The sequence below is a fragment of the Anoplopoma fimbria genome, chromosome 15, assembly GCF_027596085.1.
Source record: "Anoplopoma fimbria isolate UVic2021 breed Golden Eagle Sablefish chromosome 15, Afim_UVic_2022, whole genome shotgun sequence".
NCBI classification, from domain to species: Eukaryota; Metazoa; Chordata; class Actinopteri; order Perciformes; family Anoplopomatidae; genus Anoplopoma; species Anoplopoma fimbria.
This window is the reverse complement of record NC_072463.1, coordinates 6,320,006-6,437,045: the sequence shown is the minus strand read 5'-3', so window position 1 is coordinate 6,437,045 and position 117,040 is coordinate 6,320,006. Positions and strand designations below refer to the sequence as shown.

Sequence of the window (117,040 nt, the reverse complement as noted above, 5' to 3'; positions counted from 1 at the left end):
AGCGTTTGGGATGTTGCTGTTGTTCACCGCTGCCAAGCCATTCTGCTCCCTCTGTGTCTGCTCTGAAAGGATGCTAATGCTGCTCTCTAATGCATAGTTGCTGAGGCTGAGGGGGAGGATTACTGTGCAAGGGAAGTGCATGTTTCCTCTGCATTTCTATAGCTTGTGCTCAATGGTTGTTCCCTTTGTCTGCAGCTCCAAATGAGTGTACCTGCAGCAGCAGCGGCACAGAAATCAGACGGCAACAACAGTGAAATGCAATCAGCTGCAGTGGCTCCCTCCTTCCTCCCCAGCCAGTCGGGGAAGATACCGGGCAGGAAGAGAGGGAGACCCCCGCTCCGCAATGTCGCCAAGATGGATTTTCCAAATCGTTACCCTGAGTCGCTCCCTCCGCTCAAAGTGCCAAAGAAGAGGGGGAGAAAGCCGGGCTTCAAGGTCAGCCAGATGAGGGGGGAAACTGGGGGATGTGTTGTGGTGTGTATGTGTGTGTGTGTGTGTGTGTGTGTGTGTGTGTGTGTGTGTGTGTGTGTGGATGCAGCGTGTTTAAAAATGCATGTGTACACAGAAAGACCCAGACACACCGGCTCCATGCCCTTCACATTTAGTGGGACCCCAGTGTAACAGAGAGATACTTTAACATCTGTGCAGCTTTGTTCTGCTGTAGTCAAAAGATATGGAAATATATTAATGTCAAAAGGGGAAGTTGATTTTTGTAAATATGTCTGTTTAATCCATAAAACATGCAAAAAACAAATCATCATTTGTATCATATAATCTACAGTTTTATGCCGATTTGATGGCCTGATTATTCCAACATCCTCCTCCTTGCACGATTTACTAAATAAATGATATGCCTGAAATAAACAATGCTATAACTTCTTCTCCTGCAGCTCAAACCCAGGATGGTGATGACACCGTTGGCTATCTCTCCACCCAGCAGCACCCCTGAGCCCGATATGAGCTCCATTCCTCAGGATGCCGCCACCATCCCCCACTCTGCCACGCCCCAGGTGCTTACAGGTAAAACACTCTAAACATCATGTAAGCAGCACCAATGGCTTTTACGATCCACGCCTGATTTGACAAAAAAAAGTCACATCATTAAGACAATGCTAAAGGTATCTCTTCTCCATCCCTTCTCCACCCCGGCATCAGTCTGTATCTACATCAACAAGCAGGCCAACACGGGCCCCAACCTGGACAGGAAGAAGATCCAGCAGCTCCCCGATCACTTCGGACCCGACAGGCCCTCTGTGGTGCTGCAGCAAGCCGTCCAAGGCTGCATCGACAGCGCCTTCCTGCAGAAAACAGTGTTCACCCTCCTCACACAAGGCTACGGGGGAGAAAAAATATCAGGTGTTGTACAAAGACCTCCCTCAGGTGTTGCTTTCTATTTGTTCAATATCTTTTTTGGTTTTAGTACCACTTTACCTGAGGTTGCAAAACATTACTGAAGTACTTTACTAACCTGCTTTGTGCGTCTAAACTGAGATGTTGTTTAAAGTGGTTCCCCCTGTTTTGCTTTCCCAGCCACATTCGATGGGAAGCAGCACCTCCTCAGCCTCCCCGTGGTGAACAGCATCGACTATGTCCTCCGTTTTCTGAAGAAGCTCTGCCGCAGCTTGCACTGTGAAAACCTCTTCAGTGATCAGCCCATTACCCAACACAGCGGTGGCTCCTACCAGTCAGATGGTACTTCTAAATCTGTCTAATAGAAAGCTGCTACGCTGATACAAACAAATTCCTTGAGTTCATTCTGACTCTTGTCTTGTCTGTAGCTGAAACATCTATGGCCGACGACTACCATTTAGACCAGTCCGACGGCAAACGCTACTCCGTGGACCCGGGCGATTCTGCGTTTTGCTCCATAAGCTCGTCCTACTCGCCAAAGTCGTCCTACGGGTTTCGTTCGTCGCAGCAGTTCTCCAACGGCTCGGCCTCCATGAGCATGTGCAGGCAGTCGTCCACCAGCCCGAGCACGTTCCCAGAGAGCAACAGGACAGGTGAGGAGTCTGGAAAAAGACAAAACTTAGATTCCTTCAATGTTTATGTCTCTGAGGTAAGAACGTACAGCTTGATTTCTTTCCTTTGTTCTTCCAGGAGGTTATAATGCAGCTACAGAGTCCCAAGACTCCAAAGCTCCACCCAATAAAGACCCAACCACCTGGTCTGTGGAAGATGTCGTCTGGTTCATCAGGGATGCAGACCCCCAGGCTTTGGGCCCCCATTCAGACGTCTTTAGGAAACATGTAAGTTTGTTTTTGATCGTGTTCTCGACATGCTGACTTGTTTCACCGCTGATTTAATGAACGTCCAGTGGAAATCACCTTCTTGTTTCTGCTTCCCCTTCAGGAGATCGATGGAAACGCTTTGTTGCTCCTAAAGAGCGACATGATCATGAAGTACCTCGGACTGAAGCTGGGGCCGGCCTTGAAGCTTTGCTACCACATCGACAAACTAAAGCAGACTAAGTTCTGAAAACCCTCTACTATATATTTTACCTTCCTTGAATCCAACAATACATTTGAGAACGGTCTCCAGGTCTGTGAGCCAATGGGAACAGAGTAGGGTCCCCAAGAGTGAGATGCAAGTATAAAAGCAAATGGGCAGCTACTTTTACAGAAAATGTAACTTGTTTTTGCTCAGAAAGAGAGGGCAACAGTGACTTATGCGTGAAAAATATGCTATAAGTGAAGTAAAAATCCAAAAGAAAACAACACAAAGACATACACAAACATAGCATTTTAATATTAGCAGGGTGTAAAAACAAGTAGGATCACAGTAGAGTATAAGTAGAGTAAATATAAGCTTCTCCAACCTGCAGTTTATGTAACATCAACAAGTAATTGAGTATTTCTTTCACAGATAACACACTATAAGAAAGATGTTTTAGCCTGTTTTTTTACCTTAAGTTAAAACTCCTCAAACCTGCAATAACTGAAGTTTTTTTATACTTGAGGGCAACAGAAACAATACACACCAACAGTAATACAGAAACTCCATTGGTTCACAGATCTGGACTCTCCAGACCTGAGGTCCACGGTTGGACCCTCTTGGTAAATCTTGCGGAAGATTTCCATGATGATGTCCCGTAGTGATAATCACAAATTCACCCCTCTCTTCTCCTACTTCCTTACTTACTCTACTTTTGGCACAGATTTTAAACTAAAAACAGATTCAGATGAGATTGTGTAACACATCCTTCATACACGTTAAAATACTGTAATCAGTAAAAGAAGGCCATATATATATATATATATATATATATATATATAATCTCACTTTAGGATCTCATGTTTACCAATCTATAACTGTGAGAAAACAAACAGCATTAAATATACTACATTGCTTTTTGATTGAGAGAAAAACATTTTGATACTATTTTTTCACATTACTGTGTAACAAAAAAAGTAATGTTCCCATTGGATTCTTTTTTATTATAATTTTAATATTTAAAAAAACACTTTAACCTAAACAAAGCATAGCCTACAAACAGTAGAACGACAGTAGCTTTCTTGGTAGTATATATAAAGAAAAAGAGAGCATTGTGAATGTGATATATTTATGTTTCAATATGCAAGATTGTTACATGCCAATTATCTCCATAGGCTCTTCGTGTATACTCATGAGAACGTTTCTTTTTTATGCATATATTTCTATGTTTTTATCAAGCATCAGTGTTGATAAAGAAGCTGTCAAAACACACTCAACACTTAAATGTTACACTGATTAAACCTAAACAGCCATGTAAATGGTTATAATATATAATATTGCTTTTTGTATGCCACTTTTGGTGTACAGTATGCATCCTTTTTCAATCAATTAACCTTTTTAAGTGAATGCTGCTGTAAAGACATTACATGTAAGCCATGCCTAGTGAGATCAAGCTGAGGTTTTTTTTATTTTGAAAGTCACTATGAATAAGAGTTTTAGAGAACGCTGAGCGGATCGGTTCTCTAAGCTGGTGCTAAAGTTATCTATGTATTTTAACTGTTTGCTTTTGTGTTTGTGAGATGTAAAGGAAATCATATGTGTATACTGTACTGTGAGCATTAAATTAAGAAATCATATAATCAGAGATTCTCGTGAGACTTTTTATTTCCCCCACTCACGATTCTGACCCGATGGGATGCAGCTGTGACGGAGGTCATCTCTTGATTTTATACCTAAATTTAAATGGATCCAGAATTGGATGTGGGTCCACACGTCTGAGAATTATTTTGGCTTCAACACACACGATTTAACAAAGGTGACCTATATCTGTGGCTCCCAAACTGGTGTCCTCCAGGGGACCTTTACAGCCTCTCAAGGGGTCCTCATGAATCAGGAACAGATTCACTTCTTAACTTACTGTATATTAGCATCATTAGCACCCACATTACATCATATACAATCTGGTCAAAGTCTCACCTAACAGCCAACATTTAGAGGCAAATGGACCAATGCAGATCTATTAAAGGCCCCTTTGCCTTAAAGTATTTGGGGCATCTGGCTTGGATTGATCAAATTAAAAGTGAAATATGGTGGGACTTTAGCCAAGTCTGGATCAATATATGCTGGAGCCACAGGGCAAAAAATAGCTGCTGTGATTGACCATCTCTGTATACTATCTGACCCCAGTTTTGCTGTGTAACGTAAAGAAAGTAGTTTAGGAGTATGCAACATGTAGCTAAGCACAACATCAACAGAAATAAGAAAGCTGTTATGGTAATAGTTCAACATTTTGGCGAAATAAGCTTATTTATGTTATTGTTGAGAGTTAGATTTACCGAACCACTCTTAAGTTGGTTCGGTAAATATGACGCTAAAACCTGCAGGTTAGTTTAGCTTAGCATACAGACTGGGAACAGGGGGAAACTGCTAGCCTGTTTCTGTCCAAAGGGAGCACCTCTAAAGCTCACTAATAAACATATTATATGTATTTTTTTGTTTAATCTGTATGTAAGCCAAAGTGTTAAAACGACAAGTTGTGGTTCTACAGTGGGTTATGTATACTGGACTATTTCTTGGCCTGGAGCAGTGACTTCCTGGAGTTTCCACTGGTTGCCTGACAACTGCTTCCATCCAGGAGAGACATCCAGTTTGTGTGAAATGTAATAAAAATGTATACGATTTAGGATCAATCTTTTTGAGATCTTTTTTAGACCTTTGCCGCTGGGAAATAAGCCTAAAAGTACAGATTATTGTAAACCTGCTGTTAACTGTATGAATAAAATGTTAAAAATTGGACTTTTGGTGTGTGGTCCAAATTGTCTGAAGGGTGAGCAGTAGGTGATTTATGATGAATGGCCATGCACAGAGTGAACATGGAGGGGGCCCCTGGTTGGTTATCCAGCTTTTGGTTCTAGTAATTAAACTCCATTATTATTCTTAAAAGCACACGTTTAAGGACAAAACGACTCAAATATTTCACCCTTATGTTTTAATGAATCTTTAATTTAATGAATCTTTAAATCCTGGTTAGTTACAGTGGATTATTTGATCAGGGGCCAAAAAATATCCCTCCCTCCAAAAAAAAAAAAAAAAAAAAAAAAAAAAATGTATTTCCTGCTGATGAAAATTTCCAGGCTGCTCATCCTCATCACGATGAAGGATCCGGTTATAACGTGACAGGATCCAGCTGAAGCCAAACGCGAGCAGCACAGAGCAACAGCGGACTTATGATCAGGCTGTGATGCACACGGGTGACGCCGCGCTCCTGTAGTCGCATAACCACAGACTGGCGTGGGATCGGTCCCTGCTGCCTCATCTGGAATAACGTCGGGAGAAATCCAGAAATTTCATTAGGAGGGTGTTTGTCATTTAAGGAGTGCGAACAGTGTTGATAATAATAATCCAAACGTTTCCATCGGAACAGGGGGGTTTCTGTACTTTGCAGAAGCCAGAGCAGACATATTCCGATAGAGATTCTCCAAAAAAATATAGGCTGTAATAAGGTAAGAAGAGGTGATTGCCTGCAGAGATTTATGTGCATGTGTTAGATTTTTCAGATTATGGATGCATGCAAACGGTGAATGGTTTGTGTTAATGTGTTAATGCATTGTGTTTCATATTTATCTTGTGTTTTTGAATGAATGGAGTCGAGCCCACAGAGGAGGCTGGCACACGGGCAACCTGCGCATCCCTTCAAATGTAATCCACTGCGTCTCTGCTGGGAAAGAAATAAGACAGGAATAAGACAGGGAGGGATCATTTGACTGATTTTTTTGGGGGGAAAATGACAATTAATTGGCTTTTATGCCGCCTTGAACGCGGCTCTGCGGTGGCACCGATGGAGACGTTTTGCGCGTTAAAACAAACCAAAAGAAAATAGGTCTGTTTGGTTATGACATTTTCACATGTTATTTTCGTGCAAAGATGTCATCAGGAGCAGGATGGTGGGATCTAATCTTTAACCAAAAAAAAAAAAAAACACTGTCACTGCGTCGTTTCCATCGGAATGCAGCAGCAGCAGCAGCGTCTCCCTCTCTGTGCGCTTTAACGGTGTAAACTCAGATTGTCATTCAACCAAAAGCGTGAAATGAAACAAATCATCTGTTGGCCTTTTTGGATCAGAACATGCTTGTCACACCCGTGGCCTGTGCGACATGCGGCGGATGTTTTTTTTTATCTGTAAAACGCCGCAGTTTACTCGACGGGTTTTTTTTCCTGCGCTCCGTGAAACAATTTCGTTTTGTCATCTTCCCACTAAAAAAAAAAAAAAAAAAAAAAATCACCGTCTTCAAGGTCATTCACCGCAGCACCATTATAGACGTCAAAAAAAAAAACAAGATCGGTTCCCATAAATACCAGTCGTGCTCGTCGGGGTTGGTTGTGTGACACGCAGCGTGTTGCACATTAAAGGATTGTGGTTTGCACTGATTTTGGGCTGCAGCTGCACATTTCTGCTGTTTGTTGTGGAAGGCCCGAGCCAATGCAGTGCTGTCTGGTGGAGGGGCCGTCCAGCCTGCTGCTGCTGCTGCTGCTGCAGGGATGTGTGGACCATATGTATGGTCTCAAGTGGTGGAGGCTCTCCCACCAAAAGGCCCACCCTCTGATATGTGCAAATGTAATTCTGCTGTTTCATTTCTTGAATTATGTATTAAGAATTGACGCAATCTCCAACATCATGGAGTCAATATTTAATGAATCTGGGGGCTTCTGACCCGGGGGGCTGCTCTGGTGTGGTTGCTCAAAGTTGTCATGATTGTTTCCGAGGCCCCTCAGTGTGGATAATCCCACTTGATTGGTCTGCAGATTGCCCACAACTGGCTTAAACACTATATTATATACAGACCACTGGATTATAAAAACACACACTCCCCATTGATCCAGATTAGAGCAGGCCTATAGTTCTCCTGCACGCTGTCTTCCCTCAGGTCTGGGGATTTTTGCTGCAGCAGTGCCCCTCTTACAACCGAGCTTTGTTGTCATTGTCGGGTTATAGAACAGTGTTTGCAGTGGAAACTTGATCGCGGCGATCGAACGTTTAATGAACTGGATCAGCTTTGACAGTGATGATCCAGGTCACTGCTACATGGGCTGCAGACCGGCACGAGCAGAATGAAGGAGGGGGGGGTGGACAGAAATAGAACGAGAGCACCAGGGAAATGTTTGCTGCCTTCTCAAACATCCCCAAAATACACACACACACACACACACACACACACACACACACACACACACACACACACACACACACACACACACACACACACACACACATTCAGTCTCGGTGCCCGTGTTTGAAGTGGAAGTAAAAAAAAGAATAAAAAGGTAGTTTTCTGTGCTGTGCGCTCGAGATGTTCCCACTGTCGTCGCTCAGGCATAAATAAATGCATTATTCACGTGTTCTTGCACCACAGGAACCATGGGAAAGCAGAACAGCAAGCTGACTCCCGAGGTGATGGAGGATCTGGTGAAGAACACAGAGTTTAACGAACACGAGCTGAAGCAGTGGTACAAAGGCTTCCTGAAAGACTGCCCCACTGGCAGGCTGAATCTGGACGAGTTCCAGCAGCTCTATGTCAAGGTTTGTGTGAAACCACTGCCTCTCTCCTTTTATCATCCGTCTGAACATGTAATCATGCCACGGCTGCTTCCCCGTCATCAAACTGCTGCTTGTAAGTCTTTTTAAAGCCCTGCTTGAATTATTCAACACACATTTCTCTCCCACGTTTTTCAGTTCTTCCCTTATGGCGATGCATCAAAGTTTGCACAGCACGCCTTCAGGACCTTTGATAAAAACGGGGACGGGACCATTGATTTCCGAGAGTTCATCTGCGCTCTGTCCATCACATCCCGCGGCAGCTTCGAGCAGAAACTCAACTGGGCCTTCAACATGTATGACCTGGACGGCGACGGCAAAATCACCAGAGTGGAGATGCTGGAGATAATCGAGGTAAGGGATTATGGAGTCATTAAGCCCTCGCTCATCAGGGGACTGGCCCTGTTTTTTGTGTTGTTGCACACCTGCAACGCTTTGAGTACAAAGGCAGTTTCATAACGACAGAAATGCAGTTGTATTGAATTACAGCGTTACAGCTATTTCTGGAAGCACAATCAGTATAGTAAATCTGATATGTCGCAGTGATTTCGGAGTAGATTGACAATTCCTGTTGTGATAAATGTGCTGTGTGCATCTACACCAGTGCTGTTCCGCCCTATTAGATAAACTCAATAGGATAGGATAGATAAACTTCACTGGCAACAATTGTTAAGTTCAAAATATGTTTTTTTATGAATGGGTTAGAGGTTATTCAACTATATTCATTATATTAAAGTGTTTAATGTTACAGTTAGATTTTTACACAATTGAATTGTCAATGTTAAAGGTGCAAAGTTTCTAGGTCTATTGTCTCCACGCGGCTCTCAACACGGAGATGGTAGAGCTGGCAGCTAGAAGCTAACAGTGCTAACAGTGCTAACTGTGCAAACAACGGCAACAGTGCTTCCAGAGCTAAACGTGTTTACTTGAGGGAGAACTGGAGTGTGGGCGGCACAGAGGGAGAGCGACTCTGTTCTTTGTTCTTCTTTGTTGCAGAGAGATGTTTTATTAATGCTCAGTTTTTTTTTTAATTTAGCACCTTTAAATGGTTTAGTCAAGTTATCATTCATACAGCCTCCACTTTGAGTGCCAAAAGCTGGACATTTCAACCATTTATCCTTTACATTCAGCTATTTCACAAATAAATTAATATTTATTTATGAATTATTTGTAATCCTATTTTCCATAACATAAATATGTGAAATATATTCAAATGTATTTTCTAAATAAACCACAAATTCTATGTTTTAGTTTAGTTTTAGTTTGTTTGGTTTAGTTGAGTCATTTCGTTGAGCTTGCAGTGAAAAAGTACGGTTCGTGGTACAAGTTACCCCTGGTTTGGAATCACTGACCAACAAATGAACACGTGTAAGCTTTCGCTGGATTACATAAGAACCCGGCACTCTGCTAATTTCTCTGCGCGCCTCCCTCACCCACAGGCTATCTACAAAATGGTGGGCACTGTGATCATGATGAAGATGAACGAGGACGGCCTGACACCACAGCAGAGGGTGGACAAGATCTTCGGCAAGATGGATAAGAACAACGACGACCAGATCTCGTTGGACGAGTTCAAGGAGGCGGCGAAGAGCGACCCGTCCATCGTGCTCCTGCTGCAGTGTGACATGCAGAAGTGAGCCTCTTACCCCGCTCGCTCCTCTCCCCCCCGTCAGTAATCCACACACTCTGGACAGCAGCACATGTTTTAATGTCTCATTAGGTTCTCTGCCATTTCCACAGGAAAAACAAAAAACAAAACAAACAACAATGCTTGGACGATTTTTCAATGGACTCGCTTCTTGTGGTTGTATGCATGAGAATGTCAAATGCTGAATAATTTTGAATATAGCTATACGATATCATACATTTATATTTCAAAAACATGCCAATGTGATTTGTGCACAGTAACCCTATACATTCCCATTCAACCTTAGCTTGTAAATCAGTGGAGCACTGCATTCAATTATGTTCCTGCAGTATTTAGGATCCCCAGTGTTCACTGCTGCTACTACTGTACGCTTTACATAATAGTAACAAAACAATAACTCCTATGATAATTGTAACTGTCTCTGCTATCCAGACTTGTTGAGCTCTTGGAGAATAGAGAGGCTCCTGTCTGTTCCAGATGTTTTCACACGATGGAACCAAGAAGAGTAGGTTCTTTGCATGCATATATTACGTGTCAGAAAAATATAATCTCTTACCTTTTGCATCTTTAGGTGGTTATAAAAGAGAAACCCTATGGAATTCATTTAGTATTGTTGCATGGGATGTACAGTGTGTGACTCATCAGACCATTCGTTCACCTTCAGTAATGTGGGAGCATGCTTCCCTCCAGTTTAAACACGTGTATGTGTGACACTTTATTTTGAAAGATATTTGGATTGCAGTTGTGGGCTTATCTCCAAGGAAGAGCTTTCACATTAACATTGTATTATGTTTTGCTTCAGTGACTTCTGGGATGAGCAGGAATCCATTTATGGAGCAGCTTTTTATTAATTATTGTACTGCTGCCGCTTAATCTAGAGGAAAGGCCAAAATTACAGCTGTCATTAGGCACAGTACTCATGCATTATTCCCCACAAAGATCCAAAATTGGCTTCTCTTTCAGGCTGCATATTTAATTTAGACGTAAATAACTTAACTCAGTACATATCAAAATGTTTACAGAAAGGAAGAGCACTGTTAAATGAGTACAGTCTCGGCTTTTGACCTTGTTGCTAGGAGCTCTCTCTCTGGGCCGTGGACCTTACGAGAGGGACTCCGCCTCCAATGCAGCAAAGAATAGAAAAAGGGAGGGGAAAAAAAGCCTCTTATATGTTTACTGGACACACTGCATTCCTACTTTTAAAACTTTTTTGTAAGGAGAAACTTTTTATCGAAAGGTCTCATCTTATATTCCGTTTGCAACAATCATTAAAGATGCAGGACCCTCATGAGAGGCGCTTGATAAAGCTTTTGAAAGAGCGTTTCAGTGTGAGACGGCAACCGGATGACGGTGTGGGTTCAAGTTAGTGCAGAAATTCTCTTTCAACAGTTTTACCTCAACATTTCTAGGCTATGCAAGCACGGACGGAGTGTCTGCTTGTAGTCCACTTACAGTAGTGGAGGTTGCAGAAGCTTTTCACTGTTCTGTCTCTAACATAACTGAAACCAACCCCTTCACATGATTAAAGTCTATATTATTTATACATTTCAGTCCGGTCACTATGTCCGATTCTTTGTCTCGTAAATGTTTATATCAAATATGGGAAAAAATCATAATACAAGTGACTGTATTCTTTTATACATGTGGCATGTGTTGCACCCAAAATTAATTCTGTAGTGATTAAAATGAAATAAACCATCACCAGGCTTTTTCAAAAGAAACAGTCTTAGCAGGTTTAATTCATGGTAAAATGAACACTGTGCCGATGCAGAGTTTAAGACTGCGTGAATGGATGCGTTGATGCGGTTGAAAGGTCTTAATGTTATGTATGAAAAGTAGGACCGAAAACAAAGGTGTTTAGATGATCCAAAATTTATTGTAACAATGGCTTTGATTCTTCACAGCAGTTACTGAAAACGACTGCTAGATGACCAGTTTTAAGAGAACTGGCGAGTGCACATGTTTATGTCACAGAGCCCAAATATGACCGACTCTAGGAGCAAACGTATTATAAATATTAACACTGACAGTTTCAGTAGAGTTCTGCGTTCTAACAGTAAAAGTCGTCATCTCTGAAAGCAGGCTCTTGAGGTAAAACTACATAAAAATAGCATTAAAACCTTTTCAGAGTAAAATATTTTAAAAGTAAACTACCACTCATAACGGAAATGAATGTGTTATTTAGATGGCCAAAATGTTAAAATGGATGATAAATATTTACAAGTTATATCCAGATTGAGTATCTTACTTGTGGCCCCTAGAGGCAGAACTGCACTTTACACACCAAAAGTCATGTGAACTAACCTACATCCTGAGAGGCAGCAGTGCCATCAGAGTGAGAAAACAATAAACAGCAAACCATATTAAAATAAGACCATTACTACATTTCATAAAAGAGTAATTCTTGTAATGCAGCACTTCTGTCCACATTAATAATTTCCTCTTATTTTCTGGAGAATGTGTCAAATATTTATAACAAATAGCTTGAGTTAAAGATTAAGGTATACTTCACCATGTAAATAGAGACTAAAAAAAATATATTTTTTTAACTAAGATGAACCTTTTTTTGATACATATGCTCGATTCTAATGCAAAGTAATCAACTTCTACAAGGGGTATAATCCATAAAAATATAAAATACTGAAAACGTTCTTGCATTAATAGGAATGATATGACACATTCACAAATTCATCATAGGAAACAAACCAATGACATTTACAACTACCAAACACACTCAACAATACTGAAATATACATCAACTGTGCAAATGAATAATCATCCTCATGTCTGTCACTTTTTATGTTTCGGTCACTGGAGCTCAGTTCAAACATCTTCATCCATTGTTTCACTACGAACTCTTTCAGGATCTTGAAGATGGTGGATTTTGATGAGGCTGGATTTGGGCAGATTGCTGAAAGAGAACAAAACATTATTGACACACAGTGAATAGTATTTGTTAAAGCATAGAGGAACAACAGGAAATGCCCAAGAATGCAGAAGAATACAGCAGCTTGGCACCATAATAATTAAAACATTATTATTTAAATTATTAAATATGTTTCTATTTCAATGTTGCAACTGAATATATCGCTAAAGAACTAATAACAAATTACTAAATTATATAAATCTTTATATAATTTTAATAATAATAATAATTTAAATTAAATATTTCCTACAATTTAGCATACAGTTAAAATACATAAAAATACACATTTTAAAGACATAAAATTGAAATAGAAACTGCCTTCGTTTATAATCTGTGAATACCTTTTATTTTTCCAATTTCTATTTTAATGCTGAATAAATAATCACAATTATTTATTTCAAATTATTCCAAGTAGCCACAATAAAAAAGAAAATCTATAATTGATCTGGCGGCACACTTTAGCCTCCATACAGGAAACAAAGTGAAAGTTGCCCAAATTGTAAATGTTCAAGAAAGCCTATGGAAAGGCCAGCATGTAAACAGAGGCAAGCATTAAGCAGAGCGCCACCTGGTGGTGAGGGGAGTGATGAAGATGAACTGTCGAAGGTGCTGCCGCTCTGACAGCTCCAGGAGGAGATCCAGAGAGATTCTGCGATTGTGCATATCCTACAAAAAAAGTTAATCAAAGTGAGTAAAGGCCAAACTTCTACCAATATTTTTATACACATTATGCGTGTTTCTGATATTTCTGTGCGCTCACCATGTAGACGTCGAACTCATCGAGGCATCTGAAGGGCGACTCGGTGATCTCCCACAGAGAGAGCATGAAGCAAACGGTGGAGAAGGAGCGTTCACCCCCAGACAGCGACCTCATGTCACTCACACCATCGTCCTCTCTGCCTGGAGGCTTCACCTTCACGTGTGCCAGAACAGGTTTGTTTTTTCAAGAGGTTTTTAGGGAATTTATGAGTAGAGACAGGAAATGATGCAAGAGAGACAAGGGATGATATGTGGATTTGAACCAGGGATGTCTCGATGCATGATCACCAGGATACCCCATCATATTTGAAAATGAAATGTCATTATCTTTAAGTGGTTTTTTTTGTGTTTTCTTTTGTGATAAACTGTCTTTTTTTGACGTGATTTGGTAAAACTCCACTGCGAATAAAGAGCTCATTAATTATATTTCCATTATTGTAAAAAAACACAGGAACAACCTTTCTGAGTAATTTATAATTTTTTTTAAAAACACATAAAAAGTTGACATACCGAGATTGAGAGCGTCTCATTGTTGTGATCAAAAACCATGGAGCCACAGCAGTTCATCTTTATCAGGAAGTTATTGAAGTATAACTTGCATCTGACAGAGAGTGACCTTTAGGAAGAAAAAGTAAATGAAATACATAAGCATTTATTTCCACTGCCAGTTAAACAGTATAATCGTGTATTTCTTCATTATTCTTCAAACTTAGGAGACCGTTATTTACCTACGCATTATTTTGTATCTGTTCTGCCTGTCCGACATGATGTTATCGAGCTGATCGATGAACTTCCGCAGATCTCTCACTTGGTTGGTTTTCTCTCTGTAGAGAGCGAGGGCCTCAGCGTACTCCCTAATGAGGGCAGAAAACGACATAGCCTACATATTTCTGATTTAAGACTTCAGTGTGCGTGTTCAGTGTGTAAAACGAGGCCAGTTAGGGATGGCCAACGGGCAGATTGGATTGAAGTACAAAGTAGAAAAAAAGTGTCAGTGGCAGAAGAAATCTCTGGGAAGCTAGAAGGCTCCTCTAACTCTTTATCTAACTAAAAATAACTAAAAAGTCTTGCTACAAACAGTAAAGGATCTAAGGATTTCTAGCTTGTAAGCTAGTTACTTTACAAATGAATATTTAACATATGATAAACTCAAATTGTAATGCATTGTTTAAATCAAAATACTGAACAGTAATAAAATAAACATTGACCAACAGTAAAATGCACATTTATGCACCATAATAAGTATTAGAGTACTTTTAGTTTTTAAACTTTAAGTACATTTTGCTAACAATACATGTGAACTTAAGTAACACTTTCATTGAATGGCTTTAACTTGTAATGCAGTATTTTCACAGTGTGCTGTTAAAAAGTACATATATCTCTTTGTCTCAAGCTACATTCTATTTTTGACACGACACCGGTGTTTATGAAAAGCCTGTGGTTTCTCACCTGACCACCTGCTCCTGCTCGCCGTGGCTGCTCTCGTACACTTGGATTTTCTTCTTCAGCCGAGTGATTTCGGTGTCGATGCTCCTGGTGCTGACGGTCACCTGCTGCCGCTCGGGGCTGATCTCGGTAGCTTTGGCCACATAGTCCTGTCATCACATGTGAGGTCTGATGACATTCTGACAACTCTGAATTTCTCTGGAGGCAGTAAATCCTCTCTTTGGTTCAGCTAACTAACTGTTAAACAAATGAATCGCAGCTCTTGTTACCTGTAACTCTTCCTCTCTTTTGGCGAGTTCAGTGTTCATAGCTTGGATGTTGAATTCATGAGCTTCCAGTTTGGTTTCTAAAATCTTAAGGGTTCGTTCATGTTTTGCCCACTCAACCTCCAGCTTCAGCTGCTCATCCTTTAGGTCAACAAAACAATAAAAGTCAATATCATTATCGCCTCTTCTTGAGGACAGTTTGACAAACTTAAATCCTCAGAAAGAAACATAGCGTTGTCAAATGAAAAGCCTCCACAATTCAAATGGTTTTAAAATCAGAAAAGACAGAAGTAACATCAAAACTACAGAAAATGAGTCTGCAACAGCAGCTTCTTTTGATTTCTGTAACTATTTTTAGCCTCTAAACAAAGCGATACAACAAAGTGAAACAACAAAGCTCTACTAGACCTTTAACGACTCTGTGTCATCAGAAAGCTGATCAATCCGTTCTCTAACAGCAGAGTACTTGGACTCGATGTCCTCTGCTGTTCTCTGATGTTCGTCGAGCTCCGTCTTCGCCTCACGAACAGTCTGCCTTTCCTCCTCAATCTTCTGTAGGTTCTCTTGGGCGACTTCTTCCTGTAAGACGTATGTTAAGACATTAGATTTACATGTGGTATGTTTTTTAAAAGGTGTAGGTACAAGTAAAAAAAAAAGTGATCACCAAGGAGCTGATGTCATCGATGTGATCCTCGCCAGCAGTCTCCAGCTCAGTTATTGACGCCTTGACTTGATTCACAGAGACCTGCATTGAAAATGTAAAATAAATCTAAAATGACTTCCAATTTAACTTTAATAAATGTAGATCGATCACACACAGCATCTATATAATCAATCGTTCTCTAACAAAGAGAACAAAAGGATGTAGAGAGAAAGCGACAACAGGAGAAGAATAAAAAAAATGTAAAGCAAACAGCATGACTGTTGAGTTAAATCAGGTACTTGTGCTCTTCACTGACCAGAGTCTTCTTTAGGGTCATGATGGTGTTGTTCAGATTGCTCTCCATGCTCACGATGTCCTCGGTCACAGAGGTCACTTGGAGCTGAAACCTGGACAGCTGAGCCTGGAGATTCTCCAGGTCTGACTCCAACATACTGTGACAGGAAGCATCGATTTTTATCTCAAATCACAAATCTGCACCACATATGAGAAAACAATGAAACACCTCTTTTGAAAACTCCTTTTCAAACTCTGCTGGGCAGCCAAGGAGATCATATTCCCATTTGACATAAGAGTAAAGATATTGTATAAAAAAAGGGAGTATTTTACTAAGTGAAAGCATCACAAGGATATGTAGTAAATTGTTCATAAAATAATGTTGGCAATATCACACACAGTGTTTGCTATTTTGCTAAATATACATGTTTGCTTTCTTGCAGAGAGTTAAACAAGAAGATCAGTACCACTCTCATGTCTGTATGTTAAAACACGAAGCTACATCAAGTATCTTAGCTTAGCATAAAGACTGGAAGTGGGTGCAAACAGCTAGCCTGGTTCAGATTAAAGAAACAAGATGTGATATGTTAATGAGTGATCTTTAAAAATGCTGGCGACAAAAGTGGTGTCAAACTTCTCATCGAACTCTCAGCAAGAATGCAAATAAGTGTATTTTCCAGAATGTCAAACTATTCCTTAAAGTACAAACTAATTGCTTTTATAATGCAGAAATGAAGTCAATTAAAAGAAACACAGGTAAAAAAAAAAAAAAAAAAAAAAAGAGTAATCAGTATTTCCTTGAATGTCTAACCGGTCTTTAAATTAAAATTATTTAAAAATGTAAGGGAAAGTTCAATAATTTAAAAAAATCAGCGTTGTCGTTTTTCCATTTAAAATCCCCCCTGTAGATCTTTTGTTGTTTAATATATTCAGCTTGTTATATTCACTTTTAGATGAAGATTTGTTTTTATCTATTTGATTTCCTGTCTTATCTGCTCCTTCTTCTTATACTATGGTGGAAGAAGTAGTCAGATCCTTTACTTAAGTAAAAGTATTAATATCCAAAAAGTACTGTATTAAAAACCTTATTTTACGTAAATATTATCATAAATTCTTATCTGCAAAATGTAATTAAAGTTTTAAAAGTACTGATGGGGCAGTAAAATGTACATTGTCAGTGTTTTACTTGTATATATGACGTTTTGGGATTATTAGTACTGCTGCATTAATGTGCATTTTGCCTTTTACTGCTGAAGATGTTAAAGAAAAAAAGAATTTGGATCTCAACTCCTTTATATACTTTTAGGCATTTTTATCTGCAGCAATGCATCACATTCTTTAAGATCATCATATGTTTGAATTGTAGCTGTCCTGTGAGAACCATCTATCTTAAAAAGTCACATTTCATCAGCTCAGAAAAACAACCGTTTGATGATTTCTTTCCACCTGATCCAAGATGGTTTATGAATAGTTTATTTAGTTTAAGAAGTAGGGAATTTTCCAAAAACATAAAAGGAGCACTTAACCCTTCAGTTTATCTGAAATATTTAAATGAAACGCATCTGGAGATAGACGGTTTCCTTTGGACAGGAAGGGGATGAAAGACTGTAATCTGAAAAGTAACTCGAGTTGACAAAGAGGAGTCAGAGGTCAAATAGGGTTAGATTTGGTGGAGTAGAAATAAAAAGTTGCATAAAAACTCAAGTAAAGTAGTAAAAAGGCAGTACTTGGGTAAATGTACTTAGTTACATTACATCGCTGTCGAATAGTTGAATAACATCTATTTACCAGAATCTGTTCTTCAGATTCAGTTCACTGCCAGCAGCTGGTTTCAAATTGTGTGTCAGGTTGGACTTTTCCTTCCCTCACACTTAAATATAACAATACTTTCACATCTTATTCCTTTTTGACACGGTTACCTTATTTCAGTCTCGAGATCCCCGCCCAGATACTTGGCCATGCTGAAGTCGGAGGTGTAATAACGGTTTGTATACACCTGATCTCCCTCAGCGGTGAAGGCTTCACGGCAGTTTTTAGGAGGCCGGTCTTGCTGCATGATCCTCCTCGCTTTGTCTTTTTCCTTTTTGATAAACCACAAAGCCCAGGTCAGATACTTTGCGCAACAATGAGCATCAACAGGCATGAGTGCACACACTGACTTTGATAATGAGAATTGATTCTATCCCCCTCATATCGATCAGGCAGTTGATGATGACCGGGCTTGTTGCTGTGATTATGTCCAGCACTGACGGATATTCTGGATGATGTGCTTTCCTACAAAAACAGCAGAGAAGGAAAACAAAATGTAAGAATCTGTCCAAAAAAAAAAAGTCAACAAATCTGAAATGCTTCTGCTGCTGCTGCTGCTGACCGTCCATGAATGTTGTAAACTTTTTCAGAGAAAGGGCTGACGATGATCTGCGGCCTGTTGCCCTTTGGATAGTAGCGACACATCAGCTCCTGGAGAACCGCCTCGTCTTTGTAGTTGTCGCAGCAGAAAGCCTTCATGAAGCTCCGCAGACAGCACTCCAGGGCTACAGCCAACATGGGATCCTTCAAGCTGATGCACGCCCCTGACAGCAAACACAGACTGTCAACTACAATTTGTACAGCTTAACTGAATTTACTGCTTCACTTAAAATGTAGGAACCGAGAATAAATCATCTGTATGGCAGGTTTTAAAAGACAGCAGGACAGAATGATACTCTAACAGATAAAATAGCAAATTAATAACCTTTTGGGAAAAACATTTTAGCCGACTTGACAAGAGTTAGATGGGGAGATTGACTGTCGAATCTAACTCTTGCCAGCTGTTACCCCCTGTTTCTACTCCTTATGCTAAGCTAACGGCCTGCTGGTTCCTGCATTATATTTAACGGACAGTTATGTGAGTGATATTGATATTTTCATCCAACTCAGCAATAAAAAGGAAATAATTGTATTTTTCAGAATGTCCAACTATTCCTTTGAGTACTAACTAGTCAATTTTAAAATGCAGAAGGGAAGTCAAGCCAACAGAGCACAGAAAAAGGAAAGTCACCTATTGGACCAACAGGTCTCTTGAGAAAGCGTCCTGTGGCGTACGCCTCGGCGATGGAACCCAGCAGGTCGGGTATCTGATCTCCAAACCGCTTCAGTTTGTTCGATCGGCTGGCGAGGATCTGATTCTTCCTCCTCAGTTTGGACTCGTACACAACCTGGATGTTTCTTTCCTCCAATCTAGTCAATTCGAACAGATCGGGGAAATATTTCACTGGTGTTAAGATAAACTGGGCTCTCACTTAAATTCTACCACAAAGCATACATCACGTCTTGTACCTCAGCTTGTCCCGCTCTTCCCTTCCTGTGAAAAGTGCCTGATGTTTGTTCTTGATCTCCTGATTCAGCTTTGAGCACTTTGTCTCAAGCTCAGCAAGCTGCTCCTTCAGAATGGATATTTTCTTCTGCTGTTTTGTATATTCGGTGTCTCCATCATTGTTCAGGCTTACACTAAAAGGAAGTGAGAAGGGAAAATATTTAAACTGAATGCATGTATTTGTATTAAAGTAAAAATGTCATTTTCACCGTTCTACTCCCCTACCTTGTTTTTGCCTTATTAATTCTCTCCTGAAGAAGGTTTTGCTCCTTCTCTGACTGCCTGAGTTTGTTCAGAGCTCGAAAATAAACAAGCTATGAGGAAAACAAGAATGTCAATTTAACCAATTTAAATCTTATACCCTTGATATATTATCATATTTCCCAATCAGTACCTCCTGGTCCTTGTGAGCTTTGCTGACGACCTTCACTTTCTCTTTCAACATCAGATTGTCTTCAGATAGAGACTCCTGCTCCTGTCTCATGCTGCCAAACCTGCTTTTGATGAACTGAAGCTTCTTCTCTACTTGTGTGACCTTAAACTGTGTGAAAGATAAGAAAAATAATCAATTATGTCCAAGCTGGAAGTTGTTTTTCTTTCCAGTGGAGGACATCTGTAAACACATTAGTGAGTAAGGACAGCTGGTTTATATGGTGGTGAAAGTTTGAAGAAAGTTTTTATAAATAGACTTGTATATATATATATTCAACATAATGGGAACACTTATGACTCACCTGACAGAGCTGAAGGTTGTCCTGATGTGTGTGATTATTCGCCTGCTTGTCAAAGTTCTCCCTTAACTGCTGCACAAGCTGCTCCTTATCTCTGACCTGAGAGTGATAAGAAAAAGAGACATAATTTATAATAAATATCATAAAAGAAAGAAAGATGTAACTTACATTTATTTGTTTTACACAGCGATGAACTCTTACCAAACACCAAGCCATTGCTTTCTTCAGATTCTCCAAAACCACTTTCATCTCGCTGAAGGACGGTAACTTTTCATACCTCTCTTTCTTCTGGAGAAACACTTGCTTCAGGTCCTTTAGAGACTGAACACAAAAATTGCGCAAGATCTTAAATGATTAGATTTTCTTTGGGCAGAAAGAATATACCGTACATGTTAAATTATTGGTAGACAAATTTATCAGCAGGCAAGCAAACTTTGTCTATATAATAAGTGTGAAAACAGAAGTTACAAAGTGCTTTATGGGAAGAAGAAAGAGAGAATTTATATTTACCCAAAATTAAAATTGTCAAAACCAAAGAAAGTCAAAGAAAACCAACTGGTTTCAAGATGTTAAGAGAAAATTTCAATTTTTAAGAACATATTGTTCTTACCACTAGGAAGAGTATATACATTTGTTTTCATCTTTGGATGAGGAAAGTAAACAAACATAAATCAATTTAAGAAATAATTGTTTAAAACATGTTTTTGAAAAGTACAAGTATTAGGAAGGGGCCTTGTCTCTCTTGGGATGTGATTGGGATTGCTGTTGATGGTATTTATTTTATTTTTATTTTATTTATATTAAGATGAATATTTATGTGTATATGTGATCAACTTTAAGTTCATTACTTAAGATAAAGCATTCTGCCAACTACTTTTTGGACCATCAAATATTTGTTTATTTAGTTTATCTAGAATTAGAATATGTATTTTTATGTATTTTCTTTATGTGCTACAGAGAGTAGCACATAAAGTTTGCCTGTGTTATACTGAAAATAAATACCATACATAGAGTAAAATATTACCATTTACAAATGTCATTAAAACAAATTGGTTCAAGAGTTGACAAATCTTAAAAATCATTGAACCTGATGTGATGAATCATAAAAACAGTACCTCCTCTTGTCTCTCAACCTGCTGCCGTGTAATTGTTTTGGTGTGCTTGATGTGGATGTAATCTCTCTTCATCTGTTCCAGCAGAGTCGCTTTCATGAAGAACTACAAAAGCAGAAAAAGGTGCAAAAAAACCCCAGACATCTTAACATGTGGAAATAAAAACATTAGACAACCATGTTAACTTCTATCATTATAGATGTGACCTTAAATTTAGAAGCTCATAATTAACAATGGCGGTCTTGTACCTTATACTTGTCGGATTCATTTTTTGAATGCAGGAACTGTTTACTCATTTCTTGGTTGAGAATGGACACGGGGTTATCCAACTGGAATACACAAAACAAAATGTGCTGCTGAAGCCTTCAAGGATAATTATTTTGCAGTTGCTACTATAAAAAAATTATATAATCTGAAATTATTTGTGTTCTTATTTGTGGGTTTTCACATCCAAGGGATTCTGTAGTATGGCCACAATAAACATATTGATTTGAATTTGAAAACAAGCTCTACAAAAGTCAAGAATCATAAATAAGAAATAAAAATTCACAATACAAAATAAGTAAAATATATCTGTTCGTACCTGGATGTTAAAGTGGTCCAAAATGGCCGTCAGCTCCTCCTTCTTGCTTGAGATAAGTTGTCCTGAAATACAAGATAGAAGACAATCAATGTGGTTCAAACCTCTGTTATCCTAAAGGAGACGAAAATTTGCAATTAAATTACAATCCTGATGTTGAGTTAATGTTGTGTTGATATCTATATATATATATATATATATAATGTTATTGGTTACCTTGTAATTTGTCACTTTGCCAAGATTGCTTTTTTAAACCCTTCATGCTATAAAGATAATGGAATTTAATTTAATTTAATTTAATTTATTGATTTGAGTTGAATTGAATGTGAGTCGCACGGCACTCAGTGGCACAACATTGCTACTGTAGAGCAGCAGCAATTAGTCCATTAACTGTCCAAAGATAACTGTTTCAGTCGATAAGTGGTTCCATCTTCTTAAATATGAGGATTTAATAAAACTATTAATAAAATATAAGTAATTTTATAAAACTAAACTAAATCTGGTCATTGACAATATAAGCTTTCTGAATAGATTACCTTCAGCTTAAACAGGCCTTTTTCCACTGTTTTCAGTACATACTTTGCAGATTAATCAAGAAGGTAAATTATAGTTAGTTTCAGCTTTCCACATTATAATCTTAAATGTAAAGCATGATCACACCTCATACAACCAGCATCTTCCCAACAGAGATCATGTGGTCTGTTAAACACACTTCTTAGGATGAAAACTTCTCCTAAACGGCTTGCTGGCAAAGGCAGTTCAAATTCCTTTTACTTACAAAATAACTCAGTGACATTTACAACTCCTGAGAAACATCAGTCCAAGTGTGAATGTAAATACGTCTTATCGTTAAATTCCCACTTGGACAGATGGTATAAAACAGTGAAACAGTGCCGTGCTTTTAAAACGCACGCATGTGAGTTTATAGAGGGAAATTCCTGACGAAGAGTAAAGAGTGTATACAGTTTGAAGGGATGGAGGTCTGAGTGAAGTGCTTTGTCGTCACTCCTATGTGCATCTGGATTATCTGACATATAGCGAAGGTTTAAAAAGACTTGGACATCATCTGTGACTCAGGAAAAGTCACCTGTTTTGTTCCTCAATCTGCAGGTCCTGCATCCGTCACTGGAGATCCGGTGCTCGATGGAGATGCAGTCGCCGTAGATGTCCCTTTTAAAAGCGTCTGGTCCTCGGTTTCTCAGCTTTACTGTTATATCTGCAGTGCTACAGAGCAGATTATACTGTGGTGGTATTCTAGGAGCGTGATAAGGATACACTGGAGTGACATTACGTGGTCTGACTTACTTCTCGCTGGTTTTCACAAAATCCTTCAGAGACATTCCTCTGTTTGTGACGGTGGCCTTTCCCCCGAGGCCCACGATCAAAGCAGTCAGGATGGCACTTTTTCCACCTGAGATTTAGATTGTAAACAAAAAAAGGGATTAAATCACTGCATAATACTATAAATAGAATCACCAGTCCACATAAATCATCAGGAAGGTCGTCTTTGAATGAACATTCATTCATTTTCCGTAACCTGCTTATCCAGTTAAGGGTCGTAGGGGTGCTGGAGCCAATCTCAGCTGTTAAATTAAATGATTTATTTCCCTTAATGTGAAGGGTAACTTTTCAACCTGGATTCTATTTTCCCATGAGATGCCATTTTTTTAAAAGATTGGTCCAGTATTTGCCACTGGCAGGCTCAGATTGTTATTATAAGTGTCTGACAACATTATGGAAAGGATCCTTCAGAGAAATAAAATGAATGTCTTTGTCTTTTACTTGATCTGGTCTGTTTTTCAAATGTGTTTTACCAAGTTTGGCTCTGAAATCCTGCGTCACATCCACATTGTTGAGATCAGCTAAACATTCAGCCATGACATTGAAATAATACTTTTCTGTACTTCAACACAACAAACTCTGACAACACTAGATCTCCTCTCTCCGACTCTCACTCAGGCTTCCACCGCTGTCTTCTCCAACAAGTGACATGACACAATAACAAACAGACTGGATGAAGCAAAAGTTAAGAACAAGTTTTATTTCTCTATAACGGCCCGTCCATAATGTCGTCAAACACTTATCAAGCAATTTAATCAGTGGCTAAAACAAGCACTTTTAGTGGACGTTAACATTGACGGATGAGGAGATGTCACAAGTGATTGTATTGCAGCTGTTTAGCGGCTGCTGTCTGCAGCGTTCTCCCTCAATACTGGACCAAAATCAGAAATAGATGGGAAAATAGGTTCCAGTACCTTTAAACTGCTTGAATAGATTTTTCAGTGTTACTTTTCCTCCACAGTTTAATTAATTTATGCAGAAGCATCTTAAATATATAATGTTTATTAAAAAATGTGGCATATCTGGGAATGTTAAAGTAACGCAGGAAATATGTCCCTAAAAACGTCCAATAAAAACAACAAATTGACAAAAGAAACACTCATTCAGACACTGATTATTCTAATCATCCTCTACGTGGGGACAACCCTGATTAGGTGGAATAGAGCGGAAACGTTTAGTCTCTTAATTCGTTGGTGGATTAAAAATATATATATATCAATAATGGTAATCTGCAACAATTTTTGCCAAGTTTATGAGAATTATTTTGGGAGCCTTTTTATGTCTTTATTAGGTAGCGATGGTAGAGAGATGACAGGAAATGAGAGAAAATATTTTTCTTTCTTATGTTTATCGATTAATTGAGACAATCATCTAAATATCTGTCTCAGCAGTAACTGCTTTACTGTGTTTTGTAGATGATCATTTGAATACACAACAGTAACAGTTCCGGTACACTCCTCTTTGTTAAATGAACTTCAGTCCTGTTTTCTTTAAGCAACATAAAAGGATTTCAAGTTGCCTCAGTTTAAAAGGAGTACATACTGTGGATCCGTCACAAGGCTGGGTTGGGATCTGTTAAAGTCAAAGACAACAAGCGGACGACATGACATTTACATTTTTAGAGAACTGGTTCTTACTTCCATTGTTGCCGATGATGAAATTCACATTGGGCCCAAACTGGAACGGACCAAGCCAATGGTGACACATGAAGTTCTTCAGAGTGATGCTCTCAATGAGGCCGATATCTCCCTGGAGATGCATGAAGAAAGCGATATTTAACCGGTTAAAGAGCTGGTGAGAAGTAAAGACAGAGGACTGGTGCTTGACTCGGGGTGATAAGACTCACTGTGGCGGAGGGAGAGCCTCTGCTGGATGAAGGTCTCTGATGCTTCGTATGAGCGATCAGTCTGCGGCTCTTGACGGCTGTAACGTCACCGATCGCTTTGCCTTTCCTCTTACTCATTTTGAAACAAGTCACTACAAATAGAGTTAACAGGAAGACAACGATGCCAGATGTTATTTCTTTACTATAAAGACAGGTTTCACTTGTAAAGTACAACTGTGGTGTTGTACTTTTACTTAAGTTCCATCTTGAGTTACTTGATTCTTTTTATTTTATGTTACTTTATATTTTACTCTGCTACATTTTAGATGGAAATATTGTACTTTTTACTGCCTGTATTTATTTGACAGCTATAGCGTTACAGAATATACAAAATATCAATAAACTATAAATTGTATTGTATGGTTAGATATTAAGCTACCCAAGCAGTAGGCTATAAAAAGTACCTGAAATTAGCTGAAACATTAGTAAAACTTACACATTAATTTATTGAAAATTGCAGCAGGCAGGATGCGATTTCGATAACATTTTAATTTATTGTGCAGCCCGAATGAGTCATTTCGCATTATGAGTACTACGACTTTTGGTATATATTCTGATGCCAATATTTATTACACTCTTAATTATGTAAGATTTTGAATGCAGGACTGCTACTTGTAATAGTTTTTTATACACTGTAGTGCTGCTACTTTAAAAAATATCTAATTTCTTCTTCCACCAATGGTTTAAAGTTTGTGATGTCTTATATGTTTTGTGTGACAACAATAATTCTGAGGTTTCTAAGTTTGGCAGTAGATATCCTGAGGATGTTGAGGATATTCTCTTATGACAGATTTGTTGCTGTTAGCCATTACTAAACAGCTACCTCTTGTACAGAACAACTATTCAAGCTCCTCCTTCTGTGAAACCAAGTGTTACTTTTTAAACTACCCTTAGTTATGTTAAACTGTGACGTCAGACCGACTGCAGAGAAATATTTGAAGATATACTGAATAGCTTATAAACTATGCGCTTACATAAGCTGGTTTCAAAGAGAGGAGCTTGTGACAAACAGAAAAGGAGATGTGAGCCTTTTTTGTCTTCAAGCCAGGAAGCAACAGCCTGAAACCAGCAGTCTCAACAGCAACAGGTGTTATTGAGCAACACAGATCTGCAGATTAACATTTACTGCAGCGTTTGTGCTTTCAAATGTTTTCTAACTGAATCATTACTGACATTAAGATGTGTTAAGTCTTGATTAACCTTATTCAAAAGGATTTGTATATGTATATAGATAAAACATAGCTGCAAATCACCATTCTCAGTACGGTAAATTAGATTAAGAGATATATCTAGTGATCAAAGTGATCTAGTGTGCTGTGTCTCCCACCACTCAGCAGCACTGGTTGTTTTATGGTTTACAATCATAGACTACATACCAAAGTAGAGCCACTGGACAGCAACAGGTATATATATATAGATATATGTATCTGTATATATCACAAACAAATATGACAAGCTTGTTATAAACTTCGCCTACCATTGTACGCGTGCAGCCTGCAAAAAACAACATGAGAAGACGGTGTTTCGTTTTATGAGGACTTCCTGGTCGGTGTGCAGCAGTCTGTTCTGCAGCAGTGACGGGTGAGGGAGTCGCTTTTCTGCAAAACACGGAACAGACAGCGCGCCTTGTGATTGGCTCTCCGGAGCTACCTGGGTTCACGTCGAGAATGCATGAATGAATAGGACGGAGACTGTACACTTATCAGAGTTTGTAGTTCAACCCATATAAACACACTGCAACTATTAAACACGGTTTGTTTGATGTTTTTGCATGTGTTTTTTTTTGTTGTTTTTTTGAGGTATTATATATCACCAATATGAATGTGAAGCCTTTAAAAACACAGGTGAGTTCACGCCCCCCCCTGTCCTTTTGATACAGAATCCCATTGATGATGGGTCACCTGCGACACACAGGGTGAGGAAATCGACTTTGTTTGATGTTGTAACAAGCTGGTATAAATAGCTGTGAGTTAATCCGAGCCGAATAATTGTGATGAAGATGAAAGTCTGCAACACACCTCTAAAAAAAACGACGTGGATCTTGTGTGTGGATTATGGGATATTGTGTTTCACAATACTCGCTGTTTTGCACAAAGAGCTGGATTTACTTTAACTGCACTGAACGATAAGAGCCAATACTGGAGCACAGACACGTGCTAACTTATTTTTTAAGATTATTTGAGTTAATTATTGTGTAAAAGAACTGATAGATTCTTATAGTTACAGTGGATTTTAAACACAAACAATGATGAGTTCCTGATTAATTAGTGTTTTAATTGGTTCTATTTTCACAACAGTGTGTGATTGTGCAAAACAATTCTTAAGTGTAAAGAGTCAAACTGGTTGAAATCAATGATCAATTTAAAAGCAAAAGATTGAATAGATAAGATAAAATAGATAAAAATAATCCTTTATTAGTCCCGCAGCAGGGACATGTGCAGGATTACAGCAGCATAGGGTAAAGTGCACACAAGAGACACAGTAAAAGAAAGACAAGATAATAATAAAATGAAATAAAAACAAGTATTATACATAAGCAATAAAAAAACAGTAAAAAATCCACAATAACTGAAATGAATAACAAACATCTAAATGATTTGCTCAGTGATCACAATTGAGCAAAACAGTTGAAAGAAGAATAAAAAAACAGAGTCTTATGAATTGAGGTTTGGAGGGAATCTGCAGGAGCGTGTGACCGATGCAATGTTTGCTGAGAGCGACAGTTGGTCGTCCAGGGTCACACCCAGATTCCTCGCAGTCCGAGTTGGCGTCACCACGATATCATCAATGGTGATGGACAGGTCTCGGTGCAGGCAACCCTTCCCTGGGAGGAACAGTTATTCAAAGCAGCTTCTAATATACTAACTACTGATGCCAAGATTCTTCTTTTTAAATCAAAGCAAATATTTAAATAAAAATACAGTATTTATTTTTCCTAATCGTTTGAATTTTCAGATTGCTACCAATCACTATAGATGACAATAACAAAGTAAAAGGATAACATTTAGAATTTTTGACGGTTGAAATAATTGTTGAGACTGTGTTTTTTTTAAAAAAATGTTGGTCTTGAGCCTTGCTGTCAATTATAGATCTTTGGAAGGAAAACAGAGTCTGCAAAAAATCAGAAACGGCGGGTCAGATTTTTATGAAATCAGAATCAGCCAAGAAAATTTAAATTGGTGCATCTTTAAGTTGTGCATCCATATGGACATGAAACAGTTAAATGACCATTCAAGCTGATTAAGTGTCAGATACTAACTGAACTGTCTTGGAAATTCTTAAAATTAGTGGCATTACCTTTTAAGTGCTTTATCACAATGGTTAATATGCCTATTTTTCTTCAACATTGAAACATTTCTGTTTTTCAGGTGTATTTGACCTCTGAACTTCACAATGTGTTCAATTCCTGGGCTTCCAACAGCCGGATCAGAAGTACCAGTTGTCATCACACGGGTAAACCTAAACCCAAAATGTGGTCTTGTTGAATTATGGGTTAACATGGATGAAGAAAGGAAGCATGTTTATGAGCAGATGAGAGAGGAAATTCAGATTCCTAAGAGAAAGTTTTATGGATCAGAAGGAGAACCAGGGGATCTCTGTCTGGTTTGCGTCAGTGACGTCTGGCACAGAGCTCGGATTGTATCGAATCAAGGTGAAACTTGCAGTGTTTTTCTAATTGACCAGGGAAAGCCTCACATCACCACAAGTGAAGCTTTAGCTTGGGGTCAGAGTGACTGTTTTCTCCTTCCTCCTGAAACTGAATCGTGCATACTTGCAAATGTCCTCTCCCTTGAGAATACCTGGCCTGAAATAGCCATAAAGTTTTTGGTGTCTCTGCCTGGCAAGAAGTTCAAGGGACTGGTTCAACACGTGCTGATGCCAAACAGGACCATCCTCCTCGACATACCAACTATTTCCAAGCACATCTGTAAGACTGGAGTTGCAAAGAAGGTGCCTGTAGATGAGTTTAAAAGCCTTGTGCAGAAATGTCTTGAGGGTGAAGGCCCAACACAGGAACAAAATGTTAGTTGCCAACTTGAGAAGCATGACCAATACTTTTACCCAGAACTGTTAACTGATACTTTTGAAATTGTCAACGTGACAGAGGTAACTAATCCATGTAACATTTTTTGCAAACTCCACATTTTTTCCAAAGCAGTGAAGATTTTATCAGAACAGATCCAGCAGCACTACGAAGAGTGCTCAGATTCAGGAGAGACACAACCTTTGACCTGCGGAGATCCGTGTGCTGCTAAAGGGATAAACGGCAGATGGCATCGCTCATTGCTAAAAGAAACCATGACTAGCGATGGGGCTATAGAAGCCTTGCATGTGGATGAAGGAAAAATTGAATTTGTCCGAGTTGGAGACATCAGACCTCTGCATGGAAAATTTCTGAGAATGCCAGTTGTGACTTATCCCTGTTCTCTCGAAGGCGTAAAAGATAACTGCACAGGTTGGACTATAGGCCAGAATGATGACTTGAAATCACTGCTCCTGAACCAGAAGTTTGTGGCAAAGTTTAACCACCACAATATACCTCAAGATGTGTATCATGTCAGTCTATATGCAGATGACGAAGCATGCATAAACAATTGGTTTACAGAGAAGGCAGGACCTTTTTCATCCTCCAAGACAGAACGAGATACAAATGTCCTAAATGGATCCATTCCCTCATCATTCATCAGTTCACTTGGAAACCAACGTTGCCTAGATTTACAGAACAAAGTCACTGTAAATGTTGATGGTTTACAAGAAGAAACTTTGCCATGCACAAAGAACCAAGCAGTCAATGGTAGGACCAATGGTTTACCCACTTCTGGAGCGGATGATACGCCTATCAAAGACACTTCAGAGCATCTGGACCCTTTGCTACAGATCAATGGGCATCTTTCATCAGGTTTCCCCTCTGAGGTGCAAAATGCTCGTCATGACGATATGTTTACCGTAGGAAGTAGTGTCGATGTAAAAGTGTCTTTCATTGAAAGTCCACAGAGGTTCTGGTGTCAACCAATGCAAAACTGTGACTCTCTTAGACTCCTGATGCAGGACCTGCAAAACCAATATGCATCCATCCATCCTCCGCCACTTGTTGAGTCAATCTGTGTCGCCCGTAATCCAGAAAATCACATGTGGTATAGAGCAAGGATCATGACAAGTCACTACTCTCCTGTGGTAGATGTGAGATTTATAGACTATGGTGAAACTCAAACGGTCCCTCTGCAGGGTGTGCGCCCCATTGATCCAGCTTTCTTACGGCTGAATGCGCAGGCTTTCCAGTGTTGCTTGTTCAATTGCAAGAATTCCACTAATCCCACTTCCATCACTCGGACTGATAACGCAGAGTTTCAGCAGTTTGTGGATTCAGGCGCTTCGTCAAACATTGGGTTGAAATGCACTGTGAAGGCTGCAACATCTGATGACGAAGGTCTGCTGCTTAATGTGGTCGATATTGAAACACCATCTGATAGTGCATGCAAGCTTCTGACTCAGGAATGTGAACAGGCTCAAGCGCTCTTTCAAATTCCTCCACATGACCCATTAGATGTATACAATTACTCCACGTACAATATTGAAGTGGATGGAAAAGAAGATGTGTGGATAACCTATTCAGAGAATGTCAATCAATTCTACTGCCAACTGGACAGGAATTTACACTTGTTTTACAAAGTGATGGAAAATGTTAAACAACTAATCAGACAGCCACAGTGCACGGATTACCCCCTTGGACTTGATAGCATTTGCTTTGCTAAGTACACTGATGATCAGTGGTACAGAGGTCAAGTGGTAGAAATGTCTCCAAAAATGAAAGTGTACTTTGTGGACTATGGTCATACCCTTGCAGTGAATGAATCTGATATTTGTTTCTTTCCCACTGAAGCAAGTGTGGCCAGGTCTGTTCCTGTGCAGGCTGTTCCACTTGGATTGTTTGAAGTCCCTACAGAAGTGCCAAAGGAAGTCAACGAGTGGTTTGCAGACAGTGCTATTGGTCAAATGTTCACCATTTCAGTGGTAGCAAAAGGGGAAAAAGGGAAGCTGATTGTTGAACTGTTTGCTGGAGCTTTGAATTTAAATGTGAAGGTCAGAGAGATGATATCAAAGATAACACAACAAGAGACACCTGGTCTCGTTCAGCAGACAGACCAGCAGCTCTCAAACAGTTCAGAACATGACAATGTGCCAAATGAGGACTGTTTAACGCAAGAGCTCAAGAATGTATCCATATTAACAATGATAAAAGATCTCAATAAAGTGCACAGCAACAACGGAACATGTGCAGGGGATGATCTGAGTTCATCGTCCATAACTAATGCCTCTGAACAAGAGTTTGCCCATGACCAGTCTCTGGATGAAGGAAGAAAACTATCTTCGGATCTTATGGACAAAGAAATGGAAGGTGGACACGTTGTAATTACACAACTTTCCCTAGCTTCCTGTCCTGAGGGAAATGAGAACATCTGCATGTACAAGTGGCCAAACATTGCTCAAAACAGGACTTATGAGGTATACGCATCCTGCATTGCTGGACCACGTTACTTCTGGTGTCAGTATGCCAACACTGAAGACCTAAACATAGTGACGAGGCTTGCTCAGGAAGCAGGACAGACACATCAGGACATGATGTTCCCTGAGACTCTTGGCCCTGGCAGTCCATGTATTGCTCTGTTTTCCAGTGAAAAACAGTGGTATCGAGCTCAAGTTATTCGCAGAGTTGACGATGCATTCTGTGTCCTGTTTATCGACTATGGAAACGAGTCTGACGTTGACATCAACAGTGTGAGATCACTGCCTCAGAGTCTGCTGGAGAAGGTTCCTCAGGCCTTTTTGTGCTCTTTGAAAGGATTCGACGAGTCCAAGGGCTCCTGGAATGACCAAGTTTATGATGACTTCTACAATCTTCTGGTTGATAAACCTCTCAAGCTGACAGTGTTCAACATGGACGACGATTCGGAGGCTGCAGTTCCTCAGTATGAAGTGGAAATTGAGTGTGAAGGAGTGATCGTTGATGCGGCAATGCATAAATACTGGAAACCAGTTTCAAAAGAACCTATGCCGATAGAACACCATGAAGGGAAAACTTTCCTCCAAGATACTCAAACTGAGTCCACCATGCTTCATCCTAATGTTCCCAAAGGAAATGTGAATTCTTGTATGTACAAGAAGTCAAACTTGTCCAAAAACAAAAAAGAGGAGGTATACGCTTCTTGCATTGTGCATCCCCATTACTTCTGGTGTCAGTATGCCAATCCAGAGGAGCTCAGCAAAGTGACAAAGCTTGCTCAGGAAGCAGGAAAGACACAACAGGACATGATGTTCCCTGAGACTCTTGGTCCTGGCAGTCCATGCCTTGCTCTGTTCTCCAATGATAAACAGTGGTATCGAGCTCAAGTAATTCGCAGAGTTGACGATGCATTCTGTGTCCTGTTTATCGACTATGGAAACGAGTCTGACGTTGACATCAACAGTGTGAGATCACTGCCTCAGAGTCTGCTGGAGAAGGTTCCTCAGGCCTTTTTGTGTTCTTTGAAAGGATTCGACGAGTCCAAGGGCTCCTGGAATGACCAAGTTTACGATGACTTCTACAATCTTCTGGTTGATAAACCTCTCAAGCTGACAGTGTTCAACATGGACGACGATTCAGAGGCTGCAGTTCCTCAGTATGCAGTGGAAATTGAGTGTGAGGGAGAAATTGTTAATGCAGCAATGCATAAATACTGGAAACCAGTTGCCAAAGGAGGTGTTTCGATAGAACATCCTGAAGGGGAAACTTTCCTCCAAGATATTCAGACTGAGTCCAACATGCTTCATCCTAATGTTCCCAAAGGAAATGTGAATATATGTATGTACAAAAAGCCAAACTTGTCCAAAAACAAAAAAGAGGAGGTATATGCTTCTTGTATTGTGCATCCCCATTACTTCTGGTGTCGGTACGCCAATCCAGAGGAGCTCAGCCAAGTGTCAAAGCTTGCTCAGGAAGCAGGAAAGACACAACAGGACATGATGTTCCCTGAGACTCTTGGTCCTGGCAGTCCATGCCTTGCTCTGTTCTCCAGTGACAAACAGTGGTATCGAGCACAAGTTATTCACAGAGTTGACGATGCATTCTGTGTCCTGTTTATCGACTATGGAAACGAGTCTGACGTTGACCTCAACAGTGTGAGATCACTGCCTCAGAGTCTGCTGGAGAAGGTTCCTCAGGCCTTTTTGTGTTCTTTGAAAGGATTCGATGAGTCCAATGGCTCCTGGAATGACAAAGTTTACGATGACTTCTACAATCTTCTGGTTGATAAACCACTCAAGCTGACAGTGTTCAACTTGGACGACCATTCAGAGGCTGCAGTTCCTCAGTATGAAGTGGAACTTGAGTGCGAGGGAGCGCTTGTAAATACACTGATGGAGAAATACTGGAAACGACTGAACACAGACCATTCCTTGGAAGAACATTTAGGATCAGGTTAGTAGACTATTCTTGGTGTAACTTTTCAACCTTAGAAAGATCTTGTTGCTAATTGAGATATCTTGTGTTTTTAATGACTAGTTTATTTAATGCCTTTCATCTTTAGTGACCCAGGATGATGAGTGTTTGAATTTAAAGTCGCTGAATGAATTGTAGGACTTGTATTTCTCGTCCAAATCATCCTCTGCAAAGAAAATTCAAGTCATGAAGGTGAATTATTGATATTTAAACATGGAAGCAAATGTAATGGTATTGATTAGTGATCTTATCTTTGTTTATGTTTCAGCTCTGGAACAAGATGAATTTCCATGGAGACGCCCAGTTGTGACAGAACATCGTTGACTTTTGGGAACTTAAAGTTCATTCATTATTGTATTAACAATATGGAATGAAGCTTGTCATGTGGTTATTTTGTGTTAATAAAAAATACAGTGCTTGCATTATATATAAATGAGTGATTTAAAAAAAATTGAATTCTAAACATTTGAACAGGCTGTTTAGCAGGTTGTGTTAGCGCTGCAAATCTTTTCAAAATTCCAGTGATTAACAGACTTCAGCTTTTCAGCATTAACTATTTTGAGTTAAATAGTCACACCATTTATATTTGTGTTGATGAAAGTGGTCAAATTTTGGTACCTGTTATGACACTGGAGCCAAAATCTGCAGTCCCCTCCCCAGCCCAAATAGAGACAAAAGACACTACAAAGGGACCTTCTTAAAGTTAGACAGCAAAACCTTTTTATAACATTTCCACCATCGATGTCGGCTGCCAAATCTTTAAAGACATCTTTAATTATATCCAATTCTAAGACTGTGGGCTCAGACTTCTGAGTCCACGGAAGAGCTTTTGGCAATCGAAACTACGGGGCCAGAGATGGAGCATTATCCTCGCCACGCCAAGCAACACACCTCCACCTAACTAAGAAAGGCAAGCAGTTATCAAAGTCATCCCACTGACACTGGTGACTTGTTTTGAAGTGGTTGCACAATAAAGGGCCTGTCACAGCTTTGTGTTGGGCAGAACACCTTTTAGCTTTGACATAATCAAAACATACCACGGCCTGTCGTGAGCTATTGCCTAAATAAAACGTTAGTCCACTACAACAGCATAAAATAATCTCTGATATTCACCCCTATGAAATATTTCTGGGGGAGCAGCTGAACATCAATCTATTCAGTGTGTCATGTACTTAATAAATATACATACCCTGGTTTCTTTCCCTATCTACAGCAGGTGGCAGCATTTACCGTTTACAGGCTTTAGCACCGGGCACCATCTTGTGTTTTCAACTGTTGCTAGGCAGCCATAGTAACAACATGACCGAGTTGCACCAAGCAGCATCAGTGGGGGATTTTGATCGAGTTGAGGAGATTCTAAGGGAAAATGATTGCAATCCAAATCAGAGGGACGTGGACTGGAGCTACAAGACTCCTCTCCACTGGGCAGCAGCTCAAGGTGGTTAGTGGATCAGTGGAAATGAACCGGGGCCTTAATTCCCCTCATGCACCTGCCGCTCAAATATCATAGTTTACTTGTTGCCATTCAAATACTGCTTTGTTTACTAAGTTTCCCCGCTGCGGGACTAATAAAGGATTATCTTATCTTAAGGTCACTGGAGTGTGTGAACAAGATGCTCTTAAAGCGGACAGTCTATTTCTCCATTTTGTTCTGTACACTTAGGTTGAGCTTCAACGCCATATTTAAAGTATTTATTTCTAAAGCAAGTTAGATATAAATATTTTTATTTTTTTTGCAGTGGACCATGTAATTCCCAAATGATCATAATTGAATAGGCCGTTTTTTACTCCTGTGTCTTGAGGTTTAAATGAACAAAACTGTTTGTTACAGTACAGCTTCAGAAAACACAAATAACTGATAAGACTGATATAGCTATTAGATATTAGTCTGTTAATTAAGATACCTGTCAATTAAATTTACTTAAATGTCATGTTAATGCTGTTGGATTTACCTGTTTGGATTTACTTAGTTTATTGTGTATTTTATTATTGTACGTTTGCTTATGATATGATATGATATGATGTACAACATTACATCATATTAAACCACAAGTCAATCAATGTGGGCGTGATTAGTGTTTTGGACTGATTCATGTTGGGGCTTTAACCATTAACAATTATTTTCTTCAGCATTTAAAAAAAAATAAACTCATATTTATTGTTAATTTGGTAATTCTTGTAAAATGTTCATCAAAAAACATGTCATCCTCAAATGTCTTTACATTTAATTAGCAATTATGTAAAACAAAGAAAAGCAGCAATTAGTCACATTGAAGAAACTTGAAATAGAGAATGTTTAGTATTTTTGCTTGATAAATGGCTTATCACATTAATCAATTATCACATTTATGGCCCAGAGATTTTCTCTCAATCAACCAATTGATTAATTGTTTCACATTTGTAGCCTTTTGTTTACTTTTGAAAAATGGAACGTGGCTTTAATTTGAAGTGCCCTTTTTGTCACTGAATTTACCTTTTTTTCTGTTGCTCCTATTTCTTCCTTCTTATTTATTGAATTTCCTTTAACACAGTAAAAAAGAATTTGTTTTGAAAAACATCATCAGTTCTTTAAAAGCACTGTGATGCCTTTTTCTACAGGACATACAGAAACGGTCAGGACCCTCATTGAGCATGGAGCCAGGCCGTGTCTGAGGAACGACCATGGATGGACTCCTGCCCACAGTGCTGCAGAGTCCGGCCGGCTGGCTGTGCTGCGGCTGCTGCACTCCCTCCATGCCCCGATAGACAAGGAGGACTGCTGTGGAGACAAACCAGCCCGGATAGCCGAAATATATGGACACCATGACTGCGTTCTATTCCTTAAAAAGTATGAGATGAAGCTCAGTTTTTTTATTTTTTTATTCAGTTCTTTGGATCATACCACCCTGATTTTCACACACATGTCATGCTTAACTTAACTACACCTGACTTTTTAAATACAAAGGTTTTTTAACAGTTAAATAATTCAATTACCCTGTTTTTGTATGTTGCAGAGCAGAAATTGAATGCCAGGCCTACCGCAAAATGGCAGCCCAGAAAGGGATTTCAGTGGATGACACGGATGAGGAGTGGGCAGAACAAGGAAAGGAAAATGAAGAAAAGGCGATCTCTGAGAGCAACATTCAGACACCTTTAGTAAACAAAGTGTGTACAAGAGTGACTTCCTTGTAGCCGCTCAGTTGACAGTGTTTCTGTGGCTTTTCAGGGCTTCCGTACTATTTCAAAACACGTTATATACAGTATGGCTAAAACATCATGTGTTATTAATAAGTAGTTTAATTTAAAGCAACAAACAAAGAGTACAGGTTGGAAATATCTCCTGTTAAAAACACAGATATCTACTAATCAAACCTTACAACATTGTACAGTGGACTTTAACTTGTTTCAGAGGTAATAAATCAAAGTAAACAACAATAAAGCATTCACATTGGTAGAGACAATATAGCTGCAAATCCATTATCTGTGGTTTTATGTGTAAAATGTAGTTTGTTTTGCTGTAAAACAATTCTCACTTCTTCTGAGTTGAGTCTAACTTTGTGGTGCTGTCCGTAATCGATGCTGGAGCCTGGAGAGCAGAGGAGAAGAATGCATAAAATGAATCAATAGTCATTGTGGTATTTTACAGAAAGAGTAAACTCAGTTGTAGCACACTTACATGTTTCTTTAGAAGTTTCAGCACAGCGTCACGCGTCTGTCAAAGTTGGAATAAATCATTATTATTGGTGCTACCTTGTCTGTGGTTCATAACATCTCTACTTTAACTTCTTAAAAAGTATAAAAATAAAATAAAAAAAGTGTTATTTCTGAAGTGTGGTGTAATTTGGATACACTCCCTAATTTTTGTGTAAAGCCCCTATGCTATAATTTATTCCCACATATTTGTCGCTGTTTAAAAAATGTACCACAATTCATAAGGAATTTACACCTTTTTAACCCTATCACAGAATCATGGAGTGTGTGTGTCTTCAACGGAATAGTTTGACATTTAGGGAAATATACTTGTGTGCTTGCTCAACGGGAGTTAGATGAGAAGAACGTTAAATATGAAGCTTAAAGCAAGGATTAGCCTTGTTTAGCATAAAGATCATCAGTGATGCTGTGGGTACCCAGAGGAAGGACTGAACAATAACATCTAATTTATTTTATAGTTCAATTTACTCTCACTGCTTTTTTGGATAAGTAAAAGGACTGATTAAGATTATCAAAAATATTTTCTGCTGGCCTACTACAAAAGCAAAACAGTACAGTACCAAACATCAAAGCTGACCCAGAAACACAAGAAACATTACGATTTAGGTTGGCGAAGTAAATCCACCTTACCATTTTGTCCGCCAGGCATGTGGTTAACAAAATGAACAAACCCTGCAAATGAAATGACAAGAGGTTACTGAGCAAGAATGACTTTTACTGGTCCACATGTTTACTTGAAGATCATACTGACCCTACCTGGAATGTGTTCAGCAGGTTAAAGGAATAGTGCACCATGGAGACGATGACTCCAGACGTGAGGTCAAGGAGCATTACAGCAAACCCTAAAAGCCAAGTCAGACCGAAGATTGGAGTCAGAAGAATAACTGACCTCAAGACAGTTACGGCAGCGGCTTTGTCTTTTTCATTATATCTTTCTGTAGTCTTCGGGTGATTCAAAAGCTTAGTGATGACCAACACCATGGAAAACAAGTTGAAGATGGTGATTATACCGACCGGTATCACAAATGTATGGATGGACCCTTTCATAAGTCCAACGTAAAGCAGCCAACCGGTTTTCTTGGAGTAGTACTCGCCTTCAGCCCCGTTATTATAGCAAACAAACGTGATAATAGTGATCAAAAAAGGACACACATAGCCCAGGACTAATGAGATCCTCAGGTATGTGCTCCTGCTCACATTGTGGAACAAAAAAATGGCTTGATGAAGAAGCATGCAGCTCAGACACAACATCCAAAAGAACATGGACAGGTAACAGAAATGCTTCAACAGCACGAAGATCTTAGACCAGGTTTCTGTAACATCCTTTGACTCAAAAGATGCCAAAAAACAGAGATCCGCAACGAGCAAACACAGACAAATGTTTATGTGGGCAGTATGGCGTAAATATAGAGTGTTTGTCTTAACTACAGCACTCCAGACGATCAGTTCTATCGCGATGGTGAGAATGAGAGAGATGATTGATATAGACAGTCCGACGTAGGTCAACTCAGTGAGCCCACCGATGTCCACTGGATGCCTTGACATTAGGATGGCAAATGAGGACAAATGAGTGCAAACGCAAAGTCCCTCATCGGAAACACCCTTCCATTTGCATCCTTCTTGTGACCAACTCCTGGTGTAGTTGTCCCACGAGACACACTTTATGTCGACGTTGGGAGGCCTCGGCGTGAGCAGTGAGAAGCGGATTTTAACCTCAATTGAATCCAATTGTTTGCTTTCAGTAGTTGTTGACACAATGATGCTGTTGGGCTTGTACGTCTCATCTTTGTTGGGCAAATAGTTCTCCAATTCTTTAAACCCGGCTGTCTTTACCTCGCCAGGGTCCAGACTATCAATTTCGACGGAGTTGTTGAACACCGTGTTGTGACATTTTGACCCCTGTGTGCATTTGGATACGGCTACCTCTAGATTTTTTTGATTTTTCATAGAGGCATTGGTTAAGTTGGTCATCTGAATCAAATGCTCCATGGAATCCAGATATCTCTCAGCCAATGAAACATTTTTGTCCTCCTCTGTTATCCACGATTTGTTAAGAGACTTCTCAAGCATATTGCTGGATGACTCCAGAAAGTCCTGAAAACAAAGGAGCTGGTTTTAAATGCGGTTGAAGTACAACATGTCTGCTCAAAGTTAGAAAAAGCATTTTCTCCTGGCTGTATTATTTATGAAAAAGAATGAGTAGGGTAAAATGGCAAATATGTATTTTTGACTGTATTCGTACTTAATATTGCCCCAAAATGATTGATTTGACGACACCTTTGGTTGGTGGTAAAAGCAAGTGAGGTTTAATAACTACAGCGAATACTTGTTCACTAGCTACTTTGTCGGAAAACACAACACAAGAGCAACAGGTGAAAACTGTTCTCACGTTGTTCTAACAAAGAAGAGTATTAATAATCTTTTCCCATCATGTCATTTGCAACCGAGAAGGAAGAGGATAGGGGTAAATGTCAAACCCCCAAAAAACATTCAATAAAGATAATCAGGATTGTGTTATACTTACATCCACTGCGTATTTATTATGTATTGTGTCTATCTTTTGTCTCATTGTGACGAGTACTTCAACAGATGCATTCATGTTGGCAAAAGTGTTGATAGTCGTTGAGTTACGAGTGACATTCTGAAGCAGGGAAAATACATTTGCAGCATTTTTATCTAGTGCGCCAAGTCCAATGTCAACAATCTGTAAAAACAGTGAGGATTTATGCATCATAAATATTTGTGTCAAAGTGTAATCAACTACCGGCAAAGTTTTCATCAACAAAAAGCTTATTTTATTTTGCTGCTTTATATTCTGCTCATATGTTTGGTATGAGTCACTTTTTTAATCAGATGATGGAGAGCTTGCTTTTTAATCTTTGTTATGAAAGCTTACATTTGCTTTTTGACGCACATCGTTCACTTCCTGTTTCACACACGTTGATACCTCTGGTTCCCATATCACCTGTGTAGAGCTGAAATTACGAATCAATTAGTCAATCAGCCTGAAATTAATTATCAACAAACATTCATTGTTTTCAGCTCCTCAAATTGAATATTAGCAAGTTTCCTTAGTGTTCTGTGATGGTAAACTGGATCTTTGGCTGTGGACTAGCAAGCAATTGTGATGGGCATTTTTCAAACATTATGTACATAAACAATTATTAATCAGAAAAAAATAATCAGCAGATTATTTGCTTGTAAAAATAATAATCCGTTGCAGCCTTACCTGATTCGTTTGCAGTTTCTTTCTCTGTATCCAGCCGTGTCCGTGCATTTTAACAGTGCACGGAATCCAGCTTTGGTGTCTTCCCATTCACCTTCAGCTGGACAGAAACGTTCACCTGCTGTTTTGAAGAAGAAAAGTAAAGGCTTGCTTTATCATTTATTACATTTGTTAACCAAAACAACAAATATTTGTACAAAGTTGACTTCATGAGAAAAAAGGTAATCTGATATTCTGTTGGAGCGCTGTTGAAAGCTTTGCAAAAAGCTGAAAAGTCAAACCTTGATTTGGAATATTTTATAACAGATTACCTTTTTTGGTTCAACTGTTCACAACTAACATGTAAGATACATAACAAACAGAAGGAATAAATAGTGCATATAATTCACAATGGCCAAATTTAAATACATATTGGAATATGGATGCAATGTTTTACAAAGCCATTTTTATTATATTTGACGAAAATATTAAAACATACCATATATGACATTGACAACAGCTGAACCGTTTCTCTCTTCATTGCACCTGTTCTTAAAAGTGCAGGTTAGTTGTGGTATTTTTGTGGGGTCACAACTAACCATGATATCAGCTGCATCATCAGTTACTTTGAAAGGACCTGCAAAGATCACAAATGCATGGCATGTGTTTTCACAAAAAAATGACAAAAGAAAAATTGACAAAAGAAAAATGTACTCACCAGCAGTGGTGTGTTGGCTAATCCATTTCACATCATATGTGTCATTGTTGCTCTCTATCCCACATTTAACTCTTACACGTAAATCAGAATTTCCTCTGCAGCGCGGAAATGCCGGTGTCATGGTGATGTCAATTTTTGGCAGGAGCGATATGTCCATTACACTGCTGGCTTTGTGAGTTATGGTGTATGAGTCTGACTTTTGATAATAGAGACATGTGTACTCTCCTAAGGGGAAAACACACTTGTCAGTAAATTCTTTTGCATATCCATCAGATGCTGAGCAACATTTGCATATTATTTCTGTCGACCTGGTGAATGTAAATGCCAAAATCCCCTTTTTGCTGTTTTGGTCTCCACCAACTCATGAGGGAAATACAAGGCTCATAAGTGGTCCGCTATGTTCACATGCTAGTCGTTGACTTTGTATGTCTGCTGTTTTTTTAGTTTTTTTTGCTGATAACAGAGCTGATGAAATGAAGAAGGAATAGAGTGAAAGTAGTAATACCACAATGTAAAAAAACTCCAAGTAGCATACACTTTCAGAAGTGTTATAATTTATATAGTATTATTATTGTTATTATTTTTGCAATAACGTGTAAGCAGTAGTTAATGCTGGTTCCGTTGGAGCTAATTTGAACTACTTTATTGTCAGTTTGGTTGTTTCATTTATGACAATGCATCATCATTTATTTGCTGACTATATGTTTGTGTGGAAAATCAAAGCATTGCACGTCTGTAACATTGTTGAACCAATAATGCAGCAGACCTAAAAGTGTCTTCTTTTTTATTTCACACATTCTTCTTCATTGTCAAAACTTAGGGCCTTTATTACCCACATGCAACTCACCCGCTGACTGTGCAGTCTATTGTTTGATCGTGTTAACATCACACAGGTGTGTTAACCTCACTTCTTTCTAACTCCACACCAAGATAATTTTTTTTCCTTTTCAAATTTTTTATCTTAAACCACAACCGATGCTGACTCAAGTAGTAAATAAAGCTGACAGATATATGCAGTGGAGTTAAAAGTTAATTTCCTTCCAAAATGTAGTGGTGTTGCTGTGTAACTAGTTACATGTTATGATTCATTCACTTGTTATAAGTGACTTAGAAAAATATAGAATTAAATAACAGTTGCTTATCAAAATGTTGGTGAAAACAAAGGAGTTCCAACTGAATAAATGATTTCCTGTAAAAAGATTATGTGTAGAATATAACATTAATTCTATTGTTCTGCACCAATCTTTATCCATTTTATATTGAAGAACTTTAAAGCTTGACAGTAATCAGTGTTGAGTTTTGTTATTAGGTTTACCAAACTTGGTTTAGGCTTATGTTTGAAACATTTGTTAGAAATAGTTATCAAATGTAAAGAGTAACATCACTTTGATGAAGTATTCAAAATGCATGACTTGATATATTTTTAGCAAAGTAACTAGTAATCTTTCACAAGCAACCTTCCCAACACTGAGTACAAGAATTTCAAACTGAGTGAATTCCCACCTCTGATTACTCAGAGGCTGAAACTAATTTACCTGCCCAGAGCTCTGATATGTCTTTTAGTGTGACTCTGGTCTCTAGCGTTTGTGTCGACACCTCTGACTCTGTTCCGGTAAATATCTCAAACACTGTGCCGTGTCTCTTCAGCTGCCACACTGGCAAGGTTTTCAGGTCCTCCTTTAATACGCATCTGACTTTGGGCTGGTCGTAGTAACACACAGGGCTTTTGGGCATAATTAAACGGACAACACCTGCGGGAAAATAAGAGTCAGTTTATAATCAAAAGGATACGCTACATCCAGAAGGTTCCATGTGTGTCTGTGAGTGAGAGTACTTTCTAGTCTAGAGTCTATAACTTCACGTCATCTTTTGTTTATGTGCTGCTACTTTGATACTTAATGAAATCCATTCCTGTCATTGGAAGTTGCCTTCTGAGTGTCACTGAAAAGTGTATTTTATGTTTCGGGTTTGTATCTTTCGATGGTTTGGCAGCAGAATAACAAAAAAAATACAGGACGGCTTGTCATGAAACTTGGAAGAAGGGTGAAGCATGGGCCAAGGCAAGACACATACAATTTTGGATCAGATCCGAATCATGGGGCGGATACACAAAATATTTTCCCCTTCAGTAAACATTGCCAGATAGGGTATTTAATCTTGGAGGATATCTGCGCTCTCCGAGTGCCCTTCTAGTTAATTCATGAATTCAATCCGGGTTTAAAATGAATCCTAACAGGTACATCCCACCCTCTGGTAGATATAAATTACCTTTAGTCTCCAAATCAACTGATGCTGACAGATTGTTGCCCAGTTTCTTTGATTTTTCAATCAAAGCTTGTTGTTTGACATTGTAAGCAAAGGTCATATTAAAATCTGTGATGACGCTTCCAACCCTTCAGTGAAGAAAAAGTATAGATCTCAGTCACATCATTAAAACAGGAAAAATAGCAGAAATTATTTTATTTGGCAAACAAAAACAAGTACCTGTATTTGCTAATTGTTAAGATGTCAAATCCTGCCATAGTGCTGTACACTGTTTTAATCTGCAAGTCAACAACTCATTCATCAGTATACTAAATACAGATGACAATACCTCAATTAATTAGATTATTCCTGATCTGATAAAAGTATTTAAATTAAGTAATGTGCTTTTTATATATAAATATCAGTCATTACCTTTTGTAACAAATCGTTATTACACTGCTTAAAATTCACGGAGGCTTTTTCTTCAAGACATTTGTAGTACTCCACTTGATTTAAAGTGATGGATCCATTAATAAAAACTGTGAAAAAAAGATGCAAGCTTGATACGCACAAATACACACACACATATGCACATGCAAACACAGGAGAATATAACCAAATACCTGTTTCTTCTGAAACACACATGGGAGCAGGCTTGTTGGTGAAGGTGCAAGTCTTGTTGCCGCAACATTTCTTATTAGATTCCTGACAAACTCTATCGCTCCATATGAAGCCCATCTGGCAGCTGCACTTGGTGCCGGAAGGGACGCTCTGACAGACTGATTGTGAAAAAAGCATTATAGTTTACCATTCGTTTGTTTTTTTTCTAATTAAATATAGAACATGTAGTATTTTTACAAAATAGAGAAATGTTTACTTGTTGTCATCTTAAGGTTATCAACTTTCAGGTCGATTCTATTCACAAAAGGTGTCAGTCTCGCAGTTATGTTTCCGATTGCACTTTCTTCTATTATCAGTTTGACATAGTACATTTGTGTTGAATTGTCTGAAACATTCAATACAGACAGAGACAAACCTAAATACAATATGTTACATACACCTTATCTGTTTAAGAACAATGTTATGCCAAAATAAAAAGCTCAATGCTCTTAATTTTACCTTCTCCAGTTGTCTGTAAAATTCAAAAGAAAATCATTCAATTTAATGCAATTTATTGTTGTTTTGAAAGTAAATTTTTAGAATCTAATGTGTAATCTTATGACTGACCTGACAGGTGTTTAGTCCCAGGATATAAAGAATGATTAAGGTCCACATCCTGTTCCTGAAAATAATCAATAACAGAAGAAGTCATTTGTATTGGCCCTTGGTAAACAGAGGTCTAGTGATTGATTGGTGGTATATAAAGGCCTACTGTACTGTACGTACATTTTGTATCAGACATCTCCTTTTTTTTTTAAATACATACCCATCAATTGAATCTCTATGTGAGGATTAGTGAGTCTGGAAACAGTTAAAACAGTTGCAGCTACACACTTCACACCTATTTCTGTCAGACGGAAGGAGAAGATTAAACATTTTATCTCACACATTTTCTTGGACTTACAGGACACTGGCTGTCTCTAAAGTCACTGTAATTAATATTTAGATCATTTTCCAAAAAGAAAAATATTGTAGTCATATGGAGACTGTATCTGAGTGTTTATTTTTGTCTCTGCAGAGGAATAATAAATAAACAAATTAAAGTATGTTTTTTGTATGTAGCCCGAAATTCCAAAGTTGCCTTAAAGGGCACTTTACACTCCGGACAACCTCCATCCTTAGACCCTTGATTTGGATTTAAAAAAAAAATAAAATTAAGTGTCACCATGTTTTTTTCTAATGATTTTGACTGTGAGCATTTTTACATCTGTGTACCTTGTAAATGTTGTGGATTTTTCAATTTCCAAATTAACAACAAAGAAACAACTACATTATTCTATTAAGTTGATTCACTGGAGTAATTTTTTGTCGTTTACTCAAGTCCTATTAACAGCGCTTCTGATCCTAAATGGCCTGTCAGATAATAGCAAAATGATTGCATTGAATACCTGAAATTGAAAAAGAAGGAACGTGGCACATTCAAACTTTTTAGAATACATTATTCAAAGTTACAAAAACACAGTGAAACTTGATCTGTGTTGTATGTTTCACTGTAACAGCTAGTACATGTGCTATGTAGAAATATATGACTTGTTAATCAGTTATAGATAATCAATATAAAGGGATTAGCTAACCTGTTTCCTTGATTCGTATCAGTGGACCATCACAACAGCGTCCCAAGATGTCTGTTGAACCCGTCTGTTCCCACAAATGACAGCAGCGGACAGATGAAGCTGTTGCTGCTGCAGCCTACAAGGAAGTGAAAAAACACAAATGCTTATTTCATTTGGTTACCACAGAACTGTCAGAACTGTGATAAGAGATGCAAAGTAAAAAAGGCCATTATGTGGATCTAATTTGACTTTCATAAATGGTGACTTGTGTCCCAGGTAGTATATCAAATAACTCTGGTGTCCCCATGACTTTGACATGTTTGGTTTGAGTAAAAGATTGGCATGCTAAGACGCTAAACTTTGATGAACATTGTCAAGATTATCATTGTCATTTTGAGCATGGGAGCATGTTAGCATACAGATGATAGCATTTAGCTCAGAGCACCGCTGGGCCTTAGTACAGCCTCACAGAGCTGCTAACATGGCTGTAAAACTCTAGTTTCGATGCCTCTGCGTCGGCGACAGCAATGTTTAGAGGAATTGGATGCGTTTGAAATCACATATTTACATTCTATTCATACTAAGTATGACATTAAATTGAGTATGCAGTACTTTCACACTGCATCGTATGTGAATTTTATGTACGCGAGAAATTCACAGAGGTATGAGACTTTAGCTTACTACTCAAATATACTCATACTCAACCATTCAGTCCGATCAACTATTCAGTCCAATTATATCATAATTTAGTTATTGTTATTTTTTACTTGTTTATTATACCTTTACTGTGTGATGACTTATTTTATCTTGTTTTTCTAATTATGTCTCTTGATTGTCCGTTTGCATTATCCACTCTGCTGATGTTATCTTGCAAATTTACAAACTGTGGGAAAAGGAGTATCTTATCTTATACTCAACTGCCCCACAATACATTGCGTCTAGGTGCCAGGGACCGGCTGTCAGTCTTGTCAGATTTTTTTGAGCCAGGCTAAAAGTTAATTTGTCACTTTATCAAGTGATGCAAGAAATGAACTGTTAAGATTCCCAATATGTGAATAGTTTATTCAAATAACGCCTGTTTGGAAATTTGCTGCTGACGGAGCCGTGCATACTGACTGAGTATTTAGCATGCAGTACTTTAGTATGCAGTACATAAGTAGCCGATTTTGAACACGGCAATTATGATTTTGGGTAAACCATCCATCCGCCTGTCTCTCCTTCCCATTCTCGTGAACACGATATCTCAGCAACTCGTGGAGGGAATTTCTTCAAATTTGCACAAACGTCCACTGGCACTCAAAGATAACTGGTTAGAATTTGGTGGTCAAAGGTCACTGTGACCTCACAAAACACTCAAGACAGAATTTTTCTAAGTTTGACAATTTCTCACAAATGTCAACTGTGAGGCGGTAATTTTACTTATTGTTACGTACAGTAGAACTTATAGCCAGCATTTCACCTCATACACTCAAACATGAAACCATGGCTATGAGGCTCTGTGGAAAAAAGGACGAAGGTTTGGGTCCTGCATGTTTGGCGTATGCTGCAAATAAAGTGTATTCACCTTCAGGAATATAGGTAAGTTTTATGTTCTCTGTTTAATTTATTGATTGGAGTTTCTATTTTGGTAATCCAAGGTTGTGATATTCCTGAATGTTGAATATGCAGTGGGATCAGCTGACATTTCACAGAAACTTATGGCACATGCAAAACCTCATGCAGCAGAGACAAAAAGAAACAGTGAACAATGACATACAATTACCGCCTTTAACAAATGTGTTATTGGGTTACACACCAGCTAGAATTATTATACAACCCTTGTGTTTACGACTCTGATGTAAGCAGGTATAGAGAAGCTTTGTGAGGCAGAACTCTGAGCTCACAGGAGAGAACATATTTGGTTCAAACACACTAATACAATTGTTCAGTCAAAATGTATTCATGATGAAACGCTCTATTTATTCAAAATCTAAAAAATGTTCAATGTCATGGCCTTGTATTCGGTTGATTGGATGTGACGCGAGTTTTCAGAACGAGACTTCTTAAAGAGATAGTTACCTGATTGAAATAATTTTTCAGTTGCAGAAATTCTAAATAAAAAGGACGAAACAATGCAAAGGGATACCTATAAAATCTTTAATCTTTTTCAGTGTTTCAGCTGCAATACAGACAAAAGTCACACATACATTATTAAAAAGTGAGGCACTGTCATCTCACACTCATCATTCATACAGCTGCAGTAGTGTTAAACAAAAGTCAAGTATAGAATCAATAACGGTATAAAAGGTTTTTTTTCACTGGATAATTCTCATATAACAGTCTTTTCTTTTTTTCCATATGTACACACAGAAGGAACAAATTGAGAATCAATAATCATACACCTGACATTGACAAATACTGTAAACTGTATATGTAGAATTACAACAGGCTCAGCTGCACTATCTTTGACTTTGTTGCAGCATTTTAGAGTGCAAATTCACATTTTGTCTTTCATCACAAAGCAAAGGCAAAAAAAATAAAAGAAATAAAAAATACATGCACTTTTTTTTTAAAAGTCAGAGCACATTGTGTGAAGCCAGACATTCTACTGTGACATCACACAGTTGTTTCGTGCTCCACAAGAGCTGTTTGAGCCTCAGGAAGGAACCTGTCCGTCTCTTCTTGTGATTGTCCGTCCTCTTGTGGGAAGATCAGTCCTGTGCCTTCTTTGTGTTGTGGATGCATTGGTTGTGCTGAGAGCTGAAAGAATAATTCAAAAGATCACTAAAACGGTAAATATAGCAGGGCAGAATAATTAGCCGAGGATAACAACTACTCATGACTAGGATTCAAACACTAGGAATCTCTGAACTTAAACTAGAAGAAGCAGGAAGCAAGTGATTACTACAAAGAGCTGTGAAGATGCTAATGCGGCCATGTTAGCAACTCTGTGCGGCCGTACTTTGAGCTATATGCTAACTTGCTCATAATATCAACACTAACATGCTGATGGTTACTAGGTATTATGTTTACTATTAGTTTAGCGTGTTAGCATGCTAGCATAAACATGAAGTACGGCTGAGGGTGATGAGAACTTCATCAAAGTAAAGTGGAAATTCAATTTTGACCTCATGATGGATGTCGACAAGGAATAACCTAATTTAAAATAAGAGGGGGAAACTGTGGCTCAGGGGTTAGAGTGGTTTGCTTAATCACATGGTTGGCGGTTTAATTCCCGGCTCTTCCTGTTATCATGTTGAAATGTTCTTGAGAGAGACACTTGCCCGATCCCAATGTTAGGACTTTGAGCCGCGTAACTGTGAGGGTTTAGGGCCGTCCCACTGTCAACAAAAAATTTAAAAAGTAAGAAGAGAGGACGGCACATGTGTTTAGCCTAGCATATTAAAAAGCAGTTGACCGACGCAAGCCCTGGCTAAAACTTTTAAAAACCTGAGTCGCTGTAAACAGACATTTAACCATCGACAAAGTGAAGCTGTGGCACATAGTTCAGCCTTTAAACAGCTAAAACTACAACATCATGTTCAGATTTGTCCAGTTTCCACTTGTAACAATCAAACATGTTTGATATAATCTCTCTGTGGTGATATCGTTTTGTGCAGACCACCGCAGACTCTCAATCAGACAATTTCTCTTTATGCTGTTTTGTTGCATAAGTGGATGATTGCTAACTTCTGAATGAGGAGGAACAGATCTCAACATTAACAACTAACATGCAGTTAGTTGGCAGGAATCTGAGGGGAATTCCTGATTTTACTGACCGTCTGTCCCAGAGGAGTCACGCAGCAGAGCTTCTTTTTGAGGTCTTCAGGTAGAAAACAAAGCAGTTTCCCGAACAAGGGATATGTTGTACCTGGTGTCACATCTTCTTCTTTCATAGGGCCTAAATAGAAAACATTCATACATTTAAACACTTTAAAGTAAAATTAAACTCAATTCAAACAAATAGAGATCATGTGTACAGTAAGAGTTGTCTCACCTGTGAGGAAGCTGATGATCAGGCCGATTAGAATGACTGTGAAGCAGTTGAAAGCACTGTACCACATGTAGGACAACGAATAAAATCTGTTCAGTCCAGACGGTTGGCTGAAGGAGGGAGAGAGAGATGATTAACTTATGAAATCACCACAGTAAAAACAAAATCACACTGTGCCGTCTGTGTACCTCAGAGTGACATTGCTGAGTGCCGTGTGAAAGGCAGACGTCGTGTTGTCCAGGACGGCTCTGCAGCCGGGCGGCAGCGGCCTCGGGCCGGAGCTACGGGAGACGATGCTCCCGATGCCGACCCAGAAAGCCAAAGCCAGACCAGCTCCAAGACCTGAAATCGCTCCCTGGTAACAGATAAGATAAGATAAAATAAAATAATCCTTTATTAGTCTCGCTGCGGGGGAAATTACAGCAGAGAGGATAATCCAAACATGAGACATAAGTATAAAGCAAGATCAAAACAAGTATTATAAATAAGTAATTACACAGAAGAGAATATTAAGTAAGTTAAAAAAGTAAAAAATCCACAATACCTAAAATATTATATATACAGACAGAATAATTATTGTATTGCACTGTAAAGACAGGAAAACTAATATTTAACACAGATACAGTGAGTAACTTAATGAAGTTGCCAGAGGTTTTCATCGTCACAGTAACCGTTTTAATGACAGCATCCTGCTAGAAGGTTGAATAGCTTTTGCACTCTGACTCTCTCTCAGTAGGCAAAAAGCATCAAGATGTCAGATAAAACATAGACTGACTAGTTTTATTATTAGGACATTTTATTATAGGAACTATTTAAAAAAAAATTGTGATTCAAACAGCTGTCTATGCAAATTACGCTTCACGGAACAGCACTAAAAATAGACTTAAAGCTTGAAAAAAAAAAAGAGTGAATAGAGCCAATGTGGATTGGTACATTTAATAAAATGGAAGCGTAATCCGTTCCTTGAGGCGGGTAATGGGCGCCAAAAACGCTTCTTAAAGTGCTTTAAATGGGGATTGGCCGTTGAAGAGACAGATGCTAAAACAAAGCGTTTCAGACAGAGTGTATACAGGGTTAACTATACGGACAGTATGAGGAAAAAATGAATTGTTTTTCAACATTAAAGTATGTAGTACATGTTCAAATAGAAACACAAAATACAAGTATGAAGCTGAAAATGATCATATGTCTCCTTTAAGTCTCGGTTCAGATTTAGCGCCACTTAAAGTTTCATCCACTGCTGGTATACTACTGTAAATATTACGAACTGGCATCATCAAGATAAACAGTTGGTGGTTCCAATCCTCCCGTATGGAGCCATTAAAACCGAGGGCACAATGCGATGGAAGATCATTGTTGCATCATATGGGTACAATACCAAACTTTGCATAATAGATATATTGTAAAGCTGATGGCTTTTGGCATGGACGTCAAAAAATACCTGTTTAAACTTAAAGAGAAAAGTCACGTCAGTTGAACTCACAACAACAAAACCTGTTATATGGAGACAAGTAGACACTACTTCTGTGTTTTAATTCCTGATCATTTTTTTTACCACATTAAGAGTAGCAGATAAACTGCATGTTGTCTCATTAATCACTACATGATCAATCTCATTGATGAGGTTCAACTTACAGTAGAGTTGGCCCACGGGAAGAACATCCCGAGACAAAACAGACCAAGAACAGGACCGCCAACCATCCCGAAGATTTTCAAAGCCACCTGGAGTTCAATAACAATCAGTGCTCATGTAGTGAGAAATGTTTGCCGTTACTCGATCATACAACTTGTGAGCTCACCAGTAGAACAGAATGGTCCATCAGGTGAGTGAGATAGGCCATGGCCAGACACAGCAGCCCGTAGGACATGGCTTTTAGCGGAGACACAAGTTGAAAGTTTAGAACAAAAACGTTATTATGCTCTGGATCGTGGGTTGATGAACTTCAGAGCGCTCACCTAAGGCTTTGGACAGCAGGGTCGCTCTGGCCTCTGTCATGGCGGGGTAATGTGGTTTGACGAGGTCTTCCATCGTCACAGTGGCCAAAGAGTTGAAAGCAGAAGAGATGGTGCTGCACAGGAGAAGCAAAATATGTACTGTACATACCATTACTGCCATCAATACATGAAGTAACAATTAAATGTAAAGTTAATTATTCATCCCCTAAAAGACAAGAACAAAAATATACATTTTATATTAATGTTACTGCATTAAAAAGTTTTTTTGTTTACACCCATAGTGACAGATATGCATGCATATGGATGCATTGAACATTTTCTTTTTCAGTTTCACTGAAACGTTTGATGTGAATAGTCGCATTCAAGATTTAGAACGGAGTACACACTCAGTTTCCAGTTTATTAACTAGCTGAAACAAATGCAGTACAATGCATAAAATGCCACAATAAATCCCTTCATGGAGGTTATAATGTTCAGTTTTTAATTGGAACTGTTTCAGAGAGGTGTGATTTAACTGTATGATCATTTTGGACGACAATAAGTTTAAGGATAGCATTTTATTAGAATTATCAAGGTGTCAAATGTGATTGCTCATTATAGAATGATAATAACTGACAAAGCTAAAAAAAAAAAATATATATATATATAGTGCAACAAGAAACACATACTGGAGGAAACTTTAACTAGCGTCAAACCAGGTCACTGACCCGTAGGACTTCATCTTCGACACCTGAATAGTTGAATGTGTTATTGAAGTCTTTACAACTTCTTCCTCGGTTATGGTGAAAGGGATACAACCAAATTTTGATGACGCTGTGGAAAGTCCCATACCTGAGAGCTGCACTGAACAAACAAGCAACAAACAGTCCGGGCAGACCAGGAAGACCTTGCAGCATATCCATCACAAAGTAAAGCACCATCTGTGTAAAACACAGAAAAAAAAATCCGAGAGCTGACAATGTACATTCTAGATGACAGCACATTTACATAATTTGCCTAACGTGTTAGAAGGACTCCGAATAAATTATGCAAATATTCATGCTGCTGTAGTGTTGCTGTTAAATTTATGTGCCCTGGAGGGGTTTTTGACATAACTCTGCATGGATTTAACTTTCATCCTTCACACTAATCTTTTGAGATCAATGAAGCAGAAAAAGCAAGAAAATAAATATATCTCCGTTCCCCAAAAATGCGAAGCAGCTGATTTGGTCGATAACGGCACAAAACAAATGGGTAAATAACACATTGAAACTCACCGCATCACTTGAAGATGTGCCCAGCTTGACAGAGTGATCCTCTTCACAGTAACGTGCAAACATCACCAGTCCCATCACACAGCTCAGAGCCAGAGACAACTGCAGGGAGGGAAACGCCATGTAGCAAGACCTGCAGACAGGAAGGGGAAAATATAGTGACAGTGGTCGCTTCTGAGGTCTTTGTTTGTCCACTAAACACTCAGTACTGTAGTGGTTTGCATTGAACTTCCAAGAGATTGCTTGTCAATTAATATATGAGATACAAGTCTATATTTATTAATTCAAATTAAACATAACACAAACATTTTGATAAGGATTTCTTCATTTGTTTATTTTATAAGAATTGTTAGAAAGCTTTGTACTAAAGAATTGACATTTTGATAGCGGCTCTATAAGGCTGTAATAGGACTCAGAGGTGCTTTGAGCTATATGCTAACATGAACATGCTATTACGCTCACATTGACAATTCTAACATGCTGATGTTTAGCTTTTAAAACGTTTAACATGTCCATATGTTTAGGTTGAACGTGTTAACACAAAGTGCAGCTGATGCTAATGTAAATGTTAGCCTATGTCCGAAATCTTAGATTATGCTCTACACTAATAATGTGTACTATCGTTCAGCGCACTTTTGTGTGAATAAACCTTAGTATGTATCTTTTTAGTATCACAAGACTTCCTGAGAGCCTCTATGCCGGTTGGAGACACGTAACCATGGCAACAAGTGCAAACCCCCATGTGACCAAACGATGATTTGTGTTCCAAGAGACTTGTTTATTTTCTTTCACGCTTTAATTCATTTTTACTCAAAGTCATAAAAAAAACAAAGCCATAGCGAACCTGACGGCCTCCTTCTCTGTGCGTGCGCTGAGATATCTTTGGACCTGAGCCTGGTTGACTCCGTACAGGGACAACATGAGGAAGACCCCGCCAACCCCCAGAGTCCAGAAGGTGTGTCTCTCTGTAGGATCTGGGTTTAGGCTGAGCACAAGAGAAAATACAGTATAAAGCCAGTACTTTAAACTGTATGGCATGCAAGCATAACTCAATTGTTTTATATTTCATTGTTACATGCATTTCTTAATACTTCAGTTCAGTGTTTGAAAACCCTTCCTAGGGTGAGAATTTTTAATTGCTTTGACACTAAATGCATTTGGTGACCACATCTTTCAGATCATCTTTCTTTCTTTGTTTTCTCACTCAAACTCAACCAACAACAAAGCTCAGTGCATTTACAATTAATTTACATTATTTCAAAGAAATTACTAAAAATTACATAATAATTTGCTACATAAAATTCAAAGAATAGAGAAATAAAAATACATAAACCACTTATCACTGCCTCATTTTATGAAGCACAGTATATATATATATATATATATATATATATATATATATATATATATATATATATATATATATATAAAAAAATGCTGAAAACCATGTTTTATTAAAGTTAGTGTTGACAAGACAACTTAAAATGTAATATTCTCTGTAGGAAGACCTTAAGTAGAATTATCTACATGAAAACAAAAGAAAATCAGAACTCTGTGATACTGGCATTTGCAGAACTGATTACCATTAAAATAATTAAATAAATCATGATGCATTTGTGTACAGATATCCTCATCCATTCCTGATATATTGCAAACTAAAGTATTGACTCACTCGAGAGCAGAGATGCGGTTTCCCTCCCGGACTTTCCTCCAGACTTCAGACAGTCCTCCAGTCTGATGGACGCCGACCACGATGACAGCCAGCTGCCCCGCAAACATCACAACAGTCTGAAAGACGTCTGTCCAGATGACAGCCTTCAAACCACCCTGTAGGGAGCAGACAAGACACACGGGAAATAAATCTGATATATTCTTCACTCAAATGCTAGATATCCGTCTCTGTAATCCTTTATTAAATGCATATCTCTAAAATGGAGAATACAAGTGAATCATGGCCATTCTTTTTAAGATCTGCCAATTTTTGACAAAGCAAATGGTAATTCTAAGGAATTTAATGTGAGATTTTTCATTTTTCAGGGGGTGAAGAAGATAAAGTCACTCCTGAGCCATGACCCCCTCACACTGGGCCTTTTAAGATACCAAAAAAATAACGTAGGAGTTGGGAACATTCAAATGACAGAAGGTAAATTTAAGTTCTATGAAAATGAGCTTTAAAAACTCACCATTGTTGTGTACAATGTGCACACTAGTCCGGTGGCCAGCACTGCCCCCCATAATTCAAATCCAGTGACTGAAAGAAAGCAACACATTGAACCACTGATCTTATCTATTCAAATTGACTGTCTGTTAAAAAATGAACTTATCTGACCTGCATTTAGTGCGAAGGCAGGAGTGTAAACACAAACTCCCATATAGACAACCTGTAGCAGAGTAAAGGACAAATCGGAGACTATCCACGTCATAAAGGTGTAAAAATAAAGATGTTCAATGTGAGAAATGAATGCGTCTCTTGTATTTTCAGGCTCTCCTATGGGGATGCACCAAGCTTATCCACTGTGAAATACCCAGTTTTACAGTTAGATGTGAAAATTGATACGCTCATGTCTTTATGCTTGATGTGAAGCCAGCAGCCAGTTAGCTTAGCTTAGCATAATATTGGGAAACAGCTAGCCTGTCTCTGTTTAAAGGGAACCGCTCCTGTCTAAGAAAAAGTCCGGCACATGTCCCGCAGTAAAACCACAACAATTTTTTATACTTTGTTTTGTGCAGAGAATAAACAAACAAGATTTAACATGTTCACTAGTGAACTTTAGAGGTGTAGGTAGGTGGATTTTCTTATCTTTGGACAGCGGCCAGGCCAGCTGTGTCCTGTTACCAGTGTTTATGTTAAGTTAAGATAACCGGCTGCTGCCTTTAGCTTCATGTAAGTACAAACATGAGAGTTTCATTTTCCTCACCTAACTTTTGCAAAGTAAGCAAATATTTTTCTCAAAATGTCAAACTTTTTCTTAAAGCTGCGTTGGTATTAATTGGACGTGACTGACGCACAATAAATACAGTTTTATTGTCAATAAGCTTAAGCTTTTAGCACAGTGGCCATGTTACCTCGCAGGGAAATTATACAAATTATTTGAATGCATCGTGATACACAGATACTAAATTTGGGGAAAAGAGAGCACTGGTATCAGGTGGGTACTCGGTTACTGCAGACACCCTGAGTCAAAGTATTGGTAATGTTATTTGGAGAGGAAATAGTGTGATTGGTGCATCCCCACTCTATCATGTGACCTGTTGCACCCACCGTCTGAAAGATGAAGGCCAAAGTCCCACAGACACGCACTGCTTTGCTGAAGCGCAGTTCAAGATACTGTGAAACAAAACAACATATGAACTGTACATGATGAAGGACACACACCAATAATATAAACTAATTTAAATCCAACAGAACTGCTCTGTCACACCTGGTAAGCACTGGAGAGACGCAGTTTGTAGAACACAGGAATGAAAACATGGGCAGGAATGAGGAGGCCGAGAATGTAGGCGCAGCCGATGAACCAGTACTGAGTACCGTGAGCGTAGATTTCTGCCGGTACGCCGATAATCGCCACGGCAGACTGGAATGAGGCGATGAGCGACAGCGAAACGGGAAGACAGCTCATGCTCCTGTCCGCCATCAAGAACTCCTGTGTGGTGCGCTGACGCCCGCCTGAAAGAGCGTGGTACAGTCCGATGCCCATGGAGGCAGCGAGCAGGAGAGCAAATACCACATAGTCCACGGCCGTGAAGTGCTTCTGGTCGGACGGGTCCATGTTGATTGTCTTTGAGTCTCGGCTGCAGAAGGTTTGGTTCTCCTTCAGACGGATGGGAAAAGTCTCTGTCCTCACCCATCAGTCAGGAGAGTCCAGGAGCCTTGAAGAAAGAGAATCGAAAACACAGATAAAATATATCTCTGTGTGTGAGAGAGTAAGCTTTGCTGGAATGGTGTTGCTTTCTTTATCCAATAATATTTTTAACAAATCACTTTGCTTGAAGGGCAAAGAAATACACTTTCACACCCAACAAACTCTCCTTGTGTCCTTGTTTCCCCTGAGCTGTTACCAGATTTCTGTCCCTTTCACACATAGATAGACAGAATGTGAAATCACTACAGTCACCTAACCTACAGTCACCTAACCTACAGTCACCTAACCTGAAAGTTCTCTGACGACTCTGCAATCGTCGGCCTCATCTCCGCCGGCGATGAGAGGGAATACAGAGAACTGAACCAGGACTTCATAGGATGGTGCCGGCGGAACCGCCTCCAGATCAACTCTGGTAAAACCAAAGAGCTGGTGGTGGACTTCCGCCGGGGAAAACACTGTCCTCCGGAACCAGTGAACATCCAGGGACAGGACATTGAGATTGTGCAATCTTATAAGTACCTGGGTGTTCACTTGAACAATAAACTGGACTGGACTAATCATACAAATTCACTGTATAAAAAGGGTCAGAGCAGACTCTATCTGCTGAGGAGACTGAGGTCCTTTGGAGTGCAGGGAGCACTCCTGAGGACCTTCTTTGACTCTGTGGTGGCATCAGCCATTTTTTATGCGGTGGTCTGCTGGAGCAGCAGCATCTCAGCAGCCGACAAGAAGAGACTGAACAAGCTTGTCAGGAAGGCCAGCAGTGTGCTGGGGTGTCCACTGGATACGGTGGAGGTGGTGGGAGACAGGAGGGTGATGGCCAAGCTGTCATCCCTGATGAACAACACCTCTCACCCCATGCAGGACACCCTGGCAGCTCTGTGCAGCTCCTTCAGCCACCGGCTGCTTCACCCCCGGTGTGTGAAGGAGAGGTACCGCAGGTCCTTCCTTCCTGCTGCTGTCAGGCTGCACAACCAGCTCTGCTCCCAGCAGACCACATGACACATGACAATAAAAACACTGTGCAATAATAGTTAAAATAGTTTTTTTTCTGTCTGTCTGTAAATATTATATTTCGGTTATTGTGTTTTTATTGCTTATTTATAATTCTTTTTTTTTTTTTTTTTTTATCTTGTCTTTCTTTACTATGTCTCTTGTGTGCACTTTACTCTATGCTGCTGTTAGCCTGCAAATTTCCCCGCTGCGGGACTAATAAAGGACTTATCTTATCTTATCTTATCTGAACTGTTTGCAGCAGAAGACCATTGTTATACGAGACAAGCTCCAGTCTTTACACAATCCGGGGTCGCACAACCGGTGTGTCAACTTTCCCCTGCTTGTGCAGATCCCAAAATAATCAAGTACTGGTTTGGAATTTTTTTCAGAGAGCAAGTGCACTGCTACTCTGCCATCTACGGCCTTTGTGAAAACTGCACTACAAAAAAGAACGCCAGCAACTGACCGCTGAGCAATTTGAAGGTCAAAAACAACAAATTGGTGAAGATTTCAAAAGTTTCCACTATTACTGACAGCGGTGTCGGAGACGGAAAAATTCAGTTGAAATCATTTTTACTCAAAATATTCAGTTCTTGTTCTTCGTCTCTTACATATAAAAATATTTTTTTTTACTCACATTATAAATTTGCGAGGACACAAAAATGTGGATTATTTCCAACACAGAGGAATTTTTCAATTTCTCAGAGTTTAATTTGACCTCCTCAAATGTCTTGCTTTGTCTGAAACCCCAAGATAGAAAGATAGTTAGTTAGTTAGATAGATAGATAGATAGATAGATAGATAGATAGATAGATAGATAGATAGATAGATAGATAAAATGGGCAAATCCTTTTATTTGAGAAGCTGGAACCAGCTACTTAAAAACATTTCAAACAATAAATCAAAATAGTTGCTAAACAATTTTCTGTCAAAATACTTAATGATTCATTTATGCTGAGTTGTCAGTTCAGCTCAAACCCAAACTCAACCATAGGAGGCAGCACAAAGTAGAATAATGCCACTAAAGAACTTAATAACTGCTTGAAGGAATAATTCAGGGCTGTATAAATCAACTAATGGTGCTGCGTATGAAAATAAATCTCCTGCACTCAGTGACCCTCAAATCTCTGACAACATAAATTATAAAAAAAACAAACTAAATGTAGCGCAGTGAGAAAGATATGCACATATGAAATAACATGAAACAGCCTCACCTTTACACACCATCGGTTGTAATCCGAGTGGGGCTAGTTAACTGTCAATGACACCATGCTGTTTCCAATGAGACGTTCAAGAGCACCACGTTAGTTAAAACAAACTTTATTGTGGCAAAAAACGAGAACTTCATACAAAACAATAAACTTAACTCTCATATAGTGTTCATAAACTCTTGAATTAACCTCCTGGGTTGCTAATCTCTCGGTCCATGCCACATGTGATCATGTTTTGAATTCGCTTCCGGGGTTGAAGCTGGGGGGCGGGGCTTACGGGTGGTGACGTCACAGCCGCCAAAAATCAAACATTTCCGCAACGTGTAGCGGATGTTTTCATCATAAAGCTGCTAACGAACACTATTCAACACAAAATAAACAATTGCATATCATGGAGGGAGCGTCTACGAAAGGTAACTCGGACTAGTAAAGCTAGATTAGCCGTACAGTTACCTAGATATGTGGTAAATGAACGTTAGCTCAGTAGTTAGCTCAATGCTAGCTGAAGCGAACATAGTCCAGATGTCAACAACGTCCACATCTGTCGTTTGAGTGTTAATCCTGCAGGAGTGTTTGTTCCCCCGCAGGTGTTTTGAGTCATCTCAGTCTGCTGGAAGTTCAGGCCCGGAGCCGTAAAACTCAACCTCAGAGGCCGAGTCAGCTGAAGGAGCTGAAGGCTAAAGTTGAAGCTCTGATGACGCAGAGAGACCAGCTGAGAGCAGAGACAGAGACTCATCAGGTGAGAGTGAGGACACGAGGGTCTGAGTCAGTGTGCAGAGTTTACACACAGCACCAGTCAAAAGTCTGGACACACCTTCTCATTCAACTACTGTGAAGAATGTAAAATATAAATCATATTCTGGTTTGTTGAGCATTTGTTTGTTTACCACATAATTCCATATGTGTTCCTTCATAGTTTGGATGTCTTCAATATGAATCTACAATGTAGAAAAAAACAAGAATAAAGAAAAACCATTGAATGAGAAGGTGTGTCCAAACTTTTGACTGGTACTGTAGGTTATAGTGCAAACAAGAGACATAGTAAAATAAAAACAAGATTAAAAAAAACCAAGTATTATAAATAAGCAATAAAACAGTAAATAATCCACAATAACTGAAATGTTATATATACAGACAGAAAACTATTAGAACTACAATTGTAGGCTATGATTGAAAATGTGTGGTGTTTATTTTGCATTTAGCCATTTATGATGTAATGGATATACAGTATCAGTCAAAAGTTTGGACACACCTTCTCATTCAACTACTTTGAAGAATCTAAAATATAAAACATATTCTGGTTTGTTGAGCATTTGTTTGTTTACCACATAATTCCATATGTGTTCCTTCATAGTTTGGATGTCTTCAATATGAATCTACAATGTAGAAAAAAACAAGAATAAAGAAAAACCATTGAATGAGAAGGTGTGTCCAAACTTTTGACTGGTACTGTAGATATATATATGTATATATATACACCATCTTGTCACTACTAGTGTACAAACAAGTCCTGTCTATCCTTTGTTGTCCTTGTCGATATATGTTATTTCTATTTCTGTATATTAAGAGAGATGTGGGGGAAAAAGTGGTCATATGACCACTTTTTTCTTTATTTAAAAAAAAAAAAAAAAAAAAAAAAAATGTACATTGTAGATTAATTTTGAAGATATCCAAACTATGAAGGAACACATATGGAGTTATGTGGTAAACAAACAAATGCTCAACAAACCAGAATATGTTTTATATTTTAGATTCTTCAAAGCAGTTGAATGAGAAGGTGTGTCCAAACTTTTGACTGGTACTGTATATATTTATATAAAAAACACCAATGACCAACAATAGGATATAAAATAAAACATATAAATACAACTAAATAATAACTAAATCAATAAACACGGACTGCATGATTGCGTACAGTATTAACATGTAGAGTTAAATATACACTGTGTAGGACTTTATTGATAATATTGACAATGACCGCTTTAATTACTTTTCAGATGACAAATTTTCATAACCTTACTGTTCAGTGAAAACCATGTATCTCCAAATGTGATGATTTTGCTGTAAATTTAACTACCCAACAGTATATTAAAGATAGTACAACCTTAAAACATCAACAGCAGTAAAATGCAACATACACATTAATGCAGCAGTAATATTTAAAAAGCAAGGTGAGGTTTTAGTATCTGAATACTTCTTCCAACACTGAAGTTTTGAACAAGTCAGTGATAGAAAGCTCCCCTTTCTATCACTAACTTTATTAATAATGATGCACTTCTTTTGTATTCTTTTTGTTTGATTTTTTTGTACTTGTTACACCGTCCTGCTACAGAATCTCAAGAAACTGAGGGCATCTATGGACAAACAGTGTACACATGAAGAAGATGAAGAGGAGGGAATGGATGAAGACTCTGAGAACTCCAACCTACTGCGGCTGATGGCCAGACAAACACAACTGAAAGACCTCCTGCATGCTCATCACATCATTGGTACTCTTCTCATGTCATTTACACATTTATTATGTATTTGACAGTGAGATTTTGTTATACATTTCTCTTATATATCTCAGATTATAATCAGTATGTCATAATCCGACCTCTTGATGTCGCTCAGGTGGCTACAACGTCATAAAGACCCATCAAGGTAAAGGAGTGTGCGTGTCCATGGCTACAGCCTACGAGGGAGTCTGCTTAGAAACCTACAATCTGGAGATCAACCTGAAGCCGACCGTGAGGATCAGTCGTCACAACGTTCCCCCGTTCATTCCTTTAAACGACCTGACGGAGCGGAGCAACATGCAGACAGATTTAAGGACTCTTTTGGACCCCCTCAGCCAACATCTCAACGCCTTTGCCGGTCGCAGGCAGCAGTTGAAGCTTCTTAAGGTGCCAGATTTAGCTTTTTTGCGTGTATGTGATAAATGTGGAAAATGTTGCAGAGAGCAGTTTGCTAGTAGCTGTAGAAGTGACCTCACCGTCAAATATAAATCAATTAGACTGAGGCATGTTTATTTTTTTTGAATAATAATTAAAGGGGCCTATCCTATTTTGGTGCTTATTACATAATCGGTATTATCAAGAGTAAGAGAAAAAAGATTTAAAATATTTGACTATCACATAATGATTAAAAAAAATATACACCCATTAAAGACACTCGTAAATACAATTACATTACAGTACAAACAAGTCAATGAGATGTGCAAATCTGGATTAAAAATCAAGAAAGAAAAAAATAATCAACAGATTAATGAAATAACTTTAAATGTTTCTTACAGAAGTACATAGAAAATCTAAGTTAATTTACAAAACTTTAATTAAGAAAATAAATGTAAATATAAAGCAGCCTATAAAACATGTGCTACAGTTTCTTTTGCAATCCTCACAACATTCTGTTTATGATACTAATACATATGATATATAATGATATTATTGGCCCACCAATATATAAACCCAATCAAACCTGTAGTGATTTTAGCACATTTCTTTAAAACTTCAGATGAATAAACAATGAAAAATTAAGTCTTTCTTTACATAACATTCAAGGCTTTGATACTCAGGAGAAGTGACTATACTGATAGTAGTCCTGTCATTTGTTCTGGTAGAATAACACACCGACTCTGTCCTCCTGCTTGTTTCAAAGGAGCTCCATAAGTCTGTCGAGGTGATGGAGAGCAACGTTTTGTGTTCATTACTGGTGCTGATGTTCACGGTGCCGAGAGAGAAGACGGCTGTTCTCTGCTCGCTGGACTACACCGACCGCACCAGATGTCTTCCCACGAGAGTCCACTTTGAATGTGATGGTATGAATTTTATACTTTTACACAGATGTTTCCAAACTCAGACTGATAGCTATGGATCTTTTCTTTTCTTTTCTCCTTGTTACATAATTTTAAATTAAATATTTTTGTGGTCTTTCACTGTTGGTCCAACAAAATATTTAAGAATAAATATTAAAACTAAAAGCAGAAATGCAGAAAGATGGCCTCTGTGACTGGTATACTATCACATATTATAAAACAGGTAGGTCTAATTAAGAAATCTGAATGGTCCATAGCCATAAAAAAGAAAAACATATACCATGGCTATTACATCTAATTCCCATAATGCCCCCTTATCTGTGATATAATCACAACATTCTCCAACCCGTCATATTGTTTAATCATGTCATTTGATGAATGTAAAAGCAGGATTTTGCTGTTGTAATTGTTTGAGGAACAAATATCAAACTATTTTTTTTTATAGGACTGCAACTCAAAAAAGTTTTGTTTTTGCAGACAAGGAGCTTCCTGATTCTCCAGAGTGGAAGAAACACCGCAGCCTTTTCATGGAGACTCCTGTTCACAAAGCTTTGATAACCATGAGGAAGATGGGGAATATTCTGTAATTTATTAAGAAATAAAATGAAACTTTTCTACATTTTAATATACAAATTATTCACGTTCTCATTGTTTTATAAAATTTATAATAAAACACAAATATTCCAACTTGTTTTTTTCTTTCTTGATGTTACACATGTCGAGGTATGAAACGGTCAGTAGACTCCAAACTTAAGGTTCCTCTATGGAGGTTTCTCATGTATCTACATGTTGCTTTTGTCCTTGAGCATTTCTATAAACGCTGCCACCCTCTTGTGCAAAGTCTCCCTCTGAAGCTGCCTCATCATCTCCATTTCCTCTCGGGCTTTCTGCTGCTGCCTGGCCAGCTCCTTCTCTGATATCGAGTCAATAGTTGCGATGTTCTTCATCTGCATGAGGGACACGCTGCTCTGGATGTTTCCTCTGCGTCTCACCGAGCCGGAGGGTTTGACCGATGGTGTCGGTGCCGACGTGGACCGACTCTGCTCCACCGGGTCACATTCTTTGTTGTGATGCTGGCATTTGCTTGAGTACGATCTTCTGCCGTCGGATGTTTCTAATTTGCGTTCTCCAATTTCTCTCATGGCGATATTGACTGTCGCTTTAGGCTCGACCACTTTTACCATCACCACTCGCCTCTGTTCGTTCACCAGTGAGTCTCTTCTCTGCTGGAGCATTTTGCGAGTGTACCTGTACTGTCTGTCCAACGTGTTCAGTTTATGCTGGAGATCCCTTTCCTCCTTCTGGTTCAGCACTTTCAGATCTCTCTGCAGCACACTGGGTCTCCTGACGCTTTGATCCATTACAAAAGGGCTAGGAGGAGAAATGTGTTTTTGAGCCAACTTCTTTCCCCTATCAAGTCACTTTTTCTGTTTGAAATTAAAGCAAAAGTCGTTTTCTTACCTGCTTTCTTTCCTCTAGAGCTCTGTGCTGTACAGGTGTGTTTGCTGCCATGGCTGTTTCATTGTATGTTATATAATAGCCTTTTATATTTGAAGTAAAGTGAATGGGACTGTTGTTCATTGTGTACTGTGACATTGACATTCCCTAAAGAGATTACATTTCAAGATAATGAGTGCAGTCACGGTTCTTGCAGGTTACACAATAACAATGACTCAGTTTGTTCATTTTTTCTATAGTTTCATGCTTTAGTACTTTATAGAATAATGCTACGAATTTCTCACATGATCCTTCATTGTTTGGGGTTAAGTTATGTGTTAGATTTGTGCTGAACTTTTTTTTTTTTTTTTTTTTTTTTTTAAATCATAATATATTTTTTACGATTTTTAGCAATACTGTGACCATAAAATGTTAACTTATACACAAAATCAGATTTTTTTTAAATATCTTTCTTGTTATTTAAAATTAATTAATTTGTTAGTTATTTCAGTAAAAAAAAATATATTTTGTTTTGCATGTGTTTATGAATGTTTATATGTTTTTGTGTTTGCATACATTTACATTTAGAAGTCATATTTTGTTTTTTTAACCTTCTTTTACCACTTAACTATATCACTACTATAATTGTTGATCTTTTTTTGCACTGCTCTGATTTAATAGTTATTTTATTGGTTTCACTTCTGCTTCTTTTATATTGCTTTTATTTGTCTTGTGGTGCACTTTGTAACATTTGTTTCGAAAAGTGCAATATAAGTTAAATCTATTACTATAGCTATTATAAATAATAATATTTGTACTATTTGTGGGGTAACGAAGAAAATAATTGGTATTCTATGATGTAAATTAATGTCTCTTGCAGCCCTATTCAGGCCAGGATCTCATGGAGGATGAATCCCTTCATTTAACTTGTATTTAACACTCCAATTTAAAGATATTAGTTGCACAAAGCAATATGAAATTCCAATTTTTCTTATGCAGTGTCCCTTTAATATGCTTAGTCATATGATAGAAAGCCTGCCCCTCTGGTGGTTTGATCCCTCCCGCGCCAAACACAAGTCCAGTCTAAATAATGGCACAACTAAACTTCCCCAAAGCTCACCCAGTCATCCCACAGTTCATGAACTGTTGACATCTTTGTCTGGTAAGTTCATGTTTTTTCTGCTTTGACATTATTTAAAGGAACCAAATAGATTCTGTGAGAAATAAGCAGCTATTTTGAACAATAAAGTAATGCATGTTCTTCTACTCGTACCTTTTAATAATACCACCTAATCATACTGTTGTACCACTTCAGACGCTTTATTCTAATATAGACTTCACTAAAGTTGTAGAAGCAGACACAGACGGCTGGAGAGTTTTGACATTACAGCGCATGCGCGTTGCTTATCGGGTCATTACTGTATGACGTAATCGTGGAACTCATTTCATTACAGAGCTACTTTACTGTTACAACTGCTTCCTTTTCTCTTTTCCTTTTTATCAGCTTCTCCTTAATAGTTTTGTTCTTATTCCACAGTTCCCTTTTTGCTCTGCACCTATATAGAAAGCCAAATGGCACATCATTCATCTGCATGTTTTTCTCATAATCATGTTTTCAATGTTATGACATTATGTTAATAACATCAATCATAATATTTGTTATGACCGGATTAACTATATGCACATATTGGTTCTATGTGGCCATGCAGTTTTGTTTGGAAGCATGATGCATTCACTTAGAGAATATTTTTTTTTTACATGACAATTTGTCTCATTACTCTGAGAAATAATCTTGTTTTCTTAATTGAATGCATCATGCTGTTTTAAGGAGAGTCACATAGATTCTTGTTGGTATATGATGTAATTACAGGTGATTTTCTTTCCAACAATATTTATATTTTTGCATTTCCTATATTATGTGGTCTATAAACAGATGTGTAGAAGTGCAGAAATATCATATTTACATTATTACACTAATTATTTACACTATTTCAGGCACAACATGTGATATTAAAAGACACATAAACACAGTTTCATTATGGGCCATTTTTCAATCACTTATTATAAATGAAGATTGACTGTAATTTCTGTAAGAACAGGTTCTCTCCATCTGTTCAAATGTGGTAACTGATGCTGCTATATGTATTTTTCTTCACTTAAATCACAGTTGCCACTGCTGGGACCATAAATGCATCACATCCTGCACACTGGAAGATTTTTTACTCGGAAACACTTACCAGACAGTGAGTGTTCAAAAAAGCAAAAATAAAGTTGGATATAGGTTAAGTTCATTTGGCTGCCAATGCAAGCATTTATTTCATCTCTATATTGTAGAATTGAATCATAATTGTCTATATATTTTCTGTTTTCTTTTCACAGGGACGGCACAAGTGTTGCTCTAGCTTTTCCAAGATGATGCGTGCAGTGTGTGTTGACGTACCGGGAGGACCAGAGAATTTGCTGCTGCGAAATGTCCCTAGACCTCAGCCTAAAGGTGGAGAAGTCCTGATTAAAGTTCATGCAACTGCACTCAACAGGGCGGACCTACTGCAGGTACAGTACACATGTTACAAAGCACGAGTGCATTACAGTCACAGGACAACAGTGCAATAATGTTTTTGTTTTCCACAGAGGAGAGGATTGTACCCGCCTCCCCCAGGTGAGAGTGACATCATAGGCCTGGAGGTGGCTGGTACTGTGGATGCTCTGGGTCCGGGGGTGAAAGGAGGCTGGAGGCCAGATGACCGGGTCATGGCCCTGCTCTCTGGAGGAGGATATGCAGAATATGTTTCTGTGCCGGAGGAGCTTCTCATGCCGGTTCCCCCAAGTCTCACTCTCTGCCAGGCTGCTGCGATCCCGGAGGCCTGGCTCACTGCTTTTCAGCTGCTGGTTTTCATAGGTACATACATATACATATAACCATGTTTTTTAGGTTGTTTTTTTTTCTTTTTTTTAAGGTTATCAGACTGTCTCATTGAGTTTAAGATTTCTTTTCCAAGAGACACCTGAGAACAAAAAACGTTCCCAAGAACACAATTGGCGAAACAGAAACAACACAACAACAAACAGGACATAAAAAGTTACAATAATCATACAAAACACCAGATATAAAGCTTTAAAATCTTTTCAAAATGCAAACTCTGTTTGTGGGAAGATTGCAGTTCATTCAATTTGAAATGTGCATCTTATTCTATACAGGAAGCCTAGTTTGATGTTTAGGTAGGTGGAGATTATGCAGTCTCAATTTTTTGTATTCCTTTAAGTCTAAATATCTCTGTTTGTGTTTTTCTTTTTAATTATTTCATCTATAGAGCACCTTGTATTTTTGTTTTGATGATTACTCATTACTAAAAATAATAGTAATATTATTATATCTTCTTGTGAAACCCCTTTACATACATTTAATACTGCATCAATATAAATTAAATAATTTAAGTTGTAGGTTGACATTCCTGAAAGAAACAAGACGAATCATATGGTGCTCTAAACAAGTTAAAACAAATACAAAAATATCTGAGGTTGAATGTTTATTCAAACAAACAAATGTGAATATGGTGAAGTATTATTTTCTATTAGTTTCCACTTAATTTGATACAATCTTACCACACCTGTTCCCGCTAATTAACAAAGAGGTAAATAATAAATTCTGTACTTTTGTCTTCTGTCTTCTCTGCCACAGCTCAGGTGAAGGAGGGTGAGGTGGTTCTGGTTCACGCCGGAGCCAGCGGAGTGGGAACAGCTGCTGTTCAGCTGGTTCGTCTGTTTGGTGCCGTACCCGTGGTTACTGCAGGAAGCCCCGAAAAACTGAAGATGGTTGAGAGTCTGGGAGCTGCAGCCGGGTTCAACTACAAAGAGGAGAGCTTCACGAAGGGAGTTCATGACTTTACAGGAGGTGATTTATGTCGCTGTATAGATGCTCCACTGTGATGGAAGGGTTAAACTTCTGGTAATCATTGCTGTAATGTTTTTGTCATTGTTCTTATTGCACAGATCTATTAAACAGAATGTCAGTGATTTATAGACTTTCTATTTGATTTTCTTTGCAGCAGTGATTGACAATCACTGCTCATAACCACATAGTTATTCTTTTTGTTGCAAACTTTTGGTAATGGAAATATAAAGTACTTGGTTTTTGGAGAGCAGAGACATGTTTAAACAATTAAAATGACTAAGCAGAATAAATCTGGCTATGGGTTTTAACTTTTAAGTATAGTTCTATATTTTACTTACTGTAAATGAATCCCATGAAAGGACAAAAAAGAACAAGGTGTTACTTAATCTCTTTCTCACTTCCCTACTGTCGAAAATGGAGTAAATCCGTGATTAAGTAAAAGGGAGGCCAGGTTTACTCCCTCTGTGGAGTGAAAGTCTTTAAGAAAAGTTACAAATAAACATTACTCAAACAGGAAGAAATCATGCATTTGTAAGGGACTATTTTCAATTGCAAATAAATACACATTTGGTGCTCTAGTAGGAATTACCAGCAGCAGGGCGGTGTATAACAGTGCTACAGTGCCAGTGTTCATCATACTGCAGGAACAACTTGTCCAATGCAACAGTGTTGTTCATGTGTGATCTTTTTAATAATATTTTTGGACAACAATGGAGCTCTACGGTACAGAGGAATATTATTGTATCCTTGTTCAGGATCAATTCATTGTTTTTGTTTTTTTCATGGGATTTGTTAACAGTAAGAAAAATATGGAATATCACCAGACACAAATGTTTACAGAAATGTTGATTATGATTTAAATGTCCTGTCTGTACCAGATAAGGGGCATTTGGATTGCCTCTAAACGGTTTCTCAACATGGCGACAGCTCGCCGCTGACTGTGCTAACATAAATGAAATAGAAGAAAGAAGACCAAAGAATGGGTCAGAGGTTAAAGTCAAAGACAGAACTGCAAATTAAATATCTGGATCCTGCACAATTCAATTAACAAACTACTATTATTTAACAGGGAAGGGAGCAAACGTCATCCTTGACTGCATCGGCGGCTGTAACTGGGAGCAAAATGTGAGCTCCTTAGCCACCGACGGCAGGTGGGTGCTGTACGGCACCATGGGAGGCCGGGCGGTGGAGGGAGATCTGCTGGGAAAGCTGCTCTCCAAGCGAGGCCACTTGCTCTGCAGCCTCCTCCGCTCTCGCAGCCTTCAGGTGAGAACTCAAGCAGAAACGACACACCAGCTGTTCCTCCTCATCTCTGCTTGTGAACATGCTGACTCATTCCAACAGTGATGACACTCCTCCGGTATTTACATGTGTGCAACTGAGTCTGATTCCACGCTTTGCATTTTCCATCCGCAGTACAAGGCAGACCTTGTGAAGGCTTTCTCACACAGAGCGTTGCCGTGTTTCTCAGACCAGCCCGCCTCCCTCAGGCCGGTGATCGACAGCACATTCAACCTGGAGGACATTGCAGAAGCTCACAGACACATGGAGGCCAACAAGAACACGGGGAAGATCGTCATTAATGTGATTCCACAGAATCAGGAAACTCAGTGATGAAGAGCTGCAGTAGTATTAACAGAAATGTAACTGCTCTGAAATATGATATTTGATTTATGTCAATGAATCTTACCACAGTGTTAACTGAAAACAATTTGTCTAACACAAATGTTAATCATGATTTTAAATATGCCTTATCCACCAATAGTCCAGAGAATAACATTGTCATTTCTTCTGTTGTGTCACGATTAACTAATACTAAATGTTTATTAGTATTGTGTTCATACTAGAGATTAAAGAGACTGACACTGACTCTCCTTTTCACAGATATTTTACAAAATAATGCTATAACATGTTTTTAAAAATATTACAGAAAACCATTAAAAGAGGCCTGTGGTAGAAGCCGAGCTATTCTCCTGTCAAACATATTCAAATTTAAATGGGATTTATTTAATGAAGGCACACTAAAGACTTTGAAGTTGTATTATGTCAAGAAACAAAACATGATAAAAATGACTGCGTAGAATTAAAAAATTCCATACAGATTTTAACCAGTATGGTAGGCTTACATTTGAAAATTTCCCATAAATCATAATTTAGCTTCTTTATAAAAGTGTGTTTACTTAGATTGCTCCCCTCTAGAGGCACCCTTTAGTATTTGAGCTTTGGATCTTTGAATTTTTAAGTGGGTAGCTAAATCACGATATCTATCTTTATCATGATTTATAGGTTGATTTATATTTCATAATAGTTATAAGAATCTATAAAGTGACTTATGTTGTCAAATACATTTTGTGGAGTGAAAAGTATAAAACTGGTTTCCAAAAGGTAGTGTGGAGTAGAAGTATAAAGTTTGCATACATGGAAAGTACAGTACTTGAATAAACATCAGCGTTTGAAAAGTAATAACACATACAGTACCAGTCAAAAGTTTGGACACACATTCAACTACTTTGAAGAATCTAAAATATAAAACATATTCTGGTTTGTTGAGCATTTGTTTGTTTACCACATAATTCCATATGTGTTCCTTCATAGTTTGGATGTCTTCAATATGAATCTACAATGTAGAAAAAAATAAAGAAACCATTGAATGAGAAGGTGTGTCCAAACTTTTGACTGGTGCTGTATGTAACGGGGGTGTCACAAGACGACATGATAGTATTACTTCTTTATTTTAAGAGCAATTATCCAAACAAAAGTACAAAGTGCTTGTCAAGTTCCTAGGTGTTTTTCAACTCTTGCCCAACTTGAAATGGCCTGGTACATGAACCTCAAAGGACGCACGGGACAACTCTTTCCAACACAGCTCAATTTTTTTTTTTTCCTTATTTCCTTCTTGTTGATGAGTGGTTGGTCTATCAGGTTGAAAACCTTCAAAACACAAAAAGCACAAGTTATCCAAACATGCAAATAAATTTTAAACAATTCTCAGTACCAAGTACCAAGGCTTACAACAGGTGGAATTTCTGAAACAATCCCAACTAATGACTAAGAGACTGTTGAAATGCAAACAGTATGCAGCATTGGTGTTTTTAAGGAAAGCTCATCAAACATTAACCTAAGTTGAACAATCAACAAAATACACTCAACCAAAAAGCCAAACTCATATGCATGCAGCAAACTGATATGCATGCTGTCTGTATAAATGATTACTAAATAATCATCACAATAAAAAGTCTTGCTACCGTACCAGTGGCTCCTTTGGTTGTACCACGAGTTGAATCCTTTGTTTGTTGCTCTCTCTGCTGATAAGTTTGCTGAGAGACCTTCCATTCACAGGTGTTCCAACTTAAAAGGGTATGAGCAGCCTGCACTGGCCTGCCGGTGGTGCATTGTGGGACTTGTAGTTTTTAAGGCAAAGTCATGTGAGCTGATATGAACTGAAATTAATCTTTACCTCAACAGTGCTCCATAGATAAAACAATTAAAAAGAAAAGCACAAACAGAGATATTTAGACTAAAAGGAATACAGAAACATTAGATGGCATAATCTCTATCTAACTAAACTTCAAACTAGGCTTTCTATATAAAGTTAAAGGATGTTCATGTACTGTGCACCTTTTAAATGGAATGAGCTGCAAACTGCCCACAAAAATAGTTTTTTATGAGATTTTAAAGCTTAATTATCTGGTGTTTTTTTATGATTCTTATATGTTTATTTCCTGTTTGTTGTTGTGTTGTTTCTGTCTCAGGTGAAAAGAGATCTTAATCTCAATGAGACTGATAAAATACAGATATAATGAAAAATATATATAACAAACATAGTTGTATGTATGTGTTTGTACAAAAAAATCAGTTAATAATAATATTTAATTTAATATTTTGATTCAAATAGATCTACCCCTTTTTTATTAATAAATTGACCTCCTGCGTATTTGAAGCGCAGCCGTGCGCGCATCGAACTGACGTCACATGACCAATACGACTTCTACTTCCGGTCTCCAGCTTCCTGCTTCTCCGCTGAAGTTCTTCTCATGGGGGTTTCTGCGGCTCCTTAACAGAAGAAACTGAGTACCAGCATCACTTCATGGATCAAACTTTTACACAGTCGACGGACACGTTTGGGACTCTATGATTCGACCCAAAACAACCATATTTATCTTTCCTGGAGGTGAGATTTAAAGCTTAACTTCCTCACAATGCTAAAGTTGGCTAAGTCAGTTAGCAGTTCGTGGTGACTTCACACTGCAGGGTTTAACAAGTGAAGTAAACCTAAAGCTGAGTCCTGTAACTAAGTCCTTCTGTCACTAACTACAACTATATTTATATAAATAAAATACACGTTGCCTGGACTCCTTACTTCACATATGTTGTAGTTTTATTTCCATATTTATGAGCTATTAAAGGTACTTAAGTTTAGTTAAGTTTTGTTTTTTTCCATCTGTTTTGCAGGCTTTTGTTTAATTATTTATTCAACATTTAACATTTTTATTTTATGAATTTCTCAAGAAGCAAACATGCATTCCATAATGTTGCAGGACTGGTCAATAAAAGATAAAAAACAAAGAATTGAGGCACATTCTTTACATATTCAGAGACACACTATTGGGGATATTCATTGCTAGTTTGATAGTTATTGTATACATGGATCTGACTCATGCCCAGTGTCCCCATTGTAGTTATTTATCCACTTAAGTCCAGATGACTCCCAGAGATGCAGACAGTTTCTTTCATTTCTGCAGAAAAGGACGAGTCCTTGCATCGATATTGAGTGATATTTTCTTTCAGCTTCCCCTTTGGAGATCAGAGATTTCTACATGGGGGTAGAGTGAGGGTCATATCCAACCCACTTCTTTGTGGTGGCTTTGTTTCCTCGTCAGCATTACAAGCCATTGAACCACTTCCTCATATTTTTAATGACAGTCTTGGAATTTACGATCAGATATAAAAGTGAATTTGCTGTTTGTGCAGTTTGCGCATTATGCTCTTCAGAATAACAGTATTTAGTTGCACTCCAATAAACAGTGCAGTTTACATGAGTTTAACATTAGGGCCAATTTGGGGAAGGTCCTTTTTTTTTTTTTTTTTTTTTTATACTTACTATGAATATACAGTGATGTGTTATATTCTAACTCTTTATGTTGTATGTGTGTTTGTTATGTTACAGCTGCCAAATCCTGAAACATGGAGGACCCAAACAGACCTCAGCGTAAAATGTCAACAGCAGGAGACAGCCTGTACAAAATCCTGGGCCTGGAGAAAGGAGCATCTGCAGAAGAAATTAAGAAGGCATACAGGTGTGTTTGTAAAGATCAATTATTCTGTCTATTTAGAAAACGCTTGGTATCCAGGGCTATATTAAGTCATAATATGTTTTTTTTATTTTTATTAATTGAATGTAAGTTTAGTTGTTTACAGTTTCTATATATCACGATGAGATATTAGTGCATGTTTGCTGATTGTAACCATAAAGATTCATTGTTAGTTGTTGTACTGAGAAAGGGATCTGAGTTCCTGATGTACAACTCATGTGGTTTAGATTGCTTCATAATATCTCAAGTGGTGGATGACAGAAACCTTATTTACACCCACTGGAGTAGCGTCATAGGCTGATGCATATTCTGACGCTCACTCATTTGTTTACAGGAAACTGGCGTTGAGGCATCACCCCGATAAGAACCCAGACAACCCGGAAGCTGCTGACAAATTCAAGGAGATCAACAACGCCAACTCCATCCTCAGTGACGAGAACAAACGGAAGATCTACGACGAGTATGGATCCATGGGGCTCTACGTGGCCGAGCAGTTCGGGGACGAGAGCGTCAAATACTACTTCCTCATGTCCAAGTGCTGGTTCAAGGTGAGAGGCAATGATGTTTTAAAAGTCTACATGTGTAACAAGCGAAAATTCAGCAAATGTCTGAATGAACATTTATTCCAATTGTGTGTTTAGGTATGGATTTTCATTTCTGGAGTGTCATAAACTCTACATAGACTGCTTTCATGTAGTTCAGTATGCATTCCCTTTCCTTTTTGTTTTCAGGCCCTGGTGGTGTGCTGCGGTATTTTCACCTGCTGCTGCTGTTTATGCTGCTGCTGTTTCTGCTGTGGGAAATGCAAATCCCCAGAAGACGGGGAGAACTTTGCCTACATGGACCCTGAGGATCTTGAGGCGGAGATCAGAGAACAGGATGCAGGTGAGGGACTTTGCTCTTTTGGATTCACTTCAGCTTGTGATGGATATGTTCCAGCTGCGTGACATAAAAATACAAACAAACTGAACTCAAAAATAATTTAATGCAATACTTCGTCCTTAAAATGACCATTTGTATATCAAACAATCACTTTCTTTTTCTCGCATTCCTCCGCGAAAAATTGAGAATCTGATAACAAGAGTAAATCTGTGAGTAAGTAAATGGAGTCCAGGTTTAACGAGCTCAAAACTATATAAAAACATTTACAAACTCTCATACATCCAGTGCAGTCTAATCCAAGTCAGGTTTATCTAGCAGGGCGTGCACTTCAAAAAACACATGCATTTCCTTCAAAATCGTACTATTTCAAAACACTTTTGGACTCGTCAGGACTCGCACAGACTTGCAGAACCCATGGGCAAGCATGAGATGGTAGTTGCAGAAAATGTTTTTAATAGAAAGAAAGATTACTGACGGATATAATGCTTTGCTTGTAAGTGAATAAAGATGGACAGATCTACGGACAAATTTGAAGTTGCTAGATTTTTGAACAGCAATTTATTATATGAATTCTCAGGGTTGATAGGCTCAACTTATAGTGAAAATTCAAGCCTAATTGAGATTTAAAAGTCCTGAAATAATAGTTAATCATGTAAACAATCTGTCATTGTGAATGACGAGAGGGATTACTTCATTGCAAAACTCACATATTGGTAACATCAAAAGGAAATGTCCCAATTAAACGCTCATTCTACCAACTGCCACCCCACCAAATTCCGTTTTAATAACAGCAAACTAGATTTTGCTGTTATTCTCTCGTTCAATTCGTATTCTCTCGTTCAATTCGGCTAATAACTCTGAAACACCCTATAATTGCGGAATTTTGCACCCTAACCTAAGAGAGAACTTGCTAATATCTGGTGCTGCAGACAGCTGTTTGTGGGTTTGCTCAGTGTTGAATTTTGTTTCACAGCAGGAGACCATGTAATAATTATTCAGCCGAGCTCTGACACCTCAGATGGCGTCTTCACCTCTACAGGTAAAGTCCACCTGTCCTCTGCTGCTCTGTGCTGCTTCACTAATCCGGCAGAACATAGAGCAGCGTTTCTGTTTCCTCTAAGAGGAGTTCTTTTTGCAGCTTCTAACAACTCCGTCGGCGGGCGTGGACTGTGTGTTCACCTTAACGTACTAACATTTCTACCTACAAGTGCTGCAGGATGCTGTGACCAAGCTGTTATTTAAGTCCTTTGTTGCATATTAATAACTCTGCTTGCTTTGACTTATCACTGTTGATAATGTTATTGATGTTGAGCTCACTGAAGGAAAATGGTGGTTTAAAATGCTCATGCTAAATATCAAGAGCAGTGGTTCTCAATCTGGGAGGTTAGATCATTTCATAGGAGACATACAATCATTTATCTGATAAGGGAAATGCATATTTCTATTTTATCATCCCTATTTTTCAGATTTTCTGTGCTTGTGATACTCTGAGTAATTATAATCATAAATACAGTCTTTTCTTTTAACTGTTCAAAGGTTGAGAACCACTGCTCTCGAGTGACTGCACTTTATGGACGCTCCTAAAAACAATTCTGCTGCTTATTTTTGTTTTAACATTTGCTCAACTCTCCTTTTCCTCTTTTCTGTATAATATGTAAACTAATGTAGGTATTTAATATTTCTACAAACTTGTCCTAGTTTGACATTATTTTTCAGGAAGGGTTTGTTCACTCTTTTTTTTTTTTTTTTTTTAATCGAACACCTGATGCCAGTGATGGAGAACTTATTTAAATCATTTACTTACATTTACTTTTTTTCTACACCTCCAGGTGAGAATGCACCGATCGTGATTCAGCCTCATGCGACCAACGGCGCCTCGTGAACGGAGTGAGCGGAGTCCTGATGGAACCACATCGTGATCGGCGGCTGCATTGATTTTTTTTTTTTGGAAAGATGATGAGTATAAATGATGGGTTTGAATGTGGCTGAAATGCAGAAAACATTAATTTCAGAGATGTTTTTGTCTTAAATGAATCAAGCAGCGATTTGATTGTGCCATATCTTTTTATATGTGCCAGTGGGTTTGTCTTTGATCCAATCTCATATTTATTTAAAAATTATATATTTTTAAATATCGGGTTGCATGAGGACTGCAGTGACAAATGACAAAGCCATGCAGATCAAAGCTCTGGAATCATTTGTTTTTTTTAATGTGCACTTTAATATCTTAAGTTCATGTTTTAAATCCTAAAGCTGCCACGACGGTCTGAGAATATTTGGGCTCTAGACGGCTCTTGGGTCAGAAATGTTTAAATATATATTTTTTAAATGGAATATAATATGCTGGTTCCCAATTTTTAAGAGGCCAACCACTCAAACTTACGAGGTGTTCAGTCAGACTGCACAGATATACATATTGTAGAAACAACAGGTAAAGGGCTTATTGAAACGATGTACAGTTTATTGAGACTAAATCCAACCGTGTTGTTTGGACGTCGACTTGTGTTCACTGTTGTTCATTTGGTCTGACGGCCTGTAAATAGTTTAATGAGTATTCATTTTTTTAGGAGTGATGCTGACCGGCATTAAAGGAGCAATTCAACATTTTGGGAGAAACGCTTATTCATTTTCCTTCTGAAAGTTAGACTCAAGACATTTGTATGATTGCATAGTTGCCTGTGTGAGGCCTTAAAATATCTGTTAATTGACATTATATCACCATATTCCTAAAGCTTGGTAATGTAAGTGTCCATATTAGTTTGGATTTTTCAGGCACTTTCATGTTGTTAAGCACTAATTGGAGTTTTTGTTTCATAATTATCACTTGGCTTGACTTGAGCAGCATTTACAACTCAGAATCTGGTAGTTACAAATATCCCAGAAATGACATTAACGTGACATGTTGTGGGTAGTTAGAACCCGGAGGTGATTAGCCTAGCTTAGCATAAAGACTGGAAGCAGGGGGAAAAGCTAGCCTGGTTTGAAAATCTACCTCTAATGCTACCTTTCTGTCGTCGCTATAAGGTTTCAAGTTGGAGACGCCCTGCAAAGAAGAAGTGGGCGGATGGATACATTGGTATTTGTTAAGAAATAGTTCCAGCAAACCACAGCTGGATTACATTTTACTAATGAACATGTAGTGTGTGGTTTGTTCGCAGGTTTTCATAGGCAGATTTTGTTACCTTTGGACAGAGTCAGGCTAACTGTTTCCAGTCTTTATGCTAAGCTAGGCTAACTCCCTCCTGGCTCTGTACTACGCACAGACATGAGAGAGGTATTTATCTACTCATCTAAGGCTTGTAAAGAAAATGAATAAGTCTATTTACCAAAATGTTGAACAAGTTCTTTAAGAGATGAAAGTTTAACTGTTGGTTACTTTGCTGCACCTGCAGCCTAAGATGACCTCAAGAAAAAAACAAAACGTGGCGAATACTTCTTAAGGTACTGCGAAAGCTCTTATAAAACATGTTTCCTCAAAAACACTTTTCTACACTTGAACCAACAACTTACTGATTTAATTCATTGCCAAATATCACATATGGGTGAATTTAATCAGATGAGTCGAGGCCTACTTTTAAAGACAGTGATCTCTCTGTGGTGTTTGAGATGATTTATTTCCTGAATGTGCCATAAAATAGTTTTTATGTAAATGCAAAGGTGTATTTTTGATATATCCATTCTAGGTTTTATGACTAATTGAGTGTATATTAAGAGAACGCCTTAAATTATCTTTTATCATGTTTGTATTATATTTAGTTCTTCTGCTCGGTGTAGGAATGTACAGTTTGTGCATTTGGCACAAATCTAAATTGTATATGTGAATTATTTTTCGAATTTGAATCTTTCTCAGGTGACTTTCACAGTCAGTCCGTCTAGACTATGTGTTTATGTACATTTTAAGCAAACCCAGAAATGTATGTAAATTCAGTTATACTTGAGAAAACTTCACAAAAGTGCCTAAATATATTTTTGTCTGATTTTATTTTTCTTTCTTTTCTTCAGGTTTGAATTATTTCGATCAAACTTTTAAAATAAGAAAAAAATATATATATTTAGTTTTATCATCTCAACATTCCTAGGTATTTTTTCCAGTCTTTTAACTTTTCCATGTTTCCAATATGTTTGTTTCTGTAACAGTAATATTTGTCTGATCGAATAAACTTTGGGGATACTGGATATGTCATGAAGTTGTCTATTCATTTTAACAGTTTTCCGTTAGTGATCAGCACCTCTGAGCTCAGTCACCTTCCATTGGCTCCCGTTGTGCTCCACCTCTGAGAGATAACACGAGTTACAGCAGCTGGCAAGTTGTCGAGCTTCACTTTAACATAAGTTAAACTAAAAGGGAGTCCTTTATAAAGTATAGTCACCTGAGGATATGGAGATATCAACAGAGAAACATCTGATCGAGGCTCATTTGGAGCCTCTTAGATGGTATGTTTTTAACCTTTTTACATTCTCGTATAAACACCGAACACTATTAAATCACTTTATTATAAGTGTATTTTTACAGTTCTGTCTTCTCTCAGGACGAGTTCTCCAGAGGACAGATATTCAGACTCTGCATCAGAGTCCAGTGAAGACGTCTCCAGTGAGGACGGCCTCTGGCAGCCGGACCGGCTCTGCCAGGAGACGAGCTCGACGTCGGCGGCCGAGAGCGACCAGAGACGTTTGGCCAGAAGGAAGCTTTTCATGGCCTGTGCTGTCAGCCTCGTCTTCATGACCGGAGAGGTGGTTGGTAAGCTGTAAAGAAAAAAAAAAAAAAAAGCATTGTCATATGTTATTTTAATCGGCCACAAATGTACCAGACACTTTATGAATGAATGTACCTGGAATTACACTTTATTTTGTCAATAACTTAAATGTAAATGTGGATTATTTAGGCAGCTGGACAATGAAAAGTGATTCTGGTGGATTCTTGTAATGAGCATTGGTACAAAGTCACACATTTACTAAGTACAGTTTTAAGGTACTTTTACTTTACTTGAGAAATACAGTATACTGCTTTATACATCTGCACTTCTACATTTGCTGTTGAATTTTTTACTACCTTTATCAGAGAACTATAGTTTAGTGTTACTTTGCATGAAAAATATTTAATAATTTAAAAGACTCAATAACTTCTATAGATGAAAAAAAAAAAGTAGAAATATTTCCAACTTAAACCTATAAACGCTGCTTACTGAATCAGCCAATATCAGCTTATTGAAGATCTGTTCCAGTTTATTTAAGTCATAAGAAATATTAGTACAGAAATGCAAAGGAAGTTTTTTGTTAGTGTCACAATGTCACATTTTTCCACCAGAGAGCACTTACAAGTTTATTTTAACACCATGAAATGTCACATTTACTATATATCTCTGACTTAAAAAAAAAAGAAAATCTTAGGGTGTCCTTACCTGGTATACGCTCACACACGTATATATCTCTGCTTCTCTGCAGGTGGATACGCCGCTCACAGTCTGGCCATCATGACGGACGCAGCTCATCTTCTGACGGACTTTGGCAGCATCCTGATCAGCATCTTCTCTCTGTGGATCTCCTCCAGGCCTCAAACACACAACATGACCTTTGGGTGGCATCGAGCAGGTGGGATCCAACCCACTCTGGTGGAATCATTCGTTTAAAGGAATAGTTTGACATTTTGGTGACTTCACTCAGCTGCTTTCTTTCTTAGATCGATATGAATCTTATATTTTTAAAATCATTAGGGAAACTGAGGTTACATTGTCTGAATTTTTTCTAGGAACCTAACCCGGGAGTTTACACTCTACAGTTACAGGGTAGTTTATGAACTGATTCAAGTATTTTTAGATACAGCATATTTAAATTTTAAGGCAAGAAAAACATATAGTAGTCAGTAAATCCCCAGCAGGGGTGTGGAGAAGGAATTAAAAACAGCATTTAAACCTCAGTGCTGAGAATGATTTTTACAGTAAATATATATAGATTAATAAATGAAATATTAAAAATACTAATAACTTAAAAAAAGGCATTTAATTGTTGGTGTCTTCTCTTAATTTATAATCTATCCTCAAGCCACTGGTTCAGTTAGTACTCTTTATTTGTATACTCTCCTTTAGTTTGATATTAAACATTTTAGCTGTCAGACATCTTATAAACTGCTTCCTAAAACTTACATTTTGTTGCGTGTTTGAGTTGTTAAATTGTTTACACTTATTATGAATTTATGTATTTCTATGTGATTATTTTGTCCAGTTTTTTCTCTGAATGTGTAATTCATCAACAATACTGCAAAGTCTACTTTTAGAGAATTGCACCATGAATATAGTTTATCAGTATTTATGTTATAACCTGATATCATTTACACATTTTCTGTCATCTTTTGTTTCAAATAGAGATTCTGGGCATGTTGCTGTCAGTGATGTCTATCTGGGCTGTAACGGCACTGCTTGTCATATCAGCCGCTCAGAGGATCTCTGATGGAGACTACGACATCGACAGTCAGATCATGCTCATCACTTCAGGCTGCGCTGTGGGAGTCAACGTCCTGTGAGTACGAGGAGCTCCACAATCACGTTTGGTCAGCAAAGATCAGACGCTCTTCTAAAACAAAAAGCTCTGACTTTGTTTTATTTAGGATGGTCCTGATCCTCCATCAGTCCGGAGCCTCACACGGCCACAGTCACACATTCATGCCGACCCACAAACAGCGTCGTGGGCGTGGCCACCATCACAGCCACGGCAACGCCAGTGTGAAGGCCGCTTTCGTCCACGTGGTGGGAGATCTGGTGCAAAGTGTGGGAGTCCTGCTGGCTGCCACCATCATCCACTTCTGGGTCAGTGTCGGCCATAAACACTCTGCTCAAAGACAAAGTTCAACTGAGGCTGATGGGAAAGTCGTTAGATTTGCAGGCATTTGGACATGAACCATAATAGTGGACATAAGTGACATTTTGACATGATGGCTCTAGATGAAAAGTCATTAAGATTCACTCAAGGTCCCCTTACTACATGTCACAGTATTGTGAGTGGAGTTTGCTAAGTTGTCATCAATTAGGGAACTTCAGTCCCGTTATAACAGGAGTGGGATTGTTACATCACGTCCCGTTAAACTGATTGTAATTTAGATTTAATCCTGTTGAAGTAAGTTTAACCTCAGTTTTTTTTGTCATAATTCGATTTCTAAAGGTTAATAATTAACTAATATACTGAATAAAATGTTTTGATTCAGAGGGGAAAAACATTATTGACAGATAAACTAACACATTGGCAGTTTTTTTTTCATGGCATTTGTTGAACAGAAGAAAACACTTTTGTTATAAGAAGAGAAATTGGCAAAAAAAATTTTTAAATATCCTCTGATTTACTGAAACTGGGTGCAAGATGAGTGACAACTATTGTGTTACCAACTTATTTTTGACAAATTTGGTGAACTGATGCACATTCAAGCTCAATTCTATTGTTTTATTATTTGTTTTAATCAGATTTATGTTTTCCTCACAGCCTGAATATAAAATAGCAGATCCGATTTGCACGTTCCTGTTCTCCGTTCTTGTTCTTGGAACAACACTTCCAATCACAAAGGACGTTTTCAGAATCCTGATGGAGGGTAAACACATCTTCTGTTCCTGTGGTGACTTTATCATTTTAACGACTTACATATTATTTTACCGGTGTCGTCTTTGTTTGTTTTTCTGCAGGCACTCCTCAGGGCGTTACCTTCAGCACCGTGAGAGAGCTGCTGCTGTCTGTGAGAGGAGTTGTGTCGGTTCACAGTCTGCACATGTGGAGCCTCAACATGACTCACTCTTTACTTTCTGTCCACATGGTCACAGGTAAAATCAATACAGCTGATTTCTACTTCACACAACCTGGGTGTAGGGGATGGAAGTAGTTTAATACCTTTTGTAGACTATTGTCACCGAACATATCTGCTGATATACAAGCTATACTATGACTTTATTATGACTTTTTTCAACATGCTATACTATGACTTTTTTTCAGACTTTTTCAACATGCTATACTATGACTTTTTTTCAGAATTTGTCGACATACTATACTATGACTTTTTTTCAACATGCTATACTATTACTTTTTTAGCCTTTTTTTTTTCATTTTTATACTATGACATTTTTTTCAAAATGCTATACTATGAAATTATTTTCAACATGCTATACTATGACTTTTTTTTTTTCACAGACTTTTTTCTTTTCAACATGCTATATTATTTTTTTACTTTTCTTTTATGACTTTTTTTTTTTTTTTTACATGCTATACTATGACTTATTTATGACTTATTTTTTCAACATACTATACTATGACTTTTTACTTTTATGACTTTTTTTTACACATACTATACTTTGACTCTTGTATCCTTTTTTAACATGCTATACTATGACTTATTTTTCAACATGCTATACTATGACTTTTTTTTTCATGACTTTTTTTTACATGCTATACTATGACTTCTTTTCAGAATTTGTCGACATACTATACTATGACTTTTTTATGACTTTTTTTCGACATGCTATACTTTTTTTTTTTTTACTTTTTTTTACAACATGCTATACTATGACTTTTTTTTCAACATGCTATACTTTTTTGAACATGCTATACTATGACTATGACATTTTTTCCAACATGCTATACTATGACATTTTTTTCAGACTTTTTCGACACACTATAGTATTACTTTTTTCTTTTTTTTACACATACTATACTATTTTAATGACTTTTCTTTCTACATGCTATACTATGAATTTTTATTTCTTTTTTTCAACATACTATATCATGACTTTGTTTTATTAGTCCTTTTTCCTGAAATGCTATACTATGAGAGCCCAGCAGTTAATGTAATGTTGTGATTCACATTCAAGATGATTGTAAACAATAACTTGTATAAAATGTTTTTCTATTTGTGTCCTCAGGAGAAGATGCTGATGCACAGATCGTTCGCTTGAAGGCGACAAAGCTCCTGCGCTCTGAGTTTGGCTTCTCCAGTGTCACAATCCAAGTGGAGCATTAAAAGGACGACTGCCGACACTACCTTGACTGTGTGTTTACATTGACAACTATTTTTGCAACTATTTTTAATGAAAGGCTTACCTGGTGCACAGATATTCTTCTGTATATATTCAAAATTGTAATGCTGTGAGTCTTTAATAAGACATGTATTCATGTTGTTACATTTATTAATGCTGTAACAATGTTCATGTTTGAACTTTGCTTATTCATTGTATTAAAACAATCTTTTGCATCAGTTTGGCGACTGAACTTTGAGGGACTCACTTTGACAGTCATTACATTGACACAATAAATGTTTATTTATGAAGTAGCTGAGTGTCTTTAATCTGCATTATCCTTCCCTGATACCATATTTATGACTATACACAGATCTGTATTACTGTGTAGTGATTGGTTTTAATGTTGTGCTCCTGTATAAATGCAGCAATTTACATGTGACTAGACACCCTCATTACATTACATTACATTACAGTCATTGAGCAGACGCTTTTATCCAAAGCGACTTACAGGAAGTGTATTCAACATAGGTATTCAAGAGAACTACTAGTCACCAGAAGTCATAAGTGCATCTCCTTTCTTAAACAAGCATCTTAAAGCATAAACCAGAGCAAAAGTATAGTGCAGAGGCAAATTACTACGAAAACAATAATTGGAACAGACTAATACGAATACAATAAGTGCTACAAACTACTACGAATAGGATAAGTGCAGTAAACGAATACGAATACAATAAGTGCAGCGGACTGATACGAATACAATAAGTGCAGAAACAAACTAATACAAATACAATAAGTGCTACGAGGAAGGCTCAGGGTAGTGCTTCTTGAAGAGGTGAGTTTTCAGCCTGCGCCGAAAGATGGGCAGTGACTCTGCTGTCCTGACGTCAGTGGGGAGTTCATTCCACCACTGAGGGGCCAGGACAGAAAAAAGCTGTGACCGGGTGGATCGGCCGCAGGGACCTCTGAGCGACGGGGCAAATTATTTGTATAACCGGTTGATAATATTGTTCAACATGCTGTACATTCAACATGCTATACTATGACTTTTTTTTACATGCTATACTCTGACTTTCTTTTACATGCTATACTATGACTTTTTATGACTTTTCGACATGCTATACTATGACTTATTTTTCAACATACTATACTATGACTTTTTTATGACTTTTTTCGACATACTATATATGACTTTTTTGCCTTTTTTTTTTACATGCTATACTATGACTTTTTTCGACATGCCATACTATGACTTATTTTTCAATATGCTATACTATGACTTTTTTTTCGACATGCCATACTATGACTTTTTTTCAATATGCTATACTATGACTTTTTTTTTTACATGCTATACTATGACTTTTTTATGACTTTTTTTTTTTAACATACTATATTATCACTTTATTTGCCTTTTTTTTTTTACATGCTATACTATGACTTTTTTTTTTTTTCAACATGCTATACTATGACTTTTTTTTAACTTTTTTCAACATGCTTTACTATGACTTTTTTCGACATGCTATACTATGACTTTTTTTCAGACTTTTTCGACATACTATACTATGACTTTTTTTTACATGCTATACTATTACTTTTTTTTTACTTTTTTTTCAACATGCTATACTATGAATTTTTTATGACTTTTTTCGACATGCTATACTGACTTTTTTTCAGACATTTTATACTATGACTTTTTTACTGACTTTTTTTCGACATGCTATACTATGACTTTTTTTTTTATTTTTCACATTCTATACTATGACTTTTTTTTTAGTTTTTTTCAACATGCTATACTATGACTTTTTTTTTTTTTTCACATGCTATACTATGACTTTTTTTGAACATGCTATACTATGACTTTTTTTTTCACATGCTATACTATGACTTTTTTTTTTCGACATACTATATCATTACTTTTTTCAACATACTATACTATGACTTTTTTATGACTTTTTTTCAACATGCTATACTATGACTTTTTTCAACATGCTATACTATGACTTTTTTTTTAGAATTTTCAACATGCTATACTATGACTTTTTCCAGACTTTTTTTTTCAACATACTATACTATTACTTTTTTTCAACATGCTATACTATGACTTTTTTTTAGACTTTTTTCACATGCTATACTATGACTTTTTTTTTTTTTTCAACATACTATACTATGACTTTTTTCAGACTTTTTCGACATACTATACTATGAACTTTTTCAACATGCTATACTATGACTTTTTTTTTTTTTTCCACATACTATAGTATTACTTTTTTCAACATGCTATACTATTACTTTTTTTTAGACTTTTTTAACATGCTATACTATGACTTTTTTTACATGCTTACTATGACTTTTTTCACTTTGTCGACATACTATACTATTTTTTTTCACTTTTTTCAACATGCTATACTATGACTTTTTTTCATTTTGTCAACATGCTATACTATGACTTTTTTTCAACATTTTTTTCATGCATACTATACTATGACTTTTTATGACTTTTTTCAACATGCTATACTATGACTTTTTTATGACTTTTTCAACATACTATACTATGACTTTTTTTACTTTTTTACGACATGCTATACTATGACTTTTTTTCATTTTTCAACATGCTATACTATGACTTTTTTTCAGACTTTTTCGACATACTATACCATGACTTCTTTTCAACATGCTATACTATGACTTTTTTTTTTACTTTTTTCAACATGCTATACTATGACTTTTTTTCAACATGACTATTTTATGACATTTTTTATGACTTTTTCAACATGCTATACTATGACTTTTTTTTAGACTTTTTCAACATGCTATACTATGACTTTTTTTCAGACTTTTTTTCTACATACTATACTATGACTTTTTTTTACTGACTTTTTTTTTTTTTTTTACATACTATACTATGACTTTTTTTGACTTTTTTTTTACATACTATACTATGACATTTTTCTATTTATTTTTTCAACATGCTATACTGACTTTTTCTTTACTTTTTTCAACATGCTATACTATGACTTTTTTATGACTTTTTTCAACATACTATACTTGATAAAATTTTTTTTTACATGCTATACTATGACTTTTTTTGATGCACAGACTTTTTTGACATACTATACTATGACTTTTTTATGACTTTTTTCACATGCTATACTATGACTTTTTTTTCAACATGCTATACTATGACTTTTCTTTTTACTTTTTTCAACATACTATACTATGACTTTTTTTAACTTTTTTTGCAACATATTATACTATGACTTTTTTATCCTTTTTTCACATGCTATACTATGACTTTTTTTCAACATACTATACTATGACTTTTTTTTTAGACTTTTTTAATAAGACATGCTATACTATGACTTTTTTTAATTTTGTCAACATGTTATACTATGACTTTTTTTACATGCTGTACTATGACTTTTTTTTTTTTTTTCGACATGCTATACTATGACTTTTTTTACATTTTTCAACATGCTATACTATGACTTTTTTATGACATTATACTATGACTTTTTTTCAGACATTTTCGACATGCTATATGAACTTCATTTCAACATGCTATACTATAACTTTTTGTCAACATGCTATACTATGACTTTTTTTTCAGACTTTTTCGACATACTATACTATGACTATTTTTACATGCTGTACTATTACTTTTTTTACTTTTTTTCAGATACCATTTTTCATCTGCTATACTATGACTTTTTTTAACTTTTGTCAACATGCTATACTATGACTTTTTTTACATGTGACTATACTATGACTTTTTTTTTTTTTTTTCGACATGCTATACTATGACTTTTTCAGACTTTTTTTCAGACTTGTTTCAACATACTTCATAGTATTACTTTTTTCGACATGCTATGCTATGACTTTTTTTCAGAATTTGTCGACATACTATACTATGACTTTTTTATTTTTTTTCAGACATTTTTCTATACTATGACAATTTGGAACAGACTTTTTTCGACATACTATAAGTGCTGACAAACTACTATACTATTTTTTTTTTTAGTTTTTTTTACATGCTATACCTGCAGCGGACTTTTTTTCAACATATACTATGACTTTTTTTCCACATACTATACTATGAATTTTCGACATGCTATACTATACAAATACAATTTTTTCAGACTTTTTCCGACATACTATACTATGACTTTTTTCAGATTTTTTTGCTTTTTTCAGCTATTAGACTTTTTTTTACTTTTTTCAGCCATGCTATACTATGACTTTTTTTGACATTTGTCAACATGCTATACTATGATTCTTTTCAGACTTTTTCGACATGCTATATTATGACTTTTTTCAACATGCTACCTCTGACTTTTTTTAAATTTTTTGCTATACTATGACTTTTTTTTTAGTTTTTTCAACATGCTATACTATGACTTTTTTATGACTTTTTTCAACATGCTATACTATGAACTTTTTTTTAACATGCTATACTATGACTTTTTTTTTTTTACTTTTGTCAACATGCTATACTATGACTTTTTCAGACTTTTTCAACATGCTATACTATTACTTTTTTTGACTTTTTTCACATACTATACTTGACTTTTTATCCTTTTTTTTTTTTTTTCATGCTATACTATGACTTATTTTTCAACATGCTATACTATGACTTTTTTTCAGAATTTTTTTCGACATTTTTTTTTTTTACTTTTTTACATGCTATATGACTATACTATGACTTTTTTTTCAACATGCTATACTATGACTTTTTTATTTTTCAACATGCTATACTATGACTTTTTTGACATGCTATACTATGACTTTTTTATGACTTTTTTCGACATACTATATTATGACTTTATTTGCCTTTTTTTTTACATGCTATACTATGACTTTTTTTCAACATGCTATACTATGACTTTTTTTTTTAACTTTTTCAACATGCTATACTATGACTTTTTTCAACATACTATACTATTACTTTTTTTTAGAATTTTTTCAACATGCTATACTATGACTTTTTTTCAACACGCTATACTATTACTTTTTTTTTACTTTTTTCGACATGCTATACTTTGAATTTTTTTTGACTTTTTTCAACATGCTATACTATGACTTTTTTTACAGACTTTTTTTTCGACATACTATACTATGACTTTTTTTCGACATGCTATACTATGACTTTTTTTCAGAATTTGTCGACATGCTATACTATGACTTTTTTTTTAGTTTTTTCAATATGCTATACTATGATTTTTTTTTACATGCTATACTATGACTTTTTTCAACATGCTATACTATGACTTTTGTTTACATGCTATACTATGACTTTTTTCGACATACTATATCATGACTTTTTTCAACATGCTATACTATGACTTTTTTTGTTCACATTAATTGTTGCACCCCTTTCATAAAATTAATTTATTTTTTAGCCTTTCAATTATTTACTTTTAATTATTTTATCTTTAAATAATTATATTCATTCCCAGAAATTTACAAATCTTTGATTTATTGTTTGTAACAGAGTATATTTATTTCAACTTACAGTCCTGATCTGATGGAATACAGATCCTCTAACCATAGAGACAGAAGAGTGTTAGTTTGTACACAACAAATTCATTCAAACAGTACGTAGACATAACCTTCACACATTTAGTTTGGATGAGAGTCCTGGTCAAAATGACCAATAGAATATGAAGCGTGCAGAGGTGAAATGCTTTTGACAACATTATTCATTTTTTTTACCTGGTTTTCATGTACTCTATTGGTTAACCCAATTAGTCAAAAATACAGAACTACATCTGGACATTATCTGGCCCGGGTTACACTCCAGGTAAGAATTTGTGAGTTCAATTGTTCAACATAACACAAACAAGTCGGAGTCTTTGTTTGATATGCGTTTTGGAAAACCAGTCTTCAAGCTAGTTTGTCGCTGCAGGGCGTCCATCTCTCCAGTAGTTCTGATAGGCATCCTGGAACATGTTCTTGCAGGATATTCTAGCTTTGAGTTTAGAGCAGATGAGGAAGGAGCCACCCATCTTGCGGTGGAGAGAGTACGTCTCCTCTGGAGGCGGCGTGAGTCTCTCCCTCAGCATCACAGGGATGAGGTTGTGGATTCGCTCTGTGGTGCTCTGAGCTCCAAAGTCAAAAGGCTCCTCAGAAGAGAAGGCCTCTCCGAGGATCATCACTGCGTCCACGTGGGAGTTCTCCATCACCTTGTTATAGGACACAGCAGTTAATCAAGAGGCTTTAAAGCAAAAGTTCTACATTTAGGGATATACACTTATTCACTTTGTCAAGGTATAATTTGTCAAAAAAAAATCATAGTATAATATGCTGTAATTTTTTTAAAGTCATCATTGTGTATGTTATAAATATGTCATACTATAGTATGTCAAAAAAATCTAGTATAGTATGTCAAAGAAAATGCCCAAATATGTCATAGTAATATTTGTCATAATAGGTCATAATTTAGTTTGTCAATAAAAAACTCAGTCTTGTATGTCTTAAAAAATGACATAGTATAGTATGTCGAATAAATGCCAAAAAAATTCATAGTATAGTATGTTCAAAAGAAATCATAAAATGTCAGTGAAATAATTGTTGTAATAACTAATAGTATATCATAATATAAAAAAAAAAACTGTCATAGTATGTTTTTAAAAAAGTCATAGTACTGTATGTCATAAAAAGTCATAGTATACTATAAAAAAAATTCATAGTATAGTATGTCATAAATAGGATTTAAAAAATAAGTTGTATAGTATGTCATAAAAAAGCTTAAAAAAATACATAGTATAGTATGTCAAAAAAAATGCCAAAAAAAGTCATAGTATAGTATGTCAAAAAAATGCCAAAATATGTCATAGTAATATTTGTCATAATAAGTCATACTTTAATTTGTTTATAAAAAACTCAGTCTTGTATGTCTTAAAAGACATAGTATAGTATGTCGAAAAAATGCCAAAAAAATTCATAGTATAGTATGTTCAAAAGAAATCATAAAATGTCAGTGAAATAATTGTTGTAATAACTAATAGTATATCATAATATAAAAAAAGTCATAGTATTGTATGCCATAAAGAGTCATAGTATACTATATAAAAAAAGTCATAGTATAGTATAGTATGTCATAAATAGGATTTGTATAGTATGTCATAAAAAAGCTTAAAAAAGTCATAGTATAGTTCGTCGGAATAGTCGTAGTATAGTTGGTCATAAAAAATGTCATAGTATAATATGTAAATGACTTGACCAAAATTCATAGTATAATTTGTCAAAATTATGTCTTGGTATAGTATGTGAAAAAGTCATACTTTGTAAGTAAAAAAGTAAAAAAAGTGTGAAAGTATTGAAACAATGTCACATAAGTCCTAGTATAGTATGTCATAAAATGTCATAGTTAAGTATGTCAAAAGAAAGTCATACAAATGTCATAGTATGATATGTCATAAGAAAAGTCATAGTGTACTATGTAAAAAAATGCCATAGAATGTGTTTGAGTAGTATGTCATACAAATTGTCATTATATTTCATTGTGTATTATGTCGAAAAATGTCACTGTATAATATGTCATTAAAAAGTCAGAGTAGAGTATGTCAAAATGTCATTGTATGTCATACCTTAAAAAACAACGTTAATTTACACAATGTTGTGTTTTATAGTGAAGAGGTTTGTGTTCATTACCTTCGACTCGTATCCTGTGAGGAACTTCATGTCTATGGATCTCTGCAGGACACCTTCTCGGTTCTTATTAGCAGCTGCGTTAATAACCTGATTTTAGAGATTAAAGTTAAAAACTGATGTAAAATGTAATGCTGGCAGAAAAAAAAGCATGTTATGAGTCTTAATAACATAACAAGTAATTTTAAGCAAACAAGTGTCAAGTGTTGACACCATGACACAAATATATTCATATATAATACATCAGCGTTTTTTGGCATAACATGAAAAGTTTCTAATTAACACAAGATCCCTTTCATGTTCAACCAAGATATGTTTTCATGTTTGACATACTTTCTTGCTATTACTACATACCAAATGATTTTGTTATAATTAGAAACACTTCTTGTAATAACATCATATGATGGATAAATGATACTTTCATCGCATCTGATTACAAACATGAAATAAAACTTAATCAAACCATATTTACCAGTCAATGATTTTATTATTTTCTAGCCAATGTAAACTACAATGGAATAAAATATCTTGTTTAAATGTTAAAAGTTTCCTTAATTATGAATCTGTTTCACTATAACAAGAAACGATATTTTCTGTGATAACTGCAAAGTTCTGTGCTATAACAAGATAACTTTTCTTGTGTCCAGAAAAGTTTCTTGCATACGATAAATTGGTATGTAGTTATAAAGATGTGATGTGTCATAATTACACAAGAAACTTTTCAAATACATTTCTACAGCATCTCACCTCGATGTAGGTGTCAGTGAAACTCTTGTCAAATCCACGCGTAGCTCCAAAATCCAACAGTGCAACCTGGAAACATGAAACAGAAAAACAGAACTCAGTGAAGAATGGGGAAATACCAAATGTACCAACAGTGTGCAAAGCGAATGAAGGGATTGATACAAACCGACCTTGTGAGCTTGGGGATCAAAGAAGAAGTTGGACCAGTTTGGATCAGTCTGCATGTATCTGAACTCAAAAAGCTCTCTCAGGCACAACATCAAGATTTGCTCACAAATCTAGCAGAAGCAAAAGAAGGAGAAAGGAAATAGTGCTCCATGTATGTAGTACTGTATTATTATGAACGCATGAATTGTGTGTTAGGACACTCAAATATGGTGCTGACATGACTCCGGGGTTTTTAAAAAGGTCTCTGCGTTCGGCACATCACCTTGAACACTTCCAAAGCTGCCTACGTCTCGGCAGTGCTCAGGTGTGAATTCTACTGTACGCGGCGCAGGGTTCACGGCGGTCGTACCTCATTCCTGAGCTCCTGGGAGAGGTCGGTGGCCTGGTCCAGAGGGAAACCGGGCACCAGCGTTGTGGTGAGGACGTGAGGGCTGCTCAGCTCGTCAATCACATCGGGCACGTAGAAGTACGGGTGATCCTTCAGCAGCTCTCTGCGGCACAAACGGCAACAATAAAGCAAAAAGGGAAAACATCGGCGTCATCAACTTGATAGCTGAAGTATAAACTTTGCTCTTAAAATGAATATTGCCTTATTGTCTTTCAATTGTTAGATGAGAAGATTTATATTGCTCTAATGTTTGTAAGATAAATATTAAGTAAATGCCACTAGCTGGTTAGCTTAGCTTAGCATAAAGACTGGAAACTGAGGAAAAAGTTATCCTATCCTTGGTCCAAAGGTAACAAAGTCAACCAACCAGCACCTCTAAAGCTCACTAATTAATAAATTATATCTTGGCTAGACAGAACCAGGCTAGCTGTTTTCCCACTGTTGGAAGTTTTTATGCTAAGCTAACTGAAGGCTAGCTGTAGTTTCATCCTTTTTCAAACAGACAAGAAAGTGTTGCCACTCTTCTCATCTAATCCTCCGCAAGAAAGCAAATTTTCCAGAATGTCAAACTACTCCTTCAATGCAGTGTTTATCTTGATTACAGACTGAATGTACAATAAACAATCACCAGTTATAAACAGCACAGGGGTGTCCTAAAATGTATTTGATTGCCCAAGTAGAACAAAAAAAAAAAAAAAAAGACATTCTCATACACAACATTATGTTCATTTTTCAGACTTTTGGGGGAAATAATGTAGTTTTATTCTTTCAAGCCTCTCAAAATGATTCATATTAATTGTCTGAGAGGGTAAAATGATTTTGATTGAACTGCTCACAACTAGAAATGTCACAGAAAAGTATTGCTCCATATTTAGGGGTTAAAAGGCAAAAAAGTGTGTATTCACAGAATAAGTGTGAACAACTTACTGAAATTTTTTGGCACATTTGGCTTCTCTTATGTAATCACACTCCAGCGCCAGCTCACGACTCATGACCTCAATGAGGTGCTCAGGAAACAGTCCTGTGAGAGGAGGGCAAACGTTAGAAAGCGGAGTAGCTGAAAAGAGAGTATGTTGACTAAAGTGGAAGTTAGCAACACCAGACAAAAGGAGCCGTTATCATAAATATGATAAAGAAATCTCTGACAATGTTACCTTCAGGCAGCACGTTGCTTAAACTCAGAGCAGTCATGATGTTATTCACGTCACTGTCGATACTCTTAGCGACTCCAGGATACTGAAAGAACAGATTTCATTGTGTGATTTCTTTTGTTTTTTTGCTGTATTTATGTAATACTTTGCTTCTGTGTTTTATCTCAGACGCTCCTCTCACCTGAATCTTCATGGCGACCTCTCTGCCGTCCTTCAGTCTCGCTAAATGCACCTGACCGATGGACGCCGCCGCAAACGGCTTCTCCTCAAAGTACTCCAGCTTGTCTCTCCAGTTTGGGCCGAGGTCAGTGCTGATGGCCTTCTGCAGAGGGAAGATACAACTATCTCATCTTTGATCTTTAGTTTAGTCAGTTTGTGTTGTTTATAACGGCTACTCCAAACTGTACCATCATCTGTTTAGGGGGCATGAAGTCTGCACTCTGTCGCACACGCTCAAAGATTTTGGCCAGCTGAGGGTTAATGAAGGCGTCATCTGAGAAGAGAGAAAATAAGAGATGAACGGAGGGAAAACTAACTGTTATACATGTATTTTATCCTATTAGACATTTGTGAAAATGAACATGATATCTTGAGTTATAGCCAAAAATGTCTTGACCTTTGTCAAAGAAATCCTAATCAGTTCATCCTTGAGTCCAAGCAGATGTCCGTGCCAAATTTAATGAAATTCTCTCAAGGTGTTCCTGTGTTATTGCTTTGACGAGAATGGGACAAACGTAAGGACACAGTGACCTTTGGCCACTAAAGTCTGATCAGTTCATTGTTGAGACAAAGTGGAGAGGAATGAAAATGTAATAAAAAAAAAAAAAGTCCTACAATAGCATGTATAATATTAAAAAATATATATAATAAAAATATCAATGCATTGTATGTCTCATAATTGTCATGAAATTAGATAGCATGTCATAACAAAATCAAGATAAAGTGTGTTGTAAAAAAAAATTAAAATTTCATAATATAGTATTTAACAAAAATGTCATAAAAATAGTAAAGTATCTCATATAAATGTCATAAAAAGTCAGTGTAGTATATCATAAAAGTTATAATGTAGTATATCATAAAAATGTCATTGTCCCTCTCTCTATGGTAGAAGGGGGCAACTTTAAATGTTTGTTAACAAACACCTACCTAAAATTAAAATATTCAAGTTAAGTAGGAGTACTTTAAACCTTTCTTAAGTACGGTACTTAAATGTACTGACTGTAGTTTCTTCCCACCAGTGGTGACTTGGCTCTAATGATAATATGAGAGAGAACAAACAAGAGAGCACATGATGACTCTGAATTGTAATCCAGCTGTATAAAGTGTCAGTTGAGCCTCGTCCGCCTACAATAGCTCTGATGGAATGGCACTTATTGTATTCAGCTGGCCCCATGCTTATTTTAGGTGATGACATTTCCCTCTCGCTGAAGGGATTTGGGAGTCTGAATCAGAAACATGATGAAGTCTTGTTGGGAAGCGGGAGCAGCAGTTTGCTGTCTGTGTTTGGTCTCTTGGTGAAAGCTGAACCTTTAAAAAGGCACACTGATACATTTACTGTGAACAACATGCCTGAGCAGTGTGTGAGAGGTGTGAGATCAGTTTTTAATGAGTCACTGGAGATCAGTTTCTGAATACGAGACATTTTCTACAACTCCTCACCTTGAATGCTGAGCATCTGTCCAAGTTTTAAAGCAGCACCTCGGACTTTGCAAAGTGTCCTGACGATTCTTTGAGCGTTGGCTTCAGAGAGGAAGGCACTCGAGTCCAGAACAGATTTTTTATTACCTAAAAAAAAACATCATAATCACATACATTGAATATTGTATTTCAGATACAGATAAGATTGTTACATCTTATATATTTGATGTTCATCTACTGCAATAGTTAAATCTAATAGTAATGTTAATATAATTTACACCACTAGCTATAAGCACAGGTGCTATACATAAAATATATTGTTCATTATGTTCAATTTGAAGCTAATCTGTCGCTTTTTTTAAATGTTATGCAAGATAAAACGTAGACTGAGTTATTTAAGAGTAGTGTCTACAGCCTCAACATGAAGAGTGACCATGTTCTTTATATTCCTCTTATCACCTTGCACTCCTTGTTGGGGATTTAAACTCTTCTTGGCCACTTCAGCGATCGCCCCAATACCGAGTCCAACCGCCAGACCTGCAAAAAAAAACCATTCTTCTTAATAAGGTAATATAAAGAACGTGACTTGGGTTTGTTTTTCAGTGGGAGATTTAGTGATTTGGGGGCCCAAGGCAACCATTGCTTTCCTTTTCATCAACTGGGAACTGGGTATTGGGAGTGGTGGAAGAAGCCCTTGCCAAAAAAAAAAAGTAGTAAGAAGTAAAACTATTAATACCGCACAGTTAAAGTCCTGCATTCAAACGTTAACTTCAAGTGAAGTGTGAAAAAGAGGCAATATCAGCACAATTAACATCCGTTCAAGGTGGATCTTTCCATTCTAATATGATGCAGGATACAATAATTAATAATAATGAATCATATTTTAATTGTTATACTTATAGTGAGTCAAATCTGAATCTGCAACATAACCAGAAATATCTCTCTGCCAGGTAGATGTAGTACTACAGTCCAATGTTTTCTTCTGGAGGAGAAGTACACAGTAAGGCAGTAGAAAACAGTTCATTTGCATACTTTTTAAAGTGCTTTGGGAGCCTTTTGACTTTTATTTTGGGTTACAATGAATAACAATATTAACTTAATTAAATATTTTTCTTATCTTAACATCATAATATATCCATAGATGTTTGGGGTCCCCAGGTTGCCTACTTTGCCCAAGAGTAAAGTCAGCCCCTGGTGTTTTTTCCCGCCAAGAAAAAAAAATTGTTGCCAGATTGATAATAATATAAATGCCCAGTGTTACCTTTGCCAATGTCGTACTCTGCATCTGATAACAGCAGCAGCAAAAGAAGTTGTGATAACAGCAATCAGTAACCAGAGTCCGGTTTGATTTCTTAGAGAAACACTCGGAGCCTTTGAGAGTTCAGGGGCCATTTAAGTCCATGAAAGAAGTGGAACAAACAACTGATACTAAACCACTAAGTGTGCTGCCCTTTAGGTGACAACACGTTTTATGACAGATGGATTCTCAGGCAGGACTCTGGCACGTCCCTGAAACATGTTCTCATGATATTGATTTCTCAGCACTTCATCACTGCTCTCCAGGAAATGCCAGAGCTGTCATTTCTACAATTCGTGTCAACCATTGTTGGATAATGCTGATTTTAAAGTATATAAAAAAAAAAAATCTGCTTTGAAAATGTTTAAAAAGGAGAAGATTTTACACACAATGTGCTTTTGGTAAGAAACACTGAATGTAAACATAACGTTTTTCTGTTGAAAAGAAAACTGTGAAGGGCACCTTTCAAATGTATTTAAAATAAAATTAGTTTTTCCATTTTTTTTGCCAAGATCACACCTTCACAGCACCTGGAAGCTGCCCAGTAATTTACCACTGACTACAGAGCAGTGCCACTGGAGCAACTGAGGGTCAAATGCCTTGCTGGAGGGTGCATTGTCAGAAGTTCTACATATTTACATTCCCTAAAGTTCTTCTCTAAGGACTATAATTATATTAATCATTATAGTCACTTTTCTTTAGAAAACATAACCAGAATTCCAATAAACACACCCACCTCCAAAATTGACCAGCCTTCCTATCCGTGTGACGGGCACCTTCCTCTCTCTGGCTCTGTCACTGAGCTGTAATACAAGAAAAGCACTAAACTCAAAAGGACAAAAGACAAATAAAATCTTCCTTTTGAAATATTGAAACAATACCACAACACTGAAAAAAATATATTGATGTATATAAAAAGTGTTAAGAGCAGATACCACTTGTTTATGTTGCTTGATGTCTGTTTTCTTGGTGTTTCCTGCTTTATCAACGTCCTCGGGCGTCAGACGTCCCGCTGTGGAGTTGTCCTGGTTAAAGAACCTTGTATGTCCAGAGAACAGTTGGTGTGTCCCGTCCCTGTGGAGCTTCACATGCTTAACGTTGGGTCTCCCAGTGCAGGTCGCCTGTCCGCCGTTAACACTTCCTATGAAACACGCACTGAAACAAGCTCCCATGGTGGAATATCTGAAACGCTGTGCTGCTGTGGCTCTGTGGACGCAGACTTCTCGCTGTCTGTTGAACGTCTGCTGGACGACAAAAAACATGATTCATATGAATAAGTGTTAAAGGAATAGTTCAAAATTTTAGGGAAAAAATGTTTATTCACTTTCTTGCCGAGAGTTAGATGCGAAGAAAGGATAACACTCTTTCCCGTTAAAAATGAAGTTACAGCCAGCGGTTGGTTAGCTTAGTTTAAGTGAAAAGACTGGAAACAAGCAAAATCAGAAAAAACAGCACCTCTAAAGTTTAATTCTTAACACTCTGATTTGTTTAAACTGTTCAAAAACAAAAATATAAAAGCGATAAAAATGATGCCGTTAATGTTAAAAATGTATATATATATTATTAAAAATGTCACTATATCGAAAAAATTGTTGCTGATTAATCTGTTATTGTTGATCAATTTATCTCAGCTCAAGAGTTCAACAACTTCTTGCCCTGAACTCTTGCTGCTTAATCAGGCCATGACAACATGACACATTATTTGGGATACTTTTGGCTCTGATATGACATTAGAGGAAGGTTAGGAATTGATTTGACTGTTTCAGGAGCTGCAATCAGTAAAATATTGACGTAAAACTTGGCTGAAGATGCAGCTTATTTTAGAAATTGTTGATTTTTGTTGCATTTTATTATAAAATCATTGGTTACAATATGTTAAATTGGAAAATAGGACGAAAGAATTGTTCTGAAAAATAAACTAGATTTGTCTTTAGTTTTTACTCTTAGGTGGATATGAGACAGTTTACCTCCTAATGCCTTTATTAATTATTTAAATACAACTAATCAGAAATGTTTAAAAAGGGGAAAATCACTAGTTGGTGGATTTATTGAAGCTGTAATGAGGGGTCACAAATAGAAACTGCTACATTTTAAAGGGTCGAAGCCAAACATGTTGTTTCAGAAGCTTTACTTAAAGTTCAGTTGAAAGCACTGCGCAATTTTATGTTTTTATCATGTTTTTTTGCCATAAATGACCACTATCAATCCTCTCAACTGTTATCTTCTATTCCAGCACCGTCTGCCTCACAGCCCTGCTCACTATTGTTGGTGTTGATGAGGTGATGGGGGCAGAAACTGACTCAGGGAGGTATCTGGGTTGCATGTTTGTGAAATTCTATCCAGCTTCGCGGCTGCATGGCGGCCAAATCACGGCTGACTTGCTCACCCTTGCTGATCCGGCAGCATGATGGAAGTTTACCAGCCTCTGGTTCCAGGAGCCACGAAGGCCGCCCGGTGAGCCTCTGCAGGCCGCCTGCTTCATCCAGGTCAGACCCCTCCAGACCACCGTGTCACCCGTCATGGTGCTGGTGTTCAGGCCTGATGGCAGGGATAACAGGGTCTCTGCAACAGGTTTGCTTCTAGGCTGTGAGGGGAGAGGAAAGAGGGAAGTTTAGGATTGAATCAGTGTCTGATCATAAGTTTATGACTCCATGTTTGTAGAATAAAGCATGACTTCGTATCCACAGCATGGTTTGAAAAAACAACCTGATCAAACACTGATAAAAGTGTAATATTAACTTGGCTGTGTGTGATAAGAGAGCAGAAAGACAAAAACATTTGACACACTGGAAGGTTTAAAAACAAATATATGATACATTAAATAATAATTTAAATGATTCCAACAATGAGAAGTGATTTAAATTGACAAATAAGAAAATCTCACTTTCACACCAACTTTAAAAAATTAATAAAAATTGAAAATTAGGAAATTTTACTTTTACACATGAACTTTTAAAATGAATTAAAGTGTTCATTTAGCTCACTTACCTCACAAAAGACTCCTCTTATCTCCACGAGCAAGCAGTGAGCATCGTGCAACTGCAGCACGAGTGTGACTTGACACACTTGTCTCGTGAACACCTCAACTCAAAGCAGCAGGGTTCGCGACCCGCTGAAGGACATTCACGTTTTCCTTCGAGACGAAGTTTATCAGCCACTGGCCAATGAGGCGACGCGTAGCTGTTAGATCCGGGTATCAACCTACCTGCGCACTGGCTCCACTGACTGTCAGTCGCTCCTCTGTGCGCTGAAGGGCGGTCCGTGAACTGCACACATGCTGCGTTCATGAGATAAAAAAATCTGTTTTTTTGTTTTTTTTCTTCAGTGAAAACACATCAGGTCACTTTAGTTTAAATGATATTCCTATATATAGTGAGGTTTTATGAGAACTGGAAGGCAGCAATACCTCATAAAGCTGTGCACTGCCACTGATCCAGGGCCATTAGAGTTTAGCTATAGCAGCTGATGTTAAATGAATGATGAATCACCATATAATTATAGAGAGAGTGCAGCAACATTGATATAAATAGAACAAGTGACCAGTGGAATTAATAACCTAATGCTATCACTGCCATGTTTAGATCTGATGATGGGAAATATAAAGAAAATAACACAGTGGCTATCATGATTATTCACTTTACAATGATATGAATGTTTAAATGATGACGGATGTCAACTGTTGTTTTTGTAACGTGTTTATGAAATGTTTGATGTTTCAGATGTATCACACACACGACAAATAACCAACTTGTGTGTTAAATTGTTATCTTATCTTCCTTTATTGAAGAATAAATGGAGATAAATAAATAGCTTTCAGCACTCAAGTACAGTTATATAGTTCAGATAGAGGTGTTTTAGCTTAAGACTGATTTACACCACGTCTTAATTAACACTTGATTATATTATCATGAAATAGACTTTTAAGGCTTTGTCAGGGTCTGATGGCAGACTTTATCTTTGGGAAGAGTCGGAGAGCGTTCTGTGTCGTCACCTCCATCACCTCCTGCAGCGACACTCCTTTAATCTTACTGATGTACTCGGCAGAGATACAGATGTTTTTCGGCTCATTTCTCACCTGCATTCAGGACGCAGAACAAGAATGATAAGACATGCGTGTGTGAATAAAACGTATGGTACTTTAATGATAAACACATTTAATAAATATAGGAGGACTAAGTTCAATAGTGTTGCAAATACTTTTAGAAAATAAAAAGCTTCATATTGAAAATATCCTCCTAAAAATATAAAATGCATCGCAAATGAGGAAAAAAAACATTTTACCTGCTTTTCTGGACCAAGAGCAGGTGAATCTGTTTCTAGACAGATGTTCTCTAACGGCAACTGTTTCACGAGTTTCTGCTTCTTGGTGGAAAATACACAAAAGAACAATCATCAATCATTAACATTCAATGTGATAAACTCAACCAGACAACGTATCAGTGCTGTCTGAAGAGAGCGTGTAAGTAGTTTAGTTGTGTAAAGTGTAAATGCTCCCATATAAAAATGACAAAGACATTCAAACAATGTCCAATTTGTGTCTGTAAAATCAAATTTCCAATTCAATTTGCCTATTTAGACACATAAAAGACAAATATGAATATGTATTTCTAAGAGTATACAGTATTCTTTAGTGATACTGAGGGTAACAGGTTGGGTTGTGACACAGAGTAAATTTAACCAGATCAGGTGCTCTGTCGTACCTGCTCACTGCGTATGATGGATGGTGGGATCGAGAAGAAATATCCAGCCTTCACTCCCTCCATGGCAACAGAAGGTTTCCCATCAAAAGCATGAAGCAGGGCTTTTTCGACACCTAGTGGAATTTTAGAGAAACTGCAATTCACTTTAAAACCACTCAAGTAAACACAAGAGAATCTAAACTTTCTCTGTTTACCTTGCTCCTTCAGGAGTTGGATGGTGGGTCTTCCTGCAGACCGTGAATGAACATTTCTAGAAAAAAAAGAAACATACAAATATTATGGATGGTTATTTGTTAAGGAACATTTTATCTATTTTGTATTAATGCACATACTGAGATTATCTTAAATGTCTAAAAAAAAAGTGAGTGGATTTCTTAAATTCATATATTGTCAAGAAACAAGGCACTGATTAGACACTCCTGTAAATATTAATTGAGTACAACTTCGACATTATGACATAAATTACCTGATGAAGACATAATGATACTCATAAATGTTTTTGTGGGAACATCTAATCAGAGTACGGGTGCCTTTTTCTTTATATTGCGTTTGCCTTTTCACCTGGTACCTGACATAATGTTATGATATACTGGACATACATTACCATGTTAAGCTGAAATTGAAAAGAGTTAATATCATCTACAATAGTACAGCATGACTCACAGAGGGAGGTCCAGTTCCTTGGCTATCTGTGCCTGACGAATGAGGACCTGCCTTTGGCTTTCTTTGTCCGTCTCACCGCGGACATATCTGGGTGTAAAATCCAAACCAACCTGAAGTAACATACGGGAAAACAAGTTAACGGTTAACATGATCACAAAAGAAAGCCAGGACCGCAAACTGCTACTCAATTAAGTCACATCAGAGATACTGTATTATTACCTCCCCAATGGCCACAAGGTGGTCTTTGTATTTCTCTATTATGGGTAGAGCTGCATCTAGATCCTGCAGAGAGAAGAGGAAAAAACATTCTTTATTCCTTCACTATAATGTCAGAACAACAGAAAGTTACAAAAAAAGATCTTATTTTCTCACTAACCCCTCATGGAATTTTCCAGGTTTTGAGATTTCTGCCACCATCCCAACACTGCAGGCGTGACTGCATTTGTGTTCGCGCAGCGCATTTATTATCACATTTGAAAATAATCAGCAGAAGCAACACTTCTGTCCAAAAACAATGTCCCTGCTGCTCTGAAGCAGTTTTTATTGGAGCTACTTACAGTAAGTTCATAAAGAAAGTATCAACAGTGTTTTCTTTGGATCATCCAGAATATCGAGGACATTGTTTCTGGAAGGAGGTGTTGCTGTATTTCAATGCTGTGAGCGCTGCAAAAAAAACCCTGTTATTTATAAAGCCCCAGATCATGATTTTGGCTTTTCAAAACAAACTATCAGACCCTCTATTCAGATAAAGAACCCGTTCACATCTGACTGGGGACCTGTGTTGCATGTCATTCCCCAAGTTTCCCATCATCTCTATACTGTTCATTTTACGTTTACGTTACACAAAACATCATTTCTAAATAAAACATGCAAAAAGATAATATACAGTATATAAAGAGTAGACTAAAGCAACATCAGTTAAATAAAGAAAATGGAGAAAGATAAGGTGGGTGAATTGCACACACATATCCATAATAAGGAGGAGAGAGGATGGCAGAACTTCATTATATCTGTACAATAAGTGAGTGAGAAGATATGTTGGGGTTTTCTTTGTAATAATGTGGTTGAGTCGACCTTTTAAACTGGAGCCTACCTGGAGATAAGCCCCCCTCTGCTGCTCTGGAGAAACCTCTTGAACAGGATGGACTCCCAGGCAGGGAAAAATGAAACCTGGAAACCTAGAAAAAGATTGAAAACGTCACTACAAAGCGACAAAGTGAAATTCAAAGCATGGTCCCTCTAATAGTTGTAGTTACCTTTGTGACAACTCAATAATCTTGTCAAATTCCCCAGCATGCTCGGCCACGGCTAACAGCGCCAACACTCCAGCCTGGGAAACAAGAAAGCAAAAGTTAAAACCCACAATAACAATACTTGACAACACTTCTTAGTGGACACTGCTCACCTTCTTTGAGTTCTCAACCACCTCCTCTATGTCCTGACAATGAAAAGAGAGAAAAACACAACTCTTTATAAGACATTTCACCTATAAAAGCCACTTGTGTCCTTTAAGGTGCGAGCTTACCTTGTCAAAATCCCCCGCAGAGATATGACAGTGGCAGTCAACGTAGCCATGCATGGGTCACGTTGAGCTCCAAACCAAAACATTACCTACTTCCGCATTGTGGGGCGGACTGCGCATGCGTAGACTCGAAGGAGCGCTCTGATTGGTTGAACACTCACTGTTTTCCTCGTTACTGGTCATCTGGTGTTTGGCTTGTTCCTGTTATGCACTTTCGATTTATCATGTGACTTTTTAACATTCATTTAAAGCTTTTTCATGCACATGATTTTTTATTTTTTTTTTAAACCTGAAATGGGAGGTTTAATGGTTTCTGTCCTTTCATCAATGCTGTTGATCTGCACCAGTGTGACGGCGAAATACGAACCGAACTGGGAATCAATCGACTCCAGACCGCTGCCAGACTGGTACGATCAGGCCAAGTTTGGCATCTTCATTCACTGGGGGGTCTTCTCTGTCCCGAGCTTCGGCAGCGAGTGGTTCTGGTGAGTTTTGTTTGTTTACTTGCATTTATCATCTTCATGATATGGGTTTTTAATTGTACATACAGGGCTGTTTAGGGGACATGACAAGGTTTGTTGACATCCAGGTAACCGATCACAGATTTTGGAATAGTTATTCATTTTCTGCTCTGTAAAGCCAACCCTACTGGAAAATCCAGCTTCAGATAGACCAGTTTGAGCTATAGGTTTTTGACAACAATCTCACATTCTCATCAGTTACCAGTTCATATTACCAGTTACCAGCTCCTATTATTAACAGTTAGATACCAGCTCATATACTTACCAGTAAGATTCTTACTAGTTACCAGTTCCTATTCTTACCGGTTACCAGTTCCTATTCTTGCCAGTTAGATTATGACCAGTTACAGCTCATATTATCAGTTACCAGTTCATTTTACCAGTTACCAGCTCCTATTCTTACCAGTTAGATCATGACCAGTTACAGCTCATATTACCAGTTACCAGCTCCTATTATTACCAGTTAGATACCAGCTCATATACTTATCAGATAGATTCTTACCAGTTTCTATTCTTGCCAGTATGATTCTTACCAGTTACCAGCTCCTATTATTACCAGTTAGATTATGACCAGTTACAGCTCATATTATCAGTTACCAGTTCATTTTACCAGTTACCAGCTCCTATTCTTACCAGTTAGATCATGACCAGTTACAGCTCATATTACCAGTTACCAGCTCCTATTATTACCAGTTAGATACCAGCTCATATACTTATCAGATAGATTCTTACCAGTTTCTATTCTTGCCAGTATGATTCTTACCAGTTACCAGCTCCTATTATTACCAGTTAGATTATGACCAGTTACAGCTCATATTATCAGTTACCAGTTCCTATTATTACAAATAAGAATATTACCAGTTACCAGGTCATTTTACCAGTTACCAGTTCCTATTCTTACCAGTTAGATTCTTACCAGTTACCAGCTAATATCCTTACCAGTTAGATTCTTATTAGTTACCAGCTAATATTCTTACCAGTTAGATTCTTACCAGTTACCAGCTAATATTCTTACCAGTTCGATTCCTACCAGTTACCAGCTCATTTTACCAGTTATTGTTACCAGCTACCAGTTCATATTGGTGAGAACAACACCTGCTACACCAGTTTGTAGTAACTTTAGTTTGGTTCACAGTTGTTTACAAAGGAAGAGTTATGCCAACTTCATAAATGTCGTTAAAGAAAGTAAACACAGGCGATCCATCACAGAGTGACACATGGGAACATCTCTCCACTGTCATTGTAGACGCGCTCTGAACAAATATACAAGAAATATATTGAGTATTGGTATCAGCCTCAAAACTTCAGTATCAGTCAGGTTGTAGTTCATATTAGTGATTTCTTCTGTTTTTCTTTCTGGGATATGTAACAATAAAGATAATAAAGTTGCAGCTATATTTAAACCAATTCTTTGTATTAGTTTCAACCTTTCAAATGACATTGTCTTGATTAATCAGCATCATTGACTCTATGATATCTGGATGCTTATACATCACAAACTATGATTATTGACTTGGCTTTTGATCTATAAATGCTTTATAGTTGTGAATTTGTCTGCTGAACTTTTCTAGTGAAACTCCCGGAGGTTGTAGACTAATGATCCCGACCACTGCGTTGGGTGATGTCACAGAGGGCCTCATCGTAAAATCTAAAATGTATTAGCCAATACATTGAATAAAAAAATTGCTCATCTTCTTTCAGCCTGAGCTGTGTTTGTTTCCTGTTCCAGGTGGTACTGGCAGAAGCGACAATTAAAGCCGTATGTCGACTTTATGCAGAAGAATTATCCTCCAGACTTCAAGTATCAAGACTTTGCAGCCCAGTTCACCGCCGAGTTCTTTGATGCCAAAGAGTGGACGGAGATCTTTGCCTCATCAGGGGCAAAGTACATTGTCCTGACCACGAAACACCATGAAGGTACAGGACATGATCGACATCCTGCCTTTATTTCTTCTTGTTTTGTTATTTTATAGTCACAAGAGATCATTTTCAGAGCGCTTAAACAAGGACATAATTCCACTTATTTTGAGTATTAGTGCCATGCAGCTTTCAGCCGTGCAGGAAATGTATGTTTTATCTATATACATTTTTCAGGTTTCACACTCTGGGGCTCAAAAAACTCCTGGAACTGGAACGCAGTGGATATTGGACCAAAGAGAGATCTGGTAGAGGAGGTGGTGAGTTCCCTCCGTGCCAACAGTGACCTGCGTTTAGGGCTGTACCACTCTCTCTTTGAGTGGTTTAATCCGCTCTTTGAACAGGACGCTGCCAATAACTTCACTACAAACTACTTTCCGACCACTAAAACTCTGCCTGAGCTTTATGAGCTCATTGTCAAGTACAAACCGGAGGTGCTGTGGTCTGATGGGGACGGAGACGCACCTGACAGGTACTGGAACAGTACAGGTTTCTTAGCTTGGCTCTATAATGACAGGTAAATATTAACTTTATTAGATGTATTATTTACACAGCCAGCGTGATATTAACCTGTATTTCTTCACAGTCCCGTACGAGACACGGTGGTGACGAATGATCGCTGGGGTTTAGGCTCCATCTGCAAACACGGCGGATATTACACCTGTGCTGATCGCTACCAGCCAGAACACCTGCTCAATCACAAGTGGGAAAACTGCATGACCATCGACACAAAGTCCTGGGGTTACCGACGCAACGCTCCCCTCAGAGATTACCTCACCATCCAGCAGCTTGTAGAAGTGAGAGATGAATATGTCATTTACCTGTAAATTGTTTTATTACATAACCAATGATTAAATGTATTGAGGATTTAGCTTAAAGGGCCAGTGTAATTATGTTTTCATTAGTGTATAATCAGCTGAAACTGACTGATTGACTGATTGTGTTTTCGTTAGCTCAGAATGAGCCCTTCAGATCTACATACGCCATGTTGCACCGCCATGTTTCTACAGCAGAACCAAACACTGGCTCTAGAGAGAGATTTGCTTTTTTTTTTGCGTTACCTGAAGGCCACCGTAGTTCTCCGATACATTTGTGAAAATGCGGGTAACGTGAGCCCCAGAGTGCAAAACCGTGGTACCACCATCTGACTTCTGTTGCTCCTAAAGTAGTGTTATTACTGCAAGGTGTTATCACGGTTTTGCACTCAACAGCTCTCGTTAGCGCAAGCCTGGACAGGGAGGAGTGAGCAGACCACTGAATGCAACCAAATCATACACACTGTCCCTTTAACTATGTTAAATGTTTGGTTTTTTTCTTTGACAATATTGCTTATTATGATCAATTACATGACAGAAAATGGGAGGAAATGCAAACTGAAATTTCCCAGAGCTCAAGTTGACATTTAATTACTTCTTTTGTCCAAAATCCAAAGATATTCAGTTAACTTTTATAGAAAAAAAGAAAATGAGCAAATATTTACATTTGAGAAGCTGTAACCTAAATGATTTTTATTCAAAACTGACTATGAAAATGGGTGTTAGTCCTGTTTGCTCTGAGGGATCAGCGCCCTCTAGCTTTTAAAGAAGTCTTTGTGCAATATAATTCAAATTTATAAAATCCAACCTGGTGTTTCAGACGTTGGTGGAGACGGTGTCCTGCGGGGGAAACCTGCTGATGAACATCGGCCCGACACACGACGGAAGGATCGCTCCCATCTTTGAGGAGCGTCTGAGGCAGATGGGTCAGTGGCTGAAGGTCAACGGGGAGTCCATCTACAACACAACAGCATGGCGGGTTCAGAGGGACGCAGTCACTCCTAAAGTCTGGTGGGTTTCTATGGGCTTTACATTCAGAACTACTTAATTGCATAAGTGTTAAACTTACTGTGTCATCTTTGACTTTTTTTTGTTGCTTTTTGCGATTTAATGTCCTCCTTCTCATAATCTCAAACAAACTAAAGTGTAATAAGATGAGATATTGTTAATGATATTTTCTAAACTCATACAGAAGACTGTATTATTGTTAATAATTATATGTATCTTGACAGGTACACTTTCAGACCACAGGATAAGAGCATCTTTGCCATTTTACTGGAGTGGCCCAATAATGGATCTGTGATTCTGAATGAACCTGTGGTTACTCAAGGACAGACTCAGGTAAGACGAGAGCTTCGGTCAAGTAATTATTATTATAACATGATGACGGAGTAGGCGGCTGCTTAATGCTGGATAACTCGATAATTGAGTAAAAGATTCAGATCTAACAGTATAAATAAATGACAAAGTAAATAAAATCGGCAGAGAAAAGAAGCTGTTTTTTCAGACTGTAGTGTAGCTGTGTTCATAGAAGAACCTACATCATATTAACGTAGACAGTATTTTATTAAAGGCTCAATAAATATCGGTCTATCTGGTTTAACCCTGCCTGAATGTCCAATAACCGCACTGCATCCTGGGAAAAGAGGTTGACTCGTTTACAGAGCAGCTCTCTCTATTTCTCTCCTTGTGTCAACATGTCAACATGGTTCATGTGTTGCTTTTGTTCTAAAAAAAAAAAAAAACAAGGTGGTGCTTGTCGGCTACGGGTCTCTGCATTGGGAGCCTGTGAAGCCCAGCGGGCTGCGGGTTCTCCTCCCCCAGCTGTCCATCGGACAGATGCCTTGCCAGTGGGCCTGGACACTGAGGCTGACAGGTGCCACTTAAAGGAAACCAGATCAGCTGAAGAGGAACTGACCGGGCTGCAGGCCGAGAGAAGGACCCAACGTTTTAATTTATATGTTTAAATCACTGAATACCCTTCCATAAAATTTACTGTTCAGTCTGTGAGTTGTACATGTAAAAATTGTCTTTATGAAATACTGAACATCAATACATGATCACTGGTTTTGATCTGGGTAACTTTTATGATTAATGCCTTTTGTTCCAGGTCAAATGGTGGAATGTAGTACAATTACTCAAGTACTGTACTTAAGTATCATTTTGAGGTACTTAAGTATTTTTATTTTATGCCATTTCATGCTTCAACTCCACAACATTTCGGAAGCCAATATTGCACTTTTTACTTTACATTATTCTTTTAACATTAGTTACTTTGCAGAAACAGATTATTGATGTGAAATTCAAATCAACTGATAAAATGTGATGTAGTATTATGGATAACTTTACCAAGCAGTATACAAAGAAGTGGAAATTAGCTCCACCTTTACCAGCTGCAACCTTAAAGAGACGACCACATTAATGCACCAATAATCACAATTCAATAACAGTATTTTAGAAAATGGGTCATTCTGCGTAATGACTACTTTTACTTTTGGAACTTTAAGTACTTTTAGAAGCTAAGACTTTGAACGCAGGACTTTTACTATTAGTTAACTATTAGTTAATAGTTAATATAGTTTTTTTTTCTGTCTGTAAATATTATATTTCAGTTATTGTGTTTTTCTACTGTTTTTATTGCTTATTTATAATGCTTGTTTTTTTTATTTTATTTTTATTTTTTATTTTCATTTTCATTTTTATTTTTATCTTGTCTTTCTTTACTATGTCTCTTGTGTGCACTTTAACTCTTGCTGCTGTAAGCTGCAAATTTCCCCGCTGCGGGACTAATAAAGGATTATCTTATCTTATCTCTTACACTGTGGTGTTGCTAACTGGGTAACTTACTCTGTAACTTAGGGATACAACTCATTTTAGGTTAAATGCATTATTCAACATGTGACCTCTGACATTATATTGTGAAACCTGTTTTATTCACAATTGTGCTGCACTTTTTTTTCAGTCTGCTGTATTTGGCCAGTGTTCTGGTGAATGTTTTATAAGTGAGGGAATGTTTAAATAAAATAAATGAAGTCTACAAGCAGTCTTTTTTTAAATTCCTATATTTACATGTGTGTGGGGGGGAAACAAATATCATATCCCTGAAATAAATCACGTTCATATACCTTAAGATATCTTTTGATTCTATCAGCTTTGCACTCCTGGATGACTACATTGCATTGCGTCCCGTTGGCGCCCCCTGCCGCCCACACCTGTAATAACACCCTCGGCCTAGCGTGACTTTTTTGGAGAACGCTGACGGCGCAAAACGGATCCCCTTCTCCCCCTGCTGAGCTCCGACGACCCGGGGAAACAAGATTCCCTGTCATGCACCAGGAGGAAAAGCCTGTGGGACGAGATGCTCTGCACGGTGCACGGTGACTGGTAAGCCTCCATAACTGTGTGTTTTTTTTTATAAAGCCGCTAATTATGATGCAAATGCCGCCGCAGCTCTGCAAAAGAAGGTGTATTGTGTCACCTAAGATGGTGAGTCCGGTGCAGCAGGGCAGCTCTCTGTTGTGTCTGCTCTCCGGAGCACGCCTTTCAGGTGGGAGGTCCCTGCTCTGCAAATGTTCCATGACGTGCAGATGGGGGGTTTGTAAGGGGTTCTCACGTCCGTGCATTTCCCCCCCTTCAGAAGGCTTTCCCCGGACAGCTGATCCCCCCAAACAACAACAACAACAACAACAACAACAGAATGCACAGTGGACAGTTGGCGATTTATACTATTTTTTTTTTTAAGCTCACAAATGTTCATTTTTGTGGAAAAACCTAAAGCTTTAAGCTAGAAACATCATTGACATGTCACATATGAAGCTCTGACATATAAAGGTATTGGATTTTAGTGAAATGCATCACGTTTTGTATTATATTGCCCAAATGAAAGCTTTCGGGAAATAGTAAATACACTAACAAACTAAAACTAACAAGCTTTATATATTTTTTCTAATTTAGCCAGCAGATGATCATTATCTTCCTTTTTTTAAGCTCACAAATGTTCATTTTTGTCAATTAAATTGAGGAAAAACCTAAAGCTTTAAGCTAAAAACATCATTGACATGTCACATATGAAGCTCTGACATATAAAGGTATTGGATTTTAGTGAAATGCATCACATCATGACATAGTTTTGTATTATATTGCCCAAATGAAAGCTTTCGGGGAAATAGTAAATACACTAACAAACTAAAACTATCAAGCTTTATATATTTTTTCTAATTTAGCCAGCAGATGATCATTATCTTCCTTTTTTTAAGCTCACAAATGTTCATTTTTGTCAATTAAATTGAGGAAAAACCTAAAGCTTTAAGCTAAAAACATCATTGACATGTCACATATGAAGCTCTGACATATAAAGGTATTGCATTTTTGTGAAATGCATCACATCATGACATAGTTTTGTATTATATTGCCCAAATGAAAGCTTTCGGGGAAATAGTAAATACACTAACAAACTAAAACTATCAAGCTTTATATTTTTTTTCTAATTTAGCCAGCAGATGATCATTATCTTCCTTAAATATTAATCTGTTGAGTATTTTCTATATTTATTGATTAATTGTTTGCACCACTAAAAGTTAAACTGTGTCCCACACTCACATATATTTAATTTAATATCACAGAAGAGTAATTTTTGCATGTTATTCTATCAAACTATCCATTGTTTTGATTAATCGTCTATGGACAGAGATTTGTCTAAGCATTGGTCCAAACCCCAAAATACTGAGTTTACTGTTCTAGATGGCTAAAAAAAAAAAACAACAAACAAAAAAAAATATTCCCATTTGAGACCTGAAACAAGTTGATTTTTTGATTATGATTTTTTTGCTTAAAAAATGATTAATCAATTATCAAAATAGTTGCTGATAGTAATAGTTACTATGACTAGTTTCTGACTAATTCTTTCAACACTAGTATATTCTAGTATAGTATTACAGGCTACATATTGTAGGATACAAACAGAGTGCAAAGTACATTTAATTTTGGAAGTATTTGTCATATTGAGATAAATGCGTATGACCTGAACAAAGGCATTTTATTTTAAAAGACCCAGAGTATATACCTTTACTTTATATTTGATTTTATTCAAATTTAGACTGCAAGTGTCTCTATTTTAATGCCTTTCAGCACAAGAATAATAAACCTGTATGATCACATATTGACGCACTGTGTGTCTGAAGCTGGTGCTCTCATTTCTGCAGTCTTGGTTCTGTAATGTGTGGTTGGTAATTATATATGTAGACAGGAACCGGGAAAACTGGCTACAGACGTTGGCATGGTTGCCATGGAAACACACAATCATGTCAAGATTATTTTCAGGTGCTGCTGTGATAATGGCACAAAGTACGCCCGGTTTGAGAGAGCTGACGGATAAATGAAACAATGGTGGACTGATCAAAAGTGAAGGTGAAGTTTTTTGGAGTGAATTAATGAGATCTGCAGGATTTAGGCTTTGAATCCTAGTTATTCTGGGTGTTTGTATCAGCTGTTTGTTCAACCTGCGGTGTTCAGTGTCCCCTGTAAGTGATATCTCAGTCAGCCACATGACAGCCACTACAGCCAGCAGAGAGGAAAACCTCATTCCTTCCATTCATAAACACCCCCCACCTCTCTGCGTGTGCGTGTGCGTGTGTGTGTGTGTGTGTGTTGTCCCCTCCGTCTCACCCCTCCTCCCGTCGGTTTCACCACTAATATCATTAGAGGCCTGCTAGTAGTCGGGTGCCTGTGTGGCATTCAATCACACGCAAATTTGTGGCAGATTTGAGGCGGTCAGCAGAGCGGCGGTGCAGCTTTAGATGGTGGAAATGCCGAAGCAGTGTGGAACATCCTGGGGGACAGACCATTATATTTATAGAGATGGGCGACTTGACCTTCACTGCACATTGAGTATCAGCCATTTTAGTGCCGCTCCTCCAGATACTGAATACAGCATAATGGATCTCGGCTGCAGTGCAGTTAGTTAGCTTCAACTTCATCTTGGGCTTGTTAGAGGCTAATAATAGCTCCCTCTGCAATTCCATACTGTGGACGGACTCCGTCAATACACAGGCTCTGCATTCACTGCTTTTTTGGCACACTGGAGAGTTTTCTAAAAGGACAAGCACTGTGAAATTACAGTTTTTTCGCTTTGCAGGAAATAAAGACTTGCCATTTGGGCAGGATTTTTGAACTTAGAGGTGAAGTTCAGCTATAAGTCGATACGCACGTTTTTAAAGCCTTTGTTCTGCTGTGTAAGCTTCATGTTCAGAGAAAGACCTCTGTTAAATATGGCTGAGCCGCAGCCCGAAGCCAAGGACTCCTATTCATAGAGGCACCCAGTTGTTCTCACCCAATGGCACAGAGTGAAACTGAGGAGGATGGCCAAAGCGGGTGAAGTATTTATAGTTGTGTAAATTATATTGTGTCGAAAGGCCAACGTTTCACACAAATGATTGAGCAGGAGCGATCGTAAATCCGTTCAAATCAGGGGAAAGACTCTGTTTGTTGTTTCCAGAGCAGCTTCTGAACAAATAATTATCGAAACAGATTTTGGCACGTGTCCAGTGGTCACCTCAAATTAAAAAAAATTCAGTGGTGTGTCATGTGCTGTACCTGTGGCTGCAGGTGTTGATCAGGCAGACGGTTTAAGTCATGGCAGTCTGTAGTAGTTTAATCTAACATCAAGTTTCACGTTTAAAAATCTTTATCTGCACCAGTCAAATACATGTGGTGAAGAAAAAAACACCATTATTTCCCTCTGAAAATGTACTGGAGATAAAGTACAAAGTAAAAATGTAAATGTATTACTCAAGCAAATTATAAGTACCTCAAAAATGCACTAAATAACCTTATTTAAGTAAACGTACCTACAGTAGCAGTGGTGGAAGAAGTACTCAGATCCTTTACTTAAGTAAAAGTACTAATTATCATACCAACCCACTGTTGTATAACTAACTTAATCAGCTAGTTGAAAGACTTTAATGACTTCTGCTTCTTACTTCAAAATAATTAAACTACATTTTTACATTTACCACCAGCACCAACATTACATTGTCTTGCTTTAATATACACAGTAATTAAGCTAATTATACAGTTTTTACTGTATGTAAAATAGCTGAAAAGTAACTGAAACTTAAGCTTTTAAAGTAATGAAGTGGAGTAAAAACTACAACATTCCCCTGAGTATAGTGGAGTACAAGTACAAAGAACAGCAAAATTACAAGACTCAAAGAAAGTACAAATACCTTGTAAATTGTACCAAAGTACAGTATTTGAGTATGTGTATTTTGTCATTTCCCAATCTTTTTTCTGCCTGTCCAGATCATTTTTTCTTTATGTGCTGTCCACAGAAATGTGTGACATAACTTGTTGATCCGGAAGTATCAGAGGCGTTGCACTGTAATAAAATAAATGACAAATGTAGAAACTATTATAGAAAACATAATAGACAACTTCACAAGCGCATAAGCTTCTATATGGTAAATAAATTAGAAGTAGAAAATTAAATCAGTAAAATTGAAACCACACAAACGTCCTTTTTCAGTTGCAAATAAAAAATATTACCAAACAATACAGAAAAAAACCCCAATACAGTGGCTTTGAGCTTTTAAAAAGTAGTATCTTTACATTTGCATTCATTTTTTGGTAAAGTCATGTAACGAGGAAGTATTTGCTGAGCAGAAGTTAATGTAGAGGCTGTAATGGCATCGCGTCACACTGAACTCATGCATCTGATTCACAGGATGAGGTTTGCAGCTGCACATAATCTGCAGTATTGTCCTGGCTGTTTTTTTTTGTTTTTTTTGCCGTGTTAATGACACCCTCATCACGACTCTCTCCATTCACAAAGCGAATCCTGTCGTGATGGGGAGAGAACTGGCTCTGAACAGACTGTGGGTGTCGGAGAGAACGTGTCTAATTTTTGCAGCATCCTCACAACCCGCCACGCGCCGTCTTTTCATTGAGTTCCTCTCTACATACAAACTGAATAGCATCACGCTGTAGGAAATGTACATTCAGAGTGGCTGCACCATGTGATTAGTGTCTTTCAAAGCGCTTGTCACTTTTGCTTTTCTCTATTGCTCTGCTTATATTCACACACTCTGTCCGACTGATTTGGATCATATTGTGTGTACCTGAATGAACTCGAGTCTTCATCCAGTCACACAATATAGGGCTAAAATAAACGACTGCATCCGGGGGGGATGAATGGACTCCTGCTTTCTAAGAAAGGTGATGTTTAGCTCTTTGCATCATTATATCTGCCTCCCCACTTTGTGTGTAGAGTGAGGCAGCTCCCGCTGTGCTTTGAAACACAGTGAGAGAGAGAGAGAGAGAGAGAGAAAAAGCGTCCTTAAACGTGGGCTGTTGTGTAATCCCTCCCAGGGCCCCTTTGCTATTTTTGTGCCTGGGTCCGCACGTCACGGTTGGGTATTTTCTCTGGTGACTAGCTCGCATCAATAGATCTTCTAATGTACACCCAGTCAGCCAGCAGCTTCATGACTGATGGGACTTTACCTTGCTAATTTATTTCATTATTGTTGCCCCGACATGAGGAGAATGGAGAAACGGACTATGCAACGCGAGGAATGTCACATGTGACTGTCGATATGGGACGGGGGACTATTCAAATGTCAGGTTTGTATGAGGATTATATTCGATATCTGAATGTCAGCTGCTGTATGAGCCGAGGATTTTTTTCTTTTTCCCATCAGACCGTGTGCTTTATGTCCCAGTGAGGGCTGCTGATTGATTCTGCATGCTATGTGCTACGTTGCTGTCAGAGCACCACAGAGGGTTTTACCACGCAGCCTCTCTGAAGCCGGTTATCTCCGTATGATATTTATGGATTTGTTGTCAGCGTGAGGCTTCATGCCTGTTCCCTTTAATGGCCAACTTAGCCTCTATATGATGTAATGCAGCGGAATAATGGTGCTCTCCACAGCCAGCATTTGTTTTCTCATTGTCCTCTCTCGTGTGTGTGGAAAGCAGTAAGGGATGTGCCCCACGAATGTCTGCTGTTGGAATAAATCTCACCGTGAAGTCATTTCTCCATCCATGCGGACATACTGTACCACAGTCAGCCCACAGTCGTCCTGAAACACACCTACTGCCTCCCACCTGCCTCCTGTTGTTGCACGTCATTGCTGCTGTGTCATATATTTTCGTATAGGTTAGTGCTTGTTGCCGGGAGCGAGAGGAATTTGCAGTTAAATGTGGGCTGATACAGCCGTTAGATCAGAAAAAGAAAAAGTCTGAATCTGTTCAGAGACTTGTCAGTGAGACTCTGAGTCCGTCGGCTCCGTTCCCTCTCTATCGCGCTTAGTTTAAAGGTATGCATTGTTTCTGAGGGTCTTATCTCGCTGTCACTCTGCACCCATATTCCCCCTTCCCTCCACTCGGAGCTCACCGAGGAGGGAAAACTAAGCAATGAGGTCAGACCGACCTTGAAAGGGAGCTCCCTACCAGGCCTCTGTATTTTTGTTACCCCCGGGCACCCCACTTAGTTCACCTCCGTAAACCTCCCTGTTGAAACATGGATCGTTCCAATCTGAGGCAGCGCTCGCCATCCTTCATTATTTTTTCTCTCTCCTGCTCTGGAAGAACCCCCTCAGATCCGTCCGAAAGCAGAGCTACTTAACCATAAACAGCCAAAAGAGGCAATGGGCTTTTGCACAACAACAACAACAAAAAAACAAAAACAATAAAGGGAAGATTATTACAGATTACAGCTGTTTTCAAGCATCTCTTGAGTCACCTTGGATTCGTATCCTCCGGTAAATGCCTGAGGAGTGTGTGGTGCGCTAACAAAGAAAGAGAGGGAGTGAGAGAAAGAGAGAGTGAGAGTCGGAGGATGTCCTAATTAAGGGGAACTCAGAGGGTTTGAACCAGATAATCTTACATAACCTCGTTAGGGAGGACACAGCATTTGATACTGAGAAGATGGAAATGACGTGCCCTCAGAGACTCATCCCCACGGCATGAAACGAAAGTATAGCGACAGAAGCAATTCACTTTAACCGCGGGGGATGAGGAGGTTTATTGTTGGAGCCCGGTGTGTTTATGTACACGACGGTATGTAGTACCGTGCAGCTCAGTGTGTGAACTATGATGACACTAGTGAGCCTGACAGGTTAAAGAGATCGAATCCCAGCAGAGACAAAGAACCTGAAGGTGTTATACTGTGATACAGACATTAGCAGAAAGACTTACGCAGAATATTTTGGTATTTTATGTAGTTATCACATCAAAAGGGGGTGCAGCTGGACTCACTGACCAAGATCTATAGTAACTGTCTGTCACCTGTGTGTGCTTGCACGCACCGACACACTTTTTTCTGACATTCCCCCATCTTATGAAGAGTTTTAAGTGTTTCATTTGTATAGATTCATTTCACTTTTTTGGGGAATTTGCAAAAGCCTACCATGTTGACAAAAACCGAACAAGTGAAATTGAAAAGTTAAATCTGTGATATAGGAGGAAGAAAGTACTTGGGTGATATCTTATGGACATTTACCTGTTGTTTTGAATATATATAATATATATATAATTGGCATTCACATTGAAGGAAAAGACGAGGTGATAATGCCAGCTGCTTTGATTCAGATCCAGCTCTCTCTCACACACACACACAAACACAAAATAAGCATTTACAACCATTCATGGCTAGTAGACGCATTGGCCTTAACTACCTACATTTTTACATGGGCATCTGCCCAGGTTGACATGAGGTACCTTTGTTTTTTTTAGAGGCGGATAAAGACAAAATAATGATTTT

The 117,040-nt window shown here is 37.7% G+C and overlaps 14 protein-coding genes across 24 annotated transcripts; 9 read left to right on the top strand and 5 right to left on the bottom strand.

Moving 5' to 3' along the window:
* The first annotated feature begins 201 nt into the window (after positions 1–201).
* On the top strand, positions 202–2,478 carry LOC129103936 (sex comb on midleg-like protein 4). The gene is made up of 7 exons (XM_054614581.1): positions 202–435; positions 891–1,020; positions 1,156–1,356; positions 1,531–1,692; positions 1,779–2,003; positions 2,101–2,249; positions 2,353–2,478. The coding sequence occupies exons 1-7, from the start codon at positions 202–204 to the stop codon at positions 2,476–2,478; spliced, it is 1,227 nt and encodes a 408-aa protein (XP_054470556.1).
* A 3,241-nt stretch (positions 2,479–5,719) lies between these two features.
* On the top strand, positions 5,720–10,188 carry vsnl1b (visinin-like 1b). Its single transcript, XM_054613874.1, has 4 exons — positions 5,720–5,936; positions 7,845–8,011; positions 8,165–8,380; positions 9,466–10,188. The coding sequence occupies exons 2-4, from the start codon at positions 7,850–7,852 to the stop codon at positions 9,661–9,663; spliced, it is 576 nt and encodes a 191-aa protein (XP_054469849.1). The 5' UTR covers positions 5,720–5,936; positions 7,845–7,849; the 3' UTR covers positions 9,664–10,188.
* Positions 10,189–11,476: 1,288 nt separating this feature from the next.
* smc6 (structural maintenance of chromosomes 6) lies at positions 11,477–26,777 on the bottom strand. Of its 2 annotated transcripts, XM_054613602.1 has the most exons (27): positions 26,490–26,777; positions 24,974–25,104; positions 24,765–24,876; positions 23,092–23,197; positions 22,874–23,010; positions 21,790–21,851; positions 21,455–21,535; positions 21,210–21,311; positions 20,296–20,415; positions 20,098–20,193; positions 19,758–19,904; positions 19,589–19,677; positions 19,327–19,497; positions 19,049–19,227; positions 18,380–18,581; positions 18,168–18,282; positions 17,928–18,088; positions 16,031–16,166; positions 15,736–15,816; positions 15,480–15,650; positions 15,075–15,212; positions 14,809–14,954; positions 14,088–14,213; positions 13,870–13,975; positions 13,361–13,513; positions 13,169–13,266; positions 11,477–12,585 (listed from the first exon to the last, which is right to left on the bottom strand). In XM_054613602.1, the coding sequence occupies exons 2-27, from the start codon at positions 25,088–25,090 to the stop codon at positions 12,498–12,500; spliced, it is 3,240 nt and encodes a 1,079-aa protein (XP_054469577.1). In that variant the 5' UTR covers positions 25,091–25,104; positions 26,490–26,777; the 3' UTR covers positions 11,477–12,497. The 2 variants fall into 2 exon arrangements, 1 of the variants encoding a protein (XP_054469577.1); XR_008531740.1 differs by lacking the exons at positions 11,477–12,585; positions 13,169–13,266 and having other exon boundaries at positions 13,424–13,513; positions 14,092–14,213.
* Positions 26,778–26,886: 109 nt separating this feature from the next.
* On the top strand, positions 26,887–33,829 carry LOC129103525 (tudor domain-containing 6). 2 transcript variants are annotated; one of them, XR_008531744.1, is made up of 4 exons: positions 26,887–26,927; positions 28,381–33,467; positions 33,577–33,680; positions 33,757–33,804. XR_008531744.1 is itself a non-coding variant. In XM_054614029.1 (3 exons), the coding sequence occupies exons 2-3, from the start codon at positions 28,406–28,408 to the stop codon at positions 33,810–33,812; spliced, it is 5,118 nt and encodes a 1,705-aa protein (XP_054470004.1). In that variant the 5' UTR covers positions 26,887–26,927; positions 28,381–28,405; the 3' UTR covers positions 33,813–33,829. The 2 variants fall into 2 exon arrangements, 1 of the variants encoding a protein (XP_054470004.1); XM_054614029.1 differs by lacking the exon at positions 33,577–33,680 and having other exon boundaries at positions 33,757–33,829.
* A 958-nt stretch (positions 33,830–34,787) lies between these two features.
* Positions 34,788–36,659, top strand: LOC129103700 (ankyrin repeat domain-containing protein 66). The gene is made up of 3 exons (XM_054614286.1): positions 34,788–34,926; positions 36,087–36,315; positions 36,482–36,659. Exons 1-3 carry the CDS (start codon positions 34,788–34,790, stop codon positions 36,657–36,659), a joined length of 546 nt encoding a protein of 181 aa, XP_054470261.1.
* Positions 36,660–36,996: 337 nt separating this feature from the next.
* On the bottom strand, positions 36,997–44,620 carry adgrf3a (adhesion G protein-coupled receptor F3a). Its single transcript, XM_054614284.1, has 17 exons — positions 44,573–44,620; positions 44,465–44,477; positions 44,223–44,351; positions 43,969–44,124; positions 43,778–43,884; positions 43,586–43,644; positions 43,370–43,494; positions 42,637–42,852; positions 41,075–41,326; positions 40,883–40,999; positions 40,408–40,525; positions 40,075–40,153; positions 39,703–39,882; positions 37,935–39,272; positions 37,809–37,850; positions 37,144–37,179; positions 36,997–37,053 (listed from the first exon to the last, which is right to left on the bottom strand). The coding sequence occupies exons 1-17, from the start codon at positions 44,618–44,620 to the stop codon at positions 36,997–36,999; spliced, it is 3,072 nt and encodes a 1,023-aa protein (XP_054470259.1).
* Positions 44,621–47,693: 3,073 nt separating this feature from the next.
* slc5a6b (solute carrier family 5 member 6) lies at positions 47,694–56,610 on the bottom strand. Of its 2 annotated transcripts, XM_054613975.1 has the most exons (16): positions 56,163–56,610; positions 56,003–56,068; positions 55,070–55,121; positions 54,924–54,991; positions 54,413–54,567; positions 53,585–53,725; positions 52,744–52,873; positions 52,319–52,407; positions 51,488–51,600; positions 51,331–51,401; positions 51,167–51,253; positions 49,720–49,886; positions 49,535–49,641; positions 49,317–49,438; positions 48,822–48,878; positions 48,230–48,297 (listed from the first exon to the last, which is right to left on the bottom strand). In XM_054613975.1, the coding sequence occupies exons 1-15, from the start codon at positions 56,508–56,510 to the stop codon at positions 48,834–48,836; spliced, it is 1,761 nt and encodes a 586-aa protein (XP_054469950.1). In that variant the 5' UTR covers positions 56,511–56,610; the 3' UTR covers positions 48,230–48,297; positions 48,822–48,833. The 2 variants fall into 2 exon arrangements, with proteins under 2 accessions (XP_054469949.1, XP_054469950.1); XM_054613974.1 differs by lacking the exon at positions 48,822–48,878 and having other exon boundaries at positions 47,694–48,297.
* A 2,425-nt stretch (positions 56,611–59,035) lies between these two features.
* On the top strand, positions 59,036–63,288 carry cenpo (centromere protein O). The gene is made up of 6 exons (XM_054613976.1): positions 59,036–59,223; positions 59,398–59,549; positions 61,143–61,299; positions 61,424–61,695; positions 62,450–62,609; positions 63,084–63,288. The coding sequence occupies exons 1-6, from the start codon at positions 59,202–59,204 to the stop codon at positions 63,191–63,193; spliced, it is 873 nt and encodes a 290-aa protein (XP_054469951.1). The 5' UTR covers positions 59,036–59,201; the 3' UTR covers positions 63,194–63,288.
* A 1,820-nt stretch (positions 63,289–65,108) lies between these two features.
* Positions 65,109–70,498, top strand: tp53i3 (tumor protein p53 inducible protein 3). Of its 3 annotated transcripts, XM_054614231.1 has the most exons (7): positions 65,109–65,205; positions 66,211–66,286; positions 66,423–66,596; positions 66,675–66,942; positions 67,723–67,935; positions 69,005–69,201; positions 69,352–70,498. In XM_054614231.1, exons 3-7 carry the CDS (start codon positions 66,456–66,458, stop codon positions 69,547–69,549), a joined length of 1,017 nt encoding a protein of 338 aa, XP_054470206.1. In that variant the 5' UTR covers positions 65,109–65,205; positions 66,211–66,286; positions 66,423–66,455; the 3' UTR covers positions 69,550–70,498. The 3 variants fall into 3 exon arrangements, with proteins under 3 accessions (XP_054470206.1, XP_054470207.1, XP_054470208.1); XM_054614232.1 differs by lacking the exon at positions 66,211–66,286; XM_054614233.1 differs by lacking the exons at positions 65,109–65,205; positions 66,211–66,286 and adding an exon at positions 66,293–66,324.
* Positions 70,499–71,894: 1,396 nt separating this feature from the next.
* dnajc5gb (DnaJ (Hsp40) homolog, subfamily C, member 5 gamma b) lies at positions 71,895–78,275 on the top strand. 3 transcript variants are annotated; one of them, XM_054613716.1, is made up of 6 exons: positions 71,895–72,106; positions 73,103–73,232; positions 73,582–73,795; positions 73,979–74,132; positions 75,106–75,168; positions 75,959–78,275. In XM_054613716.1, exons 2-6 carry the CDS (start codon positions 73,120–73,122, stop codon positions 76,009–76,011), a joined length of 597 nt encoding a protein of 198 aa, XP_054469691.1. In that variant the 5' UTR covers positions 71,895–72,106; positions 73,103–73,119; the 3' UTR covers positions 76,012–78,275. The 3 variants fall into 3 exon arrangements, with proteins under 3 accessions (XP_054469691.1, XP_054469690.1, XP_054469692.1); XM_054613715.1 differs by having other exon boundaries at positions 75,103–75,168; positions 75,959–78,274; XM_054613717.1 differs by lacking the exon at positions 75,106–75,168 and having other exon boundaries at positions 75,959–78,274.
* A 213-nt stretch (positions 78,276–78,488) lies between these two features.
* Positions 78,489–83,364, top strand: LOC129103663 (proton-coupled zinc antiporter SLC30A2-like). The gene is made up of 8 exons (XM_054614243.1): positions 78,489–78,563; positions 78,659–78,867; positions 79,572–79,718; positions 80,489–80,642; positions 80,731–80,929; positions 81,597–81,702; positions 81,794–81,928; positions 83,021–83,364. Exons 1-8 carry the CDS (start codon positions 78,508–78,510, stop codon positions 83,116–83,118), a joined length of 1,104 nt encoding a protein of 367 aa, XP_054470218.1. The 5' UTR covers positions 78,489–78,507; the 3' UTR covers positions 83,119–83,364.
* Positions 83,365–88,596: 5,232 nt separating this feature from the next.
* Positions 88,597–99,296, bottom strand: coq8ab (coenzyme Q8A, genome duplicate b). 2 transcript variants are annotated; one of them, XM_054614059.1, is made up of 15 exons: positions 99,135–99,296; positions 98,533–98,730; positions 97,082–97,390; positions 96,883–96,949; positions 95,309–95,386; positions 94,871–94,996; positions 93,619–93,704; positions 93,393–93,533; positions 93,215–93,296; positions 92,988–93,081; positions 92,022–92,163; positions 91,675–91,782; positions 91,508–91,573; positions 90,764–90,850; positions 88,597–89,292 (listed from the first exon to the last, which is right to left on the bottom strand). In XM_054614059.1, the coding sequence occupies exons 2-15, from the start codon at positions 98,665–98,667 to the stop codon at positions 88,999–89,001; spliced, it is 1,815 nt and encodes a 604-aa protein (XP_054470034.1). In that variant the 5' UTR covers positions 98,668–98,730; positions 99,135–99,296; the 3' UTR covers positions 88,597–88,998. The 2 variants fall into 2 exon arrangements, with proteins under 2 accessions (XP_054470034.1, XP_054470035.1); XM_054614060.1 differs by having other exon boundaries at positions 97,082–97,387.
* A 550-nt stretch (positions 99,297–99,846) lies between these two features.
* On the bottom strand, positions 99,847–103,115 carry LOC129103614 (putative deoxyribonuclease TATDN3). 2 transcript variants are annotated; one of them, XM_054614160.1, is made up of 10 exons: positions 103,035–103,115; positions 102,915–102,947; positions 102,766–102,839; positions 102,603–102,687; positions 101,729–101,791; positions 101,510–101,619; positions 101,041–101,096; positions 100,847–100,959; positions 100,428–100,508; positions 99,847–100,221 (listed from the first exon to the last, which is right to left on the bottom strand). In XM_054614160.1, the coding sequence occupies exons 1-10, from the start codon at positions 103,086–103,088 to the stop codon at positions 100,078–100,080; spliced, it is 813 nt and encodes a 270-aa protein (XP_054470135.1). In that variant the 5' UTR covers positions 103,089–103,115; the 3' UTR covers positions 99,847–100,077. The 2 variants fall into 2 exon arrangements, with proteins under 2 accessions (XP_054470135.1, XP_054470136.1); XM_054614161.1 differs by having other exon boundaries at positions 100,428–100,505.
* A 100-nt stretch (positions 103,116–103,215) lies between these two features.
* On the top strand, positions 103,216–108,824 carry fuca2 (alpha-L-fucosidase 2). Of its 2 annotated transcripts, none has more exons than XM_054614154.1 (7): positions 103,216–103,516; positions 105,282–105,469; positions 105,647–105,941; positions 106,056–106,266; positions 107,105–107,295; positions 107,517–107,625; positions 108,034–108,824. In XM_054614154.1, the coding sequence occupies exons 1-7, from the start codon at positions 103,290–103,292 to the stop codon at positions 108,169–108,171; spliced, it is 1,359 nt and encodes a 452-aa protein (XP_054470129.1). In that variant the 5' UTR covers positions 103,216–103,289; the 3' UTR covers positions 108,172–108,824. The 2 variants fall into 2 exon arrangements, with proteins under 2 accessions (XP_054470129.1, XP_054470128.1); XM_054614153.1 differs by having other exon boundaries at positions 105,647–105,986.
* The last annotated feature ends 8,216 nt before the right edge of the window (positions 108,825–117,040 follow it).

Bases quoted from the DNA above. Each gene is read 5' to 3' on its own strand.
- LOC129103936 (XM_054614581.1), top strand. From the start codon at position 202: ATGAGTGTACCTGCAGCAGCAGCGGCACAGAAATCAGACGGCAACAAC. The intron at 1,021-1,155 runs GTAAAACACTCT...CCCCGGCATCAG, and splicing joins CACGCCCCAGGTGCTTACAG to TCTGTATCTACATCAACAAG. The intron at 1,693-1,778 runs GTACTTCTAAAT...TCTTGTCTGTAG, and splicing joins TGGCTCCTACCAGTCAGATG to CTGAAACATCTATGGCCGAC.
- vsnl1b (XM_054613874.1), top strand. From the start codon at position 7,850: ATGGGAAAGCAGAACAGCAAGCTGACTCCCGAGGTGATGGAGGATCTG. The intron at 8,012-8,164 runs GTTTGTGTGAAA...CACGTTTTTCAG, and splicing joins TCCAGCAGCTCTATGTCAAG to TTCTTCCCTTATGGCGATGC. The intron at 8,381-9,465 runs GTAAGGGATTAT...CCTCACCCACAG, and splicing joins AGATGCTGGAGATAATCGAG to GCTATCTACAAAATGGTGGG.
- smc6 (XM_054613602.1), bottom strand. From the start codon at position 25,090: ATGAGTAAGAGGAAAGGCAAAGCGATCGGTGACGTTACAGCCGTCAAG. The intron at 18,582-19,048 runs GTGACTTTCCTT...GTTTGCTGTCAG, and splicing joins GAGACCTGTTGGTCCAATAG to GGGCGTGCATCAGCTTGAAG. The intron at 13,976-14,087 runs GTAAATAACGGT...TTCTTCCTAAAG, and splicing joins AGATACAAAATAATGCGTAG to GTCACTCTCTGTCAGATGCA.
- LOC129103525 (XM_054614029.1), top strand. From the start codon at position 28,406: ATGTGTTCAATTCCTGGGCTTCCAACAGCCGGATCAGAAGTACCAGTT. The intron at 33,468-33,756 runs GTTAGTAGACTA...TTTATGTTTCAG, and splicing joins GGAAGAACATTTAGGATCAG to CTCTGGAACAAGATGAATTT.
- LOC129103700 (XM_054614286.1), top strand. From the start codon at position 34,788: ATGACCGAGTTGCACCAAGCAGCATCAGTGGGGGATTTTGATCGAGTT. The intron at 34,927-36,086 runs GTGGTTAGTGGA...CTTTTTCTACAG, and splicing joins CCACTGGGCAGCAGCTCAAG to GACATACAGAAACGGTCAGG. The intron at 36,316-36,481 runs GTATGAGATGAA...TGTATGTTGCAG, and splicing joins TGCGTTCTATTCCTTAAAAA to AGCAGAAATTGAATGCCAGG.
- adgrf3a (XM_054614284.1), bottom strand. From the start codon at position 44,620: ATGTGGACCTTAATCATTCTTTATATCCTGGGACTAAACACCTGTCAG. The intron at 39,273-39,702 runs GTAAGTATAACA...CTTTGTTTTCAG, and splicing joins ATAATAAATACGCAGTGGAT to GACTTTCTGGAGTCATCCAG. The intron at 37,180-37,808 runs GTAAGGTGGATT...CAACTTTGACAG, and splicing joins CATGCCTGGCGGACAAAATG to ACGCGTGACGCTGTGCTGAA.
- slc5a6b (XM_054613974.1), bottom strand. From the start codon at position 56,510: ATGGACCCGTCCGACCAGAAGCACTTCACGGCCGTGGACTATGTGGTA. The intron at 49,887-51,166 runs GTAAGTTGAACC...ATCTGTTACCAG, and splicing joins TCCCGTGGGCCAACTCTACT to GGAGCGATTTCAGGTCTTGG. The intron at 49,642-49,719 runs GTACACAGACGG...TCCCTCCTTCAG, and splicing joins CTCAGCAATGTCACTCTGAG to CCAACCGTCTGGACTGAACA.
- cenpo (XM_054613976.1), top strand. From the start codon at position 59,202: ATGGAGGGAGCGTCTACGAAAG. The intron at 61,300-61,423 runs GTACTCTTCTCA...GATGTCGCTCAG, and splicing joins GCATGCTCATCACATCATTG to GTGGCTACAACGTCATAAAG. The intron at 61,696-62,449 runs GTGCCAGATTTA...CTTGTTTCAAAG, and splicing joins AGCAGTTGAAGCTTCTTAAG to GAGCTCCATAAGTCTGTCGA.
- tp53i3 (XM_054614232.1), top strand. From the start codon at position 66,456: ATGATGCGTGCAGTGTGTGTTGACGTACCGGGAGGACCAGAGAATTTG. The intron at 66,943-67,722 runs GTACATACATAT...TCTCTGCCACAG, and splicing joins TCAGCTGCTGGTTTTCATAG to CTCAGGTGAAGGAGGGTGAG. The intron at 69,202-69,351 runs GTGAGAACTCAA...TTCCATCCGCAG, and splicing joins TCCGCTCTCGCAGCCTTCAG to TACAAGGCAGACCTTGTGAA.
- dnajc5gb (XM_054613715.1), top strand. From the start codon at position 73,120: ATGGAGGACCCAAACAGACCTCAGCGTAAAATGTCAACAGCAGGAGAC. The intron at 73,796-73,978 runs GTGAGAGGCAAT...TTTTGTTTTCAG, and splicing joins TGTCCAAGTGCTGGTTCAAG to GCCCTGGTGGTGTGCTGCGG. The intron at 74,133-75,102 runs GTGAGGGACTTT...TTTGTTTCACAG, and splicing joins GATCAGAGAACAGGATGCAG to CAGGAGACCATGTAATAATT.
- LOC129103663 (XM_054614243.1), top strand. From the start codon at position 78,508: ATGGAGATATCAACAGAGAAACATCTGATCGAGGCTCATTTGGAGCCT. The intron at 80,930-81,596 runs GTCAGTGTCGGC...TTTTCCTCACAG, and splicing joins CCACCATCATCCACTTCTGG to CCTGAATATAAAATAGCAGA. The intron at 81,929-83,020 runs GTAAAATCAATA...TTGTGTCCTCAG, and splicing joins TTCTGTCCACATGGTCACAG to GAGAAGATGCTGATGCACAG.
- coq8ab (XM_054614059.1), bottom strand. From the start codon at position 98,667: ATGACGGGTGACACGGTGGTCTGGAGGGGTCTGACCTGGATGAAGCAG. The intron at 94,997-95,308 runs GTGATAAGAGGA...GTTTTTTTTTAG, and splicing joins TCCCCAACAAGGAGTGCAAG to GTAATAAAAAATCTGTTCTG. The intron at 89,293-90,763 runs GTAATGAACACA...TCCTATAACAAG, and splicing joins TCACAGGATACGAGTCGAAG to GTGATGGAGAACTCCCACGT.
- LOC129103614 (XM_054614160.1), bottom strand. From the start codon at position 103,088: ATGCATGGCTACGTTGACTGCCACTGTCATATCTCTGCGGGGGATTTT. The intron at 100,960-101,040 runs GTAAACAGAGAA...AAATTCCACTAG, and splicing joins CCAACTCCTGAAGGAGCAAG to GTGTCGAAAAAGCCCTGCTT. The intron at 100,509-100,846 runs GTACGACAGAGC...TTTTCCACCAAG, and splicing joins CCATCATACGCAGTGAGCAG to AAGCAGAAACTCGTGAAACA.
- fuca2 (XM_054614153.1), top strand. From the start codon at position 103,290: ATGCACATGATTTTTTATTTTTTTTTTAAACCTGAAATGGGAGGTTTA. The intron at 105,470-105,646 runs GTACAGGACATG...TACATTTTTCAG, and splicing joins GACCACGAAACACCATGAAG to GTTTCACACTCTGGGGCTCA. The intron at 107,626-108,033 runs GTAAGACGAGAG...AAAAAAAACAAG, and splicing joins TTACTCAAGGACAGACTCAG to GTGGTGCTTGTCGGCTACGG.